The 108130-nt window shown below is 44.9% G+C and overlaps 1 protein-coding gene across 2 annotated transcripts; it reads left to right on the top strand.

Moving 5' to 3' along the window:
• The first annotated feature begins 22496 nt into the window (after window positions 1-22496).
• Window positions 22497-107835, top strand: TEK (TEK receptor tyrosine kinase). Of its 2 annotated transcripts, XM_006127248.4 has the most exons (23): window positions 22498-23034; window positions 56618-56929; window positions 63305-63415; window positions 64361-64513; window positions 66237-66368; window positions 67479-67619; window positions 69016-69144; window positions 70920-71074; window positions 72739-72877; window positions 76870-77031; window positions 78636-78770; window positions 81878-82162; window positions 83860-84159; window positions 85013-85170; window positions 87822-88032; window positions 90380-90490; window positions 91800-91990; window positions 96124-96237; window positions 99981-100051; window positions 101112-101152; window positions 105128-105224; window positions 106016-106115; window positions 106468-107833. In XM_006127248.4, exons 1-23 carry the CDS (start codon window positions 22983-22985, stop codon window positions 106540-106542), a joined length of 3375 nt encoding a protein of 1124 aa, XP_006127310.2. In that variant the 5' UTR covers window positions 22498-22982; the 3' UTR covers window positions 106543-107833. The 2 variants fall into 2 exon arrangements, with proteins under 2 accessions (XP_014431078.2, XP_006127310.2); XM_014575592.3 differs by lacking the exon at window positions 81878-82162 and having other exon boundaries at window positions 22497-23034; window positions 106468-107835.
• Window positions 107836-108130: the final 295 nt, after the last annotated feature.

The following is a 108130-nucleotide window of genomic DNA, read 5'->3' as shown; positions in this document are numbered from 1 at the left end:
AGAATGAGGTGGTCACTTAAACTAGCAACAACAACAAAACCACACAAATAAAATTGGAGATCCCTTTGTAAGAATCTGCTATGAGTGGAGTCCTTGGAAATATGCTTACTTCTCGCTGGTAAGCTGTTAGGACTAGTGTGAATGTTGCAATGGGTAGAAATAGTTGGATTCAGAAATCAACAAACCAGAATGGACTTGAGTACACCCATTAAAACTGTGTGTTAACTGATTACTGCATACAATAGGTGGCAACTGCATTTAGAACAACACTGAAAAATATCCATAAATCTCTGCGGTACAGCAGAATGGAACTGAATTTTTCCCAAACCAACCTTTTTTTAAAAATGGTTTTCCCCAAACCAACCTCTCTCCTGCTCTGGGAGAGAGGATCTGACTTCAAATCCCAACCTTGATCTTTCATTCCTTGGACCTGAAGGAATAGATTCAAGAGGAAAAAATGGTTCCTCGCACTTACTTAGGGCCTGGATTGTGAGGTCTGTTATTTTGTAAAGGGGCATGAGCTAGATAATATGAAAAATATCTGAAATGAAGGAAGATCCCACATTTAAAAATAAGATTTGAGCTGAATTTCCTTTTCATGAAAGTTTAACGTTGGAAGTGACCTGAAGAGATCATCTAGTTAGTCCAACCCCCTTCCCAAATCAGGACCAACCCCAACTAACTGGTATCAACCAGGGCTTTGTCAAGCCTTAAAAATCTCGAAGGTTGGAGCTTCCACTGCCTCCCTAGGTAACTCATTCCAGTGCTTCACCACCCGCCTACTGACATTTTTTTCCTTATATCCAACCTAAATCTACCTTTTCTGAAACTTGAGATCACTGCTGATGCTTCTGTCATCTGCCACTACTAAGAACAGCCTCTCTCCATCCTCTTTGGAGCCCCACTGTTCAGTTAGTTGACGGTTTCTATCAAATCACCCCTCACTCTTCTGTAGACTAAATAAATCCAATCCCTCAGCCTCACCTCATAAGTCATGTGCTCCTGCCCCCTAATCATTTTCATTGCCCTCTGCTGGAATCTCCAGTTTCTCCATATCCTTTCTATAATGGGGGGCCAAAAACTGGATGTGATACTCCGGAAGTGGCCTCACCAGTGCTGAATAGAGGGAAATAATCACTTTCCTCAGTCTACTGACAATGCTTCTAGTGCAGCCCTATATACCATTGGCCTTTTTGGCCACAAAGGCACACTGTTGACTAATAGACATGAACTACTACAGGCCAAAAAGAGAAAACAGAATTCCACGTACAGAATTCACCTACAGCCCACAACTTAAACCCCTCCAACGCATTATCAATAATCTACAACCTACCCAGAAAAATGACCCCTCACTCTCACAGGCCTTGTAGGAAAGGCCAATCTTCACCTACAGACAACCCCCTAACCTCAAACAAATTCTTTCCAGTAACCGTGCAACACGCCTCCAGCATAATCATCCAGGAATCCACCCCTGCACTCAGCCCCAGTGCCAACTCTGCCCATACATCTACACAAGTGATTTCACTACTGAACCCAACAACATCAGCCATTACATCAGGGGCTCATTTAACTGCACGTCCACTAATGTGGTCTATGCCATCAAATGCCAGCAATGTCCCACTGACATGTATATTGGCCAAACTGGACAGTCTCTATGGGAAAGAATTAAAGGACACAAATCAGGTATCTGAAAAGGCAACACACAGAAACCTGTTGGAGAATACTTACACGCCTGGGCACTCATTAATGGATCTCCAAGTCATCATGTTGTTTCAGGTCAATTCCACCAGCCAAGTACACAGGGAAGGTTGGAAATTAAGAATTAAACTTGTAAATGAAATTATCAGAATGGAATGAACAGAGACATTGGCTGGCTCGCACACTACCTTCCACATCCTAATGACTTAACCAACCAACCAATGGAGGGGCTAATTGTTCTTATCAGCCTCTTATAACTTGACCAATCTATTCACTGTCTTTTTTCCCCTCTCCTTTCCTCCTCCTCCTCCCCTTATTTATTCTTGGATCTGAACTATTAATACTCCAGTCATCTGAAGAAGTGGCTTTTGCCCATGGAAGCTCATGATACCATCTACAAGTTTTGTTAGTCTTTAAGGTGCTACTAGACTATTTGTTATTTAAGATTTTCCAGTTACAGACTAACTTGGCTACCTCTCTGAATTCAGTTTCTTGTCCACTGTAACCTCCGGATCCTTTTCTACCAAACTGCTGCTTAGCCAGTAGGTCCCCAGGCTGTAGCAGTGCTTAGGATTCTTCCGTCCTAAGTGCAGAATGCTGCACTTGTCCTTGTAAAACCTAGTCAGATTTTTTTTGGTTCAATCCTCCAACTTAGCTAGGTCACTCTGGACCCTGTCCCTACTGTCCAATCTACTTTTCCTACCAGTTTTGTGTCATCTGCACTCTTGCTGAGAGTGCAAACCACCCTGTCATCCAGATAATTAATGAAGAGATGAATGAAACTGGTTCCAGGACTATCCCCTGGAGCATTCTGTTTGATACTGACCACCAACTAGACATCAAGATCACTACCCATAGTGCTAAATCCCTGAAATTTTTATTTACTAAAATGTATGAGCCTGGTCAGGCCCCATGTCCCTGCAATATGGACAAGAGAGAAGAAAGTGTAAGATTTATTTACAAACATGCATTCCTTTCAAGATATAGCATGAGCCTTGCTACCTGCAGGTACTTCAACTGTAGGTTTGAGTGTTCAGCATCTATGAAAATTTAGGTCCACTATGTCCTATAAAAGGAAGGTCTACATTCATCCCAGTTTTCACCTGGTTACTATGACTTACTTATCTGAACCTTCTAGATTCATATTATTAAGAGCGACAGCATTCAGAATAAGACCATTAAACATTTTGTGCACATTTGTCTACTTCCTCTACCTCCTCCAGAATTAAATGAATTGTTAAAATAAAATGAACAGTTAATTACATTTAATTAATAAAATGTCTTTAAAGGCTATGTCCATGTTCCATAATTATGATACCATCTACATGTTTTGTTAGTCTATAAAGTGCTACCAGACCATTTGCTTGCTGTTTTTTTTTTTATAAAACAAGGTGATTTTATTAACAAAACAAAAAGATGTATGTGGTAAAGCATTACTTGGTACCTAGGTGCTATTAAGCAACTGAAAAGAAAACAGATTAAACCACAGAGAATTGCTTCCCTAGGTTTCAGCTTTAGTTACAGTTAAGGTTCCCTCTAAGCTGCATGGTAGCAGGACCCCACAACTTCTTAATGAGCCCCACCCAGCCAGGGGCTCAGTACTCATGCATGGAGTTGCCTGCCTGGGAGGGGCACTTCTCCTTCAGCGACAGCAGCAGCTCCCTGTTGAGGACAGAGGAAAGAGTCTCTCCCAGCAGGTATGGAAGAGGATGTAATAGAGTTATTTTACATTTCACTGACTCTTGAATTTAACAGGTCCTGAGACCAATTGAAATCTATCAGCAAGTGCAACAGCCATGGTAGAGATTAGTGCACTAACCAGTTTGGCTCCATTTCCTCCACCAGTTTGCATATTCAAGACCAGATTCACTGAAACATTCTGGCTGCTTTGTGCCAGACTAGTGACACAAAGCCTCAATAAAACAGTGTATCCATCTACCTAAATAGATTTATGGCTGCTTTGCATCACTAAACTATCATTGAATCTAGGCGTTACAGTAAGGGAAAAGGAAGTTTGGAAAAAAATTTTAAAAGACGAATAAAAAGTGCTCCAAACTCAAACAGTAGTTTCAGGTTTAAATCTGAATTCAAAACAAACTTCTCTCCATCATCAAAACACCAGAACTACAAGGGAACAAAAGTTAGTCATACATTTGTTAGATATTCAAGTTTTAGATTGTCGGTAAAGTTTTTGAATCACAGATGTTCCTCTTTGTCATAAAAACATATGCAGGAACTGTAAGATAGATAGAAAGCTGGCTAGCTTGTCGGGCTCAATGAGTCGTGATCAAAGGCTCAATGTCTGGCTGGCAGTCGGTATCAAGCTGAGTACTTGGGGCCAGTTTTGTTCAACATCTTTATTAATAACTTGGATGAGGAGATGGATTGTACCAGCAGCAAGTCCGCAGATGACACTAAGCTAGGGGGGAAGTAGATATTTAGTAGAAGCTAGGGGGGAAGTAGATAGGGTAAGGATAGGGTCCAGAGTGACCTAAACAAATTGGAGGTTTGGGCCAAAAGAAATCTGACGAGGTTCAACAAGGACAAATGCAGAGTCCTTCACTTGGGATGGAAGAATCCCAAGCATTGTTACAGGCTGATGACCAACTACCTAAGCAGCAGTTCAGCAGAAAAAGACCTGGGGATTAGAGTGGATAAGAAGCTGGTTATGAGTCAACAGTGTGCCCTTGTAGCCAAGAAGGCTTATAGCATATTAGGGTGCATTAGGAGGAGCTTTGCCAGTAGATCTAGAGAAGTGAGTATTCCCCTTTATTTGGCACTGGTGAGGCCACATCTGGAGTATTGTTTCCAGTTCTGGGGGGCCCCCACTATAGAAAGCATGTGGATACTCTGGAGAAAGTCCAGCAGAGGGCAACCAGAATGATTAGGAGGCTGGAGCACTTGACTTACAAGGAGAGACTGATAGATTTGGAACTTATTTAGTCTACAGAAGAGAAGAGTAAGGGGGGATTTGATAGCAGCCCTCTACTATGTGAAAGGAGGTTCCAAAGAGGCTGGAGAGAGGCTATTCTCAGTAGTAACAGATGGCAGAATGAGGAGCAGTGGTCTCAAGTTACAGTGGGGGAGGTCTAGGTTGGATGTTAGGAAAAACTATTTCATTATAAGGGTGGTGAAGTACTGGAATGGGTTACCTAGGGAGGTGGTGGAATCTCCATCCCTAGAGGTTTTTTAAGTCCTGGCTTGACAAAGGCCTGGCTGGGATGATTTAAGTGGGGTTGGTCCTGCTTTGGGCAGGAGGTTGGACTCTATGACTTTCCTGTGGTCTCTTCCAACCCTATGATTCTATGATTTTATGAAAAATACAAAAATGTTTAGTCTTGTTCCTCTCCCCCCCCCCCCCCCCATGCAAATGTGCTGGACTACTGGGTTAGGGGAGCAGAAGCAGGGTCTAACAAAAGTAAAAGAAGGCCAAGAGGAACCAAAGTCTTAACCTCCTGGATTCCGCCAACACCACCTCCTGCTTTGAAGCATCTTACAACACCTACCACAATGCTGACACCGGTGTGTATGCAGGTGCAGACAGCCTCAACACAGCTGCCTCAAAACATGTCACCTCAGGCCCTGCCATGGGGATTGGTGCTGACGTATGCTTCAGCACCATGTCCTCTGTCAGTAATTGCTGAACCACATTACCCAACCGGTGGGGATGGGAGAGAAGAACCCCCCATTATGCTTGGCCTCATCCTCATCTTCACATGATGAAGTATTAGCAGTGTCCACAGCTGTCCCAGCCCTAGAAGACCCTACAGTTCTACAGCAATTGTGTAGGATGGCACAAGGTTTGAGCATCAATGCCGAGGAGGTGACTGATGAGGTTGACCCTATGTTCAACATGTTGTCGTCTTCAGGCCTCTCACACATTGTCCTGCTGCTTATCACAATGATATTGGACATGACAAGGACCATCTAGCAGATCCTGACCTCTCTGCCCCACCCCCATTGCTAAGCACAATGAGCACAGATACTTCGTGCCCTGAAAGGGCTATGAGCATCTTTATTCCCACCCACAGCCAGACTCAGCATACCTTGTACTTCCCAGGAGTGCAGAACAAGATGGTGAATCAGCTCTGCAGCTCCTTTAACATGCCCGAGTGGTTTCTCCACCTGGACGTTACACATTCAGTCTTTCAGAGCCTTCCCCAGATAGACCTATTTGCCCCATGACACAACAGGAAGTGCCAGCAATTTTTCTCCTTCCTAAACTACAGCCCGGCATGAATTCCAGCGTGAATGCGTTTCTTCTCCCATTGAGAGACTGTCTCATATACACCTTTCCATCATTACACTTATCTACAAGGTCGTCCTCACGATTTGGAGGTATTGAGCTGAGGTCATATGAATGGTCACCATTGTCCAGCCAACACTGGTCCACCTTCCTGCTGGACATACCAGTGGAGAGCTTGGTCCTGCTGTTCCTAGACTTGGTCATATAAGATCACAGTCACCTACAGTAGCCAAACCTCGATTTCCTCCACCTCATGCTATGGAAACTCCATGGCTGAACCCCTTTGAGCGCTCCTGCTCTGACAAAGTTAGATAAGTCCTCCTTGGCAGCAGGAAACTCCCCATGAGAGTCACCTTCCTCACCAAATGGAAGAGATTTTCATCACCTACAGCCCCCTCCAGCACATCATTGACAATCTACAACCTATCCTGGAAAATGATCCCTCCCTCTCACAGGCTTTGGGGAAGAGTCCAATCTTTGTCCACAGTCAATCCCCTAAAATGAAGCAAATTAATTCCAGAAGCCACAAATCATACCTCAGACAAAATCACCCAGGAGCCTACCCATGCAATAAACCCTGTTGCCAACTCTGTCCACACATCTATACAAGCAACACATCACAGCACCTAACCACATAAGCAACAACATCAGAGGCTCATACAACTGCACATCCTTTAATGTGATCAATGCCAGCAATGCCCCTCTGCCATATATATTGCCAGATTGGACAGTCTCTATGACAGAGGATAAATGGACAAGTCAGATATCAGAAATGGTGATGCACACAACCTGTAGGAGCACATTTTAACCTATCTGGGCATTCATTAATAGATCTCAAAGTAGCCATTTTTCTACAAAGGAATTTCAAAAACCAGCTAGAGAGAACTGGCCTTCAAATGCAAATTTGACAATATTTCTCATGGTTTGAACAAAGACCTGACCTGGAAGGGGCATTATAAAACCTGCTTTCCTTATATTCAACACCCAGTTGACATCAAAAGATAAGTATGGTAGACTTCCAGCCCACTCAATTAGCTTCTTTAGCACCAGCACTAAAATTGACAAATACTTTTTTCTCTCCCTTCTTTTTCTGTTATAAATTGTGAGGGTCCCCTCTTTTCTCTTCACTCTGCTCATCCGAGAATGTAGGTTTTGCCCATGAAAGTTCATGATACTATATATATCCACCACCAAGGTGGTGTCACAATGCCATATGGACCAAGATATCATTCTCTCAGTGTTCTATCCCAAGACACACACTAGCACCCAGGAACAGAGACTACACTCTCTGGATGAGTGTAGGGCTCTGGGTTTTTACACTGAGAGGACAAAACCATTCAGAAAGTCGGTACAGTTATTTGTGGCAGAATGAAAAGTCAGCCGGTATCCACCCAACACATTTCATTGTGGATAGTAATGTGTATCTGTGAATGCTACAGCCTAGCAGGAGCGCCTCCAACTCTACTTACAGCTCGCTTGCACCAGGGTGCAGATCTCATTCACAGGGTTCGTGACTCATATCCCCATCCAGGAAATCTAGAGAGCAGTGACCTGGTCTTCCATCCATACTTTTGCTGCACACTACACAGTCACCCATCGTGGTAGGAATGATGCAGGAATTGGGCATGCAGTGCTCCAGTCAGTGCAAGACTCCAACCCTGCCTCCTGAACTTTGGCTTCTGAGTTACCTGATTGGAATGCACATGAACATGCACTTGAAGAAAAATCAATTACTCACCTTCTCATAATTTTTGTTCTTCTAGATGTGCTGTTCATGTCCATTCCATTGCCTGTGCCCCTTCCCTCTCTTGGAGTAGCCACAAGAAGGAACTGAGGAAGGGGCGGGTTGGCAAGGCCCTATATTGAGCACCATGGAGGCACCTATCCAGGGAGCTTCTTGGGAAAATCTTCCACCTACTGTGTACATGCATGTGCACATGCCTGATTGAAATTGACATGAACGATCCATCTTAAAGCACAACAGTTACGAGAAGGGGAATGACTGTTTTTTAAAGCTGGGTGAAAATATGACCCCAAATCATTCAAATTAGACCTAACTTGATCCTTTTCCTAAAGTTCACTAAACTAAAAGACTCAAAATTAGAGGGGCCAAGTTTAGGGTTTAAGTGTATCTAGACCATTTGACCATTTCAGTGGCCAACCCACTATTTATGTGATTGAAGTTATGCGAGTGCTCCATGTACATATGTAAATACTTAAGAGATAGAGTGTCAGTAGATGACATTCAAGAATATGTAGTATACTTCCTCGGTTGCACAGGGCCAATAAAACTTGTGCAGTGCAAATGACTTCCTCTCTACATCTGTTCTTAACTGTTGGGCTTTCACTCTTTTAAAGAAACATATCACATCTTTACATTGAACTCAAATTTCAAGGCAACGGACACCCCTGAGGGTCAAATAGAGAAGACAGAATTTTTCCTTTCTAGGGTGATAGTTTTTCCTGCAAAAAATTTGGGAGCAGACAATTTGTGGCAGCAGAAAGCTTTGTAAAGTCTCAAAACAAGCTAGCATTTGTTATAACCCCATTTTGAAAGAAGACGTCCCTTCTTCAGGCTGAAAAGGAAGAGCAAAGTCTTCTCCCTAGCCCACTTAACTGAATTTTATATGTAAAAATTCCACAAGTGAAAGTGGCCACAGCCAGGAATCAGAGCTGAGCTATGGCTGCCAATAAACAATCTTCACCCTCAGCACATCAACAGCATCACCCACTGCACACACAAACCACATGGGTTCAGTTGCAAATAGCTTGTCACATCACAGGAGAGCAGGATTTTACTGCATCTTGACTGGGAAACAGAACTACCTTGACTCTATATGCAGGCATAAAGGGGGAAGTACAGCTTGGCACCAAAGCAATTTCTTTCAGATTTTAGGTGGAAGACTGATTACTGAAAACAGCTTTCAACTGGAAAGACATGGCCATCCCACTCAGGCTTTGTCTGCACTTAATACTTGAAAGCGCAGCTGCGGCAACGCTTTAAACTGAAAATGTGGCCACAGCACACTATGTAAACCACCTCTGAAAAGGGAGTAGCTAACAGAACTAGGTGTATGGCTCCCAGTGCTAGAGCCTTGTTCGCACTGGCACTTGCAGCTTTGTAACTTGCTGTGCTGGGGCTCAGTGTTCCCTCTAAGCTCCGACTGATGGGGCAGAGCTGATTAATCAATGCTTTTTTTTTTTTTTTTGCATCTCTCTTCACAAAGTCAGCTCCTGGACTACTGCACTAGGCAAGCTGTATGGGAAGGAGGTGGGAGCCCTCGGTAGGGAAAGAACAGGTTAGGAACTATTTAGAAAAGTTAAACACACACAAATCCATGGGTCCGGATTTAATGCATCTCAGGGTACTGAGGGAGTTGCATTGCAGAGACTTTGGCCATTATGTTTGAAAGCTTATGGAGCTCGGGAGAGATCCCGGATGACTGGAAAAAGGCAAATGAAGTGCCCATCTTTAAAAAAGGGAAGAAGGACAATCCAGGGAACTACAGACCAGTCAGCCTTACCTTAGTCCCCAGAAAAATCATGGAGGGGATCCTCAAGGAATCCATTTTGAAGCACTTGGAAGAGGAAGAGGGGAATGTGATCAGGCATAGTCAACATGGATTCACAAAGGGCAAGTCATGCCCGACCAAGCTGATTAGCTTCTATGATAAAGTAACTGGCTCTGTGGACATGGGGAAATCAGTGGATGTGATATACCTTGATTTTAGAAAAGCTTTTGATACAGTCTCCCACAATATTCTTGCTAGCAAGTTAAGGGAGTATTAATTGGATAAATGGACTGTAAGATGGATAGAAAGTTGCCTAGATAGCCAGGCCCAACGGGTAGTGATCAATGGCTTGATGTCACATTGGCAGTCAGTTTCTAACGGAGTGCCCCAAGGATTGGTTCTAGGGCCGGTTTTGTTCAACATCTTTATTAATGACCTGGATGAGGGGATGGATTGCACCCTCAGCAAATTTGGGGATGATACTAAGTTGGGGGAGAGGTAGACACACTGGAGGGAAGGGATACAGTCCAGAGTGACTTAGAAAAATTGGAGGATTGGGCCACAAGAAATCTGATGAGGTTCAACAAGGACAAGTGCAGAGTCCTTCACTTGTGATGGAAGAATCCCAAGTATTGTTATAGGCTGGGGACTGACTGGCTAGGTAGCAGTTTGGCAGAAAATGACCTGGGGATTACAGTGGATGAGAAGCTGGATATGAGTCAACACTGTGCCTTTGTAGCCAAGAAGGCTAATGGCATATTAGGTTGCATTAGAAGAAGCATTGCCAGCAGATCTAGAGAAGTGATGATTCCCCTTTATTCTGCACTGGTGAGGCCATATCTGGAGTACTTCATCCAGTTCTGGGGCTTCCCTCTCTCCTCACTATAGAAAGGATGTAGAGGCTTTGGAGCGGGTCCAGTGGAGGACAATCAAAATGATCAGGGGGCTGGAGCACTTTACCTACGAGGAGAGGCTGAAGGATTTGTGCTTATTTCATCTGCAGAAGAGAAGAGAGAATTGTAATTTGATAGCAGCCTTCAACTTCCTGAAAGGGAGGTTCCAAAGAGGATGGAGAAAGGCTGTTCACAGTAGTGACGGATGGCAGTACAAGGAGCAACGGTCTCAAGTTACAGAGGGGGAGGTCTAGGTTGGATATTAGGAAAACTGTTTCACTAGGAGGCTGGTGAAGCTCTGGAATGAGTTACCTAGGGAGGTGGTGGAATCTCCATCCATAGAGGTTTTTAAGTCTTGGTTTGACAAAGCCCTGCTTGGGATGATTTAGTTGGGATTGGTCCTGCTTTGGGCAGGGGGCTGGACTCAATGACCTACTGAGGTCTTTCTCAGTCCTATGATTCTATGAATCATCTGTGAGGCGGTGCTGCCACAAAGCTTAGAGGGAACACTGCGGGGGCAGGGGTGTTTTTTCACACCCCTGAGCCAGAAAGTTATAGCACTGTAAAGTACCAGTGAGGACTTGGCCTCAGAGCACGATCTTTGATAAATCAGTTAAAAATGAGGGACAAGGTGACATGCTTTTAGTTATGTAGACATTTTTGAAAGCTAATGTGAGTAATAAATGAGATTTGGGGATAAAAACATACAATGGTTATTTTGATGAATCCATAGCGACAAACATGTATAATGCAATATCTTTAATGCCCCAATTCAGCTAAGCACTTAAGTGCATGCTTAACTTTGATTTCAGTGGAACTTGAGCACATCAGCAGACAGGATGTTTAAGAGCTTCTCTGAATAGGGATGAACTTAACTATGAACTCAAGCATATGCATAAGTTCTGTGCTGAATCATGACTTATATCTGCAAGTATTTCACAATAGCTATTCTGGAATTTAAAAAAATTAAACTGAAATCTATTAGATTTACAGCTCAGAATGTTAGTAGCAGTATCTGGTTAGAGTCTAACTTGGCTAATTACATTCTTCCCTGGTGTTTCAGTTGGATATATGATTCTTCGCTTGTAGTTCTAAACTACTGTATACTTTTGCTGTGTGCTGTTAAGTATTTGACATGCTTCTCCCCAGAGATGGTTATATTTCAGTGATAGAATGATCAGTGGGTACTACCTAATGCTTTGGAGGAAAGTGAATTGCCCTCATAATGGATCTATCCTATTATGCATGTTATGTTATAATCTTACTTAGCCCTTATGTAGTACTTTATATCTACTAAGTGCCTTACAAATGGGGAGAGAATGGAATTCTCTCCTGATTTCTGCAGTGATCAGTTTCTGCCCTGAAGAATGAAATTTGGTTATCTTGGCTACGGACGAATAGCAAACTCCTTCAGGAGTCAGGTGAAATGGGTTAAAATACAAAGTAAATTGAAGTGGACAGAGAAAAGAAAGATTATTTATTATCATATTACCATAGCTCCTAGTAGCCATACTTATGGACCATGATCCCACTGTTCTAAATGCTATACCAAGAACAAAAAATTGTGTGCACCAAAAAGGGTTTACAATGTAAGAGGTAATATAAGCCAAGAGGTAATAGATGCCAGACAGACAGGGACATATAAAAAAACCATAAGACAATAGATTAGGCAGAGTTCCTGCTGGAGATGGGTTCAAGACACAGCATTTTGACTTGCAAGCAGACTCTAAAACCTTGAGATTGAGGGTGTTTAGAGTTGAGATTTTGGTTCATTATAAATGGTGAGTTTGAGTTTTGGTGCAATTTTTTTCTTCTTTAATAAGGAATTTTATCCTGATGAAGAAGGATGAATTTTAATACCACCCTCTTTTTCAGGGTGGGCCAAACATGGAGGTGGAATAGGGACCAAGGTATATGCCAGTGTATGGAGTAGTTGGCATTAGTGTATACGCTGCTTCTTGATGGAAGAGGTGAGCTGATTCTATTGCATAATGTAATGTTAAATAACCTACAGTTGTTCAGTGCCTGTCCTGGGCACTTTTTATTATTGTAAAGAAAAAGAAAATAAATAATTAAAGATAACTTTTGGGGCCACCTTACATTGGGGATATTCAAGCTAGGAACTCAAAGATTGAGGCATTGGTACTTGTGTAAAGTCTGACAAACAACTGGAGTCTGCATGTGACTAAAAGGGATGCATGTCCTGTTTGTGAATTAAAGGGATGAAACCATGACCTCTGTGCCCACGGGAATCCGTACCGCCAACATGCAGCACTGAAGCCCCTCACAGATGGACTTCAGTGGTACACAAGCCTAGTGCTGAGTCTGTGCACACAGGACATTGCAGCTTATGCCTGTATTTGTTGTTTTGACGGGGAACATAAATAAAGAACAACTTCTGAGCAGTCTGGTGCAAGCTAAACCTGGGCATGTCTAGACTACATCCCTCTTTCAAAAGAGGGATGTCAGTTATGTGAAAAAATTCCTTGGTAGCTCCCTGGGTGTTCTGCGCTTCTTGGCAGTTACTTGGGCACGCCTCAGAGACTCACGGAGCCTCCTTTGTTGCCCTGGGATTTCCCTAGAGGCAAGGGTCCTCACTTACCAAGTCATTCTCATCACAGGCCAGTCCTTGGGGTTCAGCATTTCCTTACTCTGCTATCCAACTCTCCTCTGTGCACCTTCCAAAAAATTCCCCCTGCTGTTTGGAAGGAATCCTTTTATAGGAACCCTGGAGGCCTTAATTGGCGGTAGGTGCTTAATTAACTCCAGCTGCAAGCTGCCTCCTAAATAGGCCTCTATTTTCTACCCTGGCTGCTGGGCTGTGTTCAGGTGAGGCTAATTTGGAAACAAGAAAGCATTAACCCACCTCCCTATATGGCTGCATTCTATAAGAGTTTTGCAGGCTGTGGTCTGTCAAACATCCTCTCCTCCTGCTCAACACCAGGGAGTGGGCAACTTGGGATGCCAAACAGTGCATGCGGGATAGTCCATCCACTTTCCTGTGTTGGGTTCCGGCCCTGTGCTGCACCCTAAATTGGAAAGGTTGTAGGGATACGAAACACCAGGTGACCCTATTCCTCTGCAGTGGGGCATGGTCCGTCACCAATACAAAATGTCACCCAAGGAGGTAATAACATAGTTCCTCCATGGCCCATTTTATGGCGAGGCACTACCTCTCAACTACCGCGTACTTGCGATCCCTTGGAAGCAGTTTCCTGCTAAGATACAACACGTCTATACTGGCAGCTTCTTGTGCAAGAACTGTTTTGTGGAAGAGTTTTTGCGCAAAATGTCTTCCACAAGAGGGCGTCTACACTGGCATGTGCTTTTGCGCAAGAGCATCCGTGGCAGTGTGGATACTCTCTTGCGCAAGAAAGCTCTGATGGCCATTTTAACCATAGGGACTTCTTGCACAAGAAATTCATGTTGCTTGTCTACACTGCCCTCTTGTGGAAGAGCTCTTGTGCAAGAGGGCTTATTCCTCATGGGGAGAGGAATAACTCTTCTGGAAGAAGCCCTGTTTTACAACGCTATACTGTAAATTTACTTGCGCAAGAACACGCGTGCAGTGTAGACAGCAGGCAAATTTTTGCACAAGAACGGCTGTTCTTGCACAAGAAGCTGCCAGTGTACACATAGCTTGGGTGTTCTTCTTCCCCAATGTTTGTGATAGTACTGCCTCCAACCCCACATCTGATGCATCAGTTTGTAGGATAAACTCTTTAGAAAAGACTGGGGATACCAATACCAGGTTGCTACAGAGAACAGTCTGTAGGTTCTCAAATGTGTTCTCTGCTGCCTTGGACCATTTAACCGGATCAGGCCCCCAGGCTTTCACTAACTCTGTCAGGGGTATGGCCCGTGTTGCAAAATGGGAAATAAATCATTGATAATAGCCCACTACTCCTAAAAAAGCTCGAACTTGTTTCTTTCGTTAAGGCCGGGGCCACTGTTGAATGGCCTCTAATTTATTAAACTGGGGTTTTACCGCCCCTTTTCCTACCACATATCCAAGGTAGTTAGCCTCCCTGAACCCCATGGCAAATTTGGCTGGATTTGCCGTGAGGCCGGCCCACCTAAAAGAGTCTAAAACAGCCTGTACTCTCTTCAGGTAGGTCTCCCAATCCACTGTGTGGATGATGATGTCATCTAAGTAAGCGGCAGCATAGGCGGCTTGAAGCCACAGCAGCTTGTCCATGAGGTGCTAAAAAGTGGCTGGTGCCCCATGGAGGCCGAACGGGAGGACTATGTACTGAAACAGTCCCTCTGGGGTAGCGAAGGCCTTCTCCTTCTTCTTCTCCTTGGCGTCTTCAGCCAATGGGATCTGCCAGTAGCCTTTTGTTAAGTCCAGGGTCGTCAGGTATCTTGCTCAGCCCAGGCAGTCTACCAGCTCATCGATGCGTGGTATGGGATATGCATCGAACTGGGAGTTCTCATTCAACCATCAGAAATAGTTACAAAAACGGGTGGTGCCATCAGGTTTCAGCACCAGTTCTATGGGACTGGACCACTGGCTATGGGATTCTTCGATGATACCCGTCTTTAGCATCTTGTGTACCTCCACGCTTATCTTCTCTCTTTTAGCTGCCGGGACCCGGTAGGGCCTCATCATCACTCGGGCTCCCAGATTGGTAATAATTTGGTGGGTGGCCGCCGCCATTCAGCCAGGCTTTTCCGAAAACACATCCCTGTTCTAGGTAATCACGTTAGAAACCTCTTTCCTTTGGGCCAGCGTTAACTCGGGGTCCACTTTGACTGGTACTGGGGGTTTGGTCGGGGAATCAAGCTCCTCCCTAGAGGTAACCACACAGGCATCCCTCTCCTGCCAAGATTTCAAGAGGTTGATATGATAGATCTGCTCTTGCTTTCGACACCCCATTTGACGTATCCTATGGTTTACTTCCCCAACCGGCTTGATGACTTCGTAGGGGCCCTGCCACTGGGCCAGCAGTTTACTTTCACTGGTGGGCATGAGTATCATGACGCAGTCCCCAGGCTGGAATCACCATATCTTGGCCTGGTGATTATAAAAGGCCCGCTGTCTTCTTGTGCCTCTTTCATGTGCTTCCTCACTATGGGGGTAACCTGGGCTATCTGGTCCCTCATCTGTGTCACATATTCCACAATACTTCTCCCTCCCTTTGTCTCTTCCTCCCAGCCTTCTTTGGCTATATCCAGGATGCCTCGAGGGTGACGTCCATACAGCAATTCAAAGGGGGAAAAGCCCATGCATGACTGGGGCTCCCAGATGGCAAACATGAGATAAGGCAGCAGCATGTCCCAGTCCTTTCTGTCTCTGCTCACAACCTTCTTGATCGTAGCCTTGAGGGTACAACTGAACCTCTCAATGAGGCCATCAGTCTCAGGGTGATAGACCGAGGTCCGCAAGGTTTGCACCCGGAGTAGTGTGCAGAGGTCCTTCATCAACTGGGACATGAATGGGGTGCCCTGGTCAGTTAAAAACTCCTTTGGAAGGCCCACTTGGGCATATAGTTCCACCAAGGCCGTGGCTATGCTCTTGGAGGCTGTATTCCGAAGGGGAATGGCTTCAGGGTATCGCATAGCGTAATCCAGGACCACCTGTATATACTGATGTCCTTGGGTTGTCCTTTCCAGGGGACCCACCAAGTCCATCGCAACCCAGTCAAACAGGACTTCAATGATTGGCAGTGGCACTAGGGGGGCCCTCAGATGAGGGTGAGGGTTGTGTAGTTGGCACTCTGGGCAGAAAGCACAGTATTGGCGGATGTCCTCATTCACTCCTGGCCAATAGAAATGGCATAGGATCTGGGCCTGGATCTTTTCTACTCCTAGGTGTGCTCCTAACAGGCCCGTTGGTGTTTTCGGGGTGCCAAGAGTTGGTGTATTTCCTCTTCTCGCGTATGCACCACACAGTACAGGAGATCCCTCTTGAGAATAAAGTAGGGATCAGGCCCACGGGTCTTGCCTTTTACAGGTACCCCCATCTACCTCTGCCACCTCTTTCCTGGCATTCTCATCCCAGGGATCCTCTGCTTGGTCCCACCTAAAGGTCGCTCTCTCTGGGCTGGCCAATTCGAACCCTAAGGGGGTTCCCTCCAGCCCCTGCATTACTCCTATGGTGCTGTGACCGGCACTAGCCTCCGCCTCCCCCAGGGTCTCTGGTCCCTCTCCTGTTACTGATTCAGGATCCTCTCCATCCTGCAGGCCACCACTTTCCCTTCATGAGTCCCAGAGACGTCTAGTTACACAGGTAATTCCTTGGGCCTGCATCAGGATCCGTGTGCCCAATGCCTTAGCTGCCCTCCTCTGCCTCTTTGGCTTTCTGCCCTCCCCGGGGGTGGAGAACAAATCTTGGGCCATCTGTAGGAATAGTGGAGTATGCTACCCTGTGGCATCTGTTCCCCTAGGGCCGGGGGGCTTCCCTGGTTCCTGTTGTTCAGGAGGGAGCAGGATTCCAAATCCTGGAAAATCTCTTCTGATGAGTACTGGGTAGGGGAGGTGTGGGACCACCCCAACTAGGACCTTGGTGCTGGTCCCTTGGATTTCCACCCTTACCCTTACACTGGAGGGTAATGTTCACTGTCCCATGGACGCACGTAACCCCTGTGCGTTTTTCCGGTATCAGCTGATTTGGCCTCACCAGCTTCCTTGAAATTAGGGTGATGGCACACCCTGAATGTACTAGTACCAGGGTCTCCACTCCATGCACTGCTCAGGAGTAGTTGTGGGGGGCAACCACCACTCCCACCAGATTAAGCAGGGTGCATAGGTCACCCCATTCCCTGAAATTGCACTGCATTGGTTCCTCTTGGTTGGAGCACTGGGCTGCTATGTGGCCCAGCTCACCACATCCATAGCACCGGTAGTTTTTTCTGAGGCCCCAGGGGAAAAAGGACCTACTGTCATGGGTTGTTTTTCCTGGCTCATTCCCTTCAATTTGTGACCCTTATGAAGCTTCTCTCCTCCCTACTTCCTTTCTGGGGCTCCCCAGGCCCTTAGATTCTTGACCCTGTTGGTTGGGGTTTGGCAGCCTCCTTCTGCGGCCAGACCTCTCCTCCATTGGGGGAAAAACTTGCCACTAGCCATCGCTCCACCAGTGCAACTATTTCATAGGTGGTGGTGTCATGCTGGACCACACACGCCCAAAGGTCAGGTGGCAGTTTCTGCACAAACTGGTCAATAACCAGGGTCTCCATGATATCCTCTGCATTGCAGACATTGGGGCGCAGCCACTTCCAAGCAATGTGGATTAATTTGAACAGCTGGGCTCTTGGAGGCCTCCCTTCTTGGTATTTTCATGTGCAATATTTCTGGGCCCGGGCAGCCATGGTATTGCACATGGAAATACCAAGAAGTATTTCTTCTTTGAGTCGGGGGTAAACATTTGCGTGTTCCATCGGTAAGTTGTAATAGGCTTGCTGAGCTTCTCCACAAAGGAACAGGGCAAGGATGCTGGCCCATGGTTTCTCAGGCCAGGCCTCCCGCTGCGCGGTCCTCTCGAATGCAAGGAGGTAAGCCTCTACGTCATCCTTTGGTGACATCTTGGGAAGGCAAGTTGATGCCCTCAGGGCTCTCGCACCCTCACTGCTGGGCGCTTGACCTACCCACCCCCACAACTGGTCAAACACTTCCGCAAGGTGGACACGATCTTCAGCAGCCTGCTGCATTATGAGTTTGTTTGTTTCTTGCTGCACCCACATGGCTTCCTGTTGGGCTGCCATAGCTTGCACCAATGCCTTCACAACATCCTCCATTTTGAGAGACCCCCTCGTTCCAAACCCCCCACACAAGAGGTGATGAGAGGGAATTACCTGGGTAACGGGGGGGAGGGAAGTGAAGACAAATCTCCAGATCCACACCCAAGTGCTCTCTCTCTCTCTTTCTTTCTTTCTTTCTGTGTGTGTGTGTGTGTGTGTGTGTGTGTGTGTGTGTGTGTATATATATATATATATATATATATATATTGTTTGGCTGGTTGGTTTTTTCCTTTTTGCCGCTGCGCAGTAAAGACTATCCCACTCCTGACACCACTCTGACAAAGTCCCTTGGTAGCTCCCTGGGGGTTCTATGCTTCTTGGCAGTTACGTGAGCACCTCAGAGACTCATGGAGCCCCTTTTGTTGCCCTGGGATTTCCCTAGAGGCAAGGGTCCCCGCTTACTGAGTCATTCTCATCACAGGCCAGTCCTTGGGGTTCAGTATTTCCTTGCTTTGCTTTGCTTTGCTCTGCTCTGCTCTGTGCGCCTTCCAAAAAACTCCCCCTCTGCTGCCTGGGAGGAATCATTTTATAGGAACACTGGAGGCCTTAATTGGCAGCCGGTGCTTAATTAACCCCAGCTGCAAGCTGCCTCCTAATTAGGACTCTATTTTCTACTCTGGCTGCTAGGCTGTGTTCAGGTGAGGCTAATTTGGAAACAAAAAAGCATTAACCCACCTCCCTATATGGCTGCCTTCTCTAAGAGTTTTGCAGTTTGCAGGCTGTGGTCTGTCACAATTAGGCAAATCAAAAGTGCAAATGAAGCAGGGATTTAAATATCCTGCACTTTATTTGCATAATAACGTCACAGCATTTTTTCGAAAAAGGTATTTCGAAAGTGAAACCGCAGTCTAGATGCGGTTCTTTCGAAAAAAAACCCTCTTTTTCGAAAGATCCTGTACACCTTAAAAAATGAGGGGTATGGGAACTTTCGAAAAAGGGTTTTTTTAAAGAACTGCGTCAAGACTGAGGTTTCACTTTTGAAATACCCTTTTTCGAAAGAACACTGTGACGCTATTATGCAAATGAAGTGCAGGATATTTAAATCCCTGCTTCATTTGCACTTTTGATCTGCCTAGTTTACGTCCCTCTTTCGACAGAGGGATGTAGTTTAGACATACCCCCTGTGACATACACAAACTGTTTATGTTTCTAGGCATCTGGGAACCTTGTTGAAACCCCATACCGGGAAATATTCCTACTCCCATTCAAGTCAGCAAGAATTTTCCTATTGTCTTCAAATTGAAGCAGAATCAGTCCCATAACCCACTTTCCATTAGCGACTAAGATCTGATTTCTGTGTTTTGCTGAAGTGTCATTCTGGGTGTAAAACATCTCGGTAAGACTACACTGTTTTCTAATACTTGGGTTTATTTTTTGTCAAGTAGTTATAAGTAGGAAATCCCCTCTATTTACAGTTGTATTGATTTGTCTGAGTGTTGCCTCTCCACTTGATAACTTTTACTAATTCATGTGGTTTTACTCTCTATGATTTTATCTTGTTTATTCTTTGTTCCCCGGCATTTAGGTTCCACTGAAGTCAAAACAAATTGTATTGTGATTTATACACATCAAATTTCAGAGTCTGTTTTCAGTCTTGGAATGAAAAAAAATTGAGTAAAATAGATTAAGTAATGTGGTTTGCTGGAGAGCTCTTGGCTTTGCTGTACTGCATTTGACATGTTTTGTTAGGGTTCTCTTTCATGTTTATGTTGTAGATGCCTTGCAATAAGCACCTTCTGCATGGATTAAATAAATAAACAACAAGACAATTGTATCTTGTGATTGGGCATCTGCCTTGCAATGGCCCTGACTGACCAGATGGATGGGCCAGTAAAGGATCATGGACATGTCAAGAGAGAGCTCCCCTGCTCAATGTGTGGGTGAAGGATGAAAAATGAGAAGACCCATGAAAAGATGCAGGGGAATCCAGAGACACAAGAGATTGTGGCCAAGTCCCTGGATAACAAGGAAATGGGGCTAAGGGATCATCTCTGAAAAATCATGGAAGACAGGAGAGATTCCAGAAGACTGGAAAGGGGAAAATCTAGTGCCCATCTATAAAAAGGGAAATAAGAACAACCCAGGAAACTACAGACCAGTCAGTTTAACTTCTGTGCCAGGAAAGATAATGGAGCAAGTAATTAAGGAATTAATCTGCAAACACCTGGAAGATAATACGGTGATAGGTAACAGCCAGCATGGATTTGTAAAGAACAAATCATGTCAAACCAATCTGATATCTTTCTTTGATAGGATAAGAGTCTTGTGGATAAGGGAGAAGCAGTGGACGTGGTATACCTAGACTTTAGTAGGGCATTTGATGGGGTCTCGCATGATATTCTTATCAATAAACTAGGCAAATACAACTTAGATGGGGCTACTGTAAGGTGGGTGCACAACTGGCTGTATAACCATTCTCAGAGAGTAGTTATTTACGGTTCACAACCCTGCTTGAAGGGCATAACAAGTGGGGTTCTGCAGGGGCCAGTTTTGGGACCAGTTCTGTTCAATATCTTCATCAACGATTTAGATATTGGCATAGAGAATACGCTTATTAAGTTTGCAGATGATACGAAGCTGAGAGGGGTTGCAACTGCTTTGGAGGATAAGGTCGTAATTCAAAATGATCTGGAAAAACTGGAGAAATGGTCTGAGGTAAATAGGATGAAGTTTAATAAGGACAAATGCAAAGTGCTTTACTTAGAAAGGAACAATCAGTCTCACTCATACAGAATAGGATGCGACTGTCTTGGAAGGAGTACTGTAGAAAAGGATCTAGGGGTCATAGTGGACCAGAAGCTAAATATGAGTCAACAGTGTGACGCTGTTCCAAAAAATGCAAACATGATTCTGGGATGCATTAATAGGAGTGTTGTGAGCTCTACTCTGCGCTGAGTAGGCCTTAATTGGCGTATTGTCCAGTTCTGGGCACCACATTTCAAGAAAGATGTGGAGAAATTGGAGAAGATCCCGAGAAGAGCAACAAGAATGATTAAAGGTCTAGAGAACATGACCTATGAAGGAAGACTGAAAGAATTGGGCTTGTTTAGTTTGGAAAGGAGAAGACTGAGAGGAGACATGATAGCGGTGTTCAGGAATGTAAAAGGGTGTCACAAGGAGGGGGTAGAAAAATTGTTTTTCTTGGCCTCTGAGGATAGAACAAGAAGCAATGGGCTTAAACTGCAGCAAGGTTGGTTTATGTTGGACATTAGGAAAAACTTTCTAACTGTCAGCGTGGTTAAATACTGGAATAAGTTGACTAGGGAGGTTGTAGAATCTCCATCTCTGGAGATACTTAAGAGCGGTTTAGATAGACATCTATCCGGGATGGTCTGGTGCTGGGTCCTCCCATGAGGGCAAGGGTCTGGATTCGATGACCTCTTGAAGTCCCTTCTAGTGCTAGTGTTCTATAATTCTATGATCTCCAGGAACAGGTGCAAGAGCTTCACGGGAAACTAGCAACCATGGAGGAGGCCCTGCACCTACCAGAGAGGAGCTTGGAGTGCAAGAGAACTCACATCAAATGTGACCAAGAGGTGAGAGAGAACATCTGTTTCCTCTTGAAAGTAGTAGAGAAAAAGAGGAACCAAGAGATGCTGGGTCAGAAACAGTAAAATCCCAGAGGGCTGTAGGCTTAAGGGGGAGTGTGTGTGGTGGGGCATCTGTCCTGCACAGTCCTGTAGGTGTTAAAGCCAACTTAGGGAGACTCAGTAGCCGACAGTCACAACTGAGGCTGCAGATAATTAGGCTAAGTGGTAGGCTACAAATTAGGGCACAGCTAGCTCTGATAAAAGGGAAGCCACAGACCAGGGGTGGGTGTCTGATGCAGAGGACCCGAGGGGAAGGCAGGCTTCCTAGATGGCTGCACAGTTAGCACAAGGCTGCACAGCTAGCCTTGCGATGTCTGGCAGGCTTGAGGCCTGGAGAAGAGAAAATTTGGGGAGGGGCAGTGAAAGGAATCAACTAAAGAGTCCCTGGATTGGGACCCAGCGTAGCAAGTAAGCCTGCCCATCCCCCTTTTCTCTCCCCATCACTCGCCAGTGATGAAAGTGGCCAGGATAGACTGCCGTTTGTCTCTGGAGTCTAAGCTGAGTCCTGCAATGGGCCCCTGAGGCGAGTGACAAGATAGTGGGTTGCTGATCTCCCAGGACTGGAGAGGGACAATAGTACTGGAGCTCAGGCAGAGGGCTGTGCTCCAACGTAGACAATGCAGCTCGGGACCGACACAGATCCAGACAGGGAGCGGACAAGAAGTAGCTGTGGCGAGGCACTGCGTTGGGAGGTCAATAGAGCTAACTCCCAGCATGGCCAGCAGGAGGCGCCATGGTGGTGAGTTGAACCCTGTGACGTATCCTGGAAACTCTTCACTGAAGTGCTGAAGTGTAAGGTGACCTGTGGAGCGATTAGCAGATGTGTAGTTAGAGCAGAGGTGGGGATGACAATTTCCACATGCCATTCATAGATAGAGAGCTTGTTTTCAGTATTCCGCCTATTGGAGGATGCCACTATTGTTCTTGACATTGCTGACCGTGACCTGTTGCTGGTTCTCTCAGAGCAATCCCCTGCCTCTCCAACAACCCCAGATAAGTGCTATGATGTATTGCTAGATGGACAGGATTTGCAGTGCTTCACAGTCCTGTTGATACAAAATGCCTTTAAGATCCTGCCTTTCCCATCCTAATCTACAAAGGAAACAGGAAAAAGGAACTTAAACTCCCTGTACTCAGACAGCAATGAGACTGTTATAGCCCACTCCAGCACTGCAATTTCTTGCTTCTGTAAACAAGAGTTCTCATATCATGCAAGCGAAGAGTAACCAAGGTCTGCTCCATTAAAAGGATACTCCTAACCCCATGAGCTGCTGTGGAAACTGGATGGATATATTTTGGAAAGCATGGACTCTTTAGCACATTTAATTCTCTGTGGATTCAGCCTGATAATTTCAGGTAAGACTTTGTTTTAGTTACTGAGCTAGTGCTGCGATATGCCATGGCTTTACTGTTTTTTGCACAATGAACAGACAAAAAGCCTGATCCTTACTGGTATAATTTTCACATTGACTTCAGTGGGATTATTTGCATAAATAAGGATCTCTCCTGTTGGTGAGGGTAGCACAGTTATGCCCTGATTCTCTGTAAGAGGACGGCTGACTGTGTTTGGGATATGTAGCTAAATCATTTTAAATCTAGCTGCTCTTTGTTTATACTTACAATCACCACGGTGTGGATTTCTCTGCTGAACCAGTTAACTTTTTCTCTGAGCCTGTGATATGGAAATGATCACCATATGTTTTTTGCAAAATCTGTTGTAAATGTTGATTCTTACAGTCCACTTCATAAATATAGAGCTGAAATACTGGTAAAAATCTGATGTGTTCTATCTAGTATTTATTTTTAGCAAGACTCTTACAGCTGCTGAATCTAGACACTAATTACTGGACACTGATGCTTGAATAATATGCATTAAATGCAATGGATTGGCTCATTTCAAACACTATTTAAAAACACATCTGTCTCAACAATGTTATTACCAGACATAATTTGATTGTCTAAATAGTGCTAACTGTATGTATTTCCCATAGCTGGTAAGCATAAACTTCTTATGATTTTACTAATGCAAAGTTTATTTCACAGCAAGAAAAGCCTAGAAGTCAGAGATGCGTTTCTCAAATAAGATATGCTTCCTCTTTCTTCTGAGTATTAGCTTCTTTCCATGCAGTTTTCTCTCAGCATTGAAGCTCACACTGCTAGTGTCTCTCTCTGACCTGTTTCTAGGCAATCTCCTCAATGTAAGATACAAAACATAAACCTAGAGATGGTTTCAAACCAGAACCCCAGATTTTTACTAATCTCTGAAAGTTTAGCTCCAGATCTAATTTTTCTGGCTCCGGGCTATCTCTACATGAAAAGCAATGTGTTTGATAGCTGCAGGCTGTGACAGTGAGAGACAGAAGGAATTAACAAAAGAAAATGTAATTTTTTATTGCTGTATAACTTGTGAAGCCTAAAGATCAGGAGATTGTAGAACAACAATGTTCAAAAGTAAGAAGAATGGCCAACAAAAGGGTTTGGAGTTTTGAGAGTTTTTTAAGTATCTGGAAAGGTATGTGGCAATATGTAGGCCAAAAAGTTTACATAAAATGTGGTGGTGGTGTGCATATTGTTGTATAATTATTGCCGCATTAGATTGCATATTCTATATTCCTCTTGTGCTAGGGGTTGCCTGTTTGATGTAGAGGTATAGCACTGCATCCTATTTAATTCTCAGTTCAATACTGATTTTTCACGTAAGAGGCAGATAGGCTGTGCCCTGAGTGTTATATTCAGAAGATGAAAAATAGGGCTTCATAACTGAATGGGACAATACTACATCCCTCTCTGAGTTAAATCTCCTCTGGGTCTCCCTTCCTTGAAGCCAACTCCTCATGTATACACATGATTGTTACAGGAAGCAAGTAAAATCCATGAAGTCATGTGCATGAGTGAAAAACAAAAGCGATCGGCACAGATTAGCAATAAACATGGACAGTGTGCTCACTTCAGTTTGGTATTGAAGAGTTGCCAGTCACAGCCCTTTCCACAGGGCTTGACCAGTTAGGTGTGTATTGTAGTCACACCCATCTCAATAGATCTGTCAGCTTTCCCGCTTTTGTTCAAGTGTGATATCATGTTTCCTGGGGCGAGCTGTGGAAGACAATGCTAACCCCCTTTCCTCTAGATAGAACAGGCGGAGTTCAGGAAAGCAGTATTGACATTCCCTGAGCAGGGGAGACATTAAAGTCAATGCAATTGGCAGACTATGAACTGACTTAACCTTGTCCCAAATGGTAGTGGGCCTTTGTGTGCGTGCTGCTGGGTAGGCAAAAATCTACTCCACCCTTGTTCCAAGGTGGGGACTATGCATTTAGGCTTGGCTCCTGGCTACATTAAATGCCCTGTAATTTCCTTTCCTTCATCATGACCCTCAGCCAAAAGACTTGATTTCCAAACAAGTTATTAAAGTAAGATATAATGTATGCCTCTCTCCAACAATGCACAATCCAAAGTGTATCTCAATTATACTTGCAAGAGGGACAAGTTTAATGCTAGGGATAGACCTGACAAAACCAATAATGTGAACACACTTTCCTTCTTCAGAGTTTTTCCTTCTACACTTTGGGCACTACGTAGCCCTTAGGGATGTAAGCGACTAGTCGACTCGACTAGTTGTTCTCCACCCCTGCTGCCTCTATGGAGAGAGGCAGCGGGGGGAGGGGGCGCAGGAGCTGGTGCTGGTGCTGGGGGGGAACCAGTAAAGCTGGTTCTCTGCAGGAGGCAGGGGAGGCAGAGGCACAGTGGGAAACGGTGCAAGTGGGGACTGCTTCAGGCCTGCTCGCGCTGGTTCCCACTACAGGCGCTTCTGCTTTTGAAATGTACAAGAGCCCTGCAGGGAGCATGGGGGGAGCAGGGACTCAAGGAGTCCCCACTCATCCCGTGCTCTCTGTGCTGCCCCTCCCCCCACTGCCTCTGAGAGACAGCAAGGGGGCAACAGGAGCCGATGCTGGAGGGGGAGCCAGCTTAAAAGCCGGTTTCCCACAGCACCATCTCTGAGGTGCCACCTTCCCCCCCTACTGCCTCTATCAGAGGCAGCAGGGGGCTTAAGGGACACTGCTGCGAAGCAGTCACTGTCTGCAGGGGTCCCAGAGGGGAGCTGGGCCCCTCTGTGGACTGCGGCTGTTGCCACCAATCCACCCCTGGCTGCCATGAATGGGACTGATGCTGGAGCAGTCTCAGTTTGCAACGGCTGGCCCTGGCCACTGTGAGCAGGGGCTGCTCCGGCACCAGCCCCTGTTCGTTGCAGCCAGGACTTGCCACGGACAGGGGGTGCTGGACTCAGCGCGAGCCAGGCTCAAGCAGTCGCAGCTCACGCTGATCGCTGTGACTGTGCATTTTAAATGTAGTAAGAGTCTGTGGCTGTGTATGCATACCCTGCCACAAGATTGAGACTAATCTGAGGTGAGGACGCCGCCCGATTGGCCACAGGGTTGTCAATCATCTCTTTAGTCTATAAATATCCCACTTGCCTCAGGGTAACCCCGAGTCCGTTAGCAGCCCTGCTCACAAGGAGGTAGGGCCTACTGGCCAACGTCAGTAAATAGCTCCCATCTCAGGGCAGCACAGAGAGTCAGTTAGGAGTTCTTATCTCAGGGCAGTATGGCTTAGTATTCCAAGTTTGTAAGTGACCTGGTCGCAAGGCAATGTGGCCTAATAGCCAGAGTCTGTAAGTAGCCCTTATCTCAGAGCAGTATGGCTTAGTAGCCAGTCAATAGAATACGGTGCCCCCTGTGCAGCATGGAAGCATAGCTTGGTAGCCCAAGTCAATATGTGGGGTGGTTTTGGGGGGCTTATCACTCTGGTAGGGGGACCTGGGCCCGCCCTATTCCACCCTGGGTCCCGACCCAGGGCCCTGTGAGTGGCAGAGTGGTCTACCACCCGATCGGTAGGGAATCCTGCTGAAACACACCAAGGTTTATCTGGGTGGGAGAGGCTGCTCCTGCACCCTCCCTGGGTCACTTTGTACTGCTGCCAGTGTGACAGTGTCCCAGGAGGTGGCTGGGTCTTCCCTTTCCTCTGGAGCGGCTTCTCCCTGGGGTTGCTTGGGTACCGTGTGGTAGCAGTCTCCTGAGGCTCTGTCTCCCTCAGTCTGGGTCTCTGGCTGATGGATTCCAGAAGCTCTGGCTGAAGGTCCTTCTCCTCCTGAGACTAGCCCAGACTGAGCTGCTCTGCTGCCTGTTATGCTGCTGCAGCATTTGGAGAATGCCCAGTCTGGGTGAAGGAGCAGGACTTCTTCCGTCCACAGATTTTTAGCCCACCTGTTTCAATGCGGGATGTGCACACCCCGTCACAGAGCCCAAGGGCTCTTACTGAATTTAAAATGCAGAACTACAATGCAGGTGGCTCTGGAGCTGGCACAAGCCAGGACTGATCAGTCCCAGCTTGAGTCGGCTGCTCTGGAGCTTCCCTTGCTGCGGCTCTGCAGAGGTGCTTATCAACTAATTGTCTAGTCAGTACAAAGTGTATCAACTATACAGTTAGCCAAATAATCACGTCTTTTCTTAGCACCATGATGAGCTGGACCAAAATCCTGAATCAAACCCCATCTGACATTTATGGAAGTTTGGATTTAAATCACAACTTCATGGCTTGAGTTCATCTCAGTTTAATTCAGAAGGGGAGGAGTTTCATTGGTCACATATTAACTTTAAAGGGCTGAGCAAGAATTGTGTATTGCTGCAATTTGAGCCTATTGCTTCTTGTCCTATCATCAGAGGAACATAAGAATGGCCATACTGGGTCAGACCAGCCCAATATCCTGTCTGCTGACAGTGGCCAATGCCAGATGCCCCAGAGAGAGGGAACACAACAGGTAATCCCCATGGGATCCTTCTCCTGTCATCCATTTACAGACAAACAGGCTAGGGCCACCATTCCTTACCATCCTGGCTAATAGCCATTGATGGACCTAACCTTCATGAATATATGTAGCTCTTTTTAAAACCCTATTATAGTCCTAGTCTTCACAACATCCTCTGGCAAGGAGTTCCACAGGTTGACTATGCGCTGATTGAAGAAAAACTTCCATTTGTTTGTTTTGAACCTACTGCCTATTAATTTCATTTTGTGACCCCTAGTTCTTATATTGTGGGAATAAGTAAATAACTTTTCTTTACTCACTTTTTCTACACCAGTCACGATTTTATGGATCTCTATCATATCCCACCTTAGTCTCCTCTTTTCTAAGCTGTAAAGTCCAAGTCTTTTTAATTTCTCTTCATATGGGACCCATCCCAAACCCCTAATCACTTTTGTTGCCCTTATCTGAACCTTTTCCAATGCCAATATATCTCTTTTGAGAGGAGGCGACCACATCTGTAGGCAGTATTTAAGATGTGGGCATACCATGGTTTTATATAGAGGCAATAAAATATTCACTGTCTTATTCTCTGTCCCTTTTTAAATGATTCCTAACATTTCTATTTGCTTTTTTGACTGCCACTGCACACTGAGTGGATGTTTTCAGAGAACTATCCACAATGTCTCCAAGATCTCTTTCTTAAGTAGTTGTAGCTAAATTAGTCCCCATCATATAGTTGGGATTATTTTTTTCCCATGTGCATTACTTTACATTTATCAATATTAAATTTCATTTACAATTTTGTTGCCCCGTCGTTTAATTTGGTGAGATCTTTCTGAAGCTCTTCACAGTCTGCTTTGGTCTTAACTATCTTGAGCACTTTGCTATCTTCTGCAAATTTTGCCACTTCACTATTTACCCCTTTCTCTAGATCATTTATAAATAAGTTGAATAGGATGGGTCCCAGGACAAACCTTTGGGGGACTCCACTAGTTTACCTCTCTCCACTCTGACAACTTACCATTTATTCCTGCCTTTGTTTCTTGTCTTTTAACCAGTCATCAATCTATGAAAGACCTTGCCTGTTATCCCATGACAACTTACTTTACTTAAGAGCCTTTAGTGAGGGACCTTTTTAAAGACTTTCTGGAAATTTAAGTATACTGTATTCAGTGGATCCCCCTTGTCCACATGTTTTGACCCCCTCAAAGAGCTTTAGGGGCATGTCTAGACTACAGGGTTTTGTCGACATAAGTGGAGTTTTGTCAACAAAACTATACTCACATCTACACTATCGCCGAGTTCTGTCAGCATAATGTCGACAGAACTCGGCAGTTGTTTCGATGGCAGTAAACCTCATTCTATGAGAAATAACACCTTTTGTCGACAGAGTTCTGTCAACAGAAGACGTTATTGCATCTACACATGTTGACAAAGCAACTTGCTTTGTCGACAGAACTGGATGTAGTCTAGATGCTCTTTGTCAACAGAAGCTTTGTCGACAGTATCTGTCTACAAAGCCTCTGTCGACAAAAGCCTGTAGTCTAGACGTACCCCAATAGATTAGTAAGGCATGATTTCTCTTTACAGAACCATGTTGAATTTCCCCCAACAAATTATGTTCATCCATGTGTCTGACAATTTTATTCTTTACTATAGTTTCAGAAAAATATTTTTCTCCCTCCTTCTTGTAACTACCTTCTGTTAACATGTTCACTCTCAGTCTTCTCTTTTCCAGATTAAACAAACCCAATTCTTTCAATCTTCCTTGATAGGTCGTGTTTCATTTTTGTTGCTATTTTCTGGACTTTTTCCAGTTTGTTCACATCTTTCCTGAAATACAGCACCCAGAACTGGACAGAATACTCTATTTGAGGCCTAATCAGCCCAGAATAGAGTGGAAGAATTACTTCTTGCATCTTACTTACAACACTCTTTCTAATACAGTACTTCTTCCTAGGCAGTCATTTCCCACTGTAACCCCTCCCAGCTTAGTATCATCTACAAACTTAATAAGCATACTCTCCATGCCATTATCTAAATTGTTGATGAAGTTATTGTACAGAACCAGTCCCGAATCTGATCCCTGTTGAACTCCACTTGTTATCCCCTTCCAGCATGACTGTGAACCACTGATAACTCTCTGACAGTAGTTATCCAGCCATTTATTCACCCACCTTATAGTAGCCCCATCTATGTTGTACTTCCTGAGTTTATTGATGAGGTAATGTGAAACTATATAAAATGCTTCACTAAAGTCTACTATACCACAACTACTGCTTTCCCTTTATCTACAAGGATTTTTTTCCTATCAGTGAAAGGCTACCAGGTTGGTTTGACAGGATTTGTTCTTTACAAACACATGCTGACCATTACTTATCACCTTTTAATCTTCCAGATGTTTGCGGACTGATTCCTTAATTGTTTGCTCCATTATCTTTCCTGATACAGAAGTTAAGCTGACTGCTCTGTTTGCTGGGTTGTCTTTATTTCTCTTTTTATAGATGGGAACTATATTTGCCCTTTTCAAGTTGTCTGGAATCTTTCCCATCTTTTGTGACTTTTTTCAAGATGATAGCTAATGGCTCAGATATCTTTTCAATCAGCTTCTTGAATAGTCCAGGATGCATTTCCTCAGGCCCTGGTTATTTGAAAACATCTAATATGTCAAAGTAATTTTTAACTTTGTTCTTTCCCTATTTTAGCTTCTGACCCTACCCCAGTTTCACTTACATTCAATATGTTAAGCATCCAATTACGATCAACCTGCTTGGTGAAAATTAAAACAAATAAATCATTAGTCACCTCTGCAAGTTCCATATTTTCTGTTGTTTTCCCTCTTCAGTGTACAATAGGCCTACCCTGTCCTTGGTTTCTAATGTATTTTTAGAATGTTTTCTTGTTACCCTTTTACATCTCTAACTAGTTTGATCTCATTTTGTGCCTTGGCGTATCAAATTTTGACTCTACGTACTTGTGTTATTTGTTTATATTCATCCTTTGAATATGATCTAGTTTCTACCTTTGGTAGGATTCTTTTTTGATTTTTAGATCATTCAAGAGCTCTTGGTTAAGCCAGGATGGTTTTTTGCTATACTTCCTATCTTTCCTACACAGTGGAATAATTTGCTCTTGTGCCCTTAATATTGTCTTTGAAAAACTGCCAACTGTCTTCAATAGTTTTTCTTTTTAGACTTGCTTCCCATGGGATTTTACCTATCAGTTCTTTGATTTGCACAACAAGGAAAATAACAGAACAGCACTCCTCATCACCTACAGCCCCTAGCTCAAACCCCTCCAGCAGATAATTGACAATCTGCAATCTATCCAAGAAAATGATCCTTCACTCTCACAGGTCTTGGGAGACAGGCCAATCCCTGGCTCAGAATCTGAAGTAAATTCTTTCTAACAGCCGCACATTATACCTCAGACACACTTATCCAGAAACCTACCCCTGCAATAAACTCCATTGCCAATTCTTTCCACATATCTATCCAAGCGACACCATCACAGGGCTAACCACATCAGCCACAACATCAGAGACTCATACAACTGTCCATCCTCTAATGTGATCTATGCCATCAAATACCAACAATGCCCCTCTGCCATGTATATTGGCCAAACCGGACAGTCTCTGCGACCAAGGATAAATGGACACAAAACAGGTTTTAGAAATGGTAACATACAGAAATCTGTAGGGAAACATTTTAACCTGCCTGGGCACTCATTAATGGATTTAAAAGTAGCCATTCTTCTACAAAGGAATATAATCTTTAAAGTGCCACAGGACTAGTCATTGTTTTTACCATTTCATGATTACTTTCACCCAAGTTGCCTTCCACTTTCAAATTCTCAGCCAGTTTCTCCCTATTTGTTAAAATCAAATCTAGAACAGCCTTCCCCCATGTAGCTTAATCCACTTTCTGGAGTGAAAAATTGTCTCCTAATTTATTTTTGTGATGTCCATAACAACAGACATGTTTATAAAATGTCATCATATGTTTATGTTAAATGTTTATTTCCAAATATTTTAGGCACAACAAAGGATTTTATATCTTACTAAGGTGCTGATTTTGGCAGAGGGTTCTCTTAAAACCGATTAATCAAATAGTAGTAAACAAAGGGAAACTCATTTGTCCAGCTATTTGGAAGAAAAGGGATGTTGTCCCTTTAAGGACTCTCTTCAACAGGGGAGTGAAAGGAGAGCAGGGACAGACAGGAAGACTTTGGAAGCAAGTTTTTGTACTATTAGATAAGGTTATACTTTTGAAGAATTTATTTAAAAAGCTGTTTCTGAAGACCCAATAATTTAAGGCTAAAGCTGAATATTCAGATTGTGCATCTCAAAATCTATGCAAGGTTTTTTTTTAGCAATGTGATTTTTTTTTATAATCTTCAGCAACAAACTAATGAAATATTTCAAGCAAATTTTAAACAGTAATGCACAATCTTTTTTTGTAAGTAAGTTCAGAAACTGACAATCTATACCTCCAGATTGACACATGCCTGTTAAATGGCTCTTTCACAGGTTCAGTGCTATGCTAATAGGTCTGGCAGGCTGGAATGCTTTTCACTTTTATGTTAATAGATCCAGTGGGGAGAAGGGATGGTGGCAGGAAGACTCACAAGGCTGCAACAGCCTGCTGTGAGGGCCTGCTGGAACTGTCAGAAAAGGGATATGGTTGAGCATTAAGACCTAGGAGGTATTGTCTTCCCTTGCATCTTCTATTCACCACCCATGAGTGAGGCTACTCTGATAAGGAATAATTGGGAATAGCCAGAGCACAGAGGCATTGGACTAGTCTAGAACCCATCAAATCCATGAGAACAAAGTGAAATCCCATGATAATCCGATGAGATGGGCACATTGTATGGTGAGTAGCACTAACATTTTCATTGAAATTTACATTTTGATAAAAAATGCTGATTTGTTGAAGCTAAAATATTTTGCAGGGATATCAGTCACCGTGAAACTTTCATCATGAAGGTTTTGGGTCAGAGAAGACAAGAGAGACTGACAATAGTTGATGGTTAGGCCTGGGCCTGGAACATGAAATAATCTAGTTCCTCCTCTGCTTGGATATGTCTACACTACAAAGTTAATTCAAACTAACAGCCGTTAGTTCGAATTAACTTTGATAGGCACTACACATACAAACCTCTAGTTCAAACTTAATTCGAACTAGCAGTGCGCTTAATTCGAACTAGTGGAGCGCTTAATTCGAACTAGGTAAACCTCATTCTACGAGGACTAACGCCTAGTTCGAATTAAGTAGTTTGAATTAAGGGCTGTGTAGCCACTTAATTCGAACTAGTTGGAAGCTAGCCCTTCCCAGGTTGCCCTGGTGGCCACTGTGGGCCAAACCAGGAAAACTCTTCTGCCCCCCTCCCAGTCCCAGAGCCCTTAAAGGGCCACGGTCTGGCTACAGTGCTTGAGCCAGTTGCAAGCCTGCCAGCACCCAGCCAGCAGACCCTGCACCTGGCACGGGATGAGCCAGCCACCCGCTGCCACCCAGCCCTCCCCCTCTTCCCAGCACCAGGCTGACGGCTCCCAGGAACCTGCCCGGGGCCGCAAGAGGCAGGCGCCCACCTGGTCTAGTGCGGAGATCGTGGACCTCATCGAGTTTTGGGGGGAAGCATCCAACGTCCATGATCTCCGCACTAGCAACAGGAACGCGGCCGTCTACAGCCGCATGGCTGCCAGCCTGGCCACCAGAGGCCACATACGGACCTGGGAGCAGGTTTGCTGCAAAATTAAGGACCCGTGGAAGTCCTACTCCAGGGCCACCCAGCCAGGGGCCGACCCGGAGACCTGCCCCCACTTTGAGGCCCTGGACCACATCCTGGGAGCTCACGCCGTCCATGCCCCCCGGGTGATGATTGGCCCCCCCAGGGCAGAGGGACGCGTCCCTGATACGGAGGAGGAGGAGGAGGGCGCCGTTGCCAGGAGCCTGCAGGGAGCCTGCCTAGGACCCAGGACCCCCGAGGCATCCCACAGAGCACATCGGCTGTGTCGTCCGAGGCCGAAGAGGGCTCCGCATGTGAGTGCCATCATGCTCCCCTTATGTGTACGGGAGGGTGGAGGGAGAAGGAGCCCAGGGTCTGTGCGCCTGGGCCTTGCCCACCATGGAGCAGTAGCTGGGTATCATGCAGGGGCCCTGGCCTTGCAGAGGGAGGCTGGGTTTCACCCACCTTGTCCCCAGGGAGAATTGACCACTGCTCTTGTTTCACCACAGCCACAGCACCTGGGACTGCAGGGCGCACCACCTCGCCTGCAACAGCCACCCACACCTGGGCCAGCAGGCACACCAGGAACCAGGAGGAGTACCAGCAATGGCACCTGCGGCTCCTGGAGCACCAGCTCCGCACCCAGGACCACTGGGTCCGGGAGGACCAGCGGCTGTGGCAGCGGAGTTTGGAGGTGCTGGAGGAACAGGGCCGTGCCCTCAGAGGCCACCTCAAGATCTTGGTGGACAGGTTCCTGCCTCCTCCTGCTCCGGCCCCTGCGGCCGCCCCAGCTCTCGCTCCTCCTCCCACCCCTGCTCCTCTTCCTGCTTCCTCTGCAACCCCTGTCCCTCCTGCCCCACCCTCCACACCCACTCCCCCTCGATATCCCCACAACCACAGTGCTGCGAGACGAGAGAGCCAGCAGGACCCCCAAGCCTGAGCTTTCCCTTCCCTTCCTCCCCCTTCTAGCTTCCTCCTCCCAGGTTTCCCCCTCCCTCTCCCATCATCATTTCTCCGTTCCCCCCACCCCAGTTATGTAAAATAAAAGAGATTTTGGTTGTCAAAACAGGTGTGTTTATTTGACATAAGGAAGGGGGGTTAGGGAGGGGAGGGTGGAAGAAGGCCCCAGTGGGGCATGCAGGGAGAGTTCAGTCCTCCTCCTCCACTTGGAAGCTCTCCCGCAGGGCTTCCCAGATCCGGGACTCCCGGAGGACGGTGGTGTGGGGCTGAACGTACTGGCCAGCCATGAGGTCAGCCTCAGGCATCCAGGCCGGCAGGAAAGCCTCCCCCTTCTGCTCACACAAATTGTGCAGCACACAACATGCTGCCACCACGAGAAGGATATTGTGCTCGGCGAGGTCGAGGCGGGTAAGGAGGCACCTAAATCGTGCTTTCAATCATCTGAAGGCCCCCTCCACCACAATGCGATTCTGGTGAGCCTGGCATTGAAGGCCTGGCAGGAGGGGTTGAGGTGCCCCATGTACGGCTTCATGAGCCAGGGCTGCTGGGGGTAAGCCGCATCCCCCACCAGGCACACAGGCATGTCCATGTCCCCGACCCTGATGTGGCAGTCGGGGAAGAAGGTCCCAGCCTGCAGCCTCTGGCAGACGGAGGAGTTGCAGAACACCCTGGCATCATGTGCCTTGCCAGACCAGCCCACATTAATGTCCGTGAACTGGCCCCGGTGGTCACACGTGGCCTGCAGGAGCACGGAGAAGTACCTCTTCCTGTTGATGTACTGGGAGGCTTGGTGTTCCGGGGCACGGATGGGGATGTGCGTCCCGTCAATGGCCCCCCCACAGTTGGGGAAGCCGAGGGCACCAAACCCCTGGATGATGGTGTCCAGTCGGTGAGGCAAACCACCCTGCGAAGCAGCACCCGGTTGATGGCCTTGACCACCTGCAGAGAGACACAGCAAACCACGATTCACTGGGGTGCCCGGGTGGCTGGGAGTGTTAATTCCCTGGCACTGCCGCGTGCCCCACTCCCAGAAGCAACCCCCGCGGGCGGCATGTAGTACGGCCGGGACAGACCGAACCCTCCTGTGTGGGGCACTGTCGCCTCCTCCCCCGCCCCCGTTTTCCTTGGGGTGGCCCATCCCCTCTTTGCAGCCGCCCTCCCCCCCAGCCCAGTGGCCGGTGAGTGCCCTACCTGCATGAGCACTGCTCCGTGGAGAGCTTCCAGAGGGCGATGGCCACACGCTTCTGGAGGAGGATGGCGGGCCTCATATGAGTGTCCTGTTGCCGCAGAGCAGGGGCGAGCCACTCGCAGAGCTCCAGGAAGGTGTCCCTCTTCATCCTGAAGTTCTGGGTCCATTGTTGGTCTCCCCAGTGCTCCAGGACGATGCGGTCCCACCAGTCGCTGCTGGTGTCCAGACACCAGATGCGGTGGGACACGCTGGCATCCAGGTGCTGCTGCGGCTCCTCCACGGCCCCCAGGGAGGCCAGGCGGAGAGGTAGGGGGCTGACGTGCACCAGGTGGTGCCAGGCAGCCTCCAGCCATTGCTGGCAGGATTCAGCAGCAAGTCCAAAAACTGCACCAGAAAGCCCAGGGCGAGCTCTGGCTCCATGTTGCCAACTGCAGCGGTGGCCCCAAAGGGAACCACCCAACACAGGCAGGCGCAGAGAAAAACGCTTTGCTGTCCCTCAGTGAAGTAGACAAGCAAGCAGAAAATCTGAGAACGGGCTGTCCGGGGGGAGTCCCTTTAAGCACGAGCCTCAGATAGCCTCAGACAGCAGCCACACAAAGCAACTACTGACCTGATGCCCTGCCGGAACTGGTTTCAGTTGCCCTTAAATGCGACCCAGCATCCAATCAGTGTGGACGTGCTAGTTCGAATTAGCAAAACGCTAATTCAAACTAGTTTTTAAGTCTAGATGTGCTAATTCGAATTAACTTAGTTCAAATTACATAATTTGAACTAAGTTAGTTCGAATTAGTGCTGTAGTGTAGACATACCCCTTGATTCATAGTGGGATGAAAAACTGCTCTGAATCAAATAGAGCAGGAACTTGATTTTGGGTTTCATACATAGGTCAGTGCTGTAACCACACACAAAAGGTTCCATTGTGATTTACATTCATGCTCACTGGAAAGTGACAGTCTGATGGCTGGAATGGAGGATCTGCAATGGAGCAGGTAAAACACATGCAATTTTTTAAATATACATTTGTGAGGCCCATCCTCTAGTTAAGTCTGATGAATATGTCCCGAACATAAGAGCATAACATAAGAATAGCCACACTGGGTCAGACTAAAAGTCCATCTAGCCCAGTATTCTGTCTTTTGGCAATGGCCAATGCCAGGTGCTCCAGAGGAGAAATGAACAGAACAGGTAATCAAGTGATCCATACCCTGATGCCCATTCCTAGCCCTGACAAACAGAGGCTAAGGGCACCATCCCTGCCCATCATGCTAATAGCCATTGCTGGACCTATCCTCCATGACTTTATCTAGCTCTTTTTTTAACCCTGTTAAAGCTGGGAGTTTCTCAGGTCGACTATGCATTGTGTGAAGAAGTATTACATTTTGTTTGCTTCAAAATTTCCACCTATTAATTTCATTTGGTGACCACTGGTTCTTCAAGTGTTTGTTCATGTGCATTCATGTGTCTGACTTTTTACATTGAAAGAACTAAGCCTTTCAGGAAGCCAATCCAATTGTTTGTAGCCATAGCGGACAGAATGAAGGACCAATCTTTCAGCTCAACACATTTCTTCGTGGATAGTTTCATGCATCAGGGAATGCTATAGCTTAGTGGAGATGCTCCCTCCACTCATCAATCTAGGGTTGAAGCAGCATTTGGCAGAGCGGTGCTCCAGTCAGTACAGAACTCTGACCCCGCCTCCTGAGTTAGGGCTTAGGACTCACTGAATTGGAACGCACATGAGCAAACACTTGAAATGGAAAGTTACATACCTTCTCATGACTGCTGTTCATCGAGATGTATTGTTCATGCCACTCTCCCTCCCCAAGGTTGGAATAGTTGGCAAGACGGAACTAAAGGGAGTGGTCAGCAGGGCTGTATTTTGAGTGTCATTTTGGCACCACTCTAAGGCTGTGTCTAGACTACATGCCTCTGTCGTCAGAGGCATGTAGATTAGACACATAGGCAAAGGCAAATGAAGCCGCGATTTAAATGATCGCGGCTTCATTTAAATTTACATGGCTGCCGCGCTGAGCCGACAAACAGCTGATCAGCTGTTTGTCCGCTCAGCGCGCTAATCTGGACGCTCCCCTGCCAACATCAAAGCCCTTTGTCGGCAGCCCTGGTAAACCTCATCCCACGAGGAATAACGGGGCTGCCGACAAAGGGCTTTGATGTCGGCAGGGGAGCGTCCAGACTAGTGCGCTGAGCGGACAAACAGCTGATCAGCTGTTTGTCGGCTCAGCGCGGCAGCCATGTAAATTTAAATGAAGCCGCGATCATTTAAATCGCGGCTTCATTTGCCTTTGCCTATGTGTCTAATCTACATGCCTCTGACGACAGAGGCATGTAGTCTAGACACAGCCTAAGGGTCTATGGGTAGCTGCTTAGGGGATAAGTCTTCTGGCTAACATGTATGTGCACGCACAGACACCTAACTGGAATGGACATGAACAATGCATCTTGAAGAACAACAGTTATAAGAAGGTATGTAACCATTTTTTCTTGTGCTATGGGGAGGAGTAAATCTTTTTTATTCACTTTCTCCACCAAGTCATGATTTTGTAGATTTCTATCATATACCCCTTAGGCTCTTTTCTATTCTGAAAAATCCCAGTCTTATTAATCTTTTCTCATATGACACACCTTCCATACCTTTAGTCACTACTGTTGTCCTTTTCTGAACTTTTTCCAATGCAATATAGCTTTTTGAGATGAAATGATCACATCTGCATCTAGTATTCAAATGTGGGCATACCATGGATTCATATAGAGGCAATAAGATATTATCATCTTAGTATTTATTCCGTTCTTAATGAATATCAAACATTCTGTTTGTTGTTGTTTTACCGCCACTGTACAGTGAGCAGATGTTATTCAGAGAACTATCCACAATGACTCCAAGATCTCTCTCTTGAGTGGTAACAGCTAATTTAGTCAGAGTCAAATACAAAGTAAAGAACAAACTCACTGAAAAGGGTTGTATAATTCACCAACATTTTGATCTCAAAAATCTATTTTTTTATTATCCAGTCAACTCCAGTTAATGACAAAACCTTACGTTTTAAAAACTGAAATAATCTCAGCCACAGATTTTTCTTTTTGCGATTTATGCTATTTGTTTATTTTTTGCATTTTATTCAGCCTAGAGAGTGAAATTAGACTGGTTCAATTTCACTTTCATATTTCTGCAAGTATCCCTCTCTAATTCTCATGTGCCAGCACAATGCTGTTGTGTTTGTGTTTCTGACAATGCAAAACAGTGTTTGCACCTGACAACTGTTTTCCTAGACTTTTCTCTTTTCATGTTGTGAAAATATTTGTATTCTCTAGGTTTTGTACTCCCACCTTCCTTTTTTAGAAAACTGAAATGTGGGACCTGAATCTCTGTTTGTATCAGTGTCTCTGAAAATCAATATAGACAATTTTTTGTATCAGTTGAAACGATCACACAGAGGAACAATAAAATAGACTAAAGTGTATAGGAAGCCAAGGAATTGATTTTCCTCTCATGTCAGTTTCATACCAGCATAATAACTGTTTTAGCTTTATGGGAACTATTCCTGAATTACATCAGGAAAAAAGCTTTTGAGCTAGCTCTCCACAAGCACCAGTTCCCGTGGAGCTGTTCCCCCCCCCCCCCGCCCACACACACACACACACACACACACACACACACACACACACACAAACACATAAACGTGTAACTTCTGAAAATTACAGTGGTTCCACATTTTTTTAAAATGCATTATAAAATCCTAGTTTTGAGAACATGTCTTAGTGTTTTGTGGGATACTTAACCCAAAGAATCTAGGCAACAGCAGTATATAAGATCCATGCCTTACACAGAGCAGGTACATAGTTGTCTTGGGATAGGAGAATAAATAAGAGAGCAGAACAGAGGAATCAACTGATGTCTGTATTTTAAATTGTAAGTTCTTAAAACAATGTGATTCTTTCCATTGACTATAGTCAGAGGCATCGAGTTTTGAAAAAACATGTAACCGCTGTTATGTATCAGTGATAGTGTGAATTTTATTATTTCTGGCTAATAAGTGGCAGAGACAGCCTTGAACAATAATAATTTATTTACGATGGTGTATTAGCTTTGTATTCCTGCTAAGGCTGACCCTTTGAGGGGGGCAGTTAGTTTGGTGGGTGGCAATTTGGACTTTAGGCTAGTGCACTGGATTTGGACTATGAAGACCTGCACACTCGTCCTGGCTCTATCACTGGCTTGCTGGATTATTTTAGACAAGTCACTTTGTCTTTTTTTCCCTTTCTGCAAAATGGGGATAATGACAATGACTTCCGTTTGTGAAGTGTTTTGAGATCATTTGATCAAAAGAGCTCTGCATTATTGACTAGAGTGAAGACAAGAAATTATTGGCTTAATCTGCAGTAAGGGAACTTTCAGTTAAGGATTAGAAAAAACTTTCTAATTGTTAGGGTAGTTCAGCACTGGAATAGTCTTGTAAGGGAATTTATGGAGTCCTCTTCATTGGACGTTTTTAAGAACAGGTTGGACAACTGCCAGGGATGGCCTAGATTTGCTTGCCCTGCCTCAGCACAGGATATTTGGATTTGATAATTTCTCAAGGTCCCTTCCACCTCTATGTTTCTATGATTATTATGAATGGAGCTCAACTGCAAGAATTTGACTATGTTTGGGAAAGTACCTGGTCGTTATCTTTTGCACACAAAAAAGGTTTGGTATTTTTTGCGGTATCAATGGGTTTTAGTCTGGACTCCAGAGTCCACAACATTCAGCAAATACATTATATTAAAAATGAAAAAAATAAAAGGGAACTGTTTATCATGAAACTGCACTTATGGCCCAATCCTGCAATCCTTATTCACATCGGAAGTTCTTACAATTCACTTCAAATACTCCTACTAGTTAAGGAGATCGGGTGAACATTTTGAAATCGACATTTTTGACAAAACTTTTAGTTAACTTTTCAAATTTTATAAATCATAGGATAGAAATGTAGGACTGAAAAAGGCCTTTAAGAAGTCAAAAAGTCCACCCTCATGTTTTGAGACAGGACCAACCGAATCTAGCCATCTATGGCAGATTTGTTTAGCCTATTAATTAAAAAAAATCACACTTCACATCTCCCAAAAAGTAACTGGATGATTATAAAAAATTGGCTCAATTTTTCAACCAGTACTACTAGATGAGATTATTGTATTTTTGTAAGAATAGTGACAAAGTCCATAAGTGGTTCAATTATTTGCAAAATTATAACTGTAAATTTCAATATTGGTTAATTTATTGTTGTACTTGTAATGAATTACTCCATTTAATTTTAAAGGTGTGTCAGGTTTGAGTACTTGTGCTTGAAAGAAGCACCCGGGATCTTTTTCAGGGGGATAAGGCAACATGCCACTTTTATTGAACATAGATAGATCAATGTTACAGAGATTCTATAAGAACACTTAACAAAGATATATCTAAAAGGACAAGATCTTAATACAGACTTATATGAGAACGATAATATCACAGGGATTTATCCACATACTCTCTCAACAATGTTGCCAAAACAATATATTTCTTGGTATCTAAAAGATTTAGAAATGAGTCTGTTTAGATTTTAGAGCCATCAAAGTACCAATATACTCTTTACTATACAATACATTAAAAAAAAAGACAGTCCAAAAAGCTTTCAATCTAAAGCAGTGAGAAATCCAGAGTTGCAGGCAATTTAGTGGTTGGGCTTTGTTTTAGAGGATAAAAACATTTCTTCCATCAAGCCCACAAAAGTGAGTTCAAAGGACTGAGAAAAGAGAGGTTTAGTAGGCTGTCTGTTTTCAATACACTCTAAATTAGTCTTAATGTCCATGACTGCATAATGTCATATAACAAATACACTGCAGAAGGTCCTATATTAAACTGCTAATGTGTCATGTGCTCCATGCTGATGATGAAAGCTAAGTACAGCCTCCTAAGCATTTGGGATTTAGTACTTTATAGTCTCCTTTTAATGACACTGCTTCTACTCATGATCAAAGGGTTTGATATGTGTATTGAAGTGTTTCCTTGGGTAAGTTTCCACCTCCCCAAAGGTTATAGAAAGGTTTTCCACTAAAAGGCAGGAGGGTGGTAATTGGAACAATCACTTTATCACCATAATAATATTTGGCATTTTTGAAAGTTCCACTCAAGGATCTTAACATAGTTTACATACAAGTACAAATGAAGTCAGTTCACACCAAGCCTCACACTCATCTTATTTTACAGATGGGGAAACTGAGTCTTGTGGGTAAGGGAGAAGCAGTGGACGTGGTATACCTAGACTATCGTAAAGCATTTGATACGGTCTTGCATGATCTTCTTATCAGTAAACTAGGGAAATACAACTGCAATGGGTCTACTATAAGGTGGGTGAATAGCTGGCTGGATAACCATTCTCAGAGAGTAGTTATTAATGGTTCAGAGTCATGCTGGAAGAGCATAACAAGTGGGATTCCATAGGGATCTGTTTCGGTACCGGTTCTGTTCAATATCTTCATCAATTATTTAGATATTGGCATAGAGAGTATAAAGTTTGCGGATGACACCAAGCTGGGAGGATCATAATTCAAAATGATCTGGGACAAGCTGGAGAAATGGTCTGAGGTAAATAGGACAAAGTTTAATAAGTACAAATGCAAAGTACTCCACTTAGGAAGGAACAATCCATTTCACAAATACAGAATGGGAAGCGACTATCTACAGAGGAGAATTGAGGAAAGGGATCTATGTATGACTTGTCCAGGAAGCTTGTGACAAGACTAGGAATCTAACTGAGCTCTTTCTGCACTTCCATCTCTTGTTTGAATAATAAGCTCTGTTCCAAGTTGCTATCTTATGCTCAAAAATCTAAGCTTTCATTTAAGAAAAATAGTAAATTTCTAGTCCACACTGAGAGTGGCATCTTAATACGGTAGGACTTATTTTGTGGGTTTCTTTTAAGCAAACATGTGGACAAGGGGGATCCAGTAGATATAGTATACTTAGATTTCCAGAAAGACTTTGACAAGGTCCCTCACCAAAGGCTCTTGTGTAAATTAGGTTGTCATGGGATAAGAGGGAAGGTCGTTTCATGGATTGAGAACTGGTTAAAAGACAGGAAACAAAGGGTAGAAATAAATGGTAAATTTTCAGAATGGAGAGGGGTAACTAATGGTATTCCCCAAGGGTCAGTCCTAGGACCAATCCTATTCAACTTATTCATAAACGATCTAGAGAAAGGGGTAAGCAGTGAGGTAGCAAAGTTTGCGGACAATACTAAACTGTTCAAGATAGTCAAGACCAAAGCAGACTGTGAAGAACTTCAAAAAAATCTCACCAAACTGAGTGACTGGGCAGCAAAATGACAAATGAAATTTAATGTGGCTAAGTGTAAAGTAATGCACATTGGAAAAAATAACCCCAACTATACATACAATATGAGGGTGCCAATTTTGCTATAACTAGTCAGGAAAGAGATCTTGCAGTTATCGTGGATAGTTCTCTGAAAACTTCCACTCAGTATGCAACGGCAGTCAAAAAAGCAAATAGGATGCTAGGAACTATTTTAAAAGGGATAGAAAATAAGACGAAGAATATCTTATTGCCCCTATATAAAACTATAGTATGCCCACATCTTGAATACTGTGTACAGATGTGGTCTCCTCACTTCAAAAAAGATATTTTGGCATTAGAAAAGATTCAGAAAAGAACAACTAAAATGATTAGGGGTTTGGAACAAGTCCCATATGAAGAGAGGTTAAAATGACTGGCACATTTCAGTTTAGAAAAGAGGAGACTGAGGGAGGATATGATAGAGGTATATAAAATCATGAGTGGTGTGGAGAGGATGAATAAAGAAAAGTTATTTACATGTTCCCATAATATAAGAACTAGAGGACACCAAATGAAATTAATGGATAGCAGGTTTAAAACTAATAAAAGAAAGTTCTTCTTCACACAGCGCACAATCAACCTGTGGAACTCCTTGCCAGAGGAGGCTGTGAAGGCTAGGACTATAACAGAGTTTAAAAAGAGCTAGATAAATTCATGGAGGTTAGGTCCATAAAAGGCTATTAGCCAGGGGGTAAGGAATGGTGCCCCTGGCCTCTGTTTGTCAAAGGCTGGAGAATGATGGCAGGAGACAAATTGCTTGATCATTGTTTTTGGTCCACCCCCTCTGGGGCACCTGGCACTGGCCACTGTCAGCAGACATGATGCTGGGCTAGATGGACCTTTGGTCTGACCCAGTATGGCCATTCTTATGTTCTTATGTTCATTCACTCCCTGAATCAGACTGAAAGCTCTATCCTGAATAGTGTTCAGTGCACCCATTAAAGTTCAGTGGCAATGGTGCCAACCTTCCAGGATTGTCCTGGAGTCTCCAAGAATTAAAGATTAACCTTTAATTAAAACACTGTCATGTGATAAAACCTCCAAGAATAGATCTGCCCAGAATTGGCAGCCCCAGTGGTCAGTGAGAGTGCTGACCGTCTCACAAGGAGCCACTCAGGAATTGAAGAGACACTTCTTTCTATGTGTCCGCAGAGCTGGAGGACATGCAAGTTCATCTAGGCCTCATGTACTCAAAGACATTACCCAGGCCTTTCAAGAACCGCACCCAATAAAAGTTTCAGGTTATTAGTTGGTGTGGTGGTTGAAAGCTATAAGACTAGGATTGAGCTTCTCACCCCCATTGGAGACAATGGGAGTTTTGATACGGATGCCAGCAGGGCAGTGTTTTATACTAAGCACTATAGTCGTGTTACCTGAATCCATATGAAAATTCTTGCAGGATACGGCTAGCTTCCCTTTCCAGAAAGGAAATTATCTGACAGTGCTTCCTGAGCAGCTACTTCCTGCCTCTGATTTTTCCTTGGAGGAAAGGAGTTAATTGTATTTGAAGTGTGGAGAAATGCAGCCTACGTGGTCCCCAGGTGATGAGCAGAGCCCTCAAAGACAATTCTCCCTATAAAAACAACAAAGACCTCCACCTCAACAGTGTACAAGGGGATCCACTTAATACCAGGCACACAGAAAGAAAAATCAGTGGGGTGGGTTACAGGGTCAAAACAAAGCATCCAGACAGAGATACAGAGCAGGGAACACTGGACAATGCCCACTCCTCTATGAATGGATTTAAGTAATCAGTGGATGCTTCCTGAAAGAAATCTGCCTGGATATGGGATTGAAAGAGGCCCCACAGTTAGGGTTGCCAACTCTGACTGAAGCTACTCAGAGATTTTTTCCCCAACATGACAATGTCACTTTCTTAAAGTATTCTATTGAAATCTCTAGGATTACTTTCAATAGTCACTGGGAGATTGATGCTGCGAGACTCCAGGCTAATCCTGGAGAGTGGCAACCCAGAGAACCAGGGAGGTTTTTGAGCCTGGATTCCTAGTCTACTCTTCTACTAGACAGACCTTGCCTGGAATTTACATATCAACTTCTCTGTTGTATGGCTCTTGCTGTTTCTCTGCTATGCTCAGAACCCAAAGGGGATCTATTTTTGTTGCTAAGCATTGCCAACTCCTCCTTATACAGGTTGTTGATAATGAAGCCTAAAAAAACCATAGGGAAATCAATTCCCCTTCAGATTCTAGCCCTAAAAAGCTCTTTTCCTTCCACCCCCCTCCTGCTGCCTTCTTTCCCTGATTACCTCGTTGCCTTATCATAATACTAATGAAGAAAGCGTTAATAATACCAGCACTTGCATAGCACATTACATGTTCAAAGTCCTGTACAAACACTGACCAATTCTCAGATATGGGGTTGTGATTTTTGTTTCCTTTGGTCTGGCTGGCATGACTGCCCTGAGTGACTGCTGTTATAAAAGAAAGCTAGAGACTGCATAATTAAGGTTATCAGTCAGTTTTTCAAAGTGCTCTCACATCCCCACGCGGGACTGGATTAAGAAAGGAGTTTTAATGGCTGCACCCGGGGCCCCTGCAGAAAGATCCCCTGGTTACCAAAAGTGCAGATGTTTTTGTGGGACCCCTCTAGTCCAGGTTCCTTGGCTGAAGCCACTTTGTTATATCGTGCGGAGTTCCACAGTTTAAGAAGAAATCAGTGGAAACACAGAGAGCTTGAGCAAGAGTCCATTTTATTATAAAATGAGCAAGTGTCCATTTTATTATAAAATGAGCAAGTGTCCATTTTATTTCATAACACAGAACTAACTAGAACCAGCCCAAACTGGCTGGGATGACCTCTAGGGGTATGTCTAGACTACATGCCTCTGTCGTCAGAGGCATGTAATTTAGACTACCTGACATAGTCAATGAAGCTGGGATTTAAATATCCCTGGCTTCATTAAAATAAAAATGGCTGCTGCGCTGTGCTGGCTCAGCTGATCGTCGGCACAACGCAGCAGTCAAGACACGGATCTGTCGACAGGGAACGCCTTTGTCGACCGCTCTCTTATGCCTCGTGAAACAAGGTTTACAGGAGCGGTCGACAAAGACTTCCCCTGTCGACCGATCTGCATCTTGACTGCTGCGCTGTGCCGACGATCAGCTGAACCGGCACAGGGCAGCAGCCATTTTTATTTTGATGAAGCCAGGGATATTAAATCCCAGCTTCATTGACTATGTCGGGTAGTCTAATTTACATGCCTCTGTCGCCAGAGGCATGTAGTCTAGACATACCCCTAGTGACCTAACTCAGTTCCTGTATCAACAAGATCTACATCTACAACCCAATAGACAACATGGCCAATGAGGATGATGCCTGTGGACGAGCACTGGACAGTGTACAGTTGTTGCCTTCCCTCCCTGGGGCCTGCACTGCCAAAAGGGACCTGCCCCAGATGAGTTCACTGCAACCAACCCCTCTGTCTCATTCCTCCCAAAACTCTTTCTGCCCAGACCCTGCATCCCCACCCCAACCTTCTGCCCTCAGCCCTCCCCCACCCTAATTTCCACTCAGACACTGCACTCCAACATCCTGCCCTAGTCCTGAACCTCCCCTCCTCCCCCTCCTCACATGCTAACTCCCACCTACACCCTGCACCCCACTTCAGCCTTCTGCACTGATCTCCCTCCTGGCATTCCAAACCGCGTGGTCCCAGCCTGGAGCCCCCTGCTGTACCCCAAACACCTCATCCATAAGCCCACCCCAGAGCCTGCACCCCCAGTCAGAGTCCCTTACCTCTTTCTGCACACAACCCCCCCTTAACTCATAGTTCCCGCCCACATTCTGAACCCCTCATTTTTGCCCTATTCCAGAGTCTTAGGGGCCCCAAAAATCTAATAGCCCTGGGTTCCAGCAGAGTTAATCTGTCCCTGTCCCCATGCATACTCAGATTGTCTTGAAAATAGACATGCCTGATCGTGGCCCAGAGGGTTTAGGGGAGCAAATTTTGAGTCAGGGATTTCTTACATTTACAAGAAATAAAAGATTTGTCATTACATTTATCCCATTCTTCTGATATTTTCACACATGCTCGTGGCTCAGAGTATGGCACTAATCTACCACACACAGATTACCTCTGCTAATGTCTGGGGCAGCAATATTTTAAAAATTCTCAGAGGCTTTGTAGGTCTGTAAATTAGCATGCATCTGAGATAAGAGCCAGAGAATTCCTCTGAGACACCTTTCAGTTACCGCGACTGAGACTAGCGTTACAGGGTGATGTATGCCGACTTGCCGGAGCAATAACATGGCACAGTGGACTGGCAGGGTACATGGCAGCGTGTGAATGCCATTGCAAAGGAGGAGTTTTGGTGGACACTTAGAATGTTCAAGAGATTGTGAGGAGAGTGCAAAGTGCTCTTGCATTCCTCACATTTGGGGAACCTGGTATTGAATGCTGGAAACATCCAGAAGTGTGAGGGGGCCACTGCCCAGTGGCTCCACCCTTTCTTCTACACTGCCTGGCCTCTTCTCCCAAGGCCACACCTGTGTGCCAATCCCAATACGCCCCAGGCCCCACTCTCTGCCGCCCCCACCCTTTCCCCCAGACTCCCTTTGACCCCTCCTCTTTGTCCCCTCCTTCCAGGTTCTTCCTTCTTTGCCTTCCCCTCTCCCCAAGGCATAAGCCATGGACAGGAGGAACCTTGGGGGAAGAGATGGAGCTGGGGTGTGAAGAGGAGTGTTGTGGGCAGGGCCACGAGGGAAGAAAATAAGTGGGAGGGAACCTGGGGGCAGACTACAGGTGGGTCTATGGCTAGAGTGCCCTTTCAGCAGTGGTGCTCCAAAGGTGTCAGGCTGGTGCACTTCCAAAGGGTAGTGCACTGCAGCCTCCTATACCTCTTATACCCACAGCATCCCTCATGGACTATAAGCCCCTGGAAATGATGGTAAGAGCTGTGCTAACTGCTTCTAGTTTTCCCTGGATCATTAATGCCAGGGGGGAATAGTGCAAGCCTTGGAGTAGTTCTGTTCCAATTGAGTTGTGCTCTCTGTAGCTACATGGGCAATTGGTGTCTCCACAGAGGCAGAGGTAAGGGATGTGGGGAAGTGGGGTGAGATGGTGTAGTGTAACAAACCAGAAAATACAGAAATAAAGTAATGCCTAAAGATTCAATTTAAGCAACCACCCTGATCTGGAAAGGCACAGGGTAGCACTGGGTAGCCATAACTCTGTCAATATTCTTTTGGCAGCAAATTTGCTGTAAATTACACCTCCTATTTCCAGTGTTGGCAGCATGTGGTGGCCTCCTTTTTCCAAACCCCCTTTGCATGCACAGCAAATTGCCTTCCTGCAGAGGTCAGTTCTACAAGGCGAGGGGCAGGAGTCAAAGGATTTTTTCAAGGAAGCACAAGGGATCTTCACTGATACAGAGAGAGGCTGTTTCCTGTCTGTGTTTATTGCACTGTTCTCAGAGAGCTAAATCCTTCTGTCACAGCTTGAGCAAAACTCCCATTGACTTCAAGGGTTAGTTTTGCCACACTTGGGGAGTGGGAGTTCCTCCTGAATAAGAATAGAAAGATTTGGCCAGGAGAGGCAGTGAAGCAGGGATGCTGTAAGCAGTTGACTTGGAACACAAATTTACTTTATCTGCACTTTCTCCTAGGGGCTTGTCTGTGATCATGTAGAGCACAGCAACCTGGAGTATAAATGTACCTTGCACTAACCTGCTGCACTCTAATGCAGTCGCTCTCAGCGTTTCCAGACTGTTATATCCCTTTCAGGCATCTCATTTGTCTTATGTATCCCCAAGTTTCACCTCACTTAAGAACTATTTGCTTACAAAATCACACTCAGGAGTACAGAAGTGTCACAGCGCACAGCTACTGAGAAGTTGCTTGCTTTCTTAATTTTACCATATAATTATAAAATTACTTGGAATATAAATATTGAACTGACATTTCCATGACAATATGTCAACAAATCTGTATGAAATTTTAGTTTCTACTGACTTTACTAGTATTTTTATGTAGCCTATTGTAAAACTAGGCAAATATTTAGTGGAGTGGATGTACCCCCTTAAAGAGCTCTGTGTAACCCCAGAGATAAGTGTATCCTGGGTTGAGACCCACTGCTCTAACAGACCATGTGGATGTTGCTCCTGGGCACTAAAAGTTCCCTAGTGAACAGTTACCTACTCTAGTTTCAAAGTGCAGTTGACCAAAGTACACTACAGAACAATTAGTGCACTGCAGTCTATAGTGGGAAGGTTTGCAACAAAAGTGCTGTCAACATACAAAAGTCGGCAAAAGTGAAAACCAGTCAACCCAATTTGTTTGCCTCCCATTGTTGACATTTCAGGGCCACATTGCTAGCTCCCCTGTCATCAGAAAGAGCAAAGCAACATGGGTAAGCATCCTGCAATTCAGTGTTGTGGAAGGCAGAGCTGATCCCTGCACTTCTTGGGTTTCCCTTGTAGCTGGATGAGCTCTCCAGGCTCAGGAATGTCAAACAGCACAGCAGTCTCTCCAGTCCTCCCCTTCAGCAGCAATCTGCCTGTCCCTGTGTTCCGAGTACAGAGCAAAATGGAAACATTCCAGTTATTTGCTTTGTTCCCCAAGTGGAGCAGCTCACTCAGCTGTCAGATACTTCCCAGAGCTTTGAAAGGGGAGGGGTGCATGGATAGAGGGTAGCAGATATCACAAAACACTGAGCAGAGCCATCAGGGCAAGCATTGTGGGATACTGGTGGGAGCTTGTTTTCTTGACAAAACAAACAGAGTCTACACTGGCTCTTTATTGACAATAAAGCGAGGGGGAAAGACAAAAGTTTCTCTCAGGAGCAGATTATTTTTGTTGCCAAAACTGGCTGTTTTTCCTGATAAAAGTCACATTGTCGTGTAAACACTCACTGCTTTGTCATCAAGCAGCTTGCCAAGGCAGCTTTTGGCAACAAAATGTGTCAGTATAGACTAGGCCTTATGCCCCAGTTTACTGACCACTACCTGTTTATGTAGACAAGCCCTAAATCTAAGAGGACTAAGGGTGTGACCCTTTGTCCGCTGGAGATATCTGAGATCTTTCTGTTATTTCAGTGTTTTTTAGTTCACGTCCTAAAAATCCAGTCCCACAGATGTTGATGCCAGTGGGAGCTAAGAGAGCTATTCTTGTTTCAGAAGATCTAGATGAGGATTGAAACCCTCTATCTAGAGATGCAGCTTCACTAGCTCAGAACTTCCTCTTGGATTAAATTTTCCCGCCTGAAATGGATTGCAGCTTTGAGACTTTGACAGCTCCCTCATCCCCAGGACTACTAAGGGCATGCCTAGATTACATCTGCTTCACTGGTACAGCTATATATATATCTGTTGCTTCTTATATTGATGGAAGGGGAAGGATAGATTTGTGTCCATGCAGGTGCTATGCAAGCCCTTCTCTGGCAGTAATATCAATGCATTTTCATTCTGATTTGTAACCTTGCCTCAAGCTCCACCATTCAAAGAGAACAAGTTACATGTAACAATCACCCCAAGTCACGGAGTTGGGATCCAGATCTGAATCTGAACTTCTGCAGAATTTGGGGATATTAGGATCCAATGGTCTGGTTCAGGTCCATGTCCAGTTATGTGTTTCCAGAATATGGGCTGGCTTCTCAGCTGCCCTATATTGCCATAGCTCCCCAACTTCTATAGCACTATGATGCTTTTCAGCAAGTATGCAGTGCTGTGTAGGAAATGTATATAAAAAAGTGCTATAAAGACTGACTTCAGTAGAGTTGCTTGTGATTTACCCTGGTAAAAGCAAGAGACTTGGCACTCAAGGGTACGTCTAGACTACATGCCTCTGTCGGCAGAGTCATGTAGTCTAGACATACCCCAAGTAAGTGAAGAAGAACTGCTCATATGAGTAGAGATTGCAAGATTAACCCGTATATAGTAAATAAAGAATGAATAAAAATCTAAAAAGCACCAGCCCAACTGGTCATGCTTGCATCATACAACTACTTAGCTTCAGCTGTTTTCAAAGAAGGCATTTTTACAATGTGCTACAGAATTACTTGACTTCTTTGACTCTTTACAACGTACTTTCCAGAAGGTTTTTTTCTTTATTAAGTAACGTAAATAATCAGGGTTGGCACATGAAGGGTGGTAACTGCCGCACCCTTGGATGGGAGGGGTCTGTGTGCCCTAAGATATGTCTACACTACAATGTTAGTTCGAACTAATCCGTTAGTTCGAACTAACATTCATAGCCGCTACACTAGCGCTCCGCTAGTTCGAATTTGAATCGAACTAGCGGAGCGCTTAGTTCGAACTAGGAAAACCTCATTTTACGAGGATTAAGCCTAGTTCGAACTTACTAGTTCGAATTAAGGGGTGTGTAGCCCCTTAATTCGAACTAGTGGGAGGCTAGCCCTCCCCAGGTTTCCCTGGTGGCCACTCTGGCCAACACCAGGGAAACTCTATGCCCCCCTCCCGGCCCCGGACCCTTTAAAGGGGCACGGGCTGGCTACGGTGCCCGTGCCAGGTGCAAGCCTGCCAGTACCCAGCCAGCAGACCCTGCACCTGGCACGGCACAGAGCCACCCACCCGATGTCCCCCAGCCCACCCCCTCTTCCCAGGACCAGGCTGGCGGCTCCCGGGAGCTTGCCCTGGACCGCAAGAGGCTGGCACCTTCCTGGGCTAGTGCGGACATCGTGGACCTCGTCCACGATCTCCGCACTAGGCACAGGAAAGTGGCCGTCTAGGGCAGGAGAGCTGCCAGCCTGGCCACCCAGGAGCAGGTGTGCATGAAAATCAAGGGGGTCCACTGAGACCCCCGACCCTGAGCCCTGAGCTTACAATGGCCGTCCTGGGTCAGACCAAAGGTCCATCTAGCCCAGTAGCCTGTCTGCCGACAGCGGCCAACCCTAGGGACCCTGGAGGGGATGGACCGAAGACAGTGACCAAGCCATTTGTCTCGTGCCATCCCTCTCCAACCTTCCACAAACTTTGGGCAGGGACACCACTCCTACCCCCTGGCTAAGACTACTCCATGGACCCAACCTCCATGACTTGATCTCACTTCCCTTTCAACTCTGTTCTAGTTGTAGCCTTCACAGCCTCCTGCAGCAAGGAGTTCCGCAGGTTAACTATTTGCTTTGTCAAGAAGAACAACTTTCTCTTACTAGTTTGAAGCCTGCTACCCATTCCTTTCCCTTGGTGTCCTCTAGTCCTTCTTTATGGGAACTCAGGAAGAACTTTTCTGAATGCACCCTCTCCACCCAACCCCTGCTTTTAGAGACCTCTATCCTGTCCCCCCTCCGTCTCCTCTTTTATAAGCTGAACAGTCCCAGTCTCTGTAGCCTTTCTTCATCTGGGACCTGTTCCCAACCCCTGATCATGTTAGTTGCCCTCCCCTCTCCTAGCCTCTCTGGGTATGTCTACACTACCCTCCTAGTTCGAACTAGGAGGGTAATGTATGCATACCGCACTTGCTAATGAAGCCCGGGATTTGAATTTCCCGGGCTTCATTAGCATAAGCGGGGAGCCGCCATTTTTAAATCCCCGCTGCTTCGAACCCCGTGTAGCGCGGCTACACGGGGCTCGAACTAGGTAGTTCGGACTAGGGTGCCTATTCCGAACTACCGGTACACCTCGTTTCACGAGGAGTACCGGTAGTTCGGAATAGGACCCTAGTCCGAACTACCTAGTTCGAGCCCCGTGTAGCCGCGCTACACGGGGTTCGAAGCAGCGGGGATTTAAAAATGGCGGCTCCCCGCTTATGCTAATGAAGCCCGGGAAATTCAAATCCCGGGCTTCATTAGCAAGTGCGGTATGCATACATTACCCCGCTAGTTCGAACTAGCGGGGTAGTGTAGACATACCCTCTCTTCCCCTCTCCCACCTCCTTTTCCCAGTCTCCCCCAGTTTTGTTCAATAAAGACAGAGTCAATGTTGGAAGAAACGTTATCTTTATTTTGTACATCAATAAGAAGGGGGGCTAGGGAAGGGTAAGTGGAAGGAGGTGAGGGAGGAATGGGGTACAAGCCCCCGATGGGGAGGACTGGGCTGGCTCTGCAGGCTTCTGGGGGTGGAAGCTCTCCTGCAGCCCCCCGATTGCCCCCTCTCCCCAGATCGCAGCCTGCGGCAAGTGCAGCCGGGCTGATGGCTGAGTGCTGTGATGTGCCCAGTGTGGGTACTCCAGGCACTCCAAGCCAGGACTGCTTTGCAAGCGGGGCACCCCTGAGAACTGTCTGTCCGGGGTGGGGGTCGGGACCCTTTAAGCGCAGCCCTCGGCTAGCCTGAGACAGCATCTCCACGCTCTAAGTCCTCCTCTGATGCCCTGCCGGCACTGCTTCCAGCCAGCCTTAAGCCCTGTTCAGGGTCCACTCAATGTGGACTTGCTAGTTCGAATTAGCAAAACGCTAATTCGAACTAGTTTTTAGTTCTAGACGCGTTAGTTCGAATTAGCTTAGTTCGAATTAACTAATTCGAACTAAGTTAGTTCGAATTAACGTTGTAGTGTAGACGTACCCATACTTATGGCATGAGGTACCTCCTCCCTTGGACTAGAGCACAAAATATACACACCCATATTCAGAATATATAGTAAACACTGTTCCCCTTTGACTTTTTTATCTAAAGCTACACTCATTGCTGCAAATATGAAAGCTATCTGTAAATGGAACGGCACTAAATACTGACTGCAGAGAAGCTTCTGCTATACACAAAATACAGCTGAATCTAAAGCTGGGGGGAAAAAGTGATGCTTAACAGAAATCATTGTTTACATTTTAGCTGAAATATGACAGCATTCCTCTTTTCATTATTCTTATTTCTCATTCCAAAAGCACTAAACATAAGGGCTACGTCTAGACTGGCATGATTTTCCGCAAATGCTTTTAACGGAAAAGTTCTCCATTAAAAGCATTTGCGGAAAAGAGCATCTAGATTGGCACGGACGCTTTTCCGCAAAAGCACTTTTTGCAGAAAAGTGTCCGTGCCAATCTAGAGGCGCTTTTGCGCAAAAAAGCCCCGATCGCCATTTTAGCCATCGGGGCTTTTTTTGCGCAAAACAGTACTGTGCTGTTTACACTGGTTCTCTTGTGCAAATGATTTGTGCAAGAGGGCTTTTGCCCGAACGGGAGCAGCATAGTATTTCCGCAAAGCAGCACTGATTTCTTACATGAGATCGTCAGTGTTCTTGCGGAAATTCAAGTGTAGACAGCTGGCAAGGTTTTCTGCAAAAGCAGCTGCTTTTGCAGAAAAACTTGCCAGTCTAGACACAGCCAAGGGGGTCCCTACCTCACTTCTTCAACAACTAAGATTTAAAGTTGTTTCCAAAAGAAAACATTATAATTATGCTTATTTATTGGCAAACACATAGGATTAGGAATTAGAACATCTGATTTCTATTTTTCTTTCTGTCATAGACTTCTTATATCCTCTGGAATGTCATTAAACCTTCTTTTGCCTGTTTTCCAGTCTGTAAAATGATGATGATAAAAAATACTTACATCTTGGCTGTGTTGTGAAACTTAACTGGTAAATGGTTGAAAAGCACTTTCTGATCTGTGGGAGACATTCAGAAGTCCAAAGTATTTGTTAGTCTCTAAAGGTGCTGCAAGACTATTTGTTGTTTTTTAAGTTTTTCCAGTTACAGACTAACTCGACACCCCTCTGAAAGTATTTGTTGTTGCTCTTATGGTTATTCATTCCTATGGCTATGTGGTATGCCCAGATTATTTCAAAATGTAAGGAATATGTAGTTGCTGCTCATGCCCCCATCTCACGTAAGCTGGTAAGTATATTCTGAAACTGATTTACTCTCTTAAATTGAGTTCTTAAACTGTTGAAAACACTGATCACTTCAGGTACTTTTTTTGGAAGGAGCCCCTTTAACTTTGTTGTTTGATGTGGTTGTTCTCATTGGGGTGTTTGTGTTTCAAATCATAGTCACACAAGACTGTAGATCAGGGAGGGAAGGGGACAATGCGAGAGGGTTTACTTGTTTGGTTTGAAAGTCATTTTATGACAATAGAGCATAAACCAGGTTATTCATAATTAACAATGTTAGGATAAAAAAAGAGGGACTTTCTTTTATGCAAACTGGGGATCTGGATTTTTTTATTGCCCTGCACTTTGTATAGCCAATTGCATCTCGGCAAAGTGAGAATAATGTTTTCCATCCATTTTGCACAGGGACACAAGATACAAAGCAGTGGAAAAGGTGGTTCAGAAGTTTCAAATATGGGACTATAATTGGTTCATAGAAGCAAATATTCAAATACTGGCCTCTATTTTTCCTGGTACAAATTCTTCCCATAAAAATGAAGTCCCAGGTAAGGCCAAGCTGCAGATTTGGCCCATAATGTCCCTCAGGCCCAGATGAGGTTCTGATCCAGTGTTTAACTCATTATTATAACTTACCAGAAGCCTTTTCACTTTGTTTGTTGTTACACTTTGTTTCTCGTTCCATTTGAAATCCTATATCCATGATAACTCCCGGTTTTCAATCATTCAAAACTTTAGGGGAAGGCTAGAGGAAGTTCCTTTCAGGCTAATGTTTGGTCCAAACGGTTTCAACCCGAGGGGCCATGATTTCTTCACATTTCAAAAAAAATTAGGTTTTTTTAATTATTATTGCATTTAGAACATGTCACAGTGCTGTGGATCTAGTGTTGTGGCTCTAAATTATCTGAAGTATTCACAGAAATGTCTCTAACTTTTTCTCTCGTCTTTTCACTACCACCTGGGAATGGACAGCCAGTGGTGAAGTGCATTTGGATGGAAGACAGGCTATCCCATTGAATGGATATCACACAATCCTAACACATAGAATGGATTCCCAAGAGAAGGCTTTTAGATATGAGAGGAATGTAATTATTGTAGAAGACAGGGAGCCATTTGCCCTGCATAGCAGCATCTTTATTGAACTTGCAAGCTTATGAATGGTAAAATAGATGCTATTATTCTTATACACTGGCTGCTTAGAACAGTACAGTAATTCCTCATTTAACACTATAGATATGTTTCAAAAAATGATTGTGTTAAGTGAAAACGTGTTATGCGGAGTCAATTTTCCCATTGAAAATAATGGAAAATGTAGGGGTTGTGTTTCGAGCGGTGGTGTCTGTTGGGACCAGGACATAAGGTTGGGGGGGGGGGGGGAAGGGGACTGGGTTACAGCAGGGAGGGGAGGTGTTTGGCTCTGGTGAAGGGAAGGGGAGAAGAGGAGAGGGGGATTGGGAGTATGCCTCTGTGATGGGTCTGCCAGGACCCACACTGAGTCCGGCGCGGGGGGGTCTCCGGGGAACAGCGCAGCGAGCGGTGAACCCTCTGCCGCTTTGCAGGGAGGCGGGGGAAGCCCCACGCAGCCACCGGCAACAGGCTAGCTGGGGAAATAGTGTTATTCCAGAGATGGTCGGGTAATTCAAATAATGTTCCCAAAAAAAAATCGTGCTATCATGAAAACGTGTTAAGCGGGCACGTGTTAAATGAGGAATTACTGTACATGGCCACTGATGCATGCATCCAGTTCTACCTGAAGTGATGACAGAACAGTCTTCATATGCCCCTATTTCTTCACACTGGTCTTAAAGGAGGTAGCACAGGTTTGAATGTATTGTCTTTTGCATCCCCCCTCACCATGAAGAGATCTGGGGAAGGGGTCTGTGTGCCCAGAGAGGTAGCTCACGTTCCATTCTACACAAACAGGGGAAAGCCACATGTGGTCCTCTCTTTCCATGTGTTTGTTCCCAAAGTATGTAGAACAGAACATTTGACATACAGCCAATTTCTTTTAATTCAGTGTTCAGTAAGAGGGAAGCACTGAGTGTGAGGCATTACTTCAAAAGTCCCTATGTGATGAATCAGAACTAAAAGAAATGCTCCGATTCCACAGAACAATCCCTTCACCTGTTGTTTGTTTCTAGGCAAAGTGGAGGCAGCACTGGACCTGATGCTGATCAATTCACTCCCTCTAGTGGGCAACTCAGAGACATCGCTTATCTGCATTGCAGCTAGATGGAGTTCCCCCGAGACTGTCACAATAGGGCGAGACTACGAGGCCTTGCTGAGCCAACACCAGAATCCTTTAGAAGTTTCTGAAGATGAGACAAGAGGAACAGCCAAAAGAGTGGTGTGGAAAAGGGAGCAAGCTAGTGAAACTATCGGAGCTTACTACTGTGAAGGGAAAGCCAAAGACGAGGTGACGAGGATACGTACAATGAAGATGTCGTTAGGAGGTACCGTATGCGGGTCAGACCAGAGGTGTGCAAGCCCCTCTGCTTGCGGTGTGGCTGCTACTCTTAAATAATAGGAGCAGGTATAGTAGTGGATAGCAGACAGGCCTGGATTCATTAAGAACATATTTGGCCCAATCCAAACCAGTCTCTTCAAAGGCTCAGAATCACTTCGTCGATTAGTATTTTTCTCTTATTTTTTCATGTTCTGCCCATTATGGTAATACCCAGCAGCACAAAAGGAAGCAGTAAAATATGTCAAGAAAGAGAAGTGTGGTCTCATTGAACCCACAAAACAATTACTAAAGTAACTCTTACATTGGCTCTTTCATCTTCAAAGCACTTTAAAAACATGCATCTTACTTCAAGTAATATCTGCAATCTGAGAAAAAACAGGGGCTTGTCTACACAGCAAACTGCTTTAACATGATGCACTCGAAGGGCATGTCTACACACCAGGGCTATGTCAATTGTGTAGCTGAAGTTGAAATAGCTTAATTTGGTTTATGGAACAATCTACACAGCAGGAAATCAAAGGAAGATCTTTTGGAATAATGTCAGTTATTCCAAAATAATGCTGCTGTAGACCCTGCTGGAGCACTTTGAAAGACAACAGGAATTACGTATTTTTTAGAGTGCACCAGCAAGGTTTAAACTGAGCAGAGCACAACAGAGCACTTTATAAATCACTTTCCTCAGGTGCACTTTGCTATGCTGTGTAGACAAGCCAAGAGACTCCACGCAGACCACCAAGGATTTCACTAATGCCATTGTCTTTTACATGGAAGTGCTCTGATACCAAGGTGGAAGGCAACAGAATAAAATCCAGAGAGAGTTTGAGCGAGAGAGAGAGAGAGAGGTGTATTTAAGAGCTGGGAGCTACTGCTATGTTCAGTTTCCTAGACCATTCCTATTCCTACTAGAAATCTCATATGTATTGATCTCATGTGATTTCCAGGCTGAGTTCCAAAGCAAAGAGCTTAGCATATGCTCCAGAGAAATGTAGGAACTTTAAGATAATTTTCTGCACTTAATTAAAAATTCAAACCTTTCCACGTTCACCCATCACTAATATTTAGCATAGTATGTTATGATACCAATATTTCAAACATCAGCCCTCAGCCTGCACAGCTGCTATTCTGCACAAACACTGTCAAGATGATGAAACTTATAGAGGGAACATATAACAACACTTTCACTTGTCCTCTCTCTCGAGTGAGCAGGGGCTGAAGTTTCTGTGTTGTAAAGTGATGGTGGAGTAGGCAGGCGAGATAGGAGTAGATTTCGCATTTTGCTCTCAAGGTGATAAGTGATTATTCTGGTGTCTTGTGGGAGTGCACTCCTGATTCTCAGGCCTGTCACCCAGAAAGGTCTCACTCTTGAGGCTGTCAGTTCTATTGTTGTGACCATTGGACGACTTCATGGTCAGGCAGGCGAGGCAGACCACCAGGTAACAACCAGTGAAAGGCTTTGAAGATGGGGCCAAAATCTGGAACTTGGCCTTGTATCTACAGAGCTAGTGTAGATAGCAAGTCTTGACTGCTGGAGTTTCTCAGAAGATGAAATGACGGATTCTGAACCCATTGTAGCTCTTTACAGTTAATGGCTACATGCCTAGGTAGGGACAGAGACTTGCAGTAATCAAGACTTGAGAGCCCAACACACGGATCACCTTCAGTAAATCTGTTCTATCCAGAAGGGAAATAATCTACATTGATTTGGAAGGGGCATTTTGGGGACCTTGAGTATTTCTGCTTATCAGATGATCTTTGCCATAAACTTTGGATGGAATGCTTTGAGTTGTGTTTCTCATCAACCTATTCTGTGCATTGTCCAGTACAGCGTTTCTCACAACAGCATTTTTGGTGGTCTCAGAGAGCACTTTTCAGTTTTCACAGCAGATTTACTCAGCCCCAGCAAGCCTGGAGACAAATGTAGCCCTGGATTGGGGAGATGGGTGCAGAGGCAATAGAGCACTTGGGAAAGCAGCAGGAGCTGGAGGTGATGGGGCAGCGAGCTCAGGGTCAAACCCATGGTTGCATCGCCTGGGAAAAGAACCCAAAGTCCCACACTCTGGAGACAGGACCTGGGACAGAGCCTGCAGCCCCATGACTGCAGCCTGCCACTCATCATCCCAGGGCTGAAACCCAACCCCACAACCCTTAGGAAGGTGGAGAACTCACTGACTGCCTGCTCCTCCAGCTTATGTGTCTCCAGAGGGAGGAGGGACCCAGCCACTGCAGGTGGCCCCTAAGAAGTAGCTGCGGTTTCTCCCACCTCCCAAAATCATTGCCCAGGAGGCTGTGGCCACAAGAAAAGCCACTTGTGGCTGCTGGATGGATGAGAAAGAGGCATGGTAGAAATTCTCAAAGCTCTTAAAGGCTATAGTGAGAGAAAAGGGAGGTTAGGGAAGGTCTGTGATTGGCAAAGCCACTGTAGCAGACAAATAGGCTTTGTTCCTCTCCACGGTTATTGTCTGAATAATTTTAAAGGCTTCTAAATACATATAGTTTCTTGGCATCAAATGAGTTGAAAGGTGCATTGTGTGCCCAATGGAAGTCAATGGGAGCTGTTGAATGGTTGGCAATTTTGGAAATCTAGCAATTGCTTTGGGCTCCTCTCCATCATATCACTTGAGCATGTGCTTAACTTTAAGTATATGAATAATCCTTTTGCCTTTAATGGGATTACTCACATGCTTAAGTACATGCTTATATGCTTTTTGGGGACTTCTGTGCCTCAATATGGACTTAAGTGCCTAAGGGTATGTCTACACTACCCCGCTAGTTCGAACTAGCGGGGTAATGTATGCATACCGCACTTGCTAATGAAGCCCGGGATTTGAATTTCCCGGGCTTCATTAGCATAAGCGGGGAGCCGCCATTTTTAAATCCCCGCTGCTTCGAACCCCGTGTAGCGCGGCTACACGGGGCTCGAACTAGGTAGTTCGGACTAGGGTCCTATTCCGAACTACCGGTACTCCTCGTGAAACGAGGTGTACCGGTAGTTCGGAATAGGCACCCTAGTCCGAACTACCTAGTTCGAGCCCCGTGTAGCCGCGCTACACGGGGTTCGAAGCAGCGGGGATTTAAAAATGGCGGCTCCCCGCTTATGCTAATGAAGCCCGGGAAATTCAAATCCCGGGCTTCATTAGCAAGTGCGGTATGCATACATTACCCTCCTAGTTCGAACTAGGAGGGTAGTGTAGACATACCCTAATTTAAGCTCTTCTTTTTCTAAAAATCTTGACTTTTATAATGTGGAAAAGTACAGGAAGAATATTTTTCTACATGAGTCTACATATAAAATTCTCAAAGTAGAGGGCCATTTTGCAGGTAGCCTTGGTGCTTGGACAGATTTGCATGGCCAATAGTTTGTATAGTATAGAAACTATTCCTAGTGACTGAGGGGGAGAACATTGTAGCACAGTAGAATCACTCTGCAGAAATGGGACAGCTTTGGATTTATAGATGTATAAAGCAAAGAGAGCTTTGGCATTTCTGCAACTAAGTTCATTGTTTCTCTTTAAGGAGTGGGCTCATATTGTAAAATAATTCATGAAATGTAGATCACAGGCTAAAAATACATTGGAACTGAGCCCACCAATGAATGTGGTTCCTTTCCATTACAACAATGCTGAAAAGGTCCCATGGATAAACTAAACAACTCACACAAAGAAAATTGAAAGGAAAAATAAAAGCTGAATTGTAAAGTGAATTTCTCATGAAAAACAACAATTAATACTAGCTATCTACATTTCAAACAAAAAGCCACTGAGCTAAACAACCCTCTACTTGGAGTTAGGGTGCAATTCCCAGTTAGGATAGAGATACTTGAGCTAGCCCTGTGAGGGATAGCCATGTTAGTCAGTATCTGCAAAAACAACAAGGAGTCCTGTGGCACTTAAGAGACTAACAGATTTATTAGGATATAAGCTTTTGTGGATAAAATCCACTTCATCAGATGAATTGGAGTGGAAGTTATAGAAGCAGAGGTGTATATATAAGGAAGAAGTTGATTGTATTAATGAAGCTAATCAAGTCGGGGGAAGTGGGTTATTCACAGCATTTGGTGATATGAAAATCCCAAGAGGGGAAATTGCCTTTGCATTGCATTAACCAGCTGAGTTCCTTATTCAGTCCTGAGTTGATAGTGTTGAATTTGCAAATGAATTCCAGTTCAGGTGTCTGCCTTTGTAATTGGGTTTTGAAATTCTTTTGTAATAGGATGGCTACTTTCAAACCCATTATTGGATGTCCAGGGAGGTTAAAATGTTCCCCTACAGGTTTGTGTGTTATCTTTCCTGGTATCTGATTTGCATCCATTTATCCTTGGCATAGAGACGGTCCAGTGTGGCCAATATACATGGCAGAGGGGCATGGCTGCTGCATGATGGCATATAATACATTAGTGGATGGGCGGGTGGATGAGCCCCTGATTTTATGGCTTGTATGGTTAGGTCCTGTGATGGTGTCACTTGGGGTATGTCTACACTACCCCGCTAGTGCGAACTAGCGGGGTAATGTATGCATACCGAACGTGCAAATGAAGCCCGAGATTTGAATTTCCTGGGCTTTATTTGCATAAGCCGGCCGGCGCCATTTTTAAATGCCGGCTTGTTCGAACCCCGTGCCGCGCGGCTACACGCGGCATGGGGTTCGAACAAGCCGGCATTTAAAAATGGCGCCGGCCGGCTTATGCAAATAAAGCCCGGGAAATTCAAATCCCGGGCTTCATTTGCACGTTCGGTATGCATACATTACCCCGCTAGTTCGCACTAGCGGGGTAGTGTAGACATACCCTTGTATAGATATATGGACAGAGTTGGCAACAGGGTTTGTTGCATGGATAGGTTCCTGGGCATGTATTTCCGTTGTGTGGCTGCTGGTGAGTATTTGCTTCAGGCTGGGGGGCTCTCTGCAGGTGAGGACTGACCTGTCTTCTCCCAAGGTGTCCAAGAAGGGCAATTCACATTTTTTGTTTGTATGTTTCAGGGCGATCAAAATGCTTAATTTCAACAACACATTGCATTTTGATTGTTGCTTTTTAAAATATTATAGTACAGTAGATAATATAATGCAGAAACAGGATGGGGAAATTAATGTATTTTATTGGACCAACTTCTGTTGGGGAGAGAGACAAGGAGTAAGACTTTGAGTTAGTTTCCCAGACCTGAAGCAGAGATCTGTGTAAGCATGAAAGCTTGTCTTCCTCACCAACAGAAATTGGTCCAATACAAGATGTAATCTCACCTACATTGTCTCTCTAATATCCTCAGACCAACATAGCCATAGTGACACTACATATAATATAATATAGCATGTAAACTATTTTTATACAAGTCATTTCAAAATGGAAAAACAAAATTTCTCATTCTGAAAATGTCAAAATGGAATGGCTTAACATTGTCAGGATTTTTGGTAGGTTTTCTCCTAAACACACTTTTGACAAAATCAGTACAAAAAGCATTTTGACTTTGATGGAACTTCATTTTCTGATGGAAAATGGCTCCATCTAAGTTTTTCTAGCAAAATCAACTGAGTAGCTGATGGAGAGAGAAGATTGGGGGTGGGGGGAGGAAGGAGGTTTGTTATTGTTCTTTGGTTTTTGTTTCTGACCTAGCATTATAAATTACTTCCACTCCCACATAAAATTAAATTTAATTCCTTGGATAAACAAATTTCAGTTACAGGCCTATATTTTTTCCCACAATCTTTGGTACAAACCAAAACGTGCAAATCATTTCTTGAATGTTTTCACAAAAGACGGGGGCAAGGAGATCTGAGCATACACAAATGGAAAAGTTTCTGAACAATTTACCCCATGATTCATACTTGTCTGTAGCTCACACATCCTTAATCTTATATAAACATCCCCATAAAGGGGACCACAGTAGAATGGGACCCAGAGCATAAGAGTTTATATCATATTTGTTGCATTTCACCCTGCATAGAATCTTTCTTTGCCCGTGAAAGATTTTTTCCTAGTAAATTACATTTTCCAGTACTTTACTCAATCTAGTAAAAAATGTTCCCAGGGCTAAAAAGACTTGGGAAATTATTCTACAACTGGCTGACTTTCTTGGGTAGGAATTGTTTCCAGTTATCCAGCCAGTATGAACATTTTTATTAATTTCCTTTTCTTGCTTCTAATTACACCCCCTTTTTGTTCAACTACCTAGATGACCACACACTCCAACAATGCCACTGGCTGAAACACAGAGCCAATGGGAAAGGAAATCAATGTGCTCTTGTGGAAAACCTAAACATATAAAGTCACCAGCAATAATTCCTCTGTAGATCATTCACCAACTTTCAGCATAGGGGATTCACATTCGTTTATATTCATTGATCCCATGTTTTGATCATTCTATTTTAGCTTCCTTCCTGCCTGTGGCTTTAACTGTTACAGTGAACAAAGGAGAACAAGTGAACATATCCTTCATCAAAAAGATTGCAAAAGAGGAAGATGCAATAATCAACAAAAATGGTAACAACTTTATTTCCCCCTCCCCATCACTGTGGTAGCAGCACCTGTGTCATGGTATTAAAATAATTACTGGTGGTGTTTGTAGTGCAATTGAAGGAAGCATCATGTGTTGTGCATTTAGTGCTCAGAAGAGGAGCCAGATTGCCAACCCTAGAAACAGAGTTGCTGAATGTATTAGTTTCCCCTCCATGATCTCTTGGCTCTCCAGTTCACCATTTGTTGTGCCTTTGCTTTGTTTCTAATCTTACGGCTCCCCCCTTGTATCCCTCAATATCCCCTGGGCTATGCTACTCCAGGTTCTTCCGCCCCACTTCCTCTTTTTCCACTGACTTGCTGCCTTCCAAGATCTCTTCCCCATTCTGCTCCCAACTCTCCCCTGAGCACTCCAGAAGCTGGGCACCCGACTGAGATTTCTCTCTGCCACATAACTGAGGTTCCCATTGCTACACAGCTTACCTCCTGCCTGAGCTTAAGGAATGGAGAAACCGATAGGATTCCACAAGGGAGTAAAGGTCTGTGCTTGTGATTCACTTTACATGATAAGGGCCTAATTAAAGACCAACACCTATATACATGGATAAAAAATGTGAAATCATTGAGCAGAGCCCATCTGAAAAGGGAAATGTTTATTCATAAAGGGGAATGTTTACAATTATACATATGCATGTGCCACTGATGTAATAATGAGCAACTTTCCCTGCACCTACATTCTTCAGACATTAACTACTATATTGTGTTGTTCAACTGTTATGCAGCGGTGGCTAGAGGAGAGGCAAAGAAGAGGTCTAATGCCCCAAACAATGTCAGTGTCTTGACCAACAATATTGTTTTGCGTGGTAGTCAGCTTGGTTAATTTGAGACGCCTTCACTGATCTGATCTGAAGTCCTGCAAATGGGTGAATGGGTTTCCTGATCTACTATGATGTTTGTATGCTCTTCTTTCAGGGTCTTTCTTTCATTCTGTGCCCAGGCATGAAGTGCCAAATGTGCTAGAAGTGACCTACTCTCAAGCCCAGCTACAGGATGCAGGGGTCTACTCTGCCAGATACATAGGAGGAAACCACTTCACCTCCGCTTATACCAGGCTGATAGTAAGACGTAAGTGTCCCTCATTTATGTGTTGACCCTTCTTTGTTTATTTTTTGAAGCGGCATTACAATAAAAGGAAGATCCAACTTTTGTAAAAGCAAAATAGGGGCCAAATTCTCTGTTGGTGCAAACTGAAGCCATTTGATTCCAAGCAGGGGTTTTGGCCCTAACTGCCTAGTGTGTGTATGCTAGTAGTGCTTTTGAAAAGGTGGGAGCTCAACTTTCAAAACTGCTGTCTTGGCAGCCCAGCATGATTCTGACCCAGAGTTTGGTCTTTGGGGTTTTACCATAGGATTTCCTAGTAGATGCCAGCTGGTGAAAATTCTGTGTAGATGTCTAGAGAGCCTGGAGAAGCTTTTGACATCCAAATGCCATGCTGACACATTCAATGCAACCTTAAACCTGAACATTCCAGGCCACGTCTGTATTTCTCTAGTCACGTTTTTCTGTTGTTGGAGCTGCCTCTAGAATTTTCCATCATCACCTTTGTAATCATGGTTTTGCATCAGAGGAATCTGTGAAGATCATAGGAAGCTGAGAGAGGGTCACATACTGAACACTGCTAAGCCCTGTGACCTCCCCACAGTTCTTCCAGCATCTTTCAGGAACAGGCCTAGCCTTCACACTCTCTTTATGCTTGTAATGGAAGTTAAGGCTTTGTCTTTGAAGAGAGTAACAAAATCCTTGTTGGTTTCCAGGATTCAGGATCACGCCCTTAGTAGCTTATTGACTTAGGAAATGGTAAAGGATAATTGACAAGAGTTTGTATTAGCACTTCTACTGATTGTTTTTAAACTATTTATAAAGATAACAGTGGGCCTCACTGATCCCTGGCGTAACTTCAGCATAGGCAGTGGGATACACCAGGAGTTAATAAGCCCTAATATGATTTCATCTCAATTAAAGAAGAATACTGTGATAGCAAATTTCTCATATTGCCAGCCATAGGCACAAAACCAGAAATTCTAAGCACAGACCTTCTAGCATATTATAAACACCCCATCTTTCTGATCCGATGGAGCTCTGAGCTCCTGAGTATTTGTAGTCAAAATTCTTGGCATTTGTCACAAGGGCAGAAATGTTAAACATAACGTTCTTACTGCATACCTGTCCGTGCAGCTCGCCCTGCATTCAATCCTCCTGCACTTCCAAATAGAAATTCTACTTTGCTTCCTTTCTTAAAAGTGCTCTGTTACAACTGAGGATTGTACTACAGGATGCTGATAAACACCTGAGAGTATTTCTGTAATAAACAAAGTGTCAATATATTGTATCTGCAAATACAGACTCACACATTTGCCCCTCTCTTAGGGTACGTCTACACTGCATCCCTAGTTCGAACGAGGGATGCAAATGGAGACAATCGAAGTAGTTAATGAAGCGGGGATTTAAATATCCCGCGCTCCATTAACATGATCTCGCCAGCGCGCTAGTTCGAATCACAGCTGATTCGAACCAGGAAGTGCACGCCGGGACGCGTTAGTTCGGACTAAAGCCCTTAGTCCGAACTAATGTTACTCCTCATTTTTCGAACTAGGGATGCAGTGTAGACGTACCCAGACTTACTATACTGTGTATAGATTTAAAGTCCTTTAGGGTCTCTGTGGATCCAAAGTGCAGTACTCCATAAAAAGCCATTGCTACCATTTTGATCAGACACATAGCCATGGTCTGTGTAGTTTGTCTGTGTGTGAGAAAGGAAACAATTTACTATTATACTTTTGCATAAAAGGCTGTGACGCTCAGAAGTGGGGCCCGAACTGCAGCTCCATCTGCCCTGTGTGCATGAACAATGGCATCTGTCATGAAGATACTGGAGAATGCCTTTGCCCTCCAGGTTTTATGGGGAAAACATGTGAGAAAGGTAAGTTCATACTCTCTCTTTAGCTGCATCATTAATTTCTACACTGTAGTGTTGGCAAATGAACCCCAGTTCCTACCACTCCAGCTTTAAGCTCCTGCTTGTCACAGGAGAGGAGGGCCCATGGTTGCCTTTGAGTCAGCGTGCCTGCCACAGCCTATTCTGACTTGTGGAATGCATGTCAGAATGTATAGGCCTTTCCACTGTGACTGTTGTGCGATGCTGCAGACCTCAGAACTAAACTACAGTAAGACCTGACATCCGAGCTGTGCTACTATAGAACAGGTACATTCAGTCCTGTAATCTCAGGAAAGTAAAATCCCATTGAGGCCCTGATCCTGCAAACACTTACACATGCACCTAACTTTAAGCAGGTACCAAGTCTTACTGAGGCCAATGGCATTACTCATCTGCTTGAAATTATACATACTTTCAAGAAGATGAGGGGGTTGTGTGTGTATGTGTATACATGTATTCAACAAGTCAATGCAGTATTGAATGGAGAACAGTCTCTTCCAATACTTTTCTACCAGGGATCCAATACATTAGGTTCATTTTGTTTTATTCTGAATCATAATGGCAGATTTGAATTTTTTTCTTAACCCTTTGCTGCAAATCACCTCAGAGAAAGAAAACCTGAGGTGAAATCCTGGCCCTGATTCTAGTAAAACTACCAATGGCTTCAGTAAGCCTAAGATTTCACACTAGATCTAAGATTTCAGCCATAGTCAAGCTCTGATGAATGTTCTAAGTCAGATCCTCAACTAGTATCCGACTTAGTTCTAAGTCAGCACCATCAAATTCCAAGGGATTATGGTGATTTGCGCGAGGTGAAGATCTGACCCTGAATATCCGAACTATTGGATGTTGTTCTTGTAGATGATGAAAATCCAAGGATGCTTTCATTGCTTAAATTTATCTTCGCTGCAGCAGAGGCTTAGGACATGCCTGTAATCTTGCCTGATGATGGATGTTAATGGACCCAATATTTGGGGCTAAAATATTTGTTTCAATTTTTTCTATTTCTTTCATGTTGCCTAAAGCTGTATCAGTAGAAGAACTAGCACTTTCATGGACTTGACATTGATGGGCCATTTTTTCCCCATTCTATAGCTTGTGGAGACAATACATTTGGCAGAACTTGTAAAGAGAGATGCACAGAGAACTCAGGCTGCAAATATTACATGTTCTGTCTACCAGATCCCTACGGCTGCTCTTGCGCTTCAGGATGGAAGGGCCTGGAATGTGATGAAGGTACAGCTATAGACATGATACCTTGAAAGAATTTGCTGCTGCTCAGTATTAATACCCAGTCCATATACCATCAATTTCCCAATCTATGAAATGGAGCTAATAATCGGATTTACCCCTGAGGAGCATACAGGGGCAGATGAGAGTTTTGCGGGGCCCAGGGCAGCACAATTTCCTGGTCCCCACTGACTGGCATCTCCTCTCTCACCAGCACACCGCGCATGCGCTCCTCCACTGTGCGGCGCAGCGCCGGGGAATTTAAAGTGCGGTATCCCACTGGGCCAGTCCACCTCTGAGCGCGGGGCCCGGGGCAGCCGCCCCACTCACCCTGCCCTATATCTGCCGCTGGGAGCAAATGAGGTGTGCACCTGAAAGATATAAATGCAAATTTTACCAGTATCTTATAAGCTAGCTGATTTTCTAACTGAAATTTAAGAAATTCTGCGACCTTGGGGCAAAGGTGCTAGAACTAGGGGCGCTGGGGTTGCTGCCACACTCTCTGGCTTGAATGCTGGCCCCACACCCTTTATATACAGTGAGTCAGTGGCTCTCAACATACACACAGCCCTCTAAAAACTGTACCAGCACCCCTGCCTGGAGGGCCCTGTCATACTTCTAGGGATCAAAGTGGGTTATGTCAATAGCATTTCCTGTCAGGTACCTTCAGCTTCCATTTACTATTAGGCTGTACTCTCTTTGGGATAGAGACCAAGTCTTCCTATATGTCCGTACAGTATCTAGCACAATGGTGCCATAGCCCTGGGTTCTATCACAACTCAAATAATAATAATAATAAAGGTTTCACTGGGAGCTGAAGGTGCTTGCAACTTCACAGGAGAACAAGTACAGAAAAGAGCTTTGGTCAGTTTCATGATCCTTAAGACCAGGGGTGGGCAAATACTGGTCCGGGGGCTGGATCCAATCTGTTAGCCCCTGGTAAGGTGCCACTGCTATATTTACCTGCTCCTTCATAGGTGCAGGCGATTGCAGTTCCCATTGGCTGCAGATTGCCATTCCCAGCCAAGGAGAGCTATGGAAAGGGTATCCCGATCCACACTACTTCCTGCAGCTCCCATTTTCTGAGAACAGCAATCTGTAGCTAACGGAAGCTGCTATCACCAGTACCTGCAGAGGTGCAGGTAAACATAGTGGCAGTGGCCCACCAGGGGCTAACCCAGGTGAACCATTAACCCAGGTGAACCATTGACACGCCTGCTTAAGACCCTGTATTGATACTTCAAACACAAAAGTCTTTGGAAACTCAGTCCAGGTGGATGGAATTAACTGAACGTTAGAGTCCAATGTCTGAAGTAATGGAAGAAGATTTGTAACTTGCAAAGCAAGCTGCTTTTATTCATTCTATGTTACTAACACTTACCCTGACCACGTGTGCTTGCAGAGTGCCAATCTGGTTTTTACGGGCCGGACTGCAAACTCAAGTGTAATTGCAACCATCGGGGAACATGTGACAGATTTAAGGGCTGCCTCTGTCGGTTAGGCTGGCACGGTCTACAATGTGAAAAAGAAGGTAAAGCAAGGTAACACTGTAGTCAATGGCTTCTTCCAGTGTGAGTGAAACAAATCTTCATGCTGGCATCACATTTCCACCATGGTTGATACCCCATGGCAGCCGCTCTGTTTCACTCTGGAGGACACAGGACCTGTTTCCAAACCTTTGCTTAATGCAATGGCTGCCAGTTTCTGGTAGGCACACAATGTCTGGTGTCTCAGGCTTATGAGCGATAGTCTAGGATACCTCTCCGTATATTAGACCTAAACTATGCAACCCTTCCTGACATAGGCTTTGACTCTGGCATTAACGTCAGTGGACTACCTGTGTGGATGTTTACTGACAGGAGTAAGGGTTGCACATCTAGCCCTTACTGGTGACACGGATAGTCATGGGGCACTACCACTTCTTCTGTCCCATTCAATGGGGCATGTTCTTGCACTAAGCGACTCTTAATGTTCTCTAAGCCCCAGTTTATCATGAGACAGAGAGTTCAGGCTTAGACAGCAGTACTGGCTGACATAGTAGTGTCAGGGAGTTAAGCTCTGTGCTGATTCACTCTATGCAGTCCCATGGAATTCAGTGGAATTGTCCAGGGCATAAATCAGCCTGGAATTGACTTTTGCCTGGTAAACTGATAGTTGCCCCAAAAGAATGGGACCTATGTTTTAGTCTAGGGTGCCCAGATGATCCAATATTAATGACTTTATCTGATATACACAACTGTCTCCCCTTACCCCTGAAAAAGTGTCCTGATTTTTCACACTTTGTATCTATCTGGTCAAGTGGTCACACTATTTTAGTCCCACTGAAATTTTGTATTGTCAGGAGATAGGAAAAGGCGAGGAACTGGACCATATTATTTTATTTCCTGACTCTCAATGTCTTTGACACTCACTAAGGGTACGTCTACACTTGCTCCCTAGTTCGAACTAGGAATGCAAATGTAGGCGACCGAAATTGCTAATGAAGCAGGGATTTAAATATCCCATGCTTCATTAGCATGATCTTGCCGGCGTGTTAGTCCGCTCAACAGCTGTTTCGAATGTGAAAGTGCGCGCCGGGATGCGTTAGTTTGAACCAAACCCCTTGGTTTGAACTAATGTTACTCCTCAAAAAATGTCACTCCAAAAAATGAGGAGTAACGTTAGTTCGAACCAAGGGGTTTGGTTCCAACTAACGCTTCCCGGCGCGCACTTTCACTTTCGAAACAGCTGTTGAGTGGACTAACGCACCGGTGAGATCATGCTAATGAAGCGCAGGATATTTAAATCCCTGCTTCATTAGCAATTTCAGTCGCCTACATTTGCATCCCTAGTTCGAACTAGGGAGCAAGTGTAGACGTACCCTAAGTGTGGAAGGGTTGAGATTGTGATCAGACTGTAGCGCTTCTATCCTACACAGAATTCACAGCTGTCTTGTAATGGCCCTGGGCCAAGATAAGCTGCAGGGGTGTTTCACATTAACTCTGAGAATGTAATGTCTGATTTTGCAAAAACTATATAGTTGGTGGTTGATATACTTTGAAAAAAGATACTGGGTCTGAATCTTTACTGACTTAATTTTACACTGGTGTAACACCCCAGACTTTGGTGGAATTATTTGTGATTTACTCCTGTACAAGTGTGAGGAGAATTGGACCCACTGTACCTAAGGTCTACAATTTGTTCAATGATATGCACGGAATTTGAATCGTAGCTGCTTTTTTAACTTCTTAGCCTGCTCTGTTTTATCTCTGGGGGAGAAGACCTGTCAAAAGATGTCATGTTTTGTCTGTTGGGTTCTTTACACAGGTTCAGCTGACGTATCACCTCAGATAATGCACTTGCCAGGTGATGTGGAGCTCAATTCTGGCACAGAGTTTAAGCCTGTTTGTGTGGCCACTGGGAAGCCAGCTCCTGTTATTGAAGAATTTAAACTGTTGAAACATGATGGAACTGTCTTCACGGTAAGTTCCTTGATTATTTTTTACTTTTGTTGTTATTGATGTATTTAGTTGCCAGTTATTGCACACTGATGACATTTTAACCCAGTACACTTCCTTGCTGGTATGAAAATGCCACAAGATCTTCAGGGACAAATTTTCAGCCAGCTTCTATGAATATTCCTAGACTCATAGACGTGCCAGTTCAGGGAACTATCCCTATTCTACTGAAACACTCACAACATGGACATCTGTCTAGGGATAGATTTAAGCATGTGCTTCAATACTTTCCTGAGCCAGATCCAGAACTCACTAGTTAATGGTGAAAAAGTGTGTGAGCATTTGTTCAAATTCCCATTGGCTGCTCAGGTTAGCCATGTTTGTGCCTCTTTTTATTCATTGTTCATGACAATTTGCATGAACAGGCTACTCTTTGCACTACTGTTTGGGGGAAAATCTGTCCTACTTACAAATTCCCCTGTTTTGTGAACAGTATTATTTGTGAAAAAGAGTGTTTGCTATTTGTTATTCCCTGTCATTCTTCCTTTGTTTTTTCTATATTTAAATAGTTTAAGAAAGGCAATAGGAAAATACCATGTGACTTGGATGATCAGCCAAACACAGTGAATAATAAACAGCAAATGGCTGAAAATAACTGTTCATGAACAACATACAGGCTCAAAATTAACCAACCAAATTGTTCAGCAAAGATTGCTGAATAGTTAATGCTCTTGCAAAACTCAAAACAGAAAAAGGGATTAATTCTTTGGGGCTATGTCTACACTGGCATGTTTTTCCGGAAATGTTTTAACGGAAATGCTTTCTGTTAAAAGCATTTTCGGAAAAGCACGTCTAGATTGGTAGAACATGGCCAATCTAGGCGCGCTTTTCCGCAAAAAAGCCCTGATCACCATTTTCGCGATCGGGGCTTTTTTGCGGAAAACACTACTGTGCTGTCTACACTGGCCCTTTTGCGCAAAAGTTTTTCGGAAAAAGACTTTTGCCCGAATGGGAGCAGCATAGTATTTCTGCAAAAGCACTGACGATCTTACATGAGATCATCAGTGCTTTTGCAGAAATTCAAGCGGCCAGTGTAGACAGCTGGCAAGTTTTCCGCAAAAGCAGATGACTTTGCGGAAAAACTTGCCAGTCTAGACACAGCCTGGGTGTTTTACTTGCAGTTGCTAATTCAACCAATTGTAACAGCAAAAGTCGGTAAAAAACACTGATGTGCAACGGCTGTTAAATTTCTTTCAGATTTAGCTTCATTTTCCAGATGGGCAAAGAGGGTTCAGTACATACAGAGCAGGAAAACAATGGAAGTTTTATCACTGAGGCAGATAAATGCAGGATGGTCTCTGAAGTACTTTAGGATTTTTGGGAGGACAGGTATTATAAATGGAAGCTATATTCATTACTGTTCCACATTAAAAGCTACATCGAAAGTTAAGGTTGCAGAATGAGACACAAAATAACATAGCTACTGGGGGATCAAAATCAGAATTTACCAGGGTCCTTTAGTCTGCACTAGAAAACTCTTGACTTGAGGTGCAAGAGGGATACACTAAAGGCCTTGATTGAGATCAATGGGAGACATTGGATGAGACTCTAATTTAGGAAGAGTGACATGGAGGAGGTTTTTCCTTGGCCAGGTTTCCTTTGACCCTTCTTATGATTTGTCGTTTCAGCCTGTCTCATTTGTTAGCAATCGCTCCGAGGCAAAGTTTTATATCAGTAGGATCCAGCCCCCTGACACGGGGCCATGGGTGTGTAGTGTTCAGACTGTAGCAGGGATGGCAGAGAGGCTGTTCCATGTGACAGTTAAAGGTAAGGTTTCTGAACCGTGTGCTGTTAGACATCCTTGCAGCCCTCTTGTAACCAGCACAGGTTTACCCACCTTCATTGTCCTTATCCATAGCACCATTGAGGAATAATCTGTGTGGTAGAGGTTTCTGTTCAGGGATCTGATAAGACATCGAGTTGACTCATGAGCCCCTTCCCTTGTGTCATCTTTACTGTTTTAATTTGTGCTTCAGCTCCATGTAAAGCGCCTGAACCAAAGCCTATATGTATAAATTCAGTGGAAGGCCTTTTGTTGACTTGACAGAGCTGTGAATCAGGCCTGAAGCTTGCTATCTGGCTGATATGGAACAGGGTGGAAAATGTTCTTTAGCACCTAGGCAAGTATATTCAAACATAGAGGTGTACATTAGGCACCACCTTCCATATTCACTCATCTTCATAAAATCAGCCCACTTGTCATGCACCTAACCACCTAGAAAGACCATGGACTTCAGAGATACAGGTGCTCAGAGTGATGCTTTGGGGTTCAGCCAAAAACACTAAGAGGTTGTGTAACTGCCTGTGCTGCAACTTTGGATGCCTTCGATACTCTGACCCCAGCAGTCAGCATACAAGCATGTGGGTCACACCCCAGCTGCCACCATCCAGTTACGTTTTGCAGAGTGATCCCAATACCCTCTTAGTCCTGAATTTCCCCAAAACTCTGCCAATGTGACAGTCTGCTATGGTTCCCAGAACTGTGAGTTACTATGTTACCCCCTCAACCTCAGTAAACGAGAGTTTTGCTACTGACCACTCCCTGATACACCAGTTTGTCTGGTGTGGCAGAAAACTCTTCAGGACCCTGCCATCCACACCTTGCCCTTCAGGTAACAGTGAACCCAAAATCCTGAGTTCTCCAGAGATGTTACCATGCAGTGTTCAGTCCTCTCTGCTGGAACACCCAGAAAGTTACTGTTTGTTGCTCCTTTAAAAGACAGCACATTCCTGCTCATTAAGTTAACTGGGATTTGACAAACACTCTTACTTCAATCACTGCATAGAGTTGGTGTACAGCTTAAGTAGAACAAATTTATTAAACAAACCATCAAAAATCTAAGTCAGTGATCTCCAACCTTTTTAAGCACAAGGGGTGGGCCCAGGCTGCAGCTGTAGCCGGGTCACGCATGCGCCGTGCACCCTGGGGGCGGGCCTGCGCACCTTAGGGGGGCGGGCTCACTCCCTACGGGCGTGCCCGCACATGCACCATGCGCCCAGGGGCGGTGCCACGCGCCCATGCCCGGGGTGCCAGAATACCTTGGGCCGGCCCTGCTCTTGCGTGGTGGTGCAATGGGGCTAAGGCAGGCTCACCTCTGCCCTCACCCCGCATCATTCCTAAAAGCAGCCAGAAAACTCCATCCCAAGTCCTGTTGGGCCCCTCACTCTGCTCTGTGGAGGCAGAATACAGGGTGGGGGAAGGGAACATCTTGACAACAGTGCCCCTCCTCTCCCTTCCCTGTCCTGCACAGCAAGTGGGAGGTTCCCAGGGGTGGGAGGAGGCAGCTCCAAGGCAAAGGGCAGGAGTTAAGCAGCAACAGGGGGAGGGGCAGCTGAAATGCCTTGATAGCCTCTTGGCCAAACCAGTCAGGATCACCTGTCAGAGGCTCTAAGGTCTACCTGTAGATCTACTGCTTAGTGACCATTGCTCTTAGTGATACCAAGTATAAAGGAGTAAAGATAGAAAGGGTTACAAGCAAACAAAAATAAAAATATTTTTCTAAGACTACTGGGGGCTGTCGAAGCAAAAGACTTCTCTGTGTTTAGGCAGCTAACTAAAAGCTTTATTGATCAATAAGGCACAAAGTGAGCCAAACGTGACCCCAGCAGAGCCGGGCCCAGTAAGGCTGCTCAACACAATCAATCTTAGTATTTTATACCCTTAACCAAACAAGTCTGATGCCAGGGCATTCAATCAGAGCAAACTTCAAAGAGAAATTATTATCAGCAAAGAAAGAAACAGGTTTTAAGGAGTGAGAGTTTCAATTCAAAATAGTTCATTAACACATTCCAATAGCTCATCCTTCTGGCCTTTCTCACATCAGTGAAGGTCAGTAAACTCTCTAGTGTACGTGCAGAAGCAAGAAACTTAAATGGCTTCTGTTATATGAAGTGGCTTCTAGCTAAGTATGAAATGGTTTCCACAGGGCTATGCCCCCTGCTTGCTACACTCACCAACCCCCCTCTCTCTGGGGGTAGGTGTCTGCCCAGGAGGGGGGGTACAGGAGCGGGCTGGGGACAGGGTGTCTGGCCAGGGGGCAGGAGCAGGCTAGAGATATATGTCTGGCCAGGAGGGTGGATGCAGGAGTGGGCTGAAGGTGTGGGGTCTTGGCAGAGGGTGTGTGTGAGGGAACTGGGGATGTGGAGTCTCGGCAGGGTGGTGAAGGGGCTGGGAGTGTGGGGTCTCAGTAGAGTGTGTGTGTATGTGAGGGGCCTGGAGGTGCAGGGTCTTGGCAAGGTGGTGACTGAGGGGGCTGGGGAGTCCAGAGTCTCAGCAGGGTGGTGAGTGAGTGGGCTGCAGTGCCAGCCCGTCCCCCCAAGCCCAAACCCCGCATCCCCATTCTCCTCACTCAGAGCCCCGCCAAGAAGCTGGAAAAGCCTCCTTGGAGCCTGTCCTGCACCACTGATCCCTGTGGCTAGGAGAGGGGGAACAGAAGCGGCAGCACGCGGAGAGCCTCGGGGCTTTCTACCCTTCCCAGGGAGCGTGCGCTGGCGCCCACCGTATGGGCTCTGCCCTGCCTCTTCAGGCCCCACCCAACCCTCACTCCCTGTCCCCACGTCTCAGGCCTGTTACATGGACCCGTGAGGAGGTCACACAGACAAAGGGGCGGGGGGGTTTCTGAGAAGAAATCTACAGCCTGGCTGCCCCACCTTTGCAGCAGGAGGCAGCAGGCAGAATTGGCAGGAACATGCCCTTCTTCTTCCTCCTCAGGGCGAGCTTCGCTCCTCCTCTTGGGCTTTTTGTTTGTTTATTTTGATTGTTCTTTGCACATGTCAAGCCCCCGGACATCTCCAGGCCCTGCAGGAGCAGCGGCTGCTCTGCATTCCTGGCATTCCAGGGCGGTGACTGCGCTAGGCAGCAGCTCCATCCCCTCACTGCACACAGGACTCCAGCATGCTCTGGCTCCGCAGCTGCTACCTCTCTCGGGACAACAGTCCCTTCCCATGTTCCTTTCCCCACCCCCGGGCTGCAGCGGGAGCCCACAGCTCCCCTCCCAGCCAAAGCTTCCTGCCTCCGCCTATCCAAACTCCTTCACATTTTCCCCGCCACAGCAGGGACAAGATTAGCAGATGGGGTGGTGCCTGTGGACACAGAGTGATGTGATGCTGTCACTCCGTCAGCCCACAGGAAAAGGGTTTTTAAAGAGAGAGAAAAAAAAGTTAATTTCAGCAAATTATAATCTTTACCTAAGCAGGTTTCTCACCTTTAGACAGAGATTTAACCCCCTTGGTTGAAGGATCCAATGTTCTGTGATTTGAAGAGTTCTGGACCCTTGAATTGTATGGGACTCTCTTCCCCTTTCTTTGTACAGTTTAGTAAACCTTTGATATGGATTCTTTGAGAAGTATGCCCAGCTCAAGCTTCTCTGCTACTGGGACATAAACACCATCCTGTTTCCCCAAAGTTCATTGACTCTGTTACAAGAGGCAAGAAGGCTTCCTGTTGATTTTCCATCCCCTGCTGATTTGCATGTAAACTAGGTTTATATTGTTTTGATTCCAATGCTTAATTTATATTGGAGACAGTAGATAGCTACCTTCCCTGCTGTCTGGGAGAGAAAACCTGGTCACAGACACAAAGGCATAATGTCAATGAGTATCCATAATATCTAACATAGGGTTAACACAGATATTTCAAAATGGTTTTAATCACTAGTATTTCACAGTCTTTCAGTCCACCTATGGACCCAGGTAGATGTCAGAGTTTTATTAATACAGTCATATAAAAAATCTGGACTAATAGTGACATTCTTGCTCAGTTCCTCCTGTGCCTCAGTATGCGCCAAAGATGGTAAACAGTGGACATAATTTTCTCACCATCAATATCAGTGCTGACTCCCATACTGGTGATGGACCGATTCTGTCGACTAAGCTCCTGTATAAGCCTGCCAATGGTTATCTGCCCTGGTTGGCAGTGGAAGGTAAGGGCCAGTCCTTTTGTTCCATTCAGTATATACAGAAACCTCATCTGCAGTCAAACAGAAGCAGAATTAGAATGTGATGTTTGCTCTGAAAAGTGACTTTTACTTATATAGGGCTCCTACCATTGGCCTTGGCATGTGCAATTCTTCTTAGTTTTTAAGAGAAAAGAAATTAAAGCAGCAGCAGAAGCAAGAGGATTTTTACTTTATTTCACTGTCTCAGTTTTTTAACAGGCTGTGGTATCCAAATACTAGCTTCTAGGATTTCTAAATAGCAAGGGCCAAATTCAGAAGTGAGTCAAGTGAATTTAAGTAGCCTAGATCAGTGGTCCCCAACGCGGTGTCCGCGGGCGCCATGGTGCCCGCCAAGTGACCAGGCCAGCCCAAGCTATTCTTGCGCCCCACCTGCCGGACTCGCGGTGCATGTGCAGCCCCACCCCCGGCAGCCCCAAAAGGTTGGGGACCACTGGCCTAGAGTATAAATTGCTGCACTTCATCCAAGCTCCTCAATGTACATTAGAGTCATGTAGACCCAACCTCTTTTAGTCTTCCTGGGTATGTCTACACTACCACCCTAGTTCGAACTAGGGTGGTAATGTAGGCAACCGGAGTTGCAAATGAAGCCCGGGATTTGAATTTCCCGGGCTTCATTTGCATAAAGCCGGGCGCCGCCATTTTTAAATGTCCGCTAGTGCGGACTCAGTGCCGCGCGGCTACACGCGGCACGGACTAGGTAGTGAAACAAGGAGTAACGGAAGCCTAGTCTGAACTACCTAGTCCGTGCCACATGTAACCGCGCGGCACGGAGTCCGCACTAGCGGACATTTAAAAATGGCAGCGCCCGGCTTTATGCAAATGAAGCCCGGGAAATTCAAATCTCGGGCTTCATTTGCAACTCCGGTTGCCTACATTACCACCCTAGTTCGAACTAGGGTGGTAGTGTAGACATACCCCCTTAGGCTTATATAGTCTCACCAAGGCTCATAGTTACTGAAGTGTAACTTACAAATTCATTAAAAAAATCGTATACTCAACAAATGGTCATCCTGTAGTACCTTAGAGACTAACAAAAATATAGATTGTATCATGAGCTATCTTGGGCACAACCCACTTCTTCAGGTGACAAATTTGGAGCAAGAAGCACAGAGGGTCAAATATAAAGCAGAAAAAGAGGGGAGAAGGGAGGAGAAAAAAACATGTCAATTAAAGTGTCTATTTTAGTGTCTGCCTGTAGGATCAGACAGTAAGCTCTTTAGGTTAGGTGCCAGTTCACTTAGGGCCAGATTTTCAGATGCACTCAGCCCCTGGCAGCTTCCACTAAGGACACTGAGTACTTTTGTACCTTTGGAAATCTTCTTTTTTCTATGTCTCATGCGAGGCTGGTCCCATTGCTGGTGCTTTAATACATAACCAGCGATGTTATCATAACAGTAAGTGGCATGCACATCTAAACAGCTCATCCTAGAATAATGGGGGTAAAGTGATGCCTAGAACCTTGACATATCTTAAGAGCAGACGGAGCTGTGAGTCGAGATACAGAAAATCCCTTGTTGTTTTTCAGCATGGAATGGAGGGTTCACCTTTCTTTCTTCTTCCATTCCCAGTAAATGGAGAGATCGTGAAATTAGATAACCTGGAACCAAAAACAGAATATCAGTTCTGTGTTCAGCTGAGTCGGAGAGGGGATGGTGGAGAAGGACATCCTGGGCCAGAGGCAAGTTTCACGACAACTGCACTTGGTATGTAGGACTTTTGGCCTTTCGCATAAGGAACTTCCAGTCAATTTTCTTCATTTTCCCTGCAATGCAAACAGACTTATTCGGCTGCATGCATGCCATATCCATTGTAATCAATGGGAGCCTTTCCACTGATTTCAGTGAGTTTTGGACCATGCCTCAGAACAGTTTTTTCAAACAATGAGGCTTTGGTAGATTCAGATCATGTCAGAGATGTTTCAAGCAAAGCAAAAGAAAATGTAGGAGCAGGGAAGAATTGCAAAAGTGGCTAAATATTCTCCTCATTTTACAGATAGGAAAATGGAGGCACGGGGGGGAGGGAAGGGTTAGGTGATTTGCCCAGTACTATATGCCAAATACTTAGTAGTGTACCAGCTTTCTCCTGATTGCCTTCTTTAAGATTAAGACTGTTTGAAAATAAGAACCGTATATTAAATGAAGGAATTGGAAGAAATCAAATACTCAAGCACTAAATAAACAATGTCTTGTACTGAACCCTCAAAATGCAAATGACCTAGCAATAAAAAGAGAGGGTCTGTCCCCTTCCTCATGTTCAAAAATTTCCACTTTGCATCATTATGCTTTCAATTCTCCTCTGTCCCAATGAAGGACATAGGACAAGTCACTTTTTTGCTGACACCTACATCAACAGTTCTTTATATGGAGCTTGTGCACACCAGCAAGCAACCCCAGATGTACTAGCTGTCGAGTATTCACTCTTTTTCCTCCAAACCATCTCCTTCTATGTTGTTTGAATTCTTGTGTCTATTATTGCTATCCCCACATTGTCCCAGACCTATGGGCTGCATCTAGATTGGCATGATTTTCCGAAAATGCTTTTAACGGAAAAGCTTTCCGTTAAAAGCATTTTCGGAACAGAGCGTCTAGATTGGCACGGATGCTTTTCCACAAAAGCACTTTTTGCGGAAAAGCATCCGTGCCAATCTAGACGCGCTTTTCCGCAAAAAAGCCTCGATTACCATTTTCGCGATCGGGGCTTTTTTGCGGAAAACAAATCTCTGCTGTCTACACTGGCCCTTTTGCTCAAAAGCTTTGCGCAAAAGGGACTTTTGCCTGAACGGGAGCAGAATAGTATTTCCGCAAGAAGCACTGATTTCTTACAGTAGGAAGTCAGTGCTTTTGCGGAAATTCAAGCGGCCAGTGTAGACAGCTGGCAAGTTTTTCCAGAAAAGCGGCTGATTTTCCAGAAAAACTGGCCAGTCTAGACACAGCCATGTTGTTTTAATTAACCTCTGCCTCCTTCAAGCCTGGGTCAGTAATAACTGTAGGATGTGAGAGGGGAATTAACTCTTGCTATTCTGATCTAGTAAATGTGACTGTGGCCAGGAAATAAAATGTCAGGATCTGATTCTTCTTTGCCTTGCACTGTGCGTAGTCATTTACACCCGTGAAAGCTCATTAGGAATTCTGCCAAATTGGCATATTGGTAGTTTACATGCACTTTGCAGCACTATAAATGATTACATAAGGTGCAGAAGAGTGGAGAATTAGAGGGGTTCTTACCAGCACCCCTGTTTGGGAAACTCTTACCACCAAATGTTAGAAGTGCACATTCCTTCACAAAAACAGAGCAAATAAAGCTGCATGAATCCTTTAGTTCAGAGGGGAACCTAGCTGGAGGAGACTGCTGAAGAAATTCCAGATTTTCTGAGGAGCAAATGGCATTGCACAGATATGAAATCCACTACCTTGCTACTTGTAGCAGGCCCAGTGGCATCAGAGATTGGCAGTACTTTCTAATGGCACAGTCCACGGCACTGCAAAATGCTAAAGTCATTTTAAAATGTTAGTACTGTGATCCATGCAAGGATGCCATTTGGGAAAGGCCCATTTCTATAACTGGCATATAACACCATACAGCATAAGGTTGGAGTCAAATGGGTATTACAGAAAGGTGAGAACAGAGCCTGAGATATCCTGCTCTGGTCAGGCATGAATGTGGCCATACAACTATGTATATGTGTAATCTGCAGTAAATGCATGTAGCAGAATGCAAAAGAGACATGGGTTCTACATGAGAGTTCTGATGGGCCAGGGTTCAAGGATGGCAGTTCTGCTCTTACTAGTAGAGTACTTCTGAGATGTTTTTAAACAACTGAGCTCTCACACAAAACATTGAGGAACAATATCATAACAAATTGTAAATGTCAGTTTCCACACCACATCTAGCCTTTCTTAGGCCCAGTCTAATGAAGAGGCAGCAAATATATGGTGCAGGCAGCAGATCCTCTTTAGTGGCCGAAAAGACAGAAGGAACTGTTTTGAGATCAAGAAATAGCCATGTGATCAGAAAGCTGTTGAATTTCACAAACAGCAGCAATGCTCCCCCTAATTTTTTCACTTTTGCGTAGAATAAATGTTTGTGCACCAATGCTTGTGTGAATGTGCACCATCAGGAGGGAAAAACTGCTAGCTGTGGATGCTCTGCTAATCAACTGGGTGGCATTTGAATCTCTCCTGAGCGGCGGCCCAAGCGCACAGCTTACAGGAAACACTGAACAACAGGCAGTGTTACTTGGCTTTGGTGGAATGTTATGCTGAATTTCCTTTAATATAAAAGGAAGATATAACAGTAGCCACTGAAGTCAGCCACATGATCCCTTTCTATGATAGAATATTGACCATTGTCCCCCTAACCCAAGACATGCAGCTAGGGCCAGGAAATAGCATCTCAACTTTTTCCAAGCATGTCAGGCACTTACGTTAGAGCCCATTGGACTTTTCTTACCACATTCATACTCCTGTACCACAAGGCCCTGTGTTGAAGCTAATATCCTGCTGATCAAAAAGGGCTAGATGTGATTCCATTAATACTTTTCCTAAATCAGCCAGAGGTGTCCATGAGAAGTAATGAAAACACTCCTGGCATGGGCTGAGCATTTGACCGTAACAGCAATTCTAACCTGTGTTAGGTATAGAGAACAGCATTAGAAGTATGGCTGCCTTGAAGCCTCATGTGGAGGTGCAGAGCACTCACCACTGACCCAGAAGGCCAGTTCCAGGTTATTGTTTTAACACCAGCCTTTGTGTGCAAGTATCCAAAGCACATAAAATACAGTTTTTCTCTCTTGCTCTATGGACTCTCCAAGGTCTTCCTCCACCAGAAGGTCTCACCCTCCTTCCCAAAAGCAAGACGTCTCTGATTTTGTCATGGCAGCCCATAGCACAGAAGCCAGAAGATGACATTCATGTTGAAGTGGAAAGGAAGAGTGTGAATGACAACAAGGGTGATAAAATCAAAGTGCCAGGAAATAGATCCTCCCTGGTTATTGATGCTTTAGAACCCAGACAGCAGTACATGTGCAGGGTACGTGTGAATACCAGGTCTGAAGGAGAGTGGAGTGACTATTTGTATGCATGGACCTACAGTGACAGTAAGTGACTAGATTCACTTCACTTTATTTAATCCTTTCTCTCCCCCTAACAGGATTCTGTTGACACTGATGAAATCCCCTGCACTGAGGGTGTAGTGCTTCTTCTGGTGCATTTACGGCTGCTTTGAGCCTTTGATAGAGGGATAGCTGAAAGACAGCTCTGATCTTATCCCCCTAGGCAGAGACTAAGGATGTGAGGGTATGTCTACACTACCCCGCTAGTTCGAACTAGCGGGGTAATGTAGGCATACCGCACTTGCAAATGAAGCCCGGGATTTGAATTTCCCGGGCTTCATTTGCATAAGCGGGTCTCCGCCATTTTTAAATCCCCGCTTGTTCGAACCCTGTGCCGCGCGGCTACACACGGCACAAACTAGGTAGTTCGAACTAGGCTTCCTAGTTCGAACTACCGTTACTCCTCGTGGAATGAGGAGTAACGGTAGTTCGAACTACCTAGTTCGTGCCGCGTGTAGCCACGCAGCACAGGGTTCGAACGAGCTGGGATTTAAAAATGGCGGAGCCCCGCTTATGCAAATGAAGCCCGGGAAATTCAAATCCTGGGCTTCATTTGCAAGTGCGGTATGCCTACATTACCCTCCTAGTTCGAACTAGGAGGGTAGTGTAGACATACCCTTAGTTCCAAAAGTTCCTAAGCTACTCAAGAGCAATGGGACTTGTGTTCCTAAATCACTTAGGTGCTTTTGAACATCCCACCCAGAGGGACTGATTCTCAGAAGTGCAAGACATCCATAGCTTCATTCAAGCCAATAGGATTTCCACTTACTCTGAGAATTTTGCTCAAGCACTGAAGGCTGAGGAGAGGATATTGCAGAGAGTAGCAGAGTCTCTCATAATGCTGGCTGCTAGCATTCTCAAAGGGGACAGGAAGGGATGAAAATGGTGTCAGAGCCCAAGTCTCCCTCGCCCTGCCCACACTGTCATAGCAGCCAGGCTCAATGGGAGCTCATGAAGTCATCGTGCTTGTTTGGGGCACAGTGAGTCTAGAACACCCTTCTGGAAGGGCACGCCTCTGCACTGCTCGTTTCTGCAGGCTCTGTGCTAATCCCAGAATTGATCCCTAAGGCTCAGAGGAACCATTCACAGAGGGGCTCCCCGCCACTCTGGCACAGTTTTCACAGTTGGGCCCTACATGCATTGGAAACAGGAGAGTGGTGACCTGGCAATTTCGATACATACATATCGATAGGTACATACATTCGATACATACATATTCTCAGGAGAACATGTCTTGCCAGTTGTGGTTGTGGCCACCAGGTAGGGTCTCAATCCTCCTCCCATTGAAATCTGTGGCACTTTTGCTGTTGACTTTACACTTCCTAAAGGCTGTTGGATGGACAAGGAAAACAGGCCTTGCAGCAATGGAAAGTAAGATACTGGAGCCACATGGGGATACTGATCCAATGGGGAGATAAAATTACACTGCCCTAATTCAAGGGTAATCCTTTTGTCTAGGATAGTAGACACACAGAATCTGCTGGCAGTGCTCAGTATTTTAATCATTGGAGCAAGAATTAAATGCACCATGCCAGGTTTATAAAAACATGGTCAAGTTTCATTCACTGTCACCCTGCTCTTGTTCTGTTTAAGCCAATGGGAGTATTGGGGAAAGGGTTGGTGGTCTGAGGGAAGGAGCAAGGATGGATGTAAGCTAGAAAGAATTTCTTTTTTGTTCATAGGAATCCCACCGTCACCTGACAACATCAAGATTTTCAACATCACGGACACCTCTGCCATCATCTCTTGGTCAATTGCTGTGGGACATTCCATCTCCTCCATCATCATCAGCTACAAGATTCATGGTGAAGCTGAGTACAACCACATTGATGTCACAATAAAAAACACAACCGTCACGCAGTACCATCTCAAGGGCCTTGAGCCAAACACTGCGTATTTGGTTCAGATTATTGCACTGAACAATATTGGAATGAGCAACCCAAGCCCTTCTCCTGACCTGAAGACACTCCCAGAAACAAAAGGTTGGTTGCTCCAGCATACTGATTTCACCCCAGCCCATGGTTGATGGTCTGGGAGGCCATGTGTGTTAGCAAGCTAAGACCAGAGCGGACTGGTCGAACACCTGAGCTTTGATTTATTTGTTGCTCTGCATTAAGAAAAATATACACAATGCGCATCCAGACAAAGGCCCTTGAATTTGAATCCCACCTCTGTTAGAGTATGTCTACACTAGCCCCCGTAGTTCAAACTAGGGAGGCTAATGTAGGCATTCGAAGTTGCAAATGAAGCACGGGATTTAAATATTGAATTCGAACTACCTACTTCGTGCCGCATGTAGCCGCGGGCACGGAGTTCAGACTAAGGGACATTTAAAAATGGCGGCGCCCGGGAAGATGCAAATGAAGCCCGGGATATTTAAATGCCTACGTTAGCCTCCCTAGTTCGAATTAGGGTGCTAGTGTAGATATACCCTTATTGTCTCACTGTTGGTCTAGAGAAAGTCATGCTGAACAGCATTTCTCAAAATGGCTGCTGGCTTAGAGTGCCTCAGTTATTGGGGGCCCAACGTTTCATAGATTCTTAATAGTTTAAAGCCAGAAGGAACACATTAGCTCATCAAATATGACCTCTTGCATAACACAAGACATGGAATTTCATCAGCCTGGCCACCCATGAATTGATTTTCATAGATGCTGAGCACCCCGAGCACCGGTTGAATTCAATGGTACTGCAGGTGCTCGGCACTTCTGAAGATGAAGCCCATACTCACTCTGCTCTGTGCATCTGTAAAATGAGAATGCTAATCTTTTCCCTCCCTCAGAGGACTGTCAGAGTTACCTGGATGCTATTATGAGCCTTTTTTCCCCTCCACAGCTCCGCATGAATTGAAAGGAGGCAAAATGCTGCTGATTGCAATCCTCGGCTCAGCAGGGATGACCTGCCTAACGATCCTCCTGGCCTTTCTCATCGTGCTGCAGCTCAAGCGAGCCAACTTCCAGCACAGAATGGCACAAGCCTTCCAAAACGTGGTGGTGGGTCCCCAGTTTTGCTTTGTCAGTGCAATTGTTCATCATGGTCTCATCTGTTCTCCTTCCCTGATGGTTCCCTCTTCCCTCTCTTCCTCTTCTTCCAGCTTTCAACATCCCCCAGTGTACATGTTAGTAGGAATAGTGTAAAGAGATCAAGGGATCACAATTGTGGGATATGAAGTAGGAGGTCCACTTAGAGGAGGAAGGCAGCTATGTGATATGTCTTCAGCTTTGCTGTTTCTAACTCCTTTGCAGTGCCAGTGTGTGATCTGATGTGTGTGAGGACGGGGCATGCCCTGCCAGACTAGAGAGAGGCTTGTGAACACACTACTCTGTGTGGCCTGGTCTCCATGTAAGCTGCACCATGGATAGTAAAATTCAGTGCAAGTTACTGCTGCTCTGAGCCCCTGTAACTGCTCCTTTGCAGCCTTTTTGACAGTTGTGAGCAGTAGTGGGAAGAGCTCAGAGCCATGTTGCCATGGCTCAATTTCCCAACCTGGCTCTTTGAGTGTAGATTAGGGATTTTAAATATCGGTTAATTGAATAGTTGAGTAACCTCATGAATTCTTATCGGTTATTCGACTATTCTACAGACCCCAGTGATGGGGCCGGCAGCTAGTGCACTCCAGTTTCATTCCTGAGAAGACCTCTGCCACTCCACGCTACTGCCTCTGTATCAGAGGCAGCAGCAGGGGGTGTCAGGTAGGAGCTGGTCTGCAAGGGGAGCCAGTTTAAAAAACAGCTCCTCTCATGGACCAGCTCCCTGTCACCCTGTGCTGCTGCCTCTGATAAAGAGGCAGCAGTGCAGGGTGGCAGGGGTCTCAACTCCCAGACTAGTGTGAGCCAGAACTGAGCCAGACTGCCTGCCCACCTGGTTCCTAATACATTTTAAATGCAGAGCTGCAGCAGGGGTAGGTCCCTTTCCCAGGCTGCTGTCCAGCCTGCTAAAAAATTTACTGGCAAGGGTGTAGGTGCGGGGGAGTGAAATGCATGTAGTCTATAGCATTATCTGATAAGCTTTTGACAAAAACAAAGGAGACTGATTGCTGCCACCACCAAGTGTAATTAAAAATATAAAATAAACCCTTTTCCAGGCAAGAGATCACTTGGAATCCCCTCCCTGAAGCAAAGCTCGCCCCCTGCCTCAATATCCATTTTGCTTGGAGTTGGGAAATCCACAGAGAACAATGGGGCTCTGCTTCTCCTAGGTAACTTAGGCATGATGTAGATTTAAGGTTACAAAAATCAACCAATACCAGTTAACCAAAACAAAAGGAAAATACTTTTATTATTAAAACAAGACTACTGTTGCAAGCGTAGTAAATGACTGGGTGTTAAAAGCCATGAATCTAAATAGACTCAGGGAGAAACCATGGGCTGTAATCCTTAGTTATAAAAGGGAAAAACAATTGACCAGCTCAGACATGATTTCCAAAAAAAAAAAAGGAAAACAATAAAACCTGATGGACTATCTAAACTTTTCTCTACATACACATTTCAATGACTTCAAGGAGTCTGTTCCTAGGAGAGTCTTTCTCTCTTGCTACCTGGGAAAAACTTCTCTGACCCAAAAACCAAGGGAAGAAAAACCCTTTCTAGGTTTGAAATTCCTTATCTTCATTTCAAAGTCCCCATCCTCAGGTGCATCTACAGAGTTGTTCATTCCTTTCCTGATTCTCCAAGTAAGTCAGACTCTCCTTTGCAGCTCCTATTCATGACACATGTCCTGATGATGGGCAGGCAAAAAAGTTGCAAGGGTCATCCCTGCTAACTTTCAGGATCTTTGGCATACCTGCAATCTGAGACCATGCCTTTCCTCACATCTGGGCCAACGCATGCACCACTTCCAAAAGCTCTCAGTGCAGCAGGATGAAACCAGATCAAGTGCTCTTCAAACTGATAACAGGTTGCTCTTTCATATAATGGACAGTATGGTCCTTGATCACCAGTTGGTAGGTCCCCTGGAAACTCTCCCTGCATTCTTTTCTTCCACAGAAACAAATCTTGTGGAGATGTATTACTTAAAGTGAGGATGACTCCCTCAAACAGAGCAGACTATTTGATGCACCACAGCTTGATTGAGAAGGGAGACAGTGGAGAAGATTTATCTGCTAGATGTAATAGTTTCCTCAGATGTTTTGCTTTCTCTTCTCTCTTTTTCAACACTCAGTGGAAGTCACTCAGCATAAAAAGGGAAGCGTAACATATCCTGTAGTCTTCCTATAGTCAGCCTCCACTGCACTATAATAACAGCTGTCAGCAAGAGTCTCACACTCCTCTCACTTAGTATAAACCAGAAGAAATTCTTCAAAAGTCAATACTCACCAGTAACCTCAGTTACATAAGTACCCTCTTTCTTTTGTTGTCTTTATCTATACCCATGCCTCTGTAAACCCCAGTCCAATTCAGCTGAAATGTGTTTTACCCACAAAAGCTTCTGCCCTAATAAATCTATTTAGTCTCTAAAGTACCACAGGATTTGTTGGTTTGGCAGATACAGACTAACACATCTACCCCTCTGAGACTTTTCAACTATGTGAATGAGAGATGCTCAGCTTGCATGTGCTTTTACCAAGTGGGCGGTAAGCTCTGCGGTATTACTCTATATGGTCTGAACAACCGCTACTAAGACTTGGGGTGGGTTTTTTTCACAGAGAGATGAGCCAGCTGTCCAGTTTAACTCAGGAACTCTCACTCTGAGCCGGAAAGCCAAGAACAGCCCAGACCCCACCATCTATCCAGTGCTTGAGTGGAATGACATCAAATTTCAAGATGTGATCGGAGAAGGCAACTTTGGACAAGTCCTTAAAGCACGAATTAAAAAGGATGGCTTGAGAATGGATGCTGCCATCAAAAGAATGAAAGGTTAGCAATTTTCATTCACAAATGTACAGTCTTTGAGGCCAGGACTCTATGTTTCTCTGGGTTTGTACAGTACTGGTACAAGGGAACCTTGATGCTGACCCAGGCCTCTGGCTGCTATTGTAATATAATAAGATCACTTCTGCTTTTGCCTGGGAAAGTTTTGCATTTTGGTGATACCTGTTTTTACCCTTTCTCCATGGTTTTGAATTTTAACCAGATATTATTCAATATGTGAGTTTCAGTCTGTTTGATAGGCCACATTTAAAGCTCATCATTTGCTACTCCCCAGTGACAATGGCAGAGAGTCTATAAAGCAGTGTGTCTACACAGCAAAGTGATTTTGGAATAATGGCTGTTATTCCGAAATAACTATGCAAGCATCTACACAGCAATTCTGTTATTTTGAAATTATGGGCGGCTTATTCCGAAATCTGTAAACCTCATTCTACGAAGAATAACGCCTATTCCAAAATAGCTATTTTGAAATAAGGCATGTGTAGACGCTCCACTTCTGTTATTTCAAAATAGCCCTTCACGAGGGCCATTCTAGGTTATTCCTCCTGGGGCTCTAGATCGAGATTAATTTTGAGGCTTCCCTGCAGAGTAGACGAGCTATTTAAAAATAAGCTATTCTGGAAAATCTCTCCCGAAATAGCTTATTCCAAAATAACTGTGCAGCATAGACCCCAAGGTTGCATTAAATAAATAGATACAGTAGCACTCTATTGGCAGGGTCATTTAAATTTGAATGTACTTACAGTGGGGCATCTCTTCTCTATCAAAAGTATTTTCAAGATTCTTATCAGCATAGTATTTAAGTTCCAGAAATAATAGAATACTGCCACTATAATGCCTGGAATAGTGCAGATACTGAGACGTTGTTATGTAGCTTTCTAAAGCATGATCCATGGAAAAATTGGCAGTTGTGAAAGGGTGGTCATTGTAACTTCCATTGTGAGTATAGGAAGACACCACAGTTGCTGCTGTGTCATGATAAGGTGAATGCTGAGTAATTACATATACCAACTGGCTGTGTCTAGACTGGCAAGTTTTTCCGCAAAATCATCTGCTTTTGCAGAAAAACTTGCCAGCTGACTACACTGGCCGCTTGAATTTCCGGAAAAGCACTGACGATCTCATGTAAGATCGTCAGTGCTTTTCTGGAAATACTATGCTGCTCCCGTTCGGGCAAAAGTCTTTTTCTGAAAGACTTTTGCGCGAAAGGGCCAGTGTAGACAGCACAGTAGTGTTTTCCACAAAAAAGCCCCGATAATGAAAATGGCGATCGGGGCTTTTTTGCGGAAAAGCGCGTCTAGATTGGCCACGGACGCTTTTCCGCAAAATAGTGCTTTTGCGGAAAAGCATCCTGCCAATCTAGACGTGCTTTTCCGAAAATGCTTTTAACGGAAAGCTTTTCCGTTAAAAGCATTTTCGGTAAATCATGCCAGTGTAGATGTAGCCACTGTGTATTCTTTATGGATGAAAAGCTGATCTAAGAGTGGCTAGCCCAGAAAGGTGGTACCATTCTGGCTATGCCAATGTGCTGGCTACAATAAACAAGTACTACAGGGACAAGAAAAACCTGTATATGGTAAATCAAAACAAGTTTAAGGGCAACACACTAACCTAATTCTCAATATTTGTAATGCATCTTTAAATGGAAAGATCCAAGTATTGCTGATTTTGCTCTCAGTAAGCTGAATCCAAATCCTAGGGTAAGTCTTTTGATTTTTTACTGGGATTAGATTGGACAATTAATTAAAGAGAAAGTGAATCATGGCTGTAGCCAAGGTTTATTTAAGTTTGAAGGATAGGTATAAAATCAGGCCACCGTCTCTTAGTGGCATATTCCACAATTGTGCTCTGATATTTTAGACTTTGCAGAACTCTAAATATTCCTAGTGTATGATCATCTTAGCTTGTATATGGATTTTGGCTACTTTTATTACCATTGAATTAGGTGCCTTAAGGCTCTTGATACTTGGGGATTTCAGTATCAAGATCTGATCCCTCTTTTTTAGGCTGATGGATTTGCATAACTGTTGCTTAAACACAACGCAGAGTGAAGGCTTGTTTTCTTCCACATAACCTACTAAGGCATGTTGTGTTTCCAAATCGTAAGAGGAATAACATATTGGGTCTGACCATTGAAGACATTATGTTACCTCTAGGTTTTGATTGAAGAATCATGTTCGTATTTAGGTGAAGATTGGAATACCATGGAGTTTATCACCCTCTGTAGACATCAACCTGACATCCAAGATCTTGTCATAATTAACAGAAACAACAGCCTCGTTATAACAGCAGTTCAGATGAGTGCATAAACAAATATTTATTTGATTTCCAGAGTATGCCTCAAAGGATGATCACAGAGACTTTGCCGGAGAACTGGAAGTTCTGTGTAAACTTGGACATCATCCCAATATCATAAATCTTTTGGGAGCATGTGAACATCGGGGTAGGATACTTTTGGATACCTGACTTTAGAAATCAAGAAAATAAAATAGAAAATTAGACATTTGTCCAGGCCAGAAATTCTCCTTCTAATTAAAGTAATTATTGTTCTCAGAAAAGGAAAGACAGCACCCTAAAATGTAAGCAGATTTTTACATGAAGTATTTAGATGTGTTTAACAAACAGAAAATACAATGTAGCTAAACAATGGTCTGTGGGCCACCAGTGTGGTTTACAGAGTTAATCTGTGTGAAAACCAAGCAAAGGGGTAGTTGGAGGGGAGGTTCATTCAGAAGCCAGTATTTAGCTGAGAGACTGAGTAAATAGAGCTACATTGATTATACCAATTAATAATCTAGCCATGTACTACAATAGAACCTCAGAGTTACAAACTGACTAGTCAGCCATGCACCTCATTTGAAACTGGAAGTACGCAATCAGCAGAGACAATAGAGAAAGGACGGGGGAATGCAGTACAGTACTGTGTTAAATATAAACTACTAAAAAGAAATGAAAAGTCTAAAAAAAAGATTTGACAAGGCAAGGAAACTGATTCTATGCTTGTTTCATTTAAACTGAGATGATTAAAAGCAGCATTTTTCTTCTGCACAGTAAAGTTTCAAAGTTGTATTAACTCAATGTTCAGTTGAAAACTTATGAAAGAACAACCATAATGTGACTCTGAACAAAACAAATATCCTCCATTCCTGAGGTGTTTGTAATTCTGAGATTCTACTGCATTGTGAGCAGCTAGACTACAACATGTCTGTTATGACTGTTTCTGAACTATAAAATCACAAGAATCTTGTGGAAATGCCCATCATTACCATCTTCTTCTGCATCTGAGGGATACAAAATGTATTTGTTTGCCTGCTTTTGAGTTGTGTGCGCCATTATATCAGGGGTGGGCAATAAGACACAGGCAGTTTGCCAGGGTTAGTCCCTGGTGGGCCTCCAGCACTTTATTTACCTGCACATCCACAGGTATGGCCACTTGCAGCTCCCATTGGCCATGGATTGCAGTTTCTGGCCAATGGTGTGTCCCGGTCAGTGGCACTTTCTACAGCTGCCACTGGCTAGGGACAGCGATCTGCAGCTAATAGGAGCTGCTAGTGGCCATACCTGCAGATGCGCAGATAAATAAAGTGCTGGCGGCCTATCAGGGACTAACCCTGGTTAACCCATGGGCTGTTTATTGCCCACCCCTACAGTATACTGTAGTAGTGAGACCCAGTCAGGGGGAATGCGTAAGTGTTGGCACATCTGCATTTTAGCTGTAACATTGCTCTCTCTCTCTCTCTCTTTTACTTTAGGGTATCTTTACCTGGCTATTGAATATGCACCACATGGAAATTTACTCGATTTCTTGAGGAAGAGTAGAGTGCTAGAGACAGACCCAGCATTTGCTATTGCTAACAGCACTGCCTCCACATTGTCCTCTCAGCAGCTTCTGCATTTTGCAGCAGATGTGGCCAGAGGAATGGACTATTTAAGCCAAAAACAGGTCAGCTGTGAGCCCCTTAATTTTTGAAAACACAGCACTTTATTTTTTAGGGCTTGATCTAATTTTTGTCACCTCTGTTCTAGGGATGTAAGCGACTAGTCGACTATTGGATAAGCAAAAGCTAACCCTGCTGTGCCTCCCCGCTTATCGACTTATTGAATAATTGACTAGTCGATGGAGAATCCATCGACAAGTCTATTAGCTGATTAAACTAAATTTAACATCCCTACTCTAGTCAGCATGTAATGTTAGTTCTATACCGTAACTGATATTTTATACATTTTTTCAGTGAATTATTTGTTCCTACAATACTGATTTATTTTTCTAGAATATAGAGCTAGCTATCAACTTAACATTCACTCCTTCACTTATCCAGTTACAGTGTCAATTCTAAGTGGGCAAGAAGACCAGCTTATAAACTTGTTCTCCCTACTAAAAAAGCAAAATGTCTGTGACTTTCCTACTGTTTAAATTGTGGCCCTTGAAATTCACAGAAAATTACCAGCACTGCATAAGTTAATAGAAGGGCTGAATTTTGGTATCATCCTTAAAACTATCCAGAGGAGGAGGAGTGCCGTGGAAATTGCCTGGCTTGCTTTTGTCTGCCCTTGAAATTCCTTGGCAAGCCATTCCTCACAATCTCCATGGCAGGTCTGGGCAAAATCGGCCCGTGGGCCAAATCCGGCCTGCCAAGCCACTGGATCCGGCTTGCGGAGGCAGCGGGGAGCCCCAGGCAGGATTCTCTGCTTACCCCGCAGCCCGTGCAGAAATGTGGCTGCAGGGGCTCCATTTCTGTTTTATAACTAGAGGGGGGGGGGAGAATTTAAGGAGCCGCCCCGGCCCCAACACAATCCCATTAGCCAGTTTCTGGCCAGAAACCAGCCAATGGGAGCTGCTTGCTGGAATAACAGGCAGCCAAATAGAACCACACCCCCTCTCTTTGGCTCAGTTATTCAATGAAGCACATGGCCAGGCGTGCATGCAGGCTGGCTGGCTTTGAAACATTTTAAGCTCTGCAAGCCTTAGCTCTGCAGGCATGAAGGCTGGTTTGGCAACTGGCAGGTAAGTTTCTTGGCCACAGCCTGCTTCTGGCACCCCAGCCTTTTCCTGCCCCAACCTCCTGCCCCCCTCAACATACCTAAACCCTCTGTCCCCCTCTTACACACATACCCCCTCCTAGATCTGGCACCCCAGTCTCCTGCCCCAGATCGCAATCCCTTCCTACTCTAGGTCACATGCCAAACCCCGGCACTCCAGACCCCTGCCCTAGGTCACAACCGCCTCCTTCACCCAATCTCCCTCTAGGATTCACAGGTGTCCGGTTTTCACCCAGACAGGCTGGTATTTGTGGGCTCCGTCCGGTAAAAAAAACAGGAAATACCGGACATATGAAATGTCCGGTATTTCCCGTTTCTCTGGGATGGAAGCCCATCGGACAATTTTCCCCTGCTGAGTCTGGCAGGGGTGGGGGAGTGAGGAGCGAAGCAGAGTCTAGTGAAGGGGGGGCAGGAGGGGACAGTTGCCAGACGCCACAGTAGGGGCCACTGGGCTTGGGTGGGAGCGGAGCACACGCTGCTCCGGCCCATGTGACCAGCAGAGACCGGGAGCTGGCCACGTGATGTCTCCCTGAGGCAGCCGAACCGGGCGGCAGGAACAGCTACTTTAAAAGTCAGATTGTTCCTCCATGCCTGGCTGTGCAGCGGGGTGGGGGGAGATTTGATTTGAGTGGGGGCTTCCAACGCTGGAGATGCCTGCCTTAGGGGGAGGGGTGAGTGCACTGGGATGGGGGGACTCTAGGAGGGCCTGGGTCTGAGGCAGGGGTGAGTGTATTGAGATGGGAAGACTGGGGGGCCCGGCTCAGGGGGAAGGGTGGGTGCATTGATGGTTAGTGTGTGGTCCCAAACTGTAGGGAGTGGTGCAACTTTTGCTTAACAACTTTGGCTCCCTCCCCCCACTCCTTTTTTTTTTTTTTTTTTTTTTTGCTTAACTTTGGTCTCCCCTTTTTTTTTCCTCAACAGAATTTTTTTCTCAGTGCTTTTTTTGGGGGAGGGGTGAGAGAGGCGGGGGGGGGGGAGGTTCGGTATTTTTCGTTAAACCATCTGGCAACCCTGTCTCCCTCCCAGACTCCAGTTTCCTTCCTGCACCCCAATCTCTTACCCCAAGATCCCTTCTGCACCCAGTCTCCATCCCAGACCCCACATCTTCTCTATTAATATCAATGAAGAGTGCAGCCCTTGAACACTTTCCAAAATTTTGGAGCAGCCCCCTGTCAAAAATTATTGCCCACCCCTGCTCTATGGCAAGCATGACAGAGGGGCATTCTGGGAGAGCATGGGGAGAGGATTAAGTGGCATTCTAACCCAGACATGGTACTTTAGACCAGTGGTTCCCAAACTTTTTTACACCGCGGATCGGACCAGCAAACCCATTCACAAACTTTTGGTGGACTAGTAACATTTTATTCGCATATTTGCATATTCATTCATTATGTTACCAGTCCATAAGGGATCAGAGTTTGCAGATATCCACAACACTAAAAAAAGTTCACGGAAAGAATTCCCCTCTGGCTGCTAGGTGGGGCAGCACCTCCCCGGGGGTGACTGGTGCCTGCAGAGGGAGGGGTACAGGAAGGAGCACCCACTTGGGGCAGAGGGCACCTGGCAACTTTAGAAATTTTCTCAGGAGCACAGGAGCTGTTGCTTCCCATGGGGAGGGGAGCTGCCATTGTATCACCCCCATCTCCTTCTGTACAACCCCTGCCCGTGTGTCTCCCTTCCCCAGCCAGGTTGCTCTTGCCCCCAAAGTCTCACCCAGCCACACTCCCCACACTCCCCCTTTTCCTCCCTCAGAGTTTCCTTCCATATGCACCCTCCTCCCATCCGCCCCATAAGTCTCCCCTGAATCCCTCCAACCTCCCTTCAGCGTCTCCTGCATCCCCCTCCTGCCCCCGCATCACACATCCCTGTTTTCCCTCACCCCCTTTAATCCCCTCCTGATGTTCCCCCGCCCCCCCAACCATGGGCTGGCTCCCCCTGCCCTGCACATGCTGGGAGCTGGCGGTAGTTTCTGGGGCCCAGGCAGGGATTGCAGCCAGCTGTGCTGGGAGCAGCTGGTGACAAACTCTCCCCCTGCAGGCCGGGGACATTGCTCTCGGGCAGGGGAAAGGAGGAGGTGGCTCTTACCTGTTCCCGAAGCACTGCCCACCCTGGGGTAGAGGCTGGCAAGGTTGGGGGTGCTGCCCTGGGAGAGGTTCCCAGGGAGAGTCCCTTTCCCAACTGCAGCTCGAGCTCTTGGGGCCCCACAGCAGCCCCCCCTCCACCAAGGCTAGGGGATCCAGCCCAGAGCCTGGCCCCAGAGTCCCCACAAGCAGGGGCTGTGAGTCCTCCATCTGCAGGGGCTACTGAGCCCAGCGATCACTTGCTTCCCCCTTACCTGCTGCCCGCAGGGTCCTAGTTCTGTACTTCCTCATTGGAGCGCCTTCCCAGAGCCCCTGACAGCTGCTCTGGGTCCTAGCACGACGCCCACTGCTCGAGCAGCATGCTGCAGCCCAGCAACCAGACAAGACTGCAGACGGCAGTTGGGAACCGCTGCTTTAGATGCTAGTAAGAGTGGCAGGGATGTGAGTATGTAAAAGGAGGCGAGCAGCCCAATACTTAATTTGTGCCAAGGCTTGCCAGGGCTGAGCACCAGCGCCTCTAGGCTTGGCACTACATAACCCTGTCGCCTCTGAGCTTATTGCATCAGTTATGAATGTAAAAAAATTGCTTGAGCCTTGGTACCTCTTTTATTCTAACTGAGCACTGTAAAAGCCATTTTAAGGTTGCTTTTACAGCCTTTAAAGGTGCCCAGATGTAGGCCGGGTTTGTGTGGCCTCATGAGATATTTTAACATGGATAGTAATTTGTGGGGTTTACGAATTTGCAGTTAATACTCTCACTCTTCTCTTCCTTTCACCTTTTCTCTATTATACCAGAAGCTTGAATCACTATTTTCAATGTATTGTCATGTCAAGCAGTTTCCTTTGCCATCTTTTCTGGGTTTCTGCATTTTGGCAGTTTTGAATGTAGCACACAGTATAATGCAAAATGCCAGGATCATGGGTTACATGGGAATTTCTGTTTTCTTTACTATAGTTTATTCATCGTGATTTGGCAGCAAGAAACATCTTGGTTGGAGAAAACTATGTTGCAAAAATAGCAGATTTTGGATTGTCTAGAGGTCAAGAAGTTTATGTTAAAAAGACCATGGTAAGACTTGAAATGAATGTTTTCAGCATGCTCATACTTTCACACAATCAACCATTGCGTGTTATCACTCTGTCTTTTTGTAGAGATGGGGCCAAGAGACAAAGGTTGAATCTTAACCTTTCTAAAGTCCAAGGAACCAAAAACAAAAATTGCATGGAATGTTCAGGGATATTTAGATGTAGCATTTTCATAGAATCATAGAGTTAGAAGAGACCTCAGAAGGTCATCAAGTCCAGCCCCCTGCCCAAGGCAGGACCAATCCCAACTAAATCATCCCAGCCAGGGCTTTGTCAAGCCGGGACTTAAAAACAGGGATGGAGATTCTACCGCCTCCCTAGGTAACCCATTCCAGTCTTCACCATCCTTCTAGTGAAATCATTTTTCCTAATATCCAGCCTAGATACCCCTACTGCAATTTGGGGCAATTGTTCTTCATTCTGTCATCTGTCACCATTGAGAACAGCTTCTCTCCACCCTCTTTGGACCCCCCCTTGAGGTAGATGAAGGCTGCTATCAAATACCCCCTCACTCTTTTTTCTGTATACGAAATAAGACCAAATCCTTTCCTTATAAGTCGTGCTCCCGCCCCCTAATCCTTTTTGTTTCCCTCTGTTGGACTCTCTCCAGTGTGTCAACATCCTTTCTGTAACGGGAGGAGAGGGGAGAGGGCAGGCACAGAATTGGACGCAATACTCCAGATGTGACTTCACCAGTGCCAAATAAAGGGGAATAATCACTTCCCTAGATCTTCTGGAGTAACCACACTAAGGGCTGTGTCTAGACTGGCAAGTTTTTCTGCAAAATCATCTGATTTTGCGGAAAAACTTGCCAGCTGTCTACACTGGCCGTTTGAATTTCCAGAAAAGCACTGACGATCTCATGTAAGATCGTCAGTGATTTTCCGGAAAAACTATGCTGCTCCCGTTTAGGCAAAAGTCTTTTTCCGAAAGACTTTTGCCCAAAAGGGCCAGTGTAGACAGCATAGTACTGTTTTCTGCAAAAAAGCCCCGATCGCGAAAATGGCGATCAGGGCTTTTTTGCAGAAAAGTGCGTCTGGATTGGCCACGGACACTTTTCCGCAAAAAGTGCTTTTGCAGAAAAGCATCCTGCCAATCTAGACGCGCTTTTCCGAAAATGCTTTTAATGGAAAACTTTTCCGTTAAAAGCATTTTCGGAAATTCATGCCAGTGTAGACATAGCCTAGGTGTGTGGGTTACATACTCACCGGCAGTACTCCTACTAATGCAGCCCAATATGCCATTAGCCTTCTTGGCTCACTGTTGACTCATATCCACCTCCTCTTCCACTGTAACCCCCAGGTCTTTTTCTGCCACTAGGTCCCCAGCCTGTAACAATGCTTGGAATTCTTCCGTCCCAAGTGTAGAACTCCGCACTTGTCCTTGTTGAATCTCATCAGATTTCTTTTGGCATAATCCTTCTATTTGTTCAGGTCACTCCGGACCCTATCCCTACCCTCCAGGGGTATGTCTACACTACCCCGCTAGTTCGAACTAGCGGGGTAATGTATGCATACCGAACGTGCTAATGAAGCCCGGGATTTGAATTTCCCGGGCTTCATTAGCATAAAGCCGGCTCCGCCATTTTTAAAAGCCGGCTAGTGCGAACCCCGTGCCGCGCGGCTACACGCGGCACGGGCTAGATAGTTCGAACTACGTAGTTGTTCCGAACTATCTGTACGCCTCATTGAATGAGGTGTACAGATAGTTCGGAACAACTACGTAGTTCGAACTATCTAGCCCGTGCTGCGTGTAGCCGCGCGGCACGGGGTTCGCACTAGCCGGCTTTTAAAAATGGCGGAGCCGGCTTTATGCTAATGAAGCCCGGGAAATTCAAATCCCGGGCTTCATTAGCACGTTCGGTATGCATACATTACCCCGCTAGTTCGAACTAGCGGGGTAGTGTAGACATACCCCCAGTATATCTACCTCTCTCCCTAACTTCATGTCTTCTGCAAAGTTGCTAAGGGTGCAATCCATCCCCTCATCAGGATTCCCTCTAAACTGCGTGCCTACATACTTAACAGGCTGGTCCACACATCCACAGGAAGGCCAAACGTCATTGTCTCTTTGCTAATGGGCCATTATAGCTCTAAATACCATTAATGGTCCTCACTTAGCATGACTATATTAATAACACAGATTTATACTCCATATTCCTAACTTGAGCTACATAGATGATACATGCATACAATTGGGAAAATCATATTCAGTAGATTATAACTTCCAATGGTATCTTGTATGGGGTATTTTGAATAAGGAATATTCCAGTTATGTCATATTCATAATTGCAAGCATATTTTCATAAAGCATATGGAATGCCCCTCACACAAATCATTTGAAAGTTTGTACTCAAACTCTGACCTTCATATTTATTTCTTCAGTATGAGAGAAAATGAGACAAACGGTTACTTACCTTTGTAACTGTTGTTCTTTGAGATGTAGTGCTCATATCTATTCCAGGTGAGATGCACGCACACCACATGCACAACTGCCAGAAAGTTTTTACCCTACCTACCACCAGTTGGTTTGGCTGTGGAGCCGTCTGCCATGGTTACATGGATCCAACTTACATCAGATCCCTACTTACAAACGGGGTGAGGCAACCCCGCACTAGCTGCTTCCCCCCAGAAGACCAGGGAGACGCGGAGCAGCTTTTCTCAGCAGACACCTCAGCTTGAGAATAAAGGACTGAGGGAAGTGAGGTGTGGGAGAATAAAACTGAGCTCTGGAGAAATGTTTGGCTAGAGTTTCCTACAATATGTACCAGTTCCGACTTACATACAAATTCAACTTAAGAACAAACCTACAGTCCCTATCTTGTACGTAACCCGGGGACTGCCTGTATATAAACCTGCCGAGCCCACCACCCCCAGTGCCAGCTACTCTGATAGTGAGGAAGGAGGGTGGATATGGAATAGCTATGAGCAACACATCTCAAAGATCAAGCTACAAAAGCGAGTGTTGTTTTTTCTTCTTCAAGTGCTTGCTCATATGTCTTCCAATTGAGGTGATTCACAAACCTTACCCGGGGTGAGGAGGCGGAGTCAATGTGTAGCTGACTCAAATAAGATGGCCCCCAAAGCCACCACATGTCTGGACTGATGAACAGTAGCGTAGTGTGATGTAAAGGTATGAACTGAGGACTAGGTCACAACCCTACAGATTTCCTGGAGAGGAATATGGGCCAGAAAAGCAGCCGAGGAAGCCTGCACCCGCATGGAATACATCATGAGAGGCAGCAGAGAAACTTGTTTCCATTTCCTACTGGGCCCACACATTTGGAAAAAACTTCTCCTTGTTTAATTGGGCACTATACATCTGGGACCTGATCAATGTTTCCTCTAATTTTTTCCATCCATGTGCAGAATACATTTTATGAACACCAAGGTGCATGTGAATGTGCACCACCAGTAGAAACACAAAGCCTAGCTGTGGGTGCTCTGCTAATCAGCTGGGCAGCATTTGAATTTCTCTTGAGTGTCTGCACAAGTGCACAGATTACAGGGAACAACGGGCGTGATTATACAACGGGATCTCAAGTTGAGGAGCACTTACTTCAGTAAGCCTATTGACTTGAATGGTGGGGTTACTTGTGTAAGTGCTCGCTAATATAAGCAATTTTTGCTAAAAGGAAACCTTGTGATATAGGTTTCAATAAGGTTATTGTGAGTACTACCATTAACGTTATAGCTTGTAATGCAATTCCAATGGCTTCAATTCCAGGGACGACTTCCAGTGCGATGGATGGCAATTGAATCTCTAAATTACAGTGTGTACACCACAAACAGTGATGTGTAAGTACAGTTCTATAGTCTGTTTTTAATAAGATTTTATTTAATAACATAAAAGCTTCATATTGGAAATGTGTTTTACCGGAGTTTCTTATTCATGAAACTCAGAAAACACAGATATATGCATCACCATGTGGACAAACACCCTGAGCTGTCTGAAAAACTGAAGTAAGCTAGGTTTGGGTCTGATGTGAGTTTTTACAAAATATACTGGATGTTTGGTCATGGAGGCATCTCTATTTTGAAACTAAAACACAAATGAATCATTGGAGGGCCCATGCATGCACGAGCTTCTGCCAACAAAGTCCAGCAAGTAACCAGGAAAACAGCAAAAGTACAGCTCTAGGATAGCAGTACTTTCAGGAAGAACAGATACATCTGGCCAACTCTATGGTCTTCATCTAGCAAATTAGTTAAGTATGTGAATAACTATAAGCACTTGAGCAGTCTCATTAAACTCAACAGGACTAATTTTAGGATTAAGTGCCTTGCTGGATCACAGCTTGCATGGAAATGAAGAAAGTCACCAGAGGAGATGCCTCTGCAGAAATGTTTTGTATAAACTATAGCAGGGGAGTCAATTATTTTTTGTCAAAGTCCACATTTCTTGGTCAAGGTGCAGTCAAAGTTCTGACTCCAGAGATGATGCTGATGATGATATTTTGGGATCCATTCAAAAGCATCTGGTGGTCCAAATTTGGCCCATGGATGATCCTGGACTATAGTGTTGCTTCATTTTCTATGTGACTTCTGTGACATTTCATCATTTTCTATAGAACTTCTCTGAAGTTAGTCACTATAAATCTTTAAGTGCAGAGAAGAAAAGGGGGCAATACTCATTTGCTGCTGCTGGGAATCTGGCCTTGTGTTTTAAGGCCTGGATCCTTACTCCCAAACAGAAGATTGATCAGAAATAATGAAACATTGAAGAGAGTAAACTTACATTCTCTGTATATTAGCAAATTGTCTTTTAAAAATATCGTGTTAAATGACACATCTCCTCACTTTTAATTATCATTCCTAAGTGCTTTTTGTGAGTGCTTTTTCTTTGTCTTCATTGCAGATGGTCATATGGTGTCCTACTATGGGAAGTAGTTAGTTTAGGTAAGTATCTGTATTTATTGATACACAAATAAACCAGCATGGGATATTCTAGTACAGTACCCTAATTTGTCACAATTCCAGCTCAGTCTAGGTCAGGCACCACATTACATGAGAAAGGCAGAGGGCGCCTCTTTACATTATCTTCTGACAAGGATTTTACACCAGATATTTACTTTTTAAATAATGAATATTCCAAGGGCTAGAGTCATAAAAGGACTGAGGCATTTGATTACCACGTAGGCAACTACATCCCAGAATCAGGCAGCAGAGAACCTGTGCCCAATTGCCCCTGAGCTCTGTAGGCACCTCTGTTTCTTCTTCAAGGAATGTTCCTGTGGGTGCTCCACTTTGAGGTGCACCGGTGTCACTGCGCTTCTAATCAGAGTTTTATGATAGCAGAGCCCCCGGTCAGCTGTGCACGCAGAACATCGGCACGCGACCTTTGAAACGGCTATCCCACGTGCACAGCCAACCACCTCCTCAGTTCCTCTCTGACCACTGCCGGCTTTGGTTGCAGCAGAGCACTTGCCTTCGTGTCACCTTGTTATTAGTTTTTAGATAGAGTTGATAGTTAGTTAATAGTTATTAGCATAGTTGAGTTCTTTACTATAGTTTAAGTTAAAAAAATTGTAGTTTAAACCATGATTCATTATTTATACTGCATATGGATAGTTGCGGTCCTACTGCTAAGTGACCGCTTGGAAGAGACTGTTTTACTGTGACATACCTGGCTCACCAGGATTTTAAAAGTGTAAGAGCTGCAGGCTCCATTTCTGTATCAGATGGACACTCAGAGTGTGTCCGCTGTTTGGGTGAGGAGCATGACACAGAACAGCGCCCTCACTGAAAGAAGCTGACAATCAGAACAAGAAAAGCGAGGAAACTCCAGCTAAAGATGATTAGCATGGAGAAAACCTCAGTCTGTTTCAGACCCCGACCATGCCACACCACCCAGGCAGGCAACATTAACAATCATGATAGATTCCTTGCTGATGGGCTGGGGAGCATGCTTGGGCAAACACATTGTCCAAGCCCAATGGGACAAGGAGGAGACAAACAACCACATAAATCTACTCAAACTCAGGGCAGAACACAATGCCCGTGTTCATTTTCTGCCACTGATTCAAAACAAAACTGTCCAGATACTAACGGACAATGTCACAACAAAGTATTATTATATCAATCAGCAAGGGAGAGTTTGATCTTACCAGTTATGTTGGGAAGCAGTGAACTGTGGGAGTAGTGCATCCTGAGAAACATAACACTTATAGCTACCTACCTCCCAGGCAAGGACATCCTGGCAGATATTTGCAGCAGAAACTTCCCACAAAAACACAACCATCTATTTCAAAAGTGGGGTTTTCTGCTGGTAGACCTATTTGGCACCCACAAGAACAAGAAGTGCCCATATTACTGCTCCACTGTGGGCATAGGTCCCCAATCACTGGGGGATGCATTCAGCATAAAATGGGAAGCAGCCCTCCTATACGCATTCCCACCTTTCCCACAGATCCAACGCACTATCCTGAAATTCAAGCAGGACAAAGCCAAAGTCATACTCATAGCCCCAAGTTGGCCCAAGCAAACCTGGTATCCCTACCTGGTGCATATGAGTGTACATCCACCATACTGCCTCCCTCCAGTCCAATCTCTGCTCACATAGCAGAATGGGCAGATGCACCACGTAGATGTCAACACACTCCATCTTCACACCTGGATGGTAACTGGTTGATGCCTACAGAAATGAAGTACCCCGAGGAAGTGCAGCAAATCCTTGTGAACTGCCTACAACCAGAAAACCATATAAACAGAAATGGCTTTGCTTCACAGTCTGCTGTTCCAAACAGAACTGTACCCCTAGAGAGACTGGAGTTTTAAAGATACTTACCTACCTGTTAGAACTACTTAAAACAGGACTATCAATAAGTTCAATTAAAGTACAGCTCACAGCCATAGCAGCACTGCATCTCCCAATACAAGTTTATTCTGTATTGACTCGCCCATCCACCAAGAGATTCCTCTGAGGCTTACACAATAAGTTTCCACCACAAAGAGACCCAATTCCAGCATGGGACCTCAACCTCATCCTCAGGGCACTCAGAGACAAGCCCTTTGAACCATAAGCCACCCGTTCCCTTCTACACTTGTTAATGAAGGTCACCTTTTTGGCAATGGCAAAAAGCAATGGTAGGCTCAACAGCTTTCCTCAGAGGCATATGAACAGAAGGAATCTGCAAAGCTGCCACGTGGGTTTCAGCACACGCCTTCACGCAGCACTACACCATCCAGTCGTTTGCAGATGCTGATGCATGTTTTGGCACTTACCAAATTAAATTAATTGAAGCGCCCACCACCAAGCATGAACACTGCTTCATAGTCACCTCAAGCTGGAGCACCCACAGGGGACATTCCTCGAAGAAGAAGGGACGGTTACTCGACTGGTGCAATAACAGGAGTTCTTTGAGATGGTTGTCCCTGTGGGTGCTCTACCACCCACTCTCCTCCCCTCTGCTTCAGATTCGACTACGTCCAGGTCAAAGAAGGAACTGAGGAGGTGGTTAGCTGTGCACATGGAATAACCATTTCAAAGGTTGTGCACTGGCGTTCCGTATGCACAGCCAACCAGGGACATTGCTGTCATAAATCTCCGATTAAAGGCGCAGCGGTGCTGGTGCTCCTCAACGTGGAGCACCCATGGGAACAATCATCTCGAAGAATTCCACTTACTGCACCAGATGAGTATTTTCTGTTTCTGAGTGCATGCCCTGCAGCTGCGCTAGGTGTCTGGATGTCTAAGTCCAAGAGCCATGCAGAAACCAGGGACAGATACTTGTTATTTCACCTAAGTCACCTCCAGGGCCCAATCTAATAAATGTGCTCAGAGCATGCCTGTCAGATTGGGCCCTTTGAGATGAGTTTGTTCACAATGGCCCGAGAAGGAGCCCGTACCCCTCAGCTTAGCAGCTTTCATTGGCTGTTTTAGGCAAGGAGCCAACTACAGTAGACTTCCGATAATCCGGAACCTATGGGACCTAGGTGGTGCCGGATTATCAGATATGCCGGACTATCAGGAGGTACTATAAGATGGTTATATATATATATATATATATACTGTATATACTGTATATAAAGTATATAAAGTATACTTAACCCTTTTTATTGTACATACTGTATACAGTATACTGCAATGTTTTCATTTTTTTAAGCCTTTTTTACCTTTTTTGCTCAGTTCAGCTGCTGCCGCTGTTACCTTGTGACTCATGTTTTGCCAAAGCTCACTCACTAGGCTCTTGCCGTTTTGATGCCGGACTATCAGGAGTGCCGGACTATTGGATGCCGGACTATTGAAGTTTTATTGTAGTATGCTGGCTTTTTGTGAATCCCATCCTGAGATTTCCCCATTAATTGTACAGGGAGCCTAGGTGCCAAACTGAAGCTTTCTGAATCAGTGATGTTCTAGGCACCCAAACTCAGTGTCTCCAGGCCTACGTTTCTTTATGCCCCTTGCCTAGCCTTAAGATTACTCTCCAAATTGAACTGCACACACTACTGAGTATAATACTAGTCACAGGGGCCTAAGTCTTATTTTAGCAGTGTAAATAAGGAATAATGCTTCGGAAGGCAGTGTAAGTCAGATCAGAAGCAGGCCCACTGATGGCAAGAATTTTAGAAAGACACATTATCATCAATGGAGCTATGTTTATACCAGCTGAAGATCTGACCTGTTTGCTTTTTACTTGTCTGTAAAACACTGTTTTAGCACTACATAAATAATGAATAAAATTATGATTATTAAATACAGTTATTCAGTACAATGTACCTTCTAAGATGGAGTAGTTAGTAACCTACAAGTAGTTTGTTGCTGCACCATTCTATGGCTCTTGTGCTAATGGCAATTAGCCTTGTTTGTGATTCCACTAGAAAAATGTTTGTGACATCACTTAAAACCCAGTGTTTAAAAATCTTGTGCTTTAGGTGGGACACCATACTGCGGAATGACGTGTGCAGAACTCTATGAGAAATTGCCACAAGGGTACAGACTGGAAAAGCCTCTCAATTGTGATGACGAGGTGTAAGCAAACAAGTTCATTAATTATTTTATTTGCACTGTTTACTGTGAAACTAGCAGCTTTTAGGGAAAGCATGTTTCAGCGAATGTGTGGGGTTTTTTAAATACAAATAATAGAGTTGTAGAAGGAGCTATCATGTGAGTCCCGACTGCACTGTTGGTTGCAGAAAGATAGTTCGCCTCCAAACATATGCTTTTTACAGGATGGGTGGTTGTCAGTTTGAAAACCACCGCAACTTTCAATAAAAATCATCTTCAAGGAGGCAAATTTAAGCCCAAATATGAATTTAAAAGAGTAAACAAAGCACATTTGAATTAAAATTAAATCAATTTGCTACCTTAAAAGTTGTGAGCAACACTAGTATCATGATCACTAGCCTGCTGGAAGCAATGAAAGAGCTCATGTGATATGTGCCATGCAGTAAAGCCAATTCTTACGAGGGAGTGTCTAGTAAGATTTTCAGGTGGTGAAGCACTGCTTCTGTGGCACCCACTGCTCCACGTTTTGTGAAGTGAACTTGTTCCAGGAGGACTGGAAGGAGGGGAAGGGAGTGTGGCCAGAGAGAACATCCACATTTATGATCACTGGTTCCTACCTGTCTTTTCTTGCATAAAAAAATCTGGCTAGTGTAGGCATCAAATTCTCAGCATAGCTCTAACATCTGATTGGTGGAATTCTTAGACAGCTGTTTGAAAATTGGAGCCTTAAAAATGGTTTTAATTTGGAACCTGCATTCCTTATGTTCAAAGATATTCTTCCAAGTAATCATGAGTTCTGTGTCTGATTTTTAAAGATATGACCTAATGAGACAGTGTTGGCGGGAGAAACCATATGAAAGGCCATCATTCGCTCAGATCCTGGTGTCACTGAACAGGATGTTAGAGGAACGAAAGGTAAGACGGAATAGCTGCACTAGTGTGAAGTCCAAATGGTAGATAAGGGGTCTTTTGGAAAAGGCTTTATTTTCCGAAAGATCCGCGTCTAGCCTGGCACTTTTTTCCGGCAAAGCTCCGAGCTGGAAAAAAGCGGCAGCCATTTTTATGCTAATGAAGCAGGGGGGATTTAAATCCCCGCTTCATTTGCAATTGCGATATGTCTAATTTGCATCTCTTTTATGAAAAAGGGATGCAGTCTAGACACAGCCTGAGGGTATTGCAAACACAATATCCCTCAATAATTTCAGCACAGTTTGGTGCACTTGAGAAAAAAATACACCACTTACTTCAACCTCCCTTATTCTTTCAGACATATGTGAATACCACGCTGTATGAGAAATTTACATATGCAGGCATTGACTGTTCTGCTGAAGAAGCTGCTTAAAACAGAAGAATCTTCATCTATTGAGTATCCATTAAACAAACTAAAAGCTCAGCCTTTGGGGGGGCACAGAATGTGATATTCTGTGGTGAAGTGTGTATAGCTCTCTTGTATAATATTGTTTAACTACAGGTAGCTTTGTGTATACCTTACAGTAAGCTCTGCCTCCATAGACTGTAGGAGTGTATATACTGTTTTGAGTAGGGATGGGCTTACGTCATAAATTCTGAGATACATCTCACACACAATAGTATTTTTTGGAGGGAAACGTGCAGTTCTTAATGTAAGTAGCCCATTCACATTGCTGCTCTAGGTGTTTTCCAAGAGTTATTGTCAATAAATTCAATGTCGTTAGCTAAATTTTATGGTGATTCTAACACATTTTGTGTGAGTGCTACAACAGTGCTATGTCTCCAAAGAACACACATCAATGCTGTTGCATTACCAAAAAACACTGCAAAGAAAGGAAATCAGCAATAAAAGTGAGCTCTGAAAATAATTTGTTGCTAGAACCTTTGAATAAGCTGACCTCTATGCAATAAAAACAACGGCAAATTTGGGGTTTTATTTGTCAATTTAATTGCCAATTTCTATATTAAATAGCAATGTTTAACTTGATAACTATGTAAGAGTGGTGTTATTTTAGAAAGCCACAGGGAGTTTATCGTACGAATGGACATTCATAAATTATTTCATACTATAAAATGCATTTCTAAAAGTCACTTTGGCTGTAAGTGCAGCTTTTGCACATTTGGATCTAATGATGACTACAGATCGTTTCTTCATTATGAACAGATATGGTTCACCTCCTTGCTGTGACCACCCTATTCCTTGTGTGCCTGGCTGTAGTTTACTGTGTGGCCTTTAACAAACAATGTACAAAGCCTAACATTTCAGTATAATGGCTTTTATCATTCGTGCATTTGACAACTTAAATCCAGATGCTTGTTGTCAGCTCGAGATTTTTAATTTGAATTACCACTCAATCCATGGGTGGCAAGTATAATAGACCAGGGAGGTTAATCTTCCCTGTCACCACCACCACTGCAGATCACCGCTGGGTGATAGTAGCCCCCTCGATTTTACTTTCCCTGCTCTGTCCCTCCCTCAAGGCTCCCAGCACCTGCTGCTGCTGGTTGATGAGTCTTCCTCCACTCCATGAGCCTCCCCACTTATGGTGGTTCCTGCTGCTTGCCCATGAGGATGGGAGAATGAGGAGGGACATGGTGAGCCAGTGATGACGGATCCAGCAGGGGAGTGAGGAGGTGAGGCAGACTGGGAAGGGGGAGACAGCAGATGTGTGGCAGGCTGGGGAGGGAGGTGGTGTGCAGCCAGCTGGTGGGGGGGAAGTGATGGGTGGTTGGGAAGAGGGCGAGTGTGAGTGTGAGTGAGTTGAGTGTGAGTGAGTGGTGGGGTCTGGCTAGGGTTGCCAACTTTCTAATAGAAAAAACAAACAAACATTCGTTGCCTCCTGCTTCCCATAGTCCCTGCTCCTGCCATGCTCCTTTCTCCATGGCCTCCCCTACGCCCTGCCACAAGAACCCTTCCCTTTCTCAATCGCTCTCCTCCACCCTCAATCATGTTCAGGCAG

Source organism: Pelodiscus sinensis, chromosome 6 (genome assembly GCF_049634645.1).
Source record: "Pelodiscus sinensis isolate JC-2024 chromosome 6, ASM4963464v1, whole genome shotgun sequence".
In the NCBI taxonomy this organism is placed as follows: Eukaryota; Metazoa; Chordata; order Testudines; family Trionychidae; genus Pelodiscus; species Pelodiscus sinensis.
Note: the sequence above shows the minus strand (reverse complement) of the source record. Positions and strands in the feature narration are given on the sequence as shown.

Bases quoted from the DNA above. Each gene is read 5' to 3' on its own strand.
- TEK (XM_006127248.4), top strand. From the start codon at position 22,983: ATGGACTCTTTAGCACATTTAATTCTCTGTGGATTCAGCCTGATAATT. The intron at 66,369-67,478 runs GTAAGTTCATAC...CCCATTCTATAG, and splicing joins GGGGAAAACATGTGAGAAAG to CTTGTGGAGACAATACATTT. The intron at 67,620-69,015 runs GTACAGCTATAG...GTGTGCTTGCAG, and splicing joins GGGCCTGGAATGTGATGAAG to AGTGCCAATCTGGTTTTTAC.